Below are 111,788 nucleotides of genomic sequence, written 5' to 3'. Positions count from 1 at the left end.
GGAGAGGAGGAGTACGAGGAGATGACAGGAGAACGAGGAGAGGAGGAGAACGAGGAGAGGAGGAGTACGAGGAGATGACAGGAGAACGAGGAGAGGAGAACGAGGAGATGACAGGAGAACGAGGAGAGGTGGAGTACGAGGAGATGACAGAAGAACGAGGAGAGGAGAACGAGGAGAGGAGGAGTACGAGGAGATGACAGGAGAACGAGGAGAGGTGGAGTACGAGGAGATGACAGGAGAACGAGGAGAGGAGGAGGAGGAGAACGAGGAGGAGGATGGAGTTGGATGGGAGGAGTGCGATTGATTTGTGGCGGTGGGTGATAGGGGCCGAGTTCACTGAGACAATATTGTCGCAACAGATTAAACACACAAAAAATGTCGAGTTATTTTTCAAAATGAACTAGCGGGTTTTATATTTTGCATAACATCACTTAGAGTCATTAATCCTTTATGTTTCTTTTATCAATGCGTCAGCCATTCAATACATTACTCCTGCGAGTTAAAGTCACGATTATAGTGTGTACAGAACCTTGTACATCCTTTATTAGTCTTTAGTCATTGGACGTTGAAGTCGATATTCTCCAAGGACATTAATCCTACGAATCCGTTCTATAGCTATGCCGGGCTGATCATCGTCCTATAAGCATTATATCGACGGTACATGTAATGAGGGAACCGCTTATATGAAAGAGAAATAAATAACATCGCACTGTAATTTTCATGACAAGATAAATCGAGATTCATTCAAACTTTTCGTGACAGGAATGCGTTTCAATCCTATAAAATGGATTTCACTATTTTTGGCTGATTTATTAAATTCATTGTACGTGCAAACAATAATGGGCACTATAAAACATCCCTTGGCAGTAAAAACATGGAGGAGTATTAAAATAATATCATTTAAATGCCATTCTACACGTTTATTTGTGTTGCATGTTCATTATATCAAACAAATCAGGTTACGTGTAGAGCATGTAATTCAGGTGATTTTTTTTCATGCCGCCATTTATATATTTGTTAATGTGACGCTTGACAATCCACTTCAATGAAAATACTGATGTCAAACACTCAAGCGACTCCGATGTACTGTTCATCTGATTATGTAAGGAAAAAACAAATTGGCCTTCGACTTAAAAAGTTAACACAATGCATAATATTTGTCAGAAGATTCCCACTGCAAAATACTGTCTCTTCAGATTATCAGTATATACGTCTTTGTGGTAACATCGGCAGACAGAGGCATTCAATGTTATTGATAGTGTCCTAGGCACACACTTTACAGTTTATTGGGTGTGTCCTTCATCATAGTAAGTCGTTTTAATGTGTCCGACTGGGACAGAGAGGACAGAGAATTTTCCTTTGTGATGAAAAACCCATCCTTCAATTCACGTCTGACATCAGAGGCCAATATCACCATGGCGACCCTCATGGCTACGGTAGCTGTGTAGCCCCAAGTCTTAATAGATTCCTCGTCAATATAGTCTATAAAATGATAAATACAAATGTATCCGCCCTGATATTTAGTCTTAGTCATCGTGTAATCTTCTCTCATGAAGCGCGATAGCGGTAAATCAAAAACCTTCCGAACTTCTTCCACATTGATCTTGGGTACAAAGTCGTTCGGAATAATGGAAGCCACTGGAGTTACCAGCATGTTTTCCCCAGCCAAAGATGGCGGCAAAACAGCCAATACTTGGACATCCTCTGGATTTAACCCAATTTCCTCCTTCGATTCTCGAAGAGCTGTTGTGATTTCATTTTCGTCGGCATCGTCCTGCTTGCCCCCAGGAAATGCCACAAGGCCCGAGTGTGTTCTGAGTCCTGAGGCACGAACTGTTAGAAGCACGTGCCATTCATCATTTTTCCAGAAGAGGGGGATTAGAACGCTCGCCCTGACGATATGTGATGGAACTCTTATCGGCAATGGGTGGATCCTCGTGTCGAATGGACGGAGAATGTTCTCCAGAGACCTCCCGTTTCCAGCCATGTGACTGAAACAACAAAAAAATAAGGTCGAGAACACAAAGTTTCCATACACGAAAATCTGCTTTACTCCAGAGACGTATGGTCTACATGTCACTTCAGTGTTTTTTTATTATGGCCAGAACATTTTTGCTTAGATTGTTCCTGAAATATTGAAAATGGATTGATGAATGAAACTTGACGAGAAACTTATCAAAAATCCCTCTGTATCATGGTCTTTAACGAATGTCTAGTTTCTTGTCTTTTCATTTTCCTAACCCTTTTGTGCCGTCTATATTGAAGCGAATTTTCATCATGTACATATACATACAATCACTGATACTGCTTTAAAATCCCAGCGTGTTAACTTTTATATGATATATTCTGTATCATCGACCTATATTTCTGGGAATGTTCGTCAGATGCCTTCAATTAAAATCCAGGAAATTACATATAAAATCACACTGTGATAGTTCACTTCCAAGATTCATTCAAATATTCGCGACATGTATTGTCTTTCTTTCCTGAATATTTTGACGTCTAAATCTGTATACTGGTATAATGTTAAACAATAAAATGTCCACCATTGTAACATGCGTGTCGTTTTATATTTCTGTATCAGTTACAGGTTTCATCGCTCTGACAGAACTTTCCAATCTGTAGTTGAGCGGGTTTGCTTTTTCTTCCTCATTTATTGTGTGGTGCCTGACAATTAACTTCGAATAACATAGAATTGCTTTTATCTTACTCAATCATTTCAAGAACAGATAGACCCTTCAGGAACATCCTAAAAACGATAGCAACACAGGACACGCTGATAACTGCAGAGTCGTTTCAATTAAAACGTCAAAAATAGGCTGATGTTAGGAGGTAAAGAGGTAAAGGGATTGCGGGTGATAAAGGGTCCTAATTGTGGTGTGGAGAGTGCATGTCGGTCCGTAATTGCGTGATTGATATAAATTCTATCGTAATTGCTGTTTACACACAAAATAACTAAATGAATAATTTAAAGCGTTGAGCACGTTTTCATGATGAAATGTACCGATATATATATGTATGACTGTAACGACCACAAAAATCTACGGTCTGGTATTGTTGTGAGATTTAAGAGAATGTGTGTTGTGTCAAATTGACAGGTGATCTCCTTTATCTTCATCGTGATTTAATGAAATGTATCTCCGATGTACATTTCCCACACGGTAAACAACATCCCGGCAATATTCTTTTTTGATTACATAACAACTTGAAGGATGTGACATTTCCGATGAAACAAAGATATCACTCGAGGTTTTTAAGGGCAATCAATCATCACTTTCTAAAGCGACGTGTGAACTACATGCCGATCTCTTTCAACAGGAGGGGAACGCAAGGTCTTTCACTCCGAAAAACATCGATTGCGCAATGCAACGGTTTCCAGCTGTACCCGGCTTTATCGTGCCTGTCAGTTAAATTACCCTCGCAGTATAAACAGCTCTGGAATCTGCAATATGTTGTAAATTACATTTGCATTTTTTATTTTGATAATATTTGAAGTATCTTAAATACAAACCTTTGATAAATACACCACCATCTTGATTACATATACATCATGAATATCTTAAGCACTCTTACACAATTTCGTATTCGTAATTGGATATCTGATACAAGATTAGGACAATCACTGTAAGATTAAAAGTCCATCGTCAAGTTTTAAGCTGGAAAATTCCTGATATTTTTTTTGGAACACCATGGTTAAACCGCAAGACAACAATGCAGAAATCAACCCTCGACATCTCAACAGGCTGACAAAGGATCAGAAACGGTACTAATGGAATCAGCACATTATCCATGGTTAAAAAAAACAGCATCCTGGTCATATCGAGGGCCCAGAATCTAATGGCTAGACACCTGTCCCGGTCACGTCACTTTTCAACCAAAGGTTAGACACCGGTCCAGGTCAGGTCACTTATCAACCAAAGGCTACACACTGGTCCGGGTCACGTCACCTATTATTCAAAGGTCATACTATCAAATCAATTAAAGGCGAGTAAACGATCATGGTCACATGATCAAATTAATCATAGCCTAGAAAGCGATCCTGGTCACATGATCAAATTAACCAGTCTAGAAAGCGATTCTAGTCACATGATCAACTCAGTCAAGAAAGCGATTATGGTCACATGATCAAATTAATCAGTCTAGAAAGCGATCCTGGTCACATGATCAAATTTACCACAATCTAGTATTAAATCCTGGTTACATCACCATATTGACCATTCTAGAATGCGGTCCTGGTTACATGATCACATTTGATTAATTCTGTCTTGTCATTTCATTAAATCGACCGCAGACATGGTCGGCATCTGAATAATGATATCCAAAAATACTCCAGAAATCTGTTGGTCATAGACGGAATTTACCCGTATCAAGTATAAATGATTTGCTTAAGGTAATACAAGCCCAGTAGAAAGTCTGACTGACATATCTAAGTAATGACTAAATACTATCAATTACATTGCCTCGTCAAATGTAAAGTTGGTTAATCTTTATTTATTACTTCTATATATAGTGTACTCCACATGTGCATAGCTTACATCTAGATTATAAATGACTGCACTGCATACACTGGAAAATTGATATGTATATACATCGAAGGCGTTAAAAAAAACAAAAATACATTATGAAATTACACAAGACGCGATATCAAAGTTTGGAGAGGTTAACTTTATCCAGAACCTGTTGAAGGGGTTGTATGTCAGAAAGAGAGGCCAAGGCCGTATCCTTAGTGATAGCGCCATATCCAGTGACCTCACGCTTCTGGTCAGAACCAAAAACAACCATTGCAATCCTCATGACCATCTGAGCCGTGAAGCCCCACGTCTGTATGGTTTCTCCGTCAACGACATCTGAAAAGTAGTAGGATATCACGACAATTCCTAAGGTTTTGAACTTTCTCATCGTATAATCCTCCTTAAGAAACCTCGAAATCGGGAGACGAAACACTTTTCGAACTTCCTCGGTATTTGTTTTCGGAACAAAGTCCTTCGGAATAACAGCTACAACTGGGGTCACTATGTTATTGGGTCGAACTAAAGCAGGAGGAAGTACACTCACAACTTTCACATCGGTCGGACTTAGACCGATTTCTTCTTCGGATTCCCTTAGAGCTGTCGCGACCTCGTTCTCATCCTTTTGGTCTTGTTTCCCACCTGGAAAGGATACTGCACCTGAATGAGTACGTAGTTTTTCTGATCGAATAGTAAGCAAGACGTGCCACTCGCCATTTTCCCAAAACAACGGAACAAGAACGCTTGCCCTGCTGAAACTAGGTGGTACCTTAAGGGCAGGCAACGGATGTAATCGGATATCATACTGACGAAGTAGGTCCCTTAGTCCAGATTCGGCTTCAGCCTCTGCACACATCCTGATAAACAGAAATGGACCTGTAAACAAGGTCATCACTCATTAAAGGGATACATTTGTGGCTAGTGTTGCACATACATCAGTACATTGAGTAAATGTGACGATTGGCGTACACTTGTATACACTAGGTACTTGAAGAGATGTTTAGTTCGACACATCGACAGGTTGCTTAGACAACCATTTAACAAATTTGAAAAAAAAACCGGTCTAGAAACAGACACCGACAAAAGTAGTAGAAATGTGCTAAGGCGTTTAATTATGGAAAGGTAAACGATAGTTTTCGGAATGGTTGTTAGGGGCATAAGACACTTGTACATACATTGTACATGCTAAGAAAATTCTGCAAAAAGTACACAAGAAGGAGACATTTTACACATGATAAACATGTGTATAGGACACTTGTACACGCGGTAGTTAGGGCGTGTAGGACACTTGTACACACGATAAACACGGTGTGCATAAAACTTGTACATATGCTGGGTGTGATACTTGTACACAGGGTCAACACAAAGGTCACGTGTACAAATGGAAAACCCAGTTTGTAGGACACGTGTACACACGTGTGATACTTGTACACTCGGTAAATACGATGTGTCGGAGACACACGGCAAACATGATTTGCTGCACACTTCTATACAAACTAAACAAGCTTTTAGGTCACTAATTTACAAGTGAACAAAATGTTGGGTGGGACATTTTCACAAGTCTTGTACACAAGATAAATGTTATTATAGCTAAAGCTCGCCATGAAGTAAACAAAATTGAAAGAACAACTGATCTATGTTTAATATATCTATACAGACGTGCTTGTGGATACTTGATGTACTAGACTTCATTATACACGACGATAAACAAAAGTTGATCAGAATTACACGGATGTTCTTGAAACTCTTCTAGAACCACTTTATACCATCCTCAAGTTGGCCGTGTCTGGCTGTCTGGAGTTCTATCAAGTCATCTCACATACGGTTTCCTACTTGGATAACCTATTAGTTTAAGAAATGGCAGTGTTATTGCATGTCGTGGATTCCCGTCAGATACATCACAAGCAGGAATGTTATTGACATTTCTCAGTTTCTCATTTGATATATAAAACTTGTGTAATATCGTGTCGTCTTTACTCTCTCGGGTGTATACTTACTAATCGATATGATCACAAACCCTATCGTGTACAGCATATTAAAAGTGCATGTTGTATGTAACTCACAAAGGGTGAGAAAGTTTCCAGACTTAGACATATATTTATCACAAAAGAAATTGTTAGATAAACATCACTTGGCCCGTAATTTCTCTTGAAGATAGTAAAGCATTTATCCTATATAATTATATCTATTGAATAATTATCTTTTTAATAAAACATGTTTACTTCTTTCTCAGGAGATAATCGTTCTGACAATCTCTGTAATATATGTGAATGTCTGACATAGAAGGAACGGTCACAATCTGTAACGTATATAAGGGTAGATATTGCACTACTGTTTATTTCATTTCCATGCAATTTACAGGTTCTAATTGTAAAGCATGACGCGAACTGATTAAAGCGGCTGACGAGTGAAGATTTCGCCAAAAACACGATTCTACATTTCATGACAGGTACCCCTATAGCATTGTATCGAAAATCCTACATGGTTCGGTAAATAATATTGAAATATTGTACGAACAAGATTTGTTTGTATATAACTCCATGATTGATGGAACTTGAGAGTTTGTTACCAGGATAAAATACACAGCGCACAGTTAGGTCTGTCTCTCATATACTTTATGGTATAATATTTTCTGACATACAAGAAACATACATATGTAAAAACAGACCGTAGTTACAGTATCACGTATCAGACATTTCAAACCAGATGCAAAGCTTGTTTGCGGAACAAAATTGTTGCATGCCGTGCAACTCTCCGTCTGACTGATTTGGCATCGACGAGCAGACGACACCTGCGAAACTCGAACTCTCAGGGTTTTAACATGATCCATCTTTGAATTCAAAACAAAAGGTTAAAATTCCTGAAACAGATAGTATCGGAGTTATAAAGTATCAATGACGTTTTCAAAAATAAAACGTCAGCTGGCATTCTTTACTAAACAAAATACAATATACCAACACAATTGTTACCGGTGATGTTTCATTTCGTTACGACAGTATTGTGTAGGTGAACAACTCGTAAGTATCAAGTAACATTTCGCTCCGAAAAAAACCCCGACAAAATATTAGTATTTGTGACCAAGAGTACATCGAAATTACCTCCAGTGGACATTGATCGGTTTCATATTTTGAGTGGAGCAGATCGAAAGTCGGATTGACAGGCAGAAAAACGTCGGGAATTGATCCTCAACTGAATGTACACACCCGCCTGATGGGATGTAGGACAGCAATATGGGTGGTGTGGAGACTTGACAGATCTATACATGGGGTCGAATTATGATACAGAAATTGTGTTCAAAATATTTAACTTTCATTTTCCTCCTAAATTTGACTCATTTGTTTTAGATAAGTTCAAATAGCTTATATGACTTAGCCTTTCGCATTCCGAAATATCCAGGCCAATTCCATCAAGTCTCGGAAGAAAATCCCACGCAATGATGTGGATAGATATTAACGTAAAGAGCATTCCGTAAAGGCGTCATTATATCCTATATATAGATATATACATTGTTATAATGCCACCATGAATCATATTCGGTCGCTAATTGACAATTAGAAAATACATTTATACTCGGGGTATGGCTTTAAACACTGCCAATGTCATAAATATTTGTTGAATTTGTGCCGAGTCGCATTCTAAAACGCGAATAGCATTGTATTGGCGTATGGGTTCGTTTAAAAGTCACCGATCAAAATAGCACTGGGTCATCATCGATTTAAAATAAAAATTGTCGTCGTCAGGTTTTATTTGCCGTTATTATGTGGTTTCCGGTGCCTTGATGACAACAGAAAGCCAATTTCCCTACCGCCGATTGTAACACTTTTGATCCCAAGTCTGCAGGAACAAGAACAGGTCATGTAGTCACAATGATTCCCCTGTCGAACGGAATTGATGGATGGAAATGAGAGTCTGGAATTACAAATCAATTGCTAACACAAATGTATGTGATGGAGGCTCCTGCGGAAAAGCAAGGTGGCACATCGAGTGATAATGGTGAACACGGGGTTTTTAACCAGACAAATACGTCAATTTGCTTGAATAAAAACACACATTCACGCGCACACGAACGCACACTCATACACACACAAACCCTCACACACACACACACACACACGCACGCACGCACGCACGCACACACGCACGCACACACACACACACACACACACACACACACACACAGTCCTGTTTGTAAGTTCCTGTGTTTCAACAAGTATCATTCCGGAAGTCGAATAAAAACACGTGGTCTGCAAATAATTTATTCCGAGTTTAAACGACAATTTCTTACAGAGTATATACTCGACTTTACAAGAACTCTTACAATGTTATCATCTAAAGCTGCAAAATGTCATTAAGTATGACATAGACATATATACATATATATGAACCTCCTTTAGATTATTTGTGTCTATTCTGAACTGGAAACTGCCACAAACAATTTATGTAATAGACCACTGTTATGTATTATCTAAGCATTAGAGTATCCTAGACGCGTTCATCCGACAGACAAAATACTTAGTATAATTCTCGAGACACACTAGAGTGGTAAATTTTATAATCTGTGTGAAATTTGTACACTAATCCTGTTGTTATCTCTTCGATAACAGTGTACATACGTTTATCTGAATATCTCTAGTTTCCCTAAAAGTACGTGACAAGTTCAAGGTTTACAGGTAAAAACCACAGTGAAACAAATTACTCGTGTCATCTTTCCCTGTACAGGGAAGACGTAAACAACGTATGACATGTTGAGGCTCTAAAAGGAGCACCGGAAGTGATCTTATTCGAAATTCTCTCGTAATTAGGTATTTTCTCTCCGTCTGTGAAACATATCATGGCGAAATCGGTGTCCTGCACGTGCCATCAGCGATAGTAAAACGTTCATGCAGAGAGTACAAGTAATCATTTCTTTCACAGATAAAATTAACATAACGGTAATATTGACCGCCATAGATTTTGCTATAGCTCCGCTTTTATCTTCAAAGGGCTGATATCCATCGGTCAGATTTTTATGGCTAAAACCACTGAAACAGCTTTAAAGGAGCTTTTTTAAAGAGATGATCTCAGTTTTGATAACGGAACTCTTGGAATTCGAGACGGGGTCTGCGGTGGCCGATCGGTCTAGGCGCCCGACCGTCTTCGACACTAGTCCTCCATCTCTGGATCGTGGGTTCCAGGCCTCCGTCGGGCAATCGCTAGGTACAAGCCACAAGTCGGTGTTTTTTTCTTTGGGAACTCCGGCTTTCCTCTACCATAAACAACACTAAACAATAAACTTTGAGCTCGAAAAAGCGGAAGTGGCGTAATCGTTTATTCTCCGTATAAATTCAACACCAATCTCAGCAAATTATATGTACTTGTCTTCTTCATATGATTACGATGCAACAATAATCAACTGAACCCTGTTGTGGTAGTTGCGTGTTCCTTTTACCCTCACGGAAACAACGCACTTAGTGATCAACGACTTAACGGCTTCATCGGGACACTTTAATTCGTTATCATAAAAAAGAAACACAGAGAAAAAAACACAATATTTTACCGTTTATTGAAGCGACTGCGGAAATCTTGACGATCATGACCGTTTTTCCCCACGAATGTAACTTGTGAGAAATATTGATTTTCGTTTCTAAAGAATTAACTAGTGTTTTGCTGCAGACAGGCAGCGCAATCCGTTACCGTCTACTGCCGCCTCTTGTCCATCCGTACACGAAGCTCCTCAGAGCATACATCAGACAGCTGTAATGGGTATCACAGCACGTTACCACCACAACGTGTAAATCATGGCACCAATTGTCTACTTGGACCTGCCACAGTTACTCTCTGTTTTAGCTATACCGTTAACGTTTAACGTGTTCTATAGAATAACGCAAAGATGTTGTGTAACGGGCGATTACGTGAGCACGTCGTCTCTGTAATGTACACAAAACCCAATCGATGACTATACATCTTGAAATCACGTGACATTTTTTTCCTCATTTTATACAGCACCAAAGAGACAACTTTGGCAAAGTCATTGGCTATGACTTCATATTGTGTGGGCTACAACAGCCTGACTAATGTCCGTAAAATTCGGCTGGGGACCGAAATAATCTTTTCCTAAATCCGAAAAACTGACGCCATTGATATTGGGATGATCCGAGACAGTGTGGAAAGGTAGTTACCAGCTTAGAGCTCTTCGAGTGAGAAGCAAGCTGTTTGTAAATAACATGTCTTATTGAATTTTACAAATTATATTGTAAACAAGTATTAGTTGTGTACCATAATTCTTCTAATAAATCAAAACGAGACACTGTGATCCAGAGGCCCACCCAAGGAGCTGTGATATATTCTAGTCATCGTGTTCCTTCATGCTCTACGCACTTAAAGTCTTTTTCCTTTTGAACTGTCCAATGAATTACTTCATATTGTAGATATTAAGAATTCATCATGATGCAGCCAATTTCATATATTTAAGATAAACACCTGGTAGAAGGCATTTTTAGAAACATTCTCTAAAAAATGTCGTTTAGAAAGTTCCATTTAAAGTGCACCAACCACTTAATCTATGTTAATGTAAAGCTTACTCATACACCTGCATGCATATACATATATTACATCGCTTATCCAAATCTCTTAATGCCTATTGCATTTGCCTACCTGTGGATAACATTTAGATCACGTGACATTAGATATACGTACTTCGAACGTTTTATACGTTGATATAAGATACTGTAAATCATATCTCTGTTTCGATCAGTTTAAAGACTCTAATTATCATGAAATTGAATAACGCATATAATTTTTGATTTCTTAACGGTTTCTACTGATCGAATGGTCAATGATATTTGTGCTGTTAAAATGAAGATCCACATGTATATAATCTGTCGTCCCACTGCATTTATAGCTACTTATTGGATAGATATAACGGATTTTCAAAAGCAGTAGTAAAACCAGAAAGGAATGTCTGTAAGATATGATGACCTCACTTCCATGCATATACCTGTAAGCATTATTGTTTGACGAATTTGCAGATGTTGGCAAATCTTTGATCCTTTACCCTTGACCGATGCAAATCATGATGTGATGCTACTATGTGGGTAAATATAAACAAAATCTATTGCTAAGTGCACATAAAACCAACACTACAACTTAATGGCTATGTCTTTTTACGCCGTGTAAAAGAACCCTTCGAGACACCATGCACTAAAGTACACCTTTGAAACCGCCATCAACGGTATCGTGCATGACGATCTGATTGGTTTATATTACGGAGTTCACCATTCGTGACCTCTTATGAATAATGAGAAGTTTATCACTTTTGATTACGAATGACTAGAGAAGACAACAAAATTTCTGCTTCAATGCGTTTAATTGTTGATATTGTTTCAGTAAAAGTGTTTTGTTCTCTTTCAAAATAACAAACAACGTACTGGCCCGGTTTGAGGTTTTTTCTTCATGCTGGTGTTCCATGTAACAAATGAAAATTACTGTACTGAAATTCCTTATCTATTCCAGCAGAGGAGTATATCTTATGAATGGGATTATTGTAACAAAATCCTTATAAACATGGTATCCATTATTGTAGAAATATAAATACTAGATAAAAAGACATCCAAGTGAACTTAATTGTTTCAGTGTACTTACTTAATAATATAAAAGACATTGTTTTAGTGTACTTACTCAATGATATAAAAGTGAACTTAATTGTTTAAGTGTACTTACTCAATAATATAAAAGACATCCAAGTGAACTTAATTGTTTAAGTGTACTTACTCAATAATATAAATGACATCGAAGTGAACTTAATTGTTTTAGTGTACTTACTCAATGATATAAATGACATCGAAGTGAACTTAATTGTTTTAGTGTACTTACTCAATGATATAAATGACATCGAAGTGAACTTAATTGTTTCAGTGTACTTACTTAATAATATAAAAGACATCGAAGTGAAATATTCTTAATCGTTTATTTTAGTGTATTTACTCAATAAGGATGTTCTCAATGTTCTTCTAAAATTATGAAATATATGGAAAATTTCTTGAATTATTGGGCTAGTGCAACTAACCATCTAGATTTTGACATTTCTTTCGATCACATTGGACTTTCCTCAGACGACTCCTAGGTTTCAAAATTTAGGTCGTTAGCATCAGTGGTGAGTCGTTAGTTTTGGTAATCTTAGATGTTAATTAATTTTCATGATACATAATATCATACACATATCTGATATGACAATAAATTAAAAACAGCGATGTCACAGCATTTAAAATACTATCTAAAAAGTACTTGATCCCAACTGCAAGGAACGATAACTCCTGATAAATAAATTATGAATAACAGGTAAAACGTTATAACATGACAATAAGTTTCAAATCACAACTTCGACGTATACATATCATCAAGGACTATATCTAGAAAATTGTCAGGCTTTCCGAAGGTATCGTTTTTAGTGGTCCAAACACCGTCCAAAAACTCCAATCGATTGTTCGCCTGGTATGCGACTAAGGCTACCCTCATACAATACATAGCAGTGAAGCCAAATGTGACAACCGTGTCACCGTTATATTCATCCCCGAAATAATAAACGCATACTGTTTTACCGTGAAATGGCAACTTATGTGTTGCAAAGTCGGATTTTAAAAATCTACTGAGTGGCAAATCAAATACTTTTTCTACTTCGTCAATATTAATATTGGGCACAAAATCAGAAGGTATAACGCCGAGGACCGGAGTTACGACAATTTTGTGAGTCACATAAGAAGGTGGAAAGACGGCAACTATTCGGACATCCTCGGGTCTTAGCCCAATTTCTTCTTCTGCCTCTCGTAGAGCGGCGGCGATTTCGTCTGCGTCGACCTTGTCCTGTTTTCCACCCGGGAAAGCGACGTTTCCAGAATGGGAGCGCAGGTGGGCAGCCCGTTGTGTGAGTAGGACCCGCCACTCCCCATTTCTTGGAAACAGAGGCACGAGGACACTGGCCTTTTCAAAATCTGGGGGCACTGTTGTTCGGCCAGTAGACCGGCGTGTGTCGAATGGTCTAAACCGATCCATCAGTTCGCTCTCAGTTAACATGGTATCTAAAAGTCAAACAGAAAAAGTCGTCTTACGTGTAAGGAAGGGATAAAATTAAGATTGTTGATTCGATTATTGCGCAGTTACAAAATCTACAGCAAACACTGTGTACGTAATTGCTAAACGTGCAGATATAGTGAAAGCCCTGTAGGTAGGGCGAAAGAACCGTGTCTGACGTCCCTATTGCGTGATCGTAAGGCTAGAGGCGACTTCCTCTGAGATCTCTGATGGTCAGCTCTATATGAGAGTTGTCTAGTCCGCTGTCAGTATAATGGAATAGCTGATTCAATGTCTTTGATCCTTTCACCCAAAGACACTGGCTTCATATTACTAAGGTTTCGAGGACAAAACCTCAAACATATTCAATCAACAATTTCATCATTTACTCAATATTAATCTATGACGTTAGATTTACTTAACATAGCTACGTGTTGTTTAGTAAAATAATGTGTGGGGTCGGGTGGCGTAGTGGTAGCGCACTCAACTTTCACCCGAGACGTCTGGGTTTAGATTTGCCAAACGGACGCGAAAAAGTTCCACCCAGTGTACTTCCTTTTTTTCCTACGGTAAAACCTCTCTCACGCATCCATCTATCCGGCCACACATGAGTGATTTTTTATATTAAGTAATTAACTTACTTCACAATCGTTGTAATCAAAACAAAATAGTTTATTTTAAACCTACATTGCAAAGTCACGTAACACTACGTCAAAGGTGTTCAATAATACATTTAAGGAGCATTGCTTTAATCCATTTTGATAAACTAACTTAGTTTTATCAATTAGGTACGTTTTTGTATATTTTCGATTTTCACAAATTTCAACTTTAAGTTCATAACATATTGTATCAGTATTCAGCAGAATTATCAGATATTTCGCATTATCAAGGAGGACCATTATTTACAACAAACACATCATACCTGGGGTGGGGGTGGAGGGGGGAGTTGGGGAGGGGACATTTCACGCTGTGAAGACAGACCAGGACATTGTTTTTTTTCTTAGATTATAAGAGAAGTTAAAAAAAGTGCGTCCTTCTACAATACAATTAGCACAGGAGGGACTAGTTGCAATGTATTTTACATTACTTGATCGAAAAATGATTTGTGTCTGGTGCCTGTGACAAGACCACAGGTGCTTGTAGAATGGTAATGGCATGTAGGATTGCTCATTGTGTTATTACCGTGCTATATTTACAATCAAATGGTATTCCTACCATGTAACCTTACTAAAGCCAATTGTGTATTACACGCGCTGCCAACAGTGTAGGAATATTGCAAGTGATATAAACAGTTTGCGTTCCCTTACAACAAGATGAACATTGATAAAGATAAATATATCCATTGAACTACTTTTATTTGGCATTCATTGGTAATGTGAATGCCACCTGGGTAAACGCAGTTCATTGAATTTGGTCTTATCCTCTTTGCATTCATATATCAATAATTAGTTTACCTTACTTGTAATGCAATAGAGGTAATTGGGAAAAAAACAGCTCATAGTTTTCTTATTCGTGTTTAAATTCAAATTGTGTCACACTTGATAAAGAGCTGTCGAATTCATTAAACGTCCAAACATTTAGACTATTTAAATAACAAATTAAGGACCTTGAGAACGCCAAACACAAAAGTGCCTAGCGAAACATAATTATGCTTGGCAGGAGACTTCTGATTTTTTATAATACAATTTTGTACACATATTTATTGAATTATTCAGTGCTCCAAAGGTTTTATTGTTAGACCAAGTCTAAAACGGATATCCTGCCATCGATCCAATTCACAACCAATAATGTTTTGTTAAATACAAAATAAATTACAAAAAAAAAACACGGAATTTATAATTCAATTCCCTTCCAATAAACAGCCATAAAAGTAAATGAGAAAACACTCCGACGTCATCATGTTACCAACTGGACTCGATTTTGTGTTTCTCAGAATTAACGACTGTCCGTCAAGTTCTAAATGTAGTGTAGCCTTAATTTATTTCGGTGTTGCTATGAAATATGCCGACCTTACTTTCCGTAGATTTAATATGTTATGTACGACATCGTTGTACCAAGATGAAGCAAAAGAGAGATTTTTTCTGGCAGACATGTCGTGTGACTTATTATTGAAGTAAGATATCATATACACATGGTGTTTCATTTCCAAACCAACCAGTATCTAATTTAAGATTTCTGGAGTACCCCTAACAACGTTAGGGTATAACTACACGATATTTTTACGTGAATCTGACTTTTATTGGCAAGTGTGGTTATCTGTATTTTGTAAATCAAATTATTCTGACCAAATAAATAAAAAGATGATAAATAGATAAAACAATGAATAAATAGATAAAACAATGAATAAATAAATAAAACAATGAACTAATAAATAAATGAAACAAAACGATTTATTTGAAGCATTTTTATACATAATATTTGGTCATATCAATTCGCCGTATTATCTTTAGTCAATTTTGATAAAAAAAATCAATACTTTATGATATAATTGCTTTGCGAAAAAACTTACATTATAGAAGTAAGAATAATGATATTGCGTAGTCTGCTTAAAAATCGAGAATCCAGATTGATTGTCGAACATTCAATACCAGACTTTCACAATTAAATACTCATTGTGTGGATCTGACATCATAATCTACTTGAACGCTTTTTATTCGCGAAAATATGTTTCGCAAATTCAGCGTGTCCGGCAAATGCGGTGTCTTTATTTAAAGTACTTGTTGGGGACAACGATACAGAGAGAGGGGACTGTAAAACTATTAACGCTATCAACATACAAAACGAGGAGACAGAACCGGAAGTTAACATTTTCTCCCCGTCAACAACATCAGTAAAGGTGTGCGAATAAACTTCATAATCCTCAAATGTCCATGTTTTTATTTCCACGTCGTCCTTGAGGAATCTGCTCAGCGGTAAATGAAATACCTTGATCACTTCCGCCATGTTCAACACGGGACGAAAGTGTGCTGGAATGGTGGCTAATACTGGCGTTAGACAAACACCACCCTCTACAAGTGTTGGCGGTAAAATGGAAACGATATCAACATCCTCAGACTTAAGTCCAATTTCCTCTTCAGCCTCCCGAAGGGCGGTTGCAACGCCATCTACATCCGTCCTCTCTTGATAACCGCCTGGGAATACTACCACTCCAGCAAATGTTCGAAGTGACCTTGACCTGACGGTGAGAAGCACGTGCCATTCGCCATTTATAAATGACAATGGTATAAGGACGCTGGCTTTCCTTATCGAGTCTGGATATTCTATTTCTGTATCGTCATATCTTACATCGAACTTCCGAAAGTAATATTTCAATTCTGTGCCAGTAGCCATCTATACGGTTGTGTCTGTAAATGAAAATGATATCGAATTGAGTTGGCAAGCCGAATCGTTGGACGTTCTAATTATCTTTAAGATAATATCCGTATTTGTCTTGTTTCGGTATAAAATACGATAAAGAAGAGTGACAAAATTCCATCTTTTATCAGTTGCCATGTGTTTTTGTTCCCAAAAACCTTAATGGTGTTTTCCTCCATGTTACCACTTCCGGTTACTCAATGACAGGAAAGCAGTTTGAAACTAAACATCCATTGTCTATATTTCATTTTTTATAGATATTGTGACGGTTTGGTCTGTATGCACTGTGGAAACGCACATGTCTTTAATCTAGGCGACCTGGGTTCAATCCCACGCTCGCACGTAAAATATGTATGGAACCACTTGTATTTCGATTTCCTACCTCAATAAGACTTCACGAGCGCTCCTATTCGGGTAAATTTGTACAAAAAGACACAAATGACTTGCATCTTTCAATACAAATTTAAAACCAATTACACCATACAGGTGTATCATTCTTCTAGGCCTAGTCAGTGAAACAAAACACTTAAAACATTGAAACCCAGGAGGTGACAGAGGAAAACCAAAATTAATCGAAAGAAATGCCAGAATCCAGATGTGGAGGTGCACTAGCCCCATGATTCATAAAATTTCACACTTTTGACATCACCTGATAATTCCAAAAGAGCGTAAAGTACATGTGTATATCTTAAAATGTGACATTCAATTTAAAAAAACAGAACGTCAAGTACATGTATGAATTGAAATGCGATATGCAGGTTAGGACAAACCTCGAGGACTAAAAGTCCACCAGCAGTGTCTAGATAAGAATGATTAATAGTATAAGTAGTTGATAGCTTGACACGTATTTGTTGTCAACTATAAACTAACTGCTTACAATATAACACAGCTTAGCTGGTCGGCGAGAGGGCTGGTTAGACTCTAACTCAAATCTACTTCTTTTACAATCAGCACCCTAAAATACTCTTTATTAAAAATAGGCTACAGCTAAAAGGCTAGTGTTCATAAGAATAAGCTACATTATTTTAACACACAATTTCGCGAACCTCTGAATTAAAGAAAAGATAGTAACTAAGTGAACACTCAGCACAGCACAGACTGATGGATATATACCAATATACATAGGGTAACCCGTTACATAATCACTTCGAGTTTTTGAAGTAACGCTACCAACGCTACTACCCCAACCTTTCAGGCATTTTTGTCTTCGCCACTCGTGACATTATATGGGACCTTTTCGTGCAATCTTTCTTTAGAGGTAAATTATCAAGTGAGTGATTCTTTTTTTTTTTTGGTCACACGAATGATTTTCAGTCACGTGAGAGAAAGTCACGTCAATTCGTCACGTGAGTGACATGGTTGTTACTCGTGCGACTGGCCATACAGTTTTCTGATCTCCCAGAGTTACTTCCCTTCGTTTCAATCTGATGCAGGCACGCGCGCTACATTCAGTTAATTTAGTGATCGAAGTCACGTGAGTAGTGACGAAATACTGTCACGTGACTTATATATAGGAACGTTTTTAAACATATTGATATGGTAATTTGAGTGGCAAAGATCCGTGTCTCTGTCTGGTATGGAATCACTTAGTGGTATATTGTGATGTATGCAGCACTTATAAAAAAGGTATATTCTACAGTTGTATATTACAGTTAATTGTTCCCGTTAATGAATAAAATGCCACACATGAACTCATTCGATGACGTCACGACTATGACATCCTCTAACTAAGTTTTGGAATTAAACACATTTACAGCCTCGTCATCACAAACATTACAACCGAAACAATGTCAACAAATTGTTTGTAACCTGGATCCATCCCAAAGGGCAATGAAACAACATACATACACCGCCGCCATGGTACCGGGCGTCGTAATTGCCATTCAATTTGAGGCGAATCCTGTGTTGACTTTTGGCACCACCTAACCGATGTGAGACAAGATAGATTTATTTCACAGCCTTGACACAAGGCTCGAGCTCTCGTCGATGATTAGTGTATTACTGGTGATCCTGTTGCCTCTGGCATTCCTTAGCGACGTGTAATAGGAAGGACGAGAAGCTAGATTGGTCCGACACGCAATAACATTACTCTACTGCTGCAAAATGGCGTGCAGTGAAAGCCTAAATTTCTGTTATGTGCTAGTGTGGACAACATGTATATCTGTCGGTCAACAAGGAGCCTTCATTTATAAATACAAAATACTTTCTCCAGTTATACTGATCAAAATTGGCTGGATTCTTTTTTTTTCTGTAACTTTTGGCATCTAGGAGATTTCCCATAAGAAATAGCTCCATATAAGACGCTATTCTTGACACAGACATGTCTTCTTCTCATGTCTCGATAAGCACCAGTATGACTCTCTAAAGACAAGAATAAATAGCCCCAGAAACCAAAGGTCATAGACTTCGTCGCTCGCCCTCTGTGACACTAAAGGCAACGGAGGAAATCTCTACAATATTGATTTTTCTACTTACAGACACGAAAACCAGCCAAATCCCTGAGCAGACGACACGAGATGTAGCCTGTCACCATCAAACTGTGTACACTCAATTTTCTTCTTGTTCATCAGACATGCAAAGTTCTCATTTGATTATAAAATGAAGCTAGCTACCTTATTCTGTTACAAGGAATATTGACCATGTCTTACAGTTAGGCAATGAACATAAAACGATTATACTTCTTGACGACGTTGAGAGATGTTGTCCATAACTACGGAATGTCGGTCATACATTTATTTCTAATCTGGGGATCACACAAATCAGAATTGCTTGGTACTATATTTCTGTTTAGTTTCACTGTAGTTAACACGAAAAATACTATGGAAACGCATCTGCAATTTCTCTCCGCCCTCGGAAAGGCATGTTGCTATACCAAATTCATCGTGAGTACAAAACCAGGGAAGTTCCATCTTGGTAGTGGAACACTTGATTTTGTTTTCTTCCAGAATAATTTTAAAAGGCCCTAGGAATTACGAATAGTCAAACTTTTTTTCAATAATCATTTTAATTTTGAGAAAACCACATCTTACAATAAGTTAACAATTTTCGAAGGCAGATTTTCTTTTTGTCCTTAGCATTCAAAATCTAGTGCCATGGCTATTGTACATTCCTGAACATTCCGTGCGCAGTTGATTGGCCTAGTTATCGTTAGTAATGACAAATCTAGAATAACATTTACAAACGATTGAAAATCGAGAACGTAAAATTACTCTTTTTGTGTGATTATAAAGGAGTCTTTTTAAAATTGTTAACAATTCAAATAAGATAGTCCGGAGCTATATGTAATTACATACCAAATACACATATACTGTTTACCTGGAGTTCATTATGGCCCTTCGCCAAGGTCAGGTCAGGTGAAACGCTCTTAAACATTGTCATGTTGTGCTACACGATGATTTATCGAGTGAAAAATGGTAAATAAGGTTTTAAATATGTATACTTCATTACAATAATGGGACTTTAAACGAGAATACTGGACAAAGTGTTGAATGACGTTTACACAGAGAGTCTCTGTCTCTAGAGAGTGAGGAAATTTTCGTGTTCTATACTCAGTATACAATAGCGAATTTTTGCGGATTGGTTCTTCGCAGAATCAACGGGTCACAGTTACGATAATTTTACAGAGCCATATATATACTATATGACTGTGTTTATAGTAAATGAAAAACAATTTTTCATAATAGCAAAATGTTTAAGAATCATTCGTATTCACAAAGAGGGACTTTATACGATGAGAGAAATGGCGGTGCAGTACTCATCAAAGGAGACAACACGATGATATTATATCTTATCTCGTTTGATAAAACACATAAACGGATTTATTGTTTGACGTAATCATCTTCTATGATGTAAGTAATGAACCGGATTATCTGCCTTGATACAGGTACAGCTTCTCTCCGCTAGGATGCGCTCATTGACACTGTAGCAGTAGTGGAAAGCTATGTGATCCAATTTAATTATTTCTTAATCAAAGCGGCCAGTAGAGAAACTACGGTAGGGAAATCAGTCAGACGCTAGAAAGTACATGTCACCTAGCATGTGCCGAGTGAAAAAAAGGTAAATTATGTATGTGATGTCACAATCTATTTCGTCTGCTATTGAACAGTAACGCAATATGATAGATTTATCTCCCCTGTTACCTAGCTACCACGCGTATCCATGTAACACATTGTATGTCCGCGCCCAAACGCACAGTGTGTTCCGATCCAGCTTCGACAACACTTTGAAAGATTATAGAGAATCACATGGTAACACGTCCCGAGTGACGAGAAATCATGCTACACAGCAATTCAAACAACATACTTATCCACTAAGACCACGGCCCGTAGATCAGATCAAACACACGGAGTGACTAAGTGAAAGCAAATTGGCGGATATCCAGCGGGATTTGGGCTTCATAAAACAGGACCTCTTTCAAACCAAAGAATATTTCATAAAACATCGCTATTGTTCCTATTTGGATGTTCCTATGCCATCAGAAATGTTTTCTAGAGCTACCGAAGAACCAAAATGAGTCACTTGACCACGCCTACTTCTAAATTCTTCTCAGTTTTTATTTTCATTTTCACAGTCTATCGAACATCGAGTCATAGTCATGATGATGATGCTTGTGAAAGAAATCTGATGTGCTATGGACTGTAGCGATGGACAGAATTTTCGTTCTGATCTAACAATCACAAGAAATCCAAGACGGATCTTGGATTCTAGTATTGTTTGATCTTCATTTGATGGATCATTTCCTTTCCTTTTTCTCGTCTCTCCTAAGTTCTTGCTCGTAATTATATGGAATTAAAAAACCTTCTCAAGATATAGCGATACAAGATATAGCCAAACTTCCATTGCCAAGATCCAAGATGGCCGCTGTCAACAATTTTTTTCTGACCATTCCCAAAATCAAAAGGATACAAATAGGAACCAAAGGGAAACCGTCACATCAAATATGAGGAAGGCCCACAGAGTATTTATCTAGAAATAGTGTTATCAAATTTTCATTGTCAAATTCCAAAGCGGCCACCTGCCAGTAATTTTTATGTTTGTTTTTTAATCGGTCTGCAAGTCTTAAAAGGGCACAAATACGGACAAAGAAAAACTTGTATAGACAATCCGCCCAGTTCCTCTCAAGATATGGCGACAACATCTTTCATTGTCAAAATCCAATCCCAAAAGGATACAACTAGTGACAAAGGGAACATATTGAATTTGAGAAAGATCCATCTAATACATTTGTACTTCTCAAGATATAGCGATAACAAGATTTGTTTAAGGACTTGGACGGACAGACGGACGATACCCAAAGTCGTAGCGCGATCGGTTGCATGCTTTGAAAAGATGAAAATCGATCAAATAAAATAAAACCCTCTAGCATATTTTTTCAGTAAAGCGCATTGATATGTTTGCCTTTATGAACAACAGTTCATGTTTTTAAAATTTTACCATACACCAGGTTTTTTTTCTATCGCAGGTAATGTGAAATACCAACCGTGTATCATACTAACTCGAGCAAACTAAACATATCCAAAAGGTTCATCTGTAGTCCACACTTAACCAATTAGTGTACTAATTAGTACAAGCATGAGTTAGAGATTATATTTCGCCGCCTGCGCATTTCGTGTCCCGCGTGCATAGAACATGCACACTTTTACTTTGTAGGTGGTAACAATATTACACGTACAGACAGGCAGTGGTTGTGATTGGGGAGGGAGGGTTGTGTGGAGTGGAGGGGGAGGGGCGGGAATCCAGGACATATCAGATCATTTTTGCAGATTACTAACCTTTAAGAGTCTAAGATGGCCTTCGGGTAGCCCAGAACACACATATATCAAGACTATAGACATCATTCTGATTTATTATGATTTTCAGTGACGTAAATCTGATCACAAAGTAAAAAAGTGACAACATTACGGACATCCAAGTGAAATGTATTTTGGCGAGAAATGCGTGCAAGAAAGAGAATCTATTCACAGTCGTGGAGAAGTGTAACGAGACATATTATATTTCTAATTGAAGAAACAAACGCTTGCAGTAAGGAATTTAAATTCAATAATTTCAATAGAATTCACGTTTTCGCAAAAAGCAACGATTTTAATAATGTCGACATTTGACCTTCAGACGTGAGAAGTAATCCCAAACAAGTACTCTTTGAAAGATCAGACAACCCTTTGAAAAAAAGTATTTTTAAAAAGGTCGCAGAAGAGCTCTATTAGATGTACAGAAGTTAATTTTCTGCTTGTGGTGACGGTGACCTTGACATTTGAACTTCTAGTCCAAAAGGTATAGGAACAAGCTATTTCAGTAAGTAGAGTATGGAGTTCGAGCAACAAACTTAAGTGCGGACGACGCAACAGATGATGAACAACCCCGTCGACACGGTGATCTTAACGCTATCAGTAATTTAATTTGTTTATTTATTGCGAACAAGCTTGATTTGTTTTTTATTTTATATCGAGATAATTTGGTTCTCTTGCGACTTCCACAGCTTTCTAACAGTTGCTGCTTAACCGACTTTTGATACGAATTTCCATTTAGCATGACCCTGCGGCCGTTACCTAGACTAACACTAAATAATTCTATCGGCAACACAACGCAAACGATGGAAATGTAAACCACATGTACCAACATGTGAAATACGCAACTTCCGGTCTATATAATTAGCATTTTATTGTGTAATAGACATGCATATAGATACAATTCGGCAATCCACGTGATACTAATCATTAATGCGCGCGTGTCTTAATGGTGATGTAATTCGTATTACTATTATTATATGTGTTTTTTTTACATGAGTCGGTTATCAAAAAAATGCATTTTGCAATGTGTGTAACAGAATATGTAGGGGGCATACCTAGTATAAGATATTACACGACCTGTAAAAAAAAATAGGTATTTTAATAGCAGCTGATTTTCTTTTAGATATTTTCTTACGTTCAAGCATAAAAGTATTTAGTTGTTATCGTGAGTACATTTAGAATTCTTACTGTATCTGTTGGCTGAAAGCCCTGATCATTCCACTGGTATCACACGGCAATCTCTCTCCAATCCTTCAATCTGGCCGTCAGAAATATACACCCCTCTGCAAAATACATTAAAAGGAATTTTGACGTGTATTTGTGTTTACATCTCATGTGTTGACAACTTGGCAGAAATGATATCTGTACGTCATCACTTGGCACAGAGCATGCTTTTATTTTGATTGACATTTACCTTTGACCTCTGAGCCTTAAAGGTATACCTGCATATGGCACTGTCCTCTAGCGGACCTTCAACACCACTGAGGTCATTCACAAAATGTGTGTGAGAATAGAGACAACAAATAAATCAAATCTCATAAATCTTTAAGGTAAACTTAAAAACAAAATTGAAGGCATTTGCGTATATCATATGCTATATGTTCGTTTAAGAAGCAAAATTCTGAAGATGGACTCACATTAGTTGCCTCCGAGAGCTATCCTTCTCATCCGGTTTTAATCTAGCAATTTTGAGTGTGAAAGACTACTGTTAAGTTAAGCACTGGGTTTAAATGAAATTAATAATTTTTTTATTCATTTACGAATTCAAACGTCAAACAACTTTTTGACACAATCCGTATACGAAGTAGGAGCTCTACCAACTGGAAGGTCATTCTGCTTCCAATCATCATACTATAATAGATCAATAGACATCATACGTTTTGATAAGTGTGATAGTTAACAATAACCGCACTAATACTGTTTAAAAGTCACAAAGAAACAAAAAGGCATATGTATTCTAAATTCCTGTAATACAGGTTGTTCGTGTTCAAGTTACTTACATTTCATTATGAATTTAAAATAAATAATTCAAAGATCTGGTTTTCCCCTTAATTGAATATATTTAAGTACCAAATTAATTAAGATACCACCAAATACATTAGTTCAATTAATGAATGGTTTCGTGATTTAACACGTGAGTTTTACATATGCAATATACATCGAAAGCAAAACCTTATCAAACCTAGCGATAGATTTTTAGAAATGTTTGTTTGTTTTGACCTTGTGTCTGTATATATATATATAAATATAAATGATGTCTGTTTCATTGATTTCATGTAATTGTAGATGTATGATGGGAGAAGGCATTGATAAGTTATAATAACTTGTGTCCAACCCCTTTTCCAAATCAAGACAATATGTTATGTTTAAAGTCAATGACCTTTGTTTAAAACTAAAACTTTATTATAAATTTTCTAATTATATCCATATACACGTGAACATACTACATATATTTATGACATATCAAGTGAATTCACTGAACTTCTGATATAGAGAAGATGCATACCTCCATCTGTATACAGTAAAGTTTTTTGTTGTCTTTCTTTATATACATACTGTATACATATAGAAACATAGATTTACTTTTATCATGAAATGCTGTCATTATATTTTTGTTACCATGGTATATTTGTTTACGGAAGAGAACGTTCCTAAGTTGCATAATTTGTGACCAATTGCATTTGAATTTTTAAAATAAAAGATGTTGAACTAATTCAAATATCATAATTAGACCAAATATGTCAAGGAAAAGAAAATCTGTCTATTTTATGTGCATTACTGTATAGTACCCGGGCCATAACTCCGTATTTCTGATGCAAAAACAAAAGACAAAAATATGTGTGCATCAAATTTTAAGAGTCTATAATTACATTACACCCAATAACCCTGTACGCATGTCGATTTGCCGATTTTTAAACATACGTGTACCGTATTCAATTTGAAGCACGTTCGAGTAGTACCAGACGTAACATAATATACTAAGTAAAGGTACAAGTTTGATGCTATTTATATAAGATTTCGCAATATTTAAAAAAAACATAAATCTTTGAGAAGATATACTTTCAAAATACACTACACACACATATTTTTTAATAGTTTACAAACTGGAAAATTGACTTTTTTCACTGAGGTAAGTATTTTTTCTAGTCTCGTACTTCTACAGAATACATAAGTACAAGGGTGTATGTTCTTAACTATGATTATACATCTTTAATTTTCAGTTTATCGGTAGGAAACCAATAACATTAGCTACTTCCGTCCCTATCTACCAATGAAAGCGTTCCTTCGAATCTGACAACCGCGCCTAACATTCATTTGGGATTTCATTTAATGCTTTCGACACGTATTTGATCTATAGCAGATTGTAACAGTACATCGAACATTCAACGAAAGGACGGATTGCGTTACTAAGCTACCGCGACAGAGTTACGAAAGGGTGAATCTCGCATGCCATATTATATGGCAGAAATCAAATTAGGCACAGTCTATTCTACACCTTTTGGACGAATTCGTATCGTGATTCGCACTCATAGTCTGAGCTGTGTAAATTAACATTAAGACCTGTGTGAAATGCAATCCCGTCTCAATATGTGTTATAGTCGAAATTTTATCGAACGCCAACGTAGGTCAAACCAGATGTTGCGTCAATTCGTAAAAAGAGAGAGGATTCGCTACTGAGCTGCATGGCCCCTCGGCAAGCTATTGGCTACTCTCTACGCAAGGACTGCTCCGCAAACCGGTAATGAACGGGTATATTGAGCTAAACATTAACAGGAAATGACGTCAATGTAAGAAAATCGAGTTCATGATATTTCATCGGCACGGTGGGTATAAAAATAACGTTGTCGAAACCACGTTTATTAACGAAAACATGTAAATGGGTCTCTGTTTGGGTTTCTCCTGGTGTGTTTGGCTTATCAGTTAAAGAAGTAATGTTCAAACACAGTTGCTCGATGACCAGTCTTTATATCCAATACAGCTGTGAAACATAGCGAGAAACAAAACTACAATCGAAAGTCACTGATATCAAAATAAGAAGTCTTATTTCGTGTGGAAGCATTGCTGAACTAAATGAAATGTGGCCAAAGGATACCAAAAATTCATGATATTCGAACCCGTACCATGCAAAGTTAAACGACAGGGAGGTTAAAAATACCACACTTTCATTTTTGTTCTCCAACATACGCCTAATTTGCAGAGTACATTTACACGATTTTCAAAAACTGTTAAGGCATGTCTCTGTGGTACCACCTGATGCACAGTAGAAATTCCAGGAATACCATACAAATAGACAAAGCGAAAAGAACCTAGGGTATCAGCAACACAAACGATCTACCGGATGTTTGCTATGATTCGGATAGTATGTCTTCGTCTATCCGTCCCCTGAGTTCTAAATGTAAACACCGTCATCGTTGCCACCTACACAACTTTGTTGTCACTTTCAAAGAAATTACAAGATTGCATATAACATTTTCTTTTCTACCAACACAATAGCCATAGCTTCAGTTACATACATACGGGCTACACAATGTGTAATACATATACGGGCTACACAGATACGGGCTACACAATGTGTAATACAGATACGGGCTACACAATGTGTAATACAGATACGGGCTACACAATACAGATACGGGCTACACAATGTGTAATACAGATACGGGCTACACAATACAGATACGGGCTACACAATGTGTAATACAGATACGGGCTACACAATGTGTAATACAGATACGGGCTACACAATACAGATACGGGCTACACAATGTGTGATACAGATACGCGCTACATAATACATATACGGGCTACACAATGGGAAGAAATCCAACTGTAATGATCGCGCCGTAAAATAAACACATTCAGATAATTCCAATGACATTGGTAACAGGTCATATGGCATCTTTATTCTGACTGCAATCGGAACATATTGTCCTTTATACCGCGAAAGTCAATAAAAATAATTGCATCCGAAAGTTGATTGCTTCTGTGTAAATGAATAGAAACAAACGAAGGCATTTGTTTTTACTATCGTGCCAATGGTTTGTTCGCGGCACAAATACCGACAGTCTATCGACCAAAGGCTGCAAACGTCCCATTTCTCTCTACCTCCTACCTACAGGACCGTTGAGATAGACATAGATCCCACATTGCCAGCCATTACCTTATTCCCCAGGTCTCCACTAATACATACTTCTCTTTGTGGCGGAATGTGTATGTATTCTTATATTGCTATTTCGCGCGCTCCTTGTAATATCCGCCCACACAAAGCTAGACATGTATACCTGTACCACCATGCTGGACCACAGGTGCCACGCTGAGTAAATCTATCAATAGAATATAGGTGACCGTTCAAAAATAGACCGTAATATTTACTGTAGTTCATGTCATCAATTTTAGTGTGATTGCATTCAGCATTTTATTGACGCGTGTCCTTGGTTCGAATAATGATTCTTTAAAAACTGAAAAAGTGCCTCTGTCAACACTGACGGGGATTGAAAAACTACCAATGCTTCGTCTTGCTTCTCGGACAAGGTCAAACCCAGGTAGACCTTTGAAGAAGCCTAGCGAGAACACTGCACGTGAATGCAAAATCAAGATGTCTTTCCGTTATTCCATTAATTACGTCCATTAAAGACGTAAGAGTTCCTCAAGATTTATTTCATGGCAACTTGACAATTTCCAGAGCGGCGGACAACAATCAACACTAAACATTTAAGCTGTGGTTAAGTGGGATTCTGTGATTGCACACAGTGAATTTCAAGGATTGACAAGATAATGTTGACAATTGTCAGTTTAAGTCGAACGGGCTAGTATTTTTGTGAATTTCAAATAAATATCACACTTCCTATATTTTTTCAAGTTATAAACACAAACTTACAAACATTCGTGTAAATGTTTCTCCAATGTTTTAATTATGGAAAATAAATAAATATCCGCGATGTACCTGTTAGGGTAGTCTCAATATCCGTTGGCTTGTAAAAAGGCGTTTCTTGTTAAACATCGTGTTCTTATATACATCTATGCCTTATCTACCAACATACTAGTTTTACACACTTTCTCGGTCTGGTTCGTCGGTCTTTCTCCTAACCTATAACATTCAATTGGCGCCAAATTTAAGACAGAGTCGTCAGTTTATGGAAAAAGAGAAACATGCTCTGTTCACCGTGCAAACGGGGGTATACAAAATCTGGCTCTGTATTTCACATCTATAAAGCCTTTCATAATTTGCAAAGAAAAAAAATGTAATAAATGACACATATATAAATAGCTCTAACCGGAAACCACGTGACAGTTTGAAACGAGACTGAAGATGGCCTTCAACCCATCATTTCTTCCTAGCAATTCGTTTTGCTGTACTGTTTCACTAAGAAAGTCTGAGTTTTTCAAACACCTTTATATAAATATTCTCGATGTCTTTATCGTAGATTTACGACAGAGAATCCTTTTGAGAATTTCTGTAGCTGTCGCTTAGAAACATACTTATTCCAACGCGATCGATTAATTCCACATGGCTGATCACGCGGCGTACAATATAATCAGCAACGGATGCTGGCACATACAATGTAAACTTTTGATTTCTATTGACCACACTAAGTAAACAAATCTAGACGTTTAAATCAAACACTGACTTTACTGATAAAGACCTGGCCTATTCCCGTCCAGCCCATTGGATATGTAACCAGAAATGATACACCGGCAGTGTGGCGCATTTCTGATTTGATCCGGCTCATGCCACACGAAGACATCTGGGTAGTTACTCCGGTGACGGGGTTTGGGTTCGAATCTAGGTTTGTTCATAGAAACATATAGTTTAGAGCCAAATTGTGGATTTAACTGCATCATGCATCTGATTAGTCCTTTTAAAGTTTTAAAATCGGAGAAGCGATGTTGACATGTGGCGATCACTAACGTTCCAGGGAGGAGGAAACAAAGAACTGGGTTATTTCGCTCTGTCAAGATTATTTGGGTTCAAAACACGACATCAAATTCCAAGTTTTGACAAAAATGCCCGACACATTTCATATTCCGATTGATGTTCCTTGCCCTACGCAATTTGTATTCCTAGCGTACGTCATCATTTTGGTCAGATGTGATTTTTGATGCAGCAAATTTTATTATCAGATCATGAACCAAAACTAACAAGAAAGAAAAATGTACATATATGTTTCGAACGTGCAATGAAGCGCATTATAAAAAATGTCTTCAAAAACATGTCCACCATAAAATCATATCTTAGTGGGAATCATATTTCAATTCATGTCACAAATATCCCTATTGTGATTATCCCTGTAGTTGAAATGTTATTTACTCAAATTAACAATACATATTCATTTAGATTTTTCAAACAAACATTGCACTGCTTTCATTACATTTCATGGACATATGAATACCATAACGGCAAGATCAAAGAAGACCTGATGAAGTCAATATTATCCAGCTGCATTCATGATGCCCAAGAATGAGCTACAATGAATGCCAACTACAAGCTTGTATATATCATTTTTGATATTCATCGTGTTAAACGACCAATTTAACTGCAATATCCCTATGTTGTTGGCAGTTCATATGCTTGTTAAGACTTTGGTAAAAAGTAACACCGTTGTAATTCCGTGCAATGCACAACATTAACCAAATGAATACGAGGGAAATAATTACTACACACGAACTGTGATGGGTCTATTTATGTTGTACCTTAAAGGTAACAAATGAATACCCCGAGCAGGAAGGGCCTCAATATGATCCAGGATTACTTTGTAAATTTGTAAACAACATCACACCACTGGAAAGGAAAAAAATTTTTTTTTTTTTTTTCGTCACCGACCCTTTCTAGACGACATCTATTGGTAGAAACTGAACATTAGTTAAGAACAAATAGTATCTGTGCCTCTTTCTGCTCGATAAACTTAACTATTTATGTTTGTGATAAAAAAATGTACATGGTATTATGAATGCCTACTCATGTGATTGTGACATGATAACATTTTGTCGTGTATTCATGCGAGCATGTGATGAAGTCAAAACCACAGACATTTATTTTGCTAGGTGTAAAGCCAGCGACAAGTGATGGATACTTCCATTGTGTTATCAGACAATGACAGGAAACTCCGATGAAAGCATATTTTTGTTCCTCACTTTTTTGCATTTAAATAAAATAACACAACGTTAAATGTTTACCTTCCCGAACATCATATTACAGGGCATTGTGTCATAACTCATGCGACCAACGGGCGGTGCATACGTCATCATTAGTACCACCTGCAGCGGGGTCAAACAAGGACATTTTTCTGTTTGTCATTACGATGTACAGATAATTGCAAATCCAGCTTGGTTGCATACCTTTTTTATTTGGTTATGAGACACGATACCTCGACCATACGCCCTTTTATCTGCGTCTTCAACTAATTATTATGGAGAAATTTACCTGTACTGGAAATAGCATAAAACCGTATCATATTCGCTTTTTGATAGCATGGCGTATCCTCCCGAATTAATACCGCAAAGGAAAGAATGTAAAAAAAATGCATCCATTTTGTCTGGGTGACATTTTTCAAAATAAAAATACTGTGTAATGACCTGATGAATAAATGTTTGTCGTCCGTAACGCGATTCACAAACATTGACTCTGTACAAAAAGTCAGATTAAGGAGTCACTCTATTTTTATAGCGTCCGTTATAACTGTCACAGACGAGTTTCCCAACACCAGAGGCTAGACACTTTGACGGACAAATGTTCACGCGAGACAACAGTCTATCAAAATATTTTCTAGGTATTGCGTCCGTATCGTGTCATACATTCATTCTAAGTATTACGTCCGTTACGTGTGCCATACACTGATTCTATGAATTGCATCCGGAACGTGAGTCATGTACTGATTAAATGAATTGCGTCCGTAACGTGTGTCATACAATGATTATATATGCTGCGTCCGTAACGTGTGTCGTACACTGATTCTATGCATTACGTCTATAAATTACCATACCCTGATTCTATATATAGTTTCCGTTACATGTATTAACAATAACGTTATTGCTATCGATAACGCCGCTGTCGGACAGTCATGCACCAAATGTTCTATACAACAGTAAGATCATATTCTAAATTTATCTAGAGAACAGGAAATATATTGGGTCATAGGAAATTTCCATCTTCCAATTAAACGTTGTTCACAAAATTCCATGAGGCGCTAATTCTATGTATAGCGTCCGTTACGTGTGCCACACATTCTGCGTATTGCGTCCGTAACGAGTACCACACTTGCTATCAATAACGAGTGTCACCAGCCAATTTCAGATATTGTAATATCAAGTATGGTGTATGAATGTATTTTGGAATTGTTCTATACACACTGCACTATCTTGTTATAACTTAACGGTTGTTATGTAAGTAATGTTATCAGGGTACACTATAAAATAAACTGGGTTATAGGAAAGTCCATGTTCTCATTAACATCTGTTCACTAAATACCTATTATTAACTTTGAGTCGTGCATAATCGAACAATTGAAGTCAATACACAGACAAACGTGTAAGGTATAAATATCGGTGACCAGATTAGTGTGTTACTATCTTTTTTATCGGTCTTTAAGTGTAGGAGCTAGACTTTTGAAAAAAATAATTCAATATCATATATGAAGTAGTATCGTCTTACCTCCCGTAATATGTTAAACACACGCGATCAAAAAACGCGTGCGGTTTGTGTCAATTCATATCACCATCCATAACATGTACCAAAGAAATAAACACGATTTATATCACCGTCCGTTAGGTGAATCAACAAGTATACGCGAGGTTAGTATCACCGTCGTTACGTGAATCAACAAGTATACGCGAGATTAGTATCACCGTCGTTAAGTGTATCAATAAGTACGCGAGATTAGTATCATCGTCGTTACGTGTATCAACAACCACGTGCAATTTGTGTTACCGTCCGTAACATGTAGCAACAGTATGCGTTACTTATAATACCGACGGTGGCGTAACGTGTATAAAGATAAAAAAACGATTCTCGACATACGTAACATTTGTCAAACACTTAGGCACCTATCTTCCCAAACCTATGCTGTATACATATATTTACAGTCCAATAAGATCGTGTCTACTTCTAATACAATGTAGTTCATATCAAATTCCGTTTAATGTTGGTTTACATGAGTGTAATATTGTTTTGCACGAGTGCAAACGGAGTGGCTATGGCCGTAAGGGTATATATACACTCTACCGTCATTGTATGTGTACTCTATTTAAAACGTGTCGTGTCATTGGAATCCCCAGTTTTCATTTCAAACTTCCTCTATGACTACTCGTGTTTTTTGTATTGGAGAGTTAAACAGTAAATGTGATTTCATTAATGCGACACACACGTTATATGCCGACCAACTGCGCTATCAAGCTGCTTTTCTCATTATTGTTAGTCATCGGCCTTCTTTCTGGTGTCAGGTATGTAAATAAAATTCTGTTTTTAATGTTAAACCTACAACACAATATTCGCCTATCTTAAATTGGATGTTGAACTGTGGTTTTAAGAGGACGGTGTGACATTATGTGATTCAATAGACTACGTGAACTTTATTCCTGATAATTGGTTTCATCATCTAAAGCTATCATTAGCATCCGATACAATTTATTTGCATTTCCATGACAATGTCACTTCATTTGCTATAACCACGAAGATGTGTAGCAGTTATAATGTAAGTATTGTGGGTATCGAAAAGGCTGTTCCATTCGACAAGTTACACTGTCGATAAAGAATAATTTACTTCATTGTCAAATCAAATTATAATAAGCATAGGACAAGCAATTAAATTTCATATGAATGTTTGCAAGCTCTGACATTTATAACGACCATGAATGCCGTTAAAGATATTTCAATGCTTAAATTTCTCCGATGTATACTTTTAAAAAATGTAGAAATAATTACCGTTACAATCAATGAGAGCAACGAACGACAACTCTATTTAGGGATTTGCATATTAAGGAACGCTGTATCTCTGTTATTAGAACATACCGGTTTGAAAGCGTTATAAACTTTAAAACGTCATCAATCGAGAGTTTCCGTCATTCTCCGGAAGGTGCAAACGTAGCGTCACATTACGCAAATGCAGTAGGCTTGTTATATGTTTATACAAAGGGACACAAGAACTTGGCACAAGCTCCCTACCCCGCAGTTTCCAAATTTGTATTTCAATACCATACACATAACGGATCGTGACGGACTGAAATCATGTTCGTGAATGTAACGGAATGACCCGAAATAAAAAGTCAGTAGATGAAACGCTTGATATTTTCAGTGTACTATAACTTAAAACAAGCGTTACCGAGACCTTTCAAAGTATTGAACCCTACGATAATGCGGTCATAACAAGATTATATTGAACCAAGGTCCGTTTTGTTAAAAGTACATATTGTAACAGTGATAAAGATTTAAAACCTTAAATATAGATAAAGATATATGTATTTGTTTCGGATACGTACCGTACTTCAATGTGTGTCTACAATGGGATTAGATTTCCATAAACAAGTTCGTGGACTAAATATATAGAACATTTTAGATAACGATTACATTTGATGAAATAAGACAGGATTTTTACTTCCATGTTACAGTTTTACGTTGCTTTTGACTGGCTACTAGATGGTGGTATGAGGAAAGTCTTTCACCAAGACGAAAATCCGAAAAAAAATATCTGAAAGGGACATTCTTTCGTTCGGATGGCAGACAAATGCTACACTATTGTTTTTCAAAATTTTCAAATTTATACCTAAGAGAGGATCACGCAGCCTTTCAGTGATGGTATAAGCACGGTAATGTACTGACAAATATATGTATGTTGTGTTAATGTGATAGTAATCTTTATACTGCAGGTTGAATTTTAAATGTTTTTTTTATAATTCAATAATTCTGGTTACTCCGAGACTTTGACTGTCGTATTTATCTAACTTTTACTACTGTAGAAAAATACATTTTTTCCGTTAAGTTTTACTGTCATAAATTAAAATAGTTTCAATGAAAGATTGCCTCTTTAAATGTCATACTTAGTTTCAAACTTTTAGATCGAACTCGTGTTATGGCTTCCATGAGTAACATAGTATTGTCAGGGTACGAACAATATCTGACTATGCAGTCAGTACATATATAGGATATTATCATATGGCTTCCCAATATAATACATATTTTACGAGTATGACAGACGAACTATATAATTTTTATCCTTCGCTTCATTAGCGGCCGAACAGGAAAATCGGCAGCTTTCAACGCAGTGGCTAAAGAACATTAAGATTCTTATATCATCACTGCAATCACTTCTTTTTTTGTGGGTGGGGGTGCGGGGTGGGGTGGGGGTTCGGGGGAGGGGGTTGCTTCTTTTTCTTCATTCTCCGTTTTTTAACAAACCGATACATTTCTCTGTCAATGTCAAAGAAGGTGAAAGAAAAAAAACTTGAACATCTATCCCTCGACCAATGTTTCTTTCCAGTCATTTTGTTTTAGTCGCATTTATTTTTAATCTATTCGTTAGAATTAAACATCAAATTTCAGTTTCGTTCATTTAAACATAATATAGGTTATTCCGGGGGGAAACGATGAACATGTAACTGACGTAGGCCGTCTGGAGAAAAGTTGCAAGATAGTTGGACAAATAAAAAATAATCTGCTGTTCGCATTTCAAACTATAGACAATCTATATTCCATCTTATCTCTTCCAAATGCTTTCCATATTTTTCTTAACAGTCTCCCCCTTCCTCCTCCTTGTAAATGAATCTATTTTGATCTTGTCTCACTGTAGGCATTCATCTCAACGCCTTTATGGTCGTGCCGATAAAGCAAAATAGGAATGTCTGGGTCGATAAATTCAATGCATCTCGAGTTTTTTAGACGAGTAGACCAATCCATAAACACAGGACATCGACCTTGGAAAACAAACTTTACGTCACTTTATAAACAACCTTGAAAATACGGGTGAAAATGTAAGAGTTTTTTTTTTATCTTATTGTGTTTATCGAAGTAGAAGGGATAGAAACACTAGACTGAGTAAAATCAGACTTTGTCATGGCAGGGTTTATCGCCTCGCAAACAACAGGATCATTTTGAGGCAGAGTTTCCTTGTAGTAGCGGGTGACTACCTCCATGAACAACATACGCGAGGTCCGCGAGGGTAAAGTGCCTTGCCAAAGGACAGAACCAAAACAACAAATATTTGTTCGTTTCTCATCTTTCTGCTCAAGTCTACTTTTCTTAATTTAAAAATCTTCCCCAGCATATATTGTCAAAAAATGGAAAAATGAAAACAGTAAATTTTAAAAACTCTACAGAAACAGGTTATATTTCAGAATCTAAATCCATCGTGTGCCACAAATTGTTTACTTTTAAAAAGGAGTTTCTGATGAATGATACATATATTAAATTATTGTCGTAGGATTCAGTTTAAATGTTTGGCTATGTTGTATTCTATTCTAAATTTGTATTGAAAGATGTCATATCCTGTGAATCTTTCGTGCAATCCACTTTCAAATATTTATTGAAAAATTCAGAATCATGACATGAATTATTTTTGAGTATATATAAGATAAAGTGTTTTAGTATTGTCGTTTTGGGATGTTCTGTGAAACAGCTATCAGATAACAAGAATAAAAAAAGATAAATATCAACTAAACACAACTGACCTATAACATTAAAACCGAATGAACTCTGAAATTTCGCATTACGTAGTACTATTGACACGGTGTAAAATAGTATGCAACATATTTATATGTGAAAATAGGTAGTATGAAGACGCGCGCGCCAGCTACTCTAGAGGATCAGGTACGACATCACAAAGTGACCAGTCCTCGATGTCCACCCATAGGATCAAAGGACGTATCACCCGAATTTCTGCTCTCAAAGGCACTGTGGCAGGAACCGGACTTATATACACACGTTCATTATCAAGGTGAGATAACATGTCTTAAAATATTGTCTTATTTTGGCGAGTGTTGTGAAAGGCCAAAAAATGCGGGCCACATTTGCCTTTCTGTCCCCAGCCAAAATACAGCTTATATACTGACCATGTATTATATATTTTTCCTTCGACATCTAAATTGAAATTTTTGAGCATCGAAACTTCCGACTGTTGGTTACAATTCTTTAATCTGACAGGCGTTAACGTCAGATAACGTGCTTGATAACGAACGCTAAAATAATTGCTCCGCGCGGAAATATAGTTCCAAACTTCGATAGACGTAACTCTTTTTTTGTAATAAAGTCAACAAATAAATCGCTTATTTAAAAAGACATATTTTTTAATGTATTATTTACTATAATATTGCTGAATACAGCAAACATATATGTGAAGGTGCATGATAAACAGATATATCTATGTAGACGAGATTTTATTTCTGTCATGTATAGTGATTAATCTTATTAGCCTTGATGGAAGCGCGCGAGGTACCATGTCTTGTCCGGTCGTGGAATCGAACCCTAGTCGTTTGAAATGTATACGAATGTAGTATCCACTTTGCTATCCAACTATCCGCACTTGTTGCCATTGGTTATGGCTGACATTTAAATAGGTCTCCGAGTAAATCTTTCTTGTTTTTCCTCCTTTTTATCGATTTGGAATTTGAATTAAGATTTTGGTAACATGCCGATATTTGCTTTTTTTATTTGACATTAAGATGCATGATTTGTAATATACTTACTAATAGATACAAACATGACAATTACGTTTAGATAAAACTCGTTCTTACGTAATCGAGTAACCTGTTAAATTCACGATTTTCTATATACGCAAGATCATAAAAACGGATACATATAAACGGAACATAAAATTGAATGAATTTGAGATTTTTAGAGAAAATGCCAAATATCTTTCAAATACATATATCAAAGCTGTGGTATGATTTTCTTTGAAAATAAAACTACTTACGTCACAGGAACAAAACTGGGGTCATACCCATCTGGGATACATTTCAGGAAGTTGATGCAACACTCTTTTTTATTTAAAATACACGCAAGATTTTAAAATTAAGTTTTAAATAATCTTGTCAAAGCACCTGAATTTATGTAGACGTACTAACGTAGTATAGGTAAATATTTATGTGTGTGCCTCCACTAGGAATTGAACCCAGGACGCACAAGGTGTCCGACACACATGTGAAACAAGAGGTCGCATACATTTATTAATATATTGAATGGCGTATTGTAGTAATATTTATAGAATAAACTTTTCCAGACATCTACAAACTTTTGTGAATATTTTTATATTTTACATTAAACATACAGCACAATTCTTGGTCATTTTTGATCTCTAAGACGTTTAACTTATAAATTTTCATCTTATAATGAAATTTATCTTTATTACAGAACGTACGAGTTCTCTCTTGATCAGGAATACCTAAAATTCTTCCACTTTCTGTAGGTCAATGCATATTGATGTTCTTATAACAAGTAATGATAATTATTCAATATTTGTGTTGTTTAAAGTTTATCTTTACTACAGAATATCTTTGCCCCTGAGAGGACGAGTTCTCTCATATCCAGCAGTGCTAGTATTTACCACTGTTACACTTACTATATGTGTATGTGAGAATGGTTAGAGTTTTCCCTAATGTGAAACCCGGGGTAAAATGTAGGTTAATTTGGGACTTTCCCCATGAATTTAAGAGGAAACAGTCTATTGTATAACTCCACATTATCTTTTACAATTATTTTAAGCAGCATGGTGATATAAAGATGATCAACTTTTTGAAATATGATAATTCTTTATCAACATATATGTTTCATACAATATGTGAAGTATGAAATAAATAAATATGACCTGCAAATCATTTCTTTTGAAAAATAGCTACTAGACTAATCATAAGGCAACGATTTACCTCCGCTATAGGTGCTAAAACCTTATCCACTTTCTACACGATTTACGGGTGAATTTGGTTTTTGACAAAAAAAAAGTAAAAAAAAAAAAAAGAAACCCGAAAATGGCATAAATAAAATCTAAAATAAAATGCACTCGTTTTATTTTTCTTCTCCGCTTATAATACATATATAAGACATCTAAAATACAACGGAAATTATTCATCAACGAAGTTGGAAAAAATAAGCTTACAACTGAAAAAAAGCTAACTCATTGTAATACTGATAACATATTCACGGACATTTATTTCTAATTTACCACGTTATAAATTAAAGCTATATATCTCTGCCAAAGTTTTTATTAATATTTCTTTCTCTTTTAATTATCGATTTTTCAATGCGAGTGCATCGAACAGGTATACTATATATACGTATAATAATGATTGTAATAGGAAATAGTTTATCCTTATCGTTTTCGTAAACACATGACCTGATGTTGACCTACAAACGAGAAACTCCGTGACGTAAAGGCAGTCTATAAATCATATCCCTGTTAAGTCCAATAAGGTATATTCGCAAAATCCCTAAATAGTGTCCAGGCGTTGCAAACTAATCTTGCAGATCAAGTCTAATATATGCCTGTTTTTAACTTGTCTCACGAGTTTAGTGTCTGTCTCTATTCATAGACCCGATGTGTATTGCAACTTTCGTTTCCGAGTTATTCATAGATCTTCCGACCTTCACCATGCATTATAGTGTCTGGGCATTTGATTGGTCGATAACTGGGGCAAGTGCGTAATGACATTGTTAATAAGCGACCAATCAAAATGGAGGATGGGGCCATATCCCACAAAGAATGGTTAATATATTCAGAAGCTAGTACGGGTTGTTCGGAAATGGGAATGAGACAACTGTTGTCAAGTAAAAGAACATTCGACACCTTTGTCAGCCGTGGTATTTACAAATTGAATTGAAAACATCATAACGTTATGCCATCTGAGTTACAGCAAGAAACTGTCTCACCAGAAACGAGAGAAAAAGTGTTAAAATTCATAAAACAAGGTATGTACAGAATAGTAAAAACCAATATGGCGCCCATTTAGCTGTATTCGTGTTTTGGCAGCATGCCATTCGCTTTGTTGAATTTGAGTTAAACCTACCTGTCTCTTGCGAAGAAGTTTTCTGTATAATTCACTGCTCTATTATCATTTTTGTCGATATGATGCGGCAGCGGCCGGGGCACAGTTCATCACAGGTGCCCAAGTCACGCGGTCACCGTTATTTCATGTGATCTGGACGATGTGACCTAGACAAGAATTGCCGTAGTCTCTCTGATAAACATTCCACCATTTGTTTACATCTTGTTTGAATGAGCCAAACACGTGACATGATGGAATCGAAACTTTTAGCTTATCTGATCAGTAATGTTTCAAACTTCATACTATATACTTGTAGATCTTTTAACGATATATATCTATAAAGAAATGTAGAATGATAATCGTGTAATCATATTTACATAATAAAATAATAGGATACTGATAAAAAGAATCGCTATTATTATAATCATCAGCCATAGCTGTAACAGTGGTCTTCAACCTATAACAATTTTATTGATCATTTTGAAAAAAAAACATGTTTTAGAAAATTTATGTTTAATTTTACCAGGAAAACTGAATAAGCCAGTAGATCTAGTTTCCGATTCTTCCTGTACGTAGAGGGAAGCGACTGTTATCGAGCGGGAAGAGTGTGATTTATGTTTATATCAATAGCGCTGCTTCCTTGTCAACCACTTGTTAACAAAAAACCCTTGTGCATTTTACATCCATCGTTTTATTTGCTGTGAGAAGAGAACTTGTGAGATTAAGAGAACAAAGTATATATACATCAGTACATTAAACAGACTGGAACACATTCAAGGTATTTCTTAATGGAACTACTTTGGTAATAAATCTTTACAAATTACATTTGAATACAGTGTCTTTAAAAGAAGTAATAAATCATTTACCCAATGAAAAAAAACCCTTTAAAAATAGAACATCTTCTTAATATCATTTTAAGATTAGGATCCACAAGTCTCCATGTCGTACATTAAAGTTGAAAGCACTGAATGAAATGGCAAAACAACTACATTATACTTATTTGCACATGATCAATCTTGTTTGCAAATTATACAGAAAAATATTGTTATTCTTTAGTCCATCCTTTATTATCAAATACATTATGATCCTGCAGCCTTTTTTCAGTGGTTTGGGATGGGATGTTTGGATCTTATTTTGGGCAGCTAAGAAAATTAGTAATTGGGAAGGAACTTTTGGAAGTAAATAGCAAATTTTGGGAGTTTGTTGTAATTAAGAAATAATTTCAATAAAAAATGAGGTTATTATTGGCCCCATATGTACCATATGATATGTGCAGATATATATCATATGCCTTCAATATATAGTTATTTTTTTTATCATTAATTAAAATCACATTACTTGTGTGCAAATATGCCATGACATAGGAGAATAATGATGGCATTGTTGAAATGAATAGTAGAAGTGTATTTACATAATAATGTTTTATTCAGGTCAAAGCAAGATGGAATCGGCAATTAATCATGATTTGCTCAAGATGTTAAACCAGTATGATTCAACCAACGGCACAGTGCAGCCAACATCAACTCTCAACGATGGCGGTATGTAGCTAGTGCTTAAATACACTTATTTTACAGAGCTGAATCATAAAATAACATTCATCAGTGAACTAGGAAATCAGCAACAGACCATTTGATGAGTCATTTTTGCAGGACCTGTTATTTTCACACAACTTGGTGATTTAAAAATGTAAATTTCTGTCAATATCAACCTGAATTATATACAGTTAAGTTTTAAAATGTTTATAGGAAGTTTCAATGTTGAATTTCAAGCAATAGATCCTACCATTTTTTTATCACAGTCTACATTACACTAAGTTAAGACGAAATGATGTAAAATTGCACGTAAAAATCAGTACTAAAGGAAATATTTCTGTATCATGATACATAAGTCTTTATGAAAATTATAATAACATTTACATGATTATGTTTTTCCAATATGTCAGCAGATCAGAGTACATTGCATGTAGCAAGAGCAAATTCTAATATTTAAATAGCTTTAGTTACAAGTAGTGGTAGCATTGCCAGTATACACTACATTTGAATACAATAGGCCTACTGATTATTCAGTTAGGTAGATATATCATTATCTCTGCAGAGTAGAGATGTAATATTTCATTAATAACATCAATATTTAATTTTGACAATTCATCATATTTTGACTTTGATTTTGAAAACTGGGACACCTGGAAGTCTAAAAGATGACAAAATTATTTCCCTTGAATGAAACCAACAATTGGCACTGATTTGCAAAACCCTGTGCTCACAAAAATGTTGGAGTCCCTGCACCTGCAGCTTGCAAAAGCTGGTTCCATATGGACAAAATATATATTTGTTATATTCATAAAAGATCAGAAGAGTGTTGTTTGCATGACTTGCAGGACTATCATAGTGAATATTACGGGAATATAATGTAGAAATGTGAGTTTAAATTTGTACCAATATTTCAATTTGCAGCTCTGCAATAGGAGATATGATGAACAATTTAAAATTTGGGAAAAAATAGATAGTTTCAACACTAGCAGCAATGATTTTATTCAGACAATACAGAAAGGTCTTTTCTTCTACTGTTGCAAAAAAGATTGGATTATCTTTAAATAGAAAGGTAGCTTTCCATCCAACCCATTTTTGGTTACATTTTAGGTTGAATATGCAGGGTAAACTTCTTTGCTGCCTAAAGTTGTGTATAACATTGTTGGTTTTTTGCATCAATATTCTCCCATTGATGTAAAGACATGGCTGAGTCTCTCCCCAAGTGATATTAATACAGCTCTGACTCTCTGCCAAGTGATATTACAGCGCTGAGTCTTTGCCCACTGATATTAAAGCACTGAGTCTCTCCTCAATCACATTAAGCTCCCAGTCTCTGCTCAATGATATTACAGCTGCGAATCTCTCCCAAGTGGTATTTAATACATCTCGGTCTAGTCCCCGTGAGATATGAGTCTCTCCCTCATTGATGTAAATACAGCTCTGTCTCGGCCCAGTGAGATCTGAGTCTCTCCCTCGGTGATATCAATACAGCTCTATCTAGGCCCAGTGAAATCTTACTCTCTCCCTCAGTGATATTAATACATCTCTGTCTAGGCCCAGTGAGATCCGAGTCTCTCCCTCGGTGATATTAATACAGCTCTATCTAGGCCCAGTGAAATCTTACTCTCTCCCTCGGTGATATTAATACAGCTCTGTCTAGGCCCAATGAGATCCAAGTCTCTCCCTCAGTGATATTAATACAGCTCTGTCTAGGCCTAGTGAAATCTTACTCTCTCCCTCGGTGATATTAATACAACTTTGTCTCAGCCAAGTGAATCAACTGATGTTACAGAGTCTGGAGAGCCTATCTGTGGAATGTTATCAGATTAATCACCTGTACATAAACATGTATGTGCCCCTTTGCTGCTTGCCAATAGTTCAACCAGTGAGGTTAAATCTGTAAAACACCCAATCTTATCTTATCTAAGGAAATAGTGAAAGCAATTTTATATGCACACATGTAGAAATTGTGAGTATATCTCAAATATTTACTTTCAGTTTGTATACCAGCATTATTTCCTGTTGGACAGACAAGTTTTCGGTTACAACTAAGTTAACCTAATAAGTTAATAATTATTTATAAAAACAATCAGCCCATATATGCTGTGTTATAAGCTGTCATCATCAAATAAGATCAGCTTTGAAAGCAGGACAATTAAAAATTTAAGGTTTTCTTCAGTTGTATGTTGACCCCTATAATATGTTTGTGCCTGGTATGTCATTGGAAATAAATTAAGAATTTCTGTATGTTTTATTTGATAAATAAGAATATCTGTTTATCTCATCTGGCAATCTACTTGAGACAAACACTGAACAAAATTGTGTGATTTATATGTACATGTAAATCATTGCACTGATGCTTTAGATCGTTGCCAGATCTAGTCTTTACATTTTTAATGTTTTCACAATATTTTTTTATGCTTCCTCTGCAATAGCATATACATATAAATTTACCTACAGATAAACTTAACAATAGATATACATGTCCTGATGAAAGAAAGTTTGTGAATATCTTCAAGTTACATCAATTTATTTAATCACATGAATGGGTGGTGTCAGTTTGAATACTAAGTAGAAAATGATGGTAGCTTCATTCTCACATCAGGACCTTCAAGATGTAATGGGAAAAATATGTTAATATAACAGATGTTGTGATTTTCCATAAGAGATTAAACTGATATATAAAGGTTTTTCGTTTTAACTAACTCCATAAATGTGTAATATGTTGTAGTCTCATTAAGCACTAAAATAGTTATTAGTATTGTAATAGGAAATGGAAACAAGATTTGAGAATTTGGCAATGATAAAAACTATTAATAGTTGACAATCCAGATTATCTCCCTTTGCTTCAATGAATTTGTAATTTCATGTGTGCCATGAGATGCCATCATCAATACAAGATTAGAAATAAAGACACAAACATGGGTCTTTAAACCTTGACAGTGACAAATACTGTCTTTCACTCTACTGATCGAGTTAAAGAAAAAATCTCCCTAACATCTTATTACCTTACCACACATGACCTCTGATTCTTCCTCATGAGATAGCTGTTGTCCTGAAGTTCTCAATAATGAGGCCTGTAAAAGTATTTGTCAATATTACTTGGGATCTCTATTTAGGTGCCAAAAGGTAACATAGGTCTCAGGTCTGTGACAAATAATATTTTCAGTGATTCCCGAGGGTTCCTACGTTAACCAGGATCTCTGACTTTAATTGCGTACTTTTCTGATCGAGCTTCAGAGATATTTTCTTTAGTCAAGTTGGGAGGAAACAAGTAGTATCTGAAATACCAGAGAGACATCAATAATTCTGCTACATTTTGACATTTCAGATGGATAAAATTGAGCCTATTATCTGTGACATGTTTACAAACATTTGAGAAAATTTCCCAGTATTATCTCTATTATTTACAGTAACTTATGTAAAATGTTCAAGGACAGTTATTATTACATGTTCTGATGATGTACATGTGTGTATAAAATGACAAGTACTTGACATACTCATAACTTGTGATCATCTTAATCAAACATGTGATGCTACAAATTCAGATTACTGTAAAAAATATAATTTTTTGTGGGGCTCAAATTTTGGGTTTTCCTTGTATAAGTTTTTGCTTTCACTTGATTTCAGGGATAAAATCTTAATAACAAAATGAACTCCTTCTATAATCCATGTCACAAAATGAACTCCTTCTATAATCCATGTCACAAAATGAACTCCTTCTATAATCCATGTCACAAAATGAACTCCTCCTATAATCCATGTCACAAAATGAACTCCTTCTATAATCCATGTCACAAAATGAACTCCTTCTATAATCCATGTCACAAAATGAACTCCTTCTATAATCCATGTCACAAAATGAACTCCTTCTATAATCCATGTCACAAAATGAACTCCTTCTATAATCCATGTCACAAAATGAACTCCTTCTATAATCCATGTCACAAAATGAACTCCTTCTATAATCCATGTCACAAAATGAACTCCTTCTATAATCCATGTCATAATCCATGTCACAAAATGAATAATCCATGAAAAATGAACTCCTTCTATATAACAAAATCCATGTCACAAAATGAACTCCTTCTATAATCCATGTCACAAAATGAACTCCTTCTATAATCCATGTCACAAAATGAACTCCTTCTATAATCCATGTCACAAAATGAACTCCTTCTATAATCCATGTCACAAAATGAACTCCTTCTATAATCCATGTCACAAAATGAACTCCTCCTATAATCCATGTCATAACTCCTTCTATAATCCATGTCACAAAATGAACTCCTTCTATAATCCATGTCACAAAATGAACTCCTTCTATAATCCATGTCACAAAATGAATTCCTATAACCCATTTTGCCTTTGTCTGTTTTTCATTTTGTGGACATATAAATTCATGGAATTAGAATATCTGGTAACCATAAATTTGATAAAAATAAGTCCCCTGCAAAAATAAGTCCCCCGCATAAATAAACAATCTTACAGAATGCAATTTTTTTTTTAGAAAACATGGTGAAATGACAGGTTGAGTATCATTTTATTTAAGACATCATGAGGGGAAAAAGGAAAAATTAAATTTTATGTTCTACATCTCGAGTTTTGTCTTTAGAAGGTGAATAAAAAAGACAATCTTTTGCTAATAGATTCTGACATAAGTGTTACTGAATTTCTGTGCTAAACAAGTTGGTGCACTGTAAATACATGTATTGTACATGTTCCTCTTTGTAAAGTAATTCAAGTTTAACATATTTCAATTGGTTTTCCAAAAAAATGTTTGGTACATTGCCCAACTTTAAAGATGTATGGTAAACTAGAAGTTAACAAATGACTTTTATGGCATTCAGCTGTTTTCTGGTTAGTATTTTTGCTTGAGATGCAAGCTGACGGCTTATAGAGCCAGAGTGCATGATGCATGTGTTTGTGCAGTGCCTGATGAAGCCATTACGGTAATGAACCGACTGTTGAGCAAGTTCAGTGCAGCAGCTGTGATATGTAAAATGAAGACCAATTACATCACATGGGTAACCCAGTCCTCTCTAGATATCTTATTCTAGTACTTATGTATAAAGATTGAAACTTAAATACGCATTATCTTAGTAGAAGATTGATACAGTTACAACACTAATGGTATATAGTATCAACATCATATGACCACTATAGGATATTACAAGGGCTTCACTGTTAAAGAGAATAAGTCTTCATTTAAGGTTTTCTTGGTTTTTGCAAGCCAGATCTGGCATAAGGAAATAAGCTTCCTTAAATGAAAAAAATTGTGTGAGATTGATATTCAATTCATTTTAAGTTGTAAACATTAAAAATCTTCTGGCCTGAGTGTTGGGTGAGTGGATCCTTGAGTTCCACATATGATCCCAATAGTGTCAATCCTTACAATATGCAAACATGTCAGATAGAGAAATTTAGGAATATTTGGCACACGTCATTCACTAATGGTCTAATAGCCATATCTAGCAGTAGGTCAGCTTTGTGTGGTTTTAAGATGAAAGGCATTTCTTGGGTGCTTTAACAGATATCTACCTAAGTATGTCTGTTGAATGAATCAGTCTGCTGTAGTTGTGCAATGTTCAGGAAGCACACAATCTTCAAACAATTCCCATTTATTCTTAACTACCTAGCTTAGGTCATATTTTCTTTGTTAAACTCTTACGTACACAACTACACTATATATAATAGATTGTTTTTAAAACTTCACTCGAAATCAAATTTGAAAAAATATTTTCTGACCAATTCAGAAATTGAATGTGCTAATCTGTTGGTGTATATTTCTATTGAAGATTTCATTAAGAAAATGACTGAGAAGACCTGTTTGATTTATTTCTGTGTTGTCCCTATACATATGGTGGCATTCACTGGGATTTTCAGTGTCTATGCTAATCAATCTCTCCCTACTATAATCCACTAGTTTACTTTTTCAAGAAACTCTTGTTCTGTTTATATGTTGCCTTCTTGTCATTATTTATGCTCAATTTTGTTAACGAGGTAATATGTTCAGGTTGTCAGATTTGTTTAGGTTTTGATATATATTGTTGCAAAAAGTATGAGGATGTGCATTTAAAACTTGTCAAACACAATCGGTCTTGAACTTCTCATGCATATGCACACATGCAGTGTATAAGAAAATGTATACTAGTTACGGTACATTAAGAAGAGTTTACACTCTGAACTATACAAAGGATTTCACATAAATCATTGTACTTCTAATGACGTATATCCGTTGAAAGATGTATGTCTTTATGAGGTTTGTCAAAAGGTAGGATAAAAGACACAACATCAGGGAGATGGAAAGTGATATTATTGTGAACTACCATGCTAAACAACTTTTGAGTTGTATTTACTTATTAATGCCCAGTGCGTGCATGTCCCTGATTGATCTAATTAACATGCTGTGAGACCTAATGTATTGTTTTCCGCGACTGGTAAAGATAAAAGCCAATCAAGTGTTTTCATTACCGAAACTTTCTTCTAATGACTGCGGTTAAGTGCAGTACACAGTGCACTTGTTATTGTTGTGAAGCCTGGTACATTAGAGACATTTTTTGTTGATGCACATCTAGTTTTTATAGAAATTGGATATTCTATATAGACATTTATTATGGTGCACGTCCAGGTTTAATAGAAACGGGATATTCCAGAAATACTTATCCTAGCAACAAAATTGCAGTCTACATGCATCTTTGATAGATAAGCTACAAATATGCAATACATAACGGAGTTTACCTGTACAGGCATTCATGCAGGCTCATTGGCTTGTTGAGTTGAGTGCTACAGCTTACAACCACAATTACATGTACGTGTAAATATTTATGAGAGAACTTTTAGAAACAAGAACAAATAGCTGTTTTGTACTTAATTAAAACTTGATGCACAGTGCAACAAACTCTTTATCAAAAATATCTTGAGGAAGTTAAGCCGTAATTTCCTTTTTCTGTAAAAAGTATACAATCTATGGGAGTATTATATACATAAAAAACCTATAAAAACAAAGTTGTATTTTAGTTTTATTGATTCTGGGAAATGAGATTTCTTGATGTAATAAAGCTGTGGGTAAAAAGGTTTAGGTATGATAGCCTGTATAATGTAAATAGATACACAGGATAAAAGATTTATTGTAGACTGATATACTGTAAGTCAATAATGTTGCCTGTTTTAATATTCATGTTAGTCATACTTCTGTCTTTCCAGATCACTGTAACAGCAGTCTTCAAGGAGAGGCCCCACATAACAACAGTAACACCATCAACACAGGTAAAGACCCTCCTACTTCATCAACCTACGTGTCCCCACCCCATACAGATAAAAACTTCTCTACTTCATCATCCTACTCCTCCTCACCCCAAACAGGTAAAACACCCTAATTCATCAGCCCCATCCCTCCTCACCCCAAACAGGTAAAACACCCTAATTCATCACCCCCATCCCTCTCACCCTACCCCACACTGGTAAACACCCTCCTACTTTATCTCCCCTATCCCCTACCCAATATGACCCCACATACTCCTCCCCAGGCCCCTTATGTTACTTCAGATGGACAACTCCACTCCTTACTCACTGTCTTATAAAATATATAATTAATATTGACCAATTCAGGTATATAGACCACCCTACCCTCCCCTAACACTCCATATAGATCTGCGAGACTTCACCACTTGTTTGTTACCTTGTAACCTATATTACAGGTCGTTGCCCACTTCTTCTTGACACACTGTCATTCTAGTAACATTTAGGCTAATTTATAAGAATGTACTCTTTCACCTCAAATTCCATGGCAATCTGTTAGTACAGCATCTGACGACACCATGGAACTCATGATTTTATTGTAGGAGCCTCTTCATTCTTTCCAGCTGTGTTACACATGATCAGTCAGCAGTAGGGCAATATGTTATTGACTATGGAACTTTTACCCTTGGAGTCTAATCCCATAGTATTACATTATATAGTAGCTGTTACCTGATGGCAAAAGGGGTCCAATATTAGTGCCTACCGACATACACTAGCCTGTCAGCTATCAGGGTCTAACATTCATAGCGACCAACTATTTACCACCTATGGTACTGACCTGTCAGCTATAGGGACCAAACATTGCTGCTTTTGATTCTTTCCTGTCAGCTATAGGGATTGAATATTACTGCCTAGAGTACTCACCAGTCAGCTATATATAGGGGTCAAATATTACTGCCTAGAATGCTCACCAGTTAGCTATATATAGGGGTTGAATATTACTGCCTAGAGTACTCACCAGTCAGCTATATATAGGGGTCAAATATTACTTCCTAGAATACTCACCAGTCAGCTATATATAGGGGTCAAATATTACTGCCTAGAGTACTCACCAGTCAACTATATATAGGGGTTGAATATTACTTCCTAGAATACTTGCCTGTCAGTTGTAGGGACCAAATATTACTGCCTACAGTATATTAACTCACTTTTCAGCTAGCTATAAGGTCCAAATATTACTTACTTCTGCCAACAGTACAAAATCCTTTATTTCACATGTGTTTTACCTGATCAGGTTGACATGACTTAAAGGGGGCCAAATAGACCCACCTACATTACCTACCAGGTCCTTTAGATCAGTTATAAAGGCCCTATATTACTACTAACTGCTGTGGTATGTTAACTGTACAAATCCACCTGGTGTTCAGGCCATTAGTCGACTGGAATATACATTATGACATACAGAGATGCTAAACAAGCTAATTAACATTCTTGCTCAGGTTCTGGTGTTGTAGACTTGTACAGATGTAAAATATCTGGTATATTTGTGTAGAAAATTCCTATACAGGTCGGTTACATGTGTTAAGTCCATTGTGTATCAATTCAAAACAAACAATTTTTATATTTGTTTCTTGATATTCTTAGGTATCAGTTCTAGGAAATGATAATTTATTTAGTAAGATTCAGTGTTTAAATATGATTTTATAGGGCACAATAGTAATGTTAAAGAACAAAATTATTCCGGAAGATTTTTGAAGGCTGTGTATTGGGTTACAAAAACATTCATGTGAAGAGAAAATACACTAGGGGTCTGATAATTTTAAGTTCCCATAGAAATTTATCTATACAAACCAATGTTTCCTGCTGATATTTTAACTCTGACCTAAAAAGGGAATCATGTTATGTGTTAGAGGCTGATTGTGGTCTTATTGATCAGGATTGTTAGTTAAATAAGTTATGTTGAATCATACGAACCCTTACTTGATTAACTAGTGTAATGTTTATTACATATTACCGTACCTATCATGGGGATATTGTCAGAAATGGCTAGACTATCATCAAATAAACATCAGCTGGTGTTGTGTTCTGATTATGATAGGACACGAGAGGTAATCCCCTGGAGGAATTAAGGTTGGTGTTTTGGTAAAGACAAGATGTAATTGACACATTTCCTGTAAGTTCAAAAAGGTCATGGGAAAGGACAACTTCACAACTGCAAGCCAAGAGTGTTCCATATGACCAGCTAATTTTGAAGAAAAGTTGCAAAAACATGACTTTAGAATGGCCAATGATTAAGTATGGGACCTGTTGTTTAACCATTTATTTATTTATTTATTTATTTATTTATTATTTGTTTATTGTCTGCTCTTTGGCATATTTCATCTATTGATTTATGATGAAGTTTCAGTGGGAATATTACTTGTGTATATTCCTTCATGTATATGTAGTTATATACTGTATGTGATCACAACAACTTGTTATAAGTCCTTATAGTTTACACAAGGAAATACATGTATCCTATTTAAATAACTACAGAGAAAAGTGAGATGGAGTTTTTTATAATGTCTACAATATACCATATAAAAGTTTACTTTTTCCAGTTTCAATTCCCACAGTTCTATGTTGAAGTTCATACCAAAATATTAATAAACAAATAGATTCCAACTGTAAATGGCAATAAAACAATGCGTATGTACAACCCATATATGGCGCAATACAATGTAATGATGTGTAACCATGGATACAGCCACATGGACATGATACAATGATTCTGGAGGTTGTTATACATTGCTCCAATGGGTACAGGATACAGTATAGTGGAAGTAAAATACATATAGTAGTTTTAGAACACAATTCTCCAAAAGGCAGCCTTTGTTATGTTTACAAGGGACAGAGTAGCAGTTACAGAGAAACAGTTTAGCAATTACAGGAATATTGTGTAGCAATTACAGGGATACAGTGTAGCAGTTACAGGGATACAGGTACATGGATAAATTGTAACAGTTACAGGGATACTGCTGTTATAGAAATACAATGTAGTAGTTATTTAATTACAGTCTTACAGTGTAGCAGTTATAGAAATACAATGTAGTAGTTATCTAATTACAGTCTTACAGTGTAGCAGTTATAGAAATACCATGTAGTAGTTATTTAATTACAGTCTTACAGTGTAGCAGTTATAGAAATACAATGTAGTAGTTATTTAATTACAGTCTTACAGTGTAGCAGTTATAGAAATGTAATGTAGTAGTTATTTAACTACAGTCTAATGTAGTAGTTATTTAATTACAGTCTTACAGTGTAGCAGTTATGTGTGCATACAGTATAGAAGTTTTAAAGATACAGTTACAGGGATACAGTGCAGCATTTACAGCAATAAAGATAACACAAGTTTAATACTACGGCTATTTCCACATTAACACACTCTGTGTACAATAGCAAACTGATTATGAGCTGTTTTAATTTGCCCATTTAATAAGCCGTTTGATCTCCTCCCAAACAGGTTCCCTTTTGTATTCGTTCTATAAAGTGATTATCTTGTGTACATCTTATACATATGAATACCTTTAGGTGTACATGAAACAGTGACCTATAAATGAACCTATGTAAGTGATGACTAGCAAGGCTGATAATAATTAGTTTTAATCGCCACTGAACATGGACATAAAGGCTTCCTTGGTGAACAAATCGGAATCAACTACCTGGTCATTTGGTTACTGTGTTAGTTAAAATCTATCTTGTAATTGGCCTGTTATCAAGTGAATTTGTCTTTGTTATTTTTTACATATAACAATATTACCAATGTTCCTTGGAGAATGTTTCATTAGCTACTTGGGTCAGAAATCACTGTGATGTCAAGATATGGACAATGACAGTATATCATGAAAGAAAATAGGTGTAACAAAACAACTGCTTCCATTTAATTTGTCGTCTGTACTTGTCATTAAAACCTTCTGATAAAAACTGTCTTAAATTTCTTTCTTTTCATATAAGATTTTTAAAATCTCATTTAACTCAAGTTTTAATATTTGCTCACATATTCTCGCCAAACTAAAAACTTCTAAAGCTATATTGTGTTACATATGTATAATGCTGAACATATCTACCTTTTAATAAGCCCATCCTGGAGAGCCAACATTCTCAGTTCAAGTCAGGGGTGCAGGACAATGGGATATTGTTTGTTGGTTTTGTGATAGTACTAACAGCAATATGTATATAATTCTACTGACAGAGGCAGGTGGATTGTTTTCCAGGTTTGGATTTATTAAGCCGTACAAGATTGCTTTAACAGAACAGATTATAATATATTAGTGCCAGCTGAATAAAACCTGTATGTTATATTTGAATCACAAATTTTGGCTCCAGATGTAATTTATTTTTGAATAGACGTGTTGATAATAATTATGAAAATAATGTACTTCTGTGTTCCATTTCCTTTATAAAAATTCATAGATACCAATAATTTGATTTTTTTTTTCAATCAAAATTTTGCCAGTGATTCAGTATGAGTTATCAGATACATGTCCATTGTTTTATGAGGAGAATGTTTTGATATAATGTGATAAAAGCTTAACAAATCTTCCTTCATGAGCAAATTTATATGTAAGTGAATAATATATTATGAAATGTTAATTTTCTTAAAACAGGAAGTAGTGTTTATATATATATATATATGACTAATGGACAACCATTGTGCTAGATATGGTAAATTAACTGCAGACTTATTTCTTTTACACATCAATTCTGGGTTCCATTTAAATTACGTCACATGCAAATTCTTGTTTTTATTATCCAGTAAGCCCATGCCTAACTATAATCACACCCATATGCCTATCTAATGATCCACCATAGAATTAAAGCAAATATTTTTTATTTTGTTTGATGCTCGTTAATTTGAGTGTGTGACATTATTACTTGGAAGATTTTCATGGCAGGTATTGTTGATGAAGCAGAAGACACTTACTCTGCCTGAACACCTGGTTTTATTCCTGTACTTTTTCAGGAGTCTCCGTGTAAATCTTTATTCATATTTTGCCCGCGTTTTATGGAATTTGGACTGTGATTATGTTGACATGTTAGTATTTTACACTCAATTATATGACAAGATAAAGATGATGCATACAGAAAGGAATCTTGTAGATTTCATTATAAAACCATTGTTTATTTCAGACCCATAAAGTACTAATTATATAATGACCGTGATATGATTCATGATTTGCACTTTGATAACTAGTAACATGTCACTTATTCAGATATTATGAATGGGAAATACTTGAGTCAGCAAAAGTGTATATGTAGTATGGTTTAAGTAGTGTATGGATTTTTTCTATGTTGCTTTGTATTGATAGTGACTTTCAGAATAGCTAGAATTACTGACTCACCCTAGTCATATGAAAATGTTGGTGTCTGTGTCAACGCAAGGCATTATAAATAGATTTTTAGTAATGATTACCATATGTATGTAGTTAATACGATAACACAGTATTACAATATATACCAGGCATACTTGTTGTATTGATTAGCTAAAGCCCTTCAGGAGAAAATTGAGTGTCCTACAGTACTTAAACTGTAGTGAGCCCTGGGGGCGAGGGTACAAATTCTGACTTCAAATCAGAGGACAAGCTTATTGCAGAACAAAAAAAGAACATTTATGACGTGACAAAAATTACTCATTATTCCACTGAAACACCAATAGATAGAGATGGGGGTATCTTCAGACTTGGGTTTATCGTTGGATAGTTATGGTAATAATGATAATAAGTCTTAACTAGATCCCAAAAGGGCCGCAACATTGAATTTATTCTAGTGAAGATACTTACTTTGAAATATCTTAAAGAATATTTTGTGTTATAAGAATTGGCTTTGTTAAGAAATTTAAGACCATCAAACTGTAAAATAGATATCTTGGTGGGTCTCAAATTTTGTGGATTTCTGAAAATATTAATTTGTTGGGACTTGAATTTATGACTTGTACTACATAATCATTGTCAATTTCTATGTGTTTATCATTTTGTGGACATAAAATTTCTTAATTTTGAGTACCCACCAGTTTTAGTGAAATAGATCAACTATGAAAATTATTACTTTAACAATATTTATAAAAACATCATTTGTAATGAGTCAGCTTTTAAAACCAGTTTTTTATTGGTTGGTTTTGAGTAATAATCTGGTGTAAAAAATGTGTTGCTTGATGTTTATTTAACATTACTAAATCAGTTGATTTGGTTGTTGATAGGTTCGTCTCCAGATCAGGACACAATGAGAAACGGACTGTCAAATAACGGAATTATTCCTATGGATCTACAGACAGTAAAGTTAGACCTGTTCCAACAATTATCCAACAACAACCCACAGAGTGTATCCGAGATAGAGTCAGTGTTTCAACCTTCATCTCCAGTCAACCCCCTACAGACTTCATCAGAACTTCAGGCCACATGTTCCCCTGTTAGAACGCTGGCCAATACAAGTAGTGTTCATTCACAGTCACCAGTCTCGCCATCTTTTTCACATTCATCCCCTTCCAACATGGAGGTCTCTTTGACTACACCTGCGTGTCATCTACCAGCCAGTATGGCTATGGAAATATCTCAACAACAACAGATTGTTTCCTCCAACAGTGTACCCGTGTCGGTAGAAACTTATAGTAGTCATAGTAGTGAGAAAACATTCAACATTCAGAGTCAGTCGGACAATTTCAGTAGTCCAAATGCTGTACAGACGTCGTTTAATGTTCATAACTCTGTGGATTCATTTAATGTTGTGTCTCCTTCGGGAGAAAGCTATTGTACAGAAAATGTGGAACGTGGAAACCCGTTGTTGTCCATGTCGGATGCTTCACAACAAAATCAATCATTTACATATCCCCATGCGGATGTACCAACTTTTGGGACCGTTAGTAGTGATGAGATAAAAAAACAGACAGAACCCCGTTCTTCGGGGTCAGTGTTACATCAGTTGCTTACGCAAACCAATCAGACGGATTATTTTGATTTGACTAACACTAGTAGTCCGGATACAATTTCAAGTCCAGATTATCCTAATGTCGACTCTCCATCATCAATATCGTCACCAAACCCGGACCCAAACACACAGGCGACTCTGATTAACCAGACAAATCGGGTGCGAATAGACTCCGATCACGATTTGCCAGCGAATCCTTTTAAGGATATTTGGAATATTACAGAAGAGCCAATTTCTTCTAAAGGGTTAAAAATTGGTCATGATTCTGATGTAACGATCTCTTCAGTTGACCACAGCGATGCTACTAAGGTATTTGACACGGATGCTGCCAATCCAAAGTTTGTGTTTCAAAAGTTTGGAAAGCAAGAGGAAGGTGCAGATTTATTTAATGTTGCCAGCATTAAAACCGACAGTCCAACAACACTTCAGTAAGTAATACATGTACACAGGGCCCAGCTGAAATATTCTGCTCTGTAGAATTATACTGACTAAAAGGTTTAGAAGTCAAATTTTATTTGAGAAAGTATCTAGTTACAACAAAATACATGAAGTTGATTTCTGCCATTGTCTTTTGTATTGCATTAGAATTTAGTCAGTGAAATAGATTTAAAGGTAGAAGTAATTTTCAAGGTTTATGTTAAATGTGCTTATTCATTATCTTACTTACAGCTTTATATTTACATGTTATTTACCACAATTAATCAATAAATATTATTCATGTTAAACTGTTCCAGACAAAAGAAATCTGCAGAGTTTAAAAATCAATGGTCAGTGCATCAATATGTTATAAGCTTTTGTGTTTAATATGTTTGTTTAAATTGTGTCTAGTTCACCAGAAGACACAGAAATGCCTCCTCCCAAAGCGGTAGTGGTGACACGTTCACAGACACATAGCAAGCGGGTAAAGGAACCTAGTCTGAACCAGAACTACCCAGCCAGATCTGGAGGCTATGAGATGCAGATTATACATCAGCCTGAAGAACAACATCGAGCCCGTTATCTTACTGAAGGCAGCAGAGGTGCAGTAAAGAATCGCTCCCAAGATGGTCATCCCATGGTTAAGGTATACGGTCACCCAAACTCTTCTGCTAACTGCATTTTTTTTGGCGGGGTGTGCGGTAGAATGAAAACCAGTTGTGGAATTTAGAAAACAATGTATTAGAATCATATATACTATGAATTTATCAAGGAGTTTGAAAAAAGTGGGAAACTTTGTACATTTTGTGATTAATAATATTTATTGGCCAATGATTTACATAGAATGGAAATTGTTTTCATTTTATTTGCGGATAGAAGTTATTTTTTAACTTGCAGAAAGAAAAAAGACCTGACCAATGTAATTATAGATTTAATAAATTGCACTAGAGTCTAAATGATTACAAATATTTGGTCATTCCATAGTAAATCCACTGTATTAGCCCCAGGACTTAAATGGTATGATACTAACACTGAAAAGAACAGAAATGTTGCAGCAAAGTCATGATCTAATTTGATGGCACTAGAAGTTTTCCAAAATGAAAATTTATTAACTATTTTGAGTTGAAAATGAAATGATATTTTCTGCTATGGATTTGGGGGAAAAAAAGATTGTTGGTGTCTCATGTTTTTTATCTTGCAAATAATGTCTCATTTTTAGCTGTATGGAAACACTGATTCAGCAGTGTTACAAGTATTCATTGGGAATGATGCAGGGAAAACAATCCGACCACATGGATTTTACCAGGCATGTCGTGTAAGTGGAAAGAATTCAACACCGGCTCGAGAACGGGACATAGATGGCACCACTGTGATAGAAATGGATCTCACTCCAGCAAATGAGATGACAGCATTGTACGTATCTCTGTGTGTTAATGCATACAAGTTCTAGATACAGATGCCCATCACTTTTTTGATCTGCTTCATTTGAAGAAAAGACTTATTCAGGCATTGAGCACTTTCAAAAATTCATTGGAATAAAAGGACTGATATGACTGTTTGCAACCTTTTCTTTTGTAAAACAGTCAATCTTACGATGCTTCTTTCATTCTATGGGGCAGGGATAGTTAAGGTGGTTAGGGCGTTGGCCTACATAACCTTAGATTATGATTTGAGATACAAGGTGTGGCACTCCCTACCCATGGTAATTTGTTTCTCAGAATCTGAGAAACTTAATGATCTGTTCTGTAGTGGTTGTGTCCTTGGGCAGGTCATGTACTCCTTATCCTAATGGCTTTGGATTGCATGGGATGTGCCTCCCATTTAGTGTTCATTGAGATAGCCACCAGCTATACAAGGAGGCCCATGTGTAGTAAAGCCCACCCCCTGACTTTGAGTATGAAGTAGTACGTTGGTTCCCTGGACTTTTTGAAAGATAAACAGGCTGCACACCTTCAAAAATATCTTATTTAATGCTGCTGGCCTTTGACCATTTCTGAAAGTTTGCCTTTTATGTGGATTTAAACTAAAAATAATTAGGAATATTTTCGGAAGCTGTCATGTTCTCATGATATGTATCTTTAATGTTTATAATCAAACACTTTGAACTTGAATTTTTTACAGAGATAACTGTAACAACTACAACTTCCCCAAACCATTCCTCCTCAAAACCGATCACTTCTTGAAACTGAATGAAACGGCGTTGTACGTAATGTGTCGTCTTTAGTATAGTAATAAAAACCTTTGCAATTCTAATCCTTCTGAACCTTCAAACTTTCTTCTATTTACAGGATTGACAATGTAGGAATATTGAAGTTGAGAAATGCTGATGTTGAACAAAGAATAGGATTGACGAAAGCTAAGAAGAAGAGTACAAAGGCACGCATGATATTCCGTGCAGTGTTTAAGAAGGCAGATGGAAATTCACAGACCCTACAAATATCCTCCAGTACGATATTGTGTAGTAAGTATCAATAGTCACTGTAACAGTCAGGATCATGTCCATTGATTTATACACGAAATATTTTTTCATGACATTAAGTCCATGCTTGGCAAATAAGAATAGAATTATCAACAAATACAATAGTGTTGTCTTGTAGATATAAGTCTATCCCCTAAAATTGAAAACCTCCTCTCATCTTTGGGCTTATTGCAAGACAAAATACAAACAGTTTAATTAGCAAGTGTCTTTCTCCTTGGATTAATTACTTGTAGGTAATTACTCACAGTTCATTATACAGTGACATTCCTCTTTAATATGTACATGTATGAATAATACATCGTTACAAAGTTAGTAGTTTCCTGATATCCTGGAAGTGAATTATCTACTTCTGTTCATTTCTTGTTATTTATGGAAAATACGTAGATGTTCTATAGTATACATTACAGTAAATCATTGTTCTATAGTATACATTACAGTAAATCAATGTTCTATAGTATACATTACAGTAAATCAATGTTCTATAGTATACATTACAGTAAATCAATGTTCTATATACATTACAGTAAATCATACATTACAGTAAATCATTGTTCTGTAGTATACATTACAGTAAATCAATATAAATCAATGTATACATTACAGTAAATCAATTGTTCTATAGTATACATTACAGTAAATCATTGTTCTATAGTATACATTACAGTAAATCATTGTTCTATAGTATACATTACAGTAAATCATTGTTCTATAGTATACATTACAGTAAATCAATGTTCTATGTTCTATAGTATACATTACAGTAAATCATTGTTCTATAGTATACATTACAGTAAATTACAGTAAATCATTGTTCTATATATACATTCTATAGTATACAGTAAATCATTGTTCTATAGTATACATTACAGTAAATCATTGTTCTATAGTAAATACAATCATTGTTCTATAGTATACATTACAGTAAATCATTGTTCTATAGTATACATTACAGTAAATCAATGTATACATTACAGTAAATCAATGTTCTATGGTATACATTACAGTAAATCATTGTTCTATGGTATACATTACAGTAAAACAGTAAATCATTGTTCTATGGTATACATTACAGTAAATCATTGTTCTATGGTATACATTACAGTAAATCATTGTTCTATAGTATACATTACAGTAAATCATTGTTCTATGGTATACATTACAGTAAATCATTGTTCTATAGTATACATAGTATACATTACAGTAAATCATTGTTCTATAGTTCTATACATTACAGTAAATCATTGTTCTATGGTATACATTACAGTAAATCATTGTTCTATGGTATACATTACAGTAAATCATTGTTCTATGGTATACATTACAGTAAATCATTGTTCTATGTAAATCATTGTTCTATGGTATACATTACAGTAAATCATTGTCTATAACATTACAGTAAATCAATGTTCTATCATTACAGTAAATCATTGATGACATTACAGTAAATCATTGTTCTACATTACAGTACACATTACAGTAAATCAGATGGAATATGTAACTTGTATAAAAATCTTTCATCACTGGACCAGTACATGAAGGTTATCTGGAAAGCCAAAGAATGAAAAGAATTCTAAAGAAATACTGAAATCAAATTTTTAAATCATTTTATGGGATGTGGACATGTATGTTATTACCCATGTCTCTCACCTGTCCTATTAAGAATACAAGTCATACCTTGAGAACCTCTCAACAGATTTAACTCTTATATCTACCCAATTGTGTTTTACAACTTTCCAGAATCTGGTTTGCAAAGGATTGAGGGCTTTCATGTCTAATGACTCTTTCTAGCAATTGTAAAAAAAAAACTTTGAAAATCACTTTTGAAATTGTGATGAAATGTTTAGTTGATGTATTAAAGAGTAAATACAAATAATAGATCAGTGTATTAGAATACATTAAAGAAGCTGTATGTGTTGACATACAATCTGCAGTAAGCTGCTGTAGGTGTATATGAATGAAATGGCTGCCTAGCTGAGCAGGTAATTAGTGTTGGCCAGGGTTTAAGTGTGATGATGTGAGGAACCAGACCTGCAGGTATTGAGTTGTCTGTGTATGTGTGCCAAGCCACAGAAACACCAACACTAGAACTGGATCAGAGAAAGTTTACTGTGTAGTGTTGGGCTTTTTATAGGCAAAGCTGTTGGTTTACATGTGCAGACTGTCGGCTGTCAAGTGTCTGATCTGTAGTAACATACACCCTATGTCTGGGATGTAAACTGTGAGTTTGTACTCGTGTCTATCAACAGAGAGCACTTATAGATCTGGTATCTGTCATTTCTGTAAAACATTGAAGGAGAAGCTAGGTATTTAAAGAAATCTTTCTGTAAGATTTACTCTTGTTTACTCTAGGTCAGCTAGTGGCCTTATTGCAGGGAAATGATATGAAAGCTACCAAACAGCAATAGATATGGGTGGACTTATTACCTATTACTTATTATAAAGGTACTAGGTAATAGTTATTTAATAAATTCACACCTGTCTTAGGAACCCAAAACAGATATCTGATTCTAGAGATGTATTATTGCAGAGCAGTACAATAGGTAATAGTTGGCTTATATTAAGTCCAGGGACCCAGGACAGATATCTGACTTTAGAGAGGTAGTATTATTACAGGGCAGTACAATAAACAACAGTGGGCTTATTATAAGGCATTTGCTTACACATTTGTCCCTTGATATGATCAACTTAGAAATTTTGTAGACATTTTGTTATTTTTGTACAATATAAATAAATATCATTGTAACTCTTCACTTGTTTATATATACACATGTAGAAATGAGTAACCATTGATCAGAATCTATGAACATTCAGTTCATCTGAATGCTGTATATTCAGTATACTTATTTCTAAAATCTGATGGCATTTTGTCAGATTTTATAAGAACAGCTGTATTTTTTATATGTAAAAATCCTTTTTTTTGTTGTTATTACTTTTTATTTTTCATAAACACAAAAACATGTTGTTTCAGTGCATGTATTAATTCAGTTTATTTATTTATAGAAAATATAATTAGAATTGACCAGCCAAAAAAAATTCCTGCTAAAAACATTTTGCATGCATTTGAATTATTTTTAAAAAAAATTATCAATTATGCTTTTAATTGTCGGGAATATTAATGATTTGGTCCCTTTCTTGTTTTGCCTAGTGCCATCAGAACACAGAATGTGAATTCAACTTTTTTGTTATTTTACATGCCTTGTACTTTTCCAAGTGATATATTTTTCCTACCTACTGACCCAAAAGCTGATAAAGGTCTGTCAGAGCCAAATGAAAAGTAGTTTTAGGATGGCTTTTTGAAACCGCTTGATGCATTACTTTGTTTAAATGATCTTTATATAATTTGATCAGTCTGGGAAACACTGACCCTCTAATACCTGTCTACCCTCAGCTCAACCAGTGGGACAGCCCGAAATCTGTAAGATGAGTCACGATGAATGGTCAGTCGAGGGTAAGAAGGAACTGTATCTAATTGGAAAGAACTTCATTAAGGGTACCAGGGTGATGTTCCGTGAAATGCAGGATGAAACAAAGGTGCTCTGGGAAAAGGAGGCGGAGATTGATAAGGATTACTTTCAGCCTGTGCGTATTATCTATTTTCTTGCTACTATATTCTGTTGTAAGTCGATAAGGAATGGGGCTATTTTCAAGAAGTGTTAAAACAATTTGTCCTATCGTTTGGATGGGCTAAGCAATTTTATTGAACTTTCTGTCTAGCCTTAAAGATTTCTATTGAGATTTATGCCTGAAATATTGCATTAAAAAGTAGACAAACCAGTATGCCAGCTACAGAAAACTTCTCTTTAGCTTGATTGATTGAGCGTAAGACTGGTAAGCCAGAGAGGTCTCTGGTTTGATTCCTAGTGGCAGCATTGAGGAACAAGAGTTGAAATTGTAGCTTACTCGGGCCTTAACCAGAGTATTACCATGTCTTTCAATATTGAATTTCTATGTGAAACTGCTTGTAAGATTACAATTTTAATTGAAGGGACATAACTCTTGCAAAATTTCTGTTAGAAAGTAAAGACAAATGTTCGTTGTAACTATAGTTTTGTTCTGTAGCTTACTTATAAAAGAAAACATACTTTTTTCCTTTCAAATAATGGTAGCATTGAGGAACAAGAGTTGAAATTGTAGCTTACTCGGGCCTTAACCAGAGTATTACCATGTCTTTCAATATTGAATTTCTATGTGAAACTGCTTGTAAGATTACAATTTTAATTGAAGGGACATAACTCTTGCAAAATTTCTGTTAGAAAGTAAAGACAAATGTTCGTTGTAACTATAGTTTTGTTCTGTAGCTTACTTATAAAAGAAAACATACTTTTTTCCTTTCAAATAATGGTAGTTATTTTGTATTCACAGGAACAGCAGATTTGTGGATTCAAATAGTTGATATTCATATTTTTCAAAGAGTTAATTTAAAATGTGTTCTTGACGTCATATTCTCTTCTTTTACTGTTGAACTTATTTTTCTTTCTTTTTCATTAATATTAAATTTTTTTCAATGAACAGACCCACTTGATCTGTACCATACCATCATACAAGGACACAAGTGTGACCAAGTCAGTAACAGTACAGATCGTTGTACAAAGCGCAGGCAAGCAGAGCGAATCTCAGAAGTTTGTGTATACTCCTGGTATGTTTTTGTCCATCATGGCATCTCACTCGAATCTCTACATAGCCACCGACCAATCTCAAAGCTCCTTGATACTGTGAGGGGGTTAGGAAGTTAGGTGTAAGTTCAAAGTGGTAACAGATATCTCTCTTTGTTTCAAACCTACAGAAGATTAATACTTGTGAACATTTCAACTGTGCTGTGTCTGTAATTCGAAAAAAATATTCTATAAATCTTAATATTTGCAAAAAAAAAGAAAAGAAAAATAAATATTTCAATTAATTGATCATTAAAAGAGAAATTTCTCATGATGATATTTTGATCACCACAGCATATAATTTATAGAAATGTGCTTCTGTTGTTCATGTATCTAAAAGACTTTGATACAGTTAAAATATATTAATAATTTGTAATGAAATAAAGAAGTATACAGTCAATGATTTTTATGATTTTTGCCAAGTTTTCATGTTGGTATGTGTGCAAAATTAGTCGAGGGTTTCTGCATATGGATAGATCTACTTGTCTTGTGAGGATTTTGTGCCAGCAAGCTTTTTTTTTATTTTCAATGTGTGAGTTTATTTTTCTCAACATAAACCAAGGTATCGTGGAATATTAAACTTGTCTTCCCAGCTTTCTTAATCAGTGCATGTTGTGTGAGGAAAAAGTCGACAAAAACTCTTTACATTGTTTTCGCCATATGCAGCTTGTAGAGCCATTCTGACTCGGGAGAAATGTTTCCCCAAATTTTTTCATTCGCTCGTGCCAACATGAAAGCGAGAATCCTTTTTGTAAGGATATATTCATCATGTAGATATAACTTGTAGCCCTCACAGTATCCAGGATGTTTATAGTTGACCGTCTGCCTTTAGGGGAGTACACTGTTTTATGCTCCACGAAGCTACATAGTTGTATGAAATTCTAGGAATTCTCTTTGAATTGGAAGAGATGAATCTAAAAATAACCGTCTGTTTCCAAGATGGTGTTTTTATTTCATGTTTGGTTGCTAGGGCGATGGCGGCGGTTAACAGGATTGGTTTAATGTCTGAAGATACCTCAAATTACACATTGTCTAATTAAAAAAAAAATAAATAAATATGTATTGGCAATTTTCCTAATTAATTTAAAAGATATCAAATACAAAATATTTTGCTTCTTTCAAAGCAACAGAAATTGATTTTTATTTCCATTTAAGTAATCAATCAGGATATTGATACTACACATGTGTATATGTGGATCTGGTATTAGAAATTACCAGAGAAAAAATTATCATTTCTTAGATGAAAAACGAAAAAGAATAACTGATGTAATTGCCTTTCTTTGTTTTTTTTGTGAAATGACATGAGTTGTAGATGTGAGGTGTGTTGGACATTTTCTAAGTAACCATTTGTTTCTTGGTTTTCAAGGCATCCCTGCTCAGGCACATACACTGTTGGTTACCATGTTGATAATCCTACTTAATTTCAGCGTTTTCCTGCCAATTTTTCAAAATTTAAATCTAAACATAATAAAATTCAATCCTATCAAATAAAGTTCTCTGTTGATACATTTGCAGTTTTGATAAAAAGCATGGAATGTTGCTGTAAAAATGTTACTGTCACCATGTTGGTGAGAAAAGCAGTATGTTTATAAATTTCATATTTTATTATTATGAGGTAAATCTTAATACTGAATAAATAAGAGGGCCTGTTATAGAATAGGCCATGTTGTCCTATTGTGCCCCTGGACTAGACACTTTCCTATAGTAGACTTGGATAGCATGCGGTAGGCCTCCTGCATGTTGTTTGTTGAGGTAGCCAAAAGATATGATAAGAGCTGCACACCATAAAATCACTCGTCACAGGGTTATAAGCCTGGAAAACACACTTACATACTGTTTTACATCTTTTAAAACTTGAACCCATATACTGCATAAATTGGAAAACATGATCTAACTGTTTAAGGCTGTAAAAAAAAAAAAAAAAAAAATGAAAAGTAGAAAAACTAGCCTTTACTGAAATAAAAAACAAAACACATAAATCTGTGTAAACAGAAATGAAAAAGTGCATTAACCTGTGTAAACAGAAATGAAAAAGTGCATTAACCTGTGTAAACAGAAATGAAAAAGTGCATTAACCTGTGTAAACAGAAATGAAAAAGTGCATTAACCTGTGTAAACAGAAATGAAAAAGTGCATTAACCTGTGTAAACAGAAATGAAAAAGTGCATTAATCTGTGTAAACAGAAATGAAAAAGTGCATTAACCTGTGTAAACAGAAATGAAAAAGTGCATTAATCTGTGTAAACAGAAATGAAAAAGTGCATTAACCTGTGTAAACAGAAATGAAAAAGTGCATTAATCTGTGTAAACAGAAATGAAAAAGTGCATTAACCTGTGTAAATAGAAATGAAAAAGTGCATAAATCTTTGTAAACAGAAATGAAAAAGTGCATTAACCTGTGTAAACAGAAATGAAAAAGTGCATTAACCTGTGTAAACAGAAATGAAAAAGTGCATTAACCTGTGTAAACAGAAATGAAAAAGTGCATTAACCTGTGTAAACAGAAATGAAAAAGTGCATTAATCTGTGTAAACAGAAATGAAAAAGTGCATTAACCTGTGTAAACAGAAATGAAAAAGTGCATTAACCTGTGTAAACAGAAATGAAAAAAGTGCATAAATCTTTGTAAACAGAAATGAAAAAGTGCATTAATCTGTGTAAACAGAAATGAAAAAGTGCATTAACCTGTGTAAATAGAAATGAAAAAGTGCATAAATCTTTGTAAACAGAAATGAAAAAGTGCATTAACCTGTGTAAACAGGAATGAAAAAGTGCATTAACCTGTGTAAACAGAAATGAAAAAATGCATAAATCTTTGTAAACAGAAATGAAAAGGTGCATAAATCTTTGTAAACAGAAATGAAAAAGTGCATTAACCTGTGTAAACAGGAATGAAAAAGTGCATTAACCTGTGTAAACAGAAATGAAAAAATGCATAAATCTTTGTAAACAGAAATGAAAAGGTGCATAAATCTTTGTAAACAGAAATGAAAAAGTGCATTAACCTGTGTAAACAGGAATGAAAAAGTGCATTAACCTGTGTAAACAGAAATGAAAAAGTGCATAAATCTTTGTAAACAGAAATGAAAAGGTGCATAAATCTTTGTAAACAGAAATGAAAAAGTGCATAAATCTTTGTAAACAGAAATGAAAAAGTGCATAAATCTTTGTAAACAGAAATGAAAAAATGCATAAATCTTTGTAAACAGAAATGAAAAGGTGCATAAATCTGTGTAAACAGAAATGAAAAAGTGCATAAATCTGTGTAAACAGAAATGAAGAAGTGTACAAACCTCTCTAAATTGATATCCTTAAAGCATAAACCTGTCCAAACAGTACTGAAAATATTGCATTAACCTCTCTTAATTGGACACAAAATCCTGTATTAATCTTCCTCATACATGAGGTTAGCTAATATCAAACAATATCCTGGTTTAGACTTTGCTGCCTTATATTTTAGTTAAATGGAAGAATTCAGAAATAAAAATTGCCCGAGTTTTTATGAAAAAGAATTTTTTAGTCTGTATATGTTCAAAATTTTTAAAAAGAAAACTTGAGTATTCCATAAACTTTTTGATACAAATCCTGAAAATTGCAATTTAACCATGTCAAAAAATATCAAAATAACAGATATATCTGTTAATATTTAATTCCGATAAACTGATCAATGTCTGGATATTGAATATAAGTTGAAAGCATGATTCATTATCTGAAAATAAAGTGTTTTATATTTATTTCGAAACATTCTCTATTAACCCATATAAAATCAGAGTATATACTGTTAGTCTACTTTGAGACATAAATATGATTTTCACTTACAGTCGTCATACATTGCTTTAGAGTATCTATTAGAGTTGTGTATTGTTGACCACAAGTCCTGTATAATAAAAATACCAACCAGAGTTAATGCCCTTTGTTTACTGAGTATCATTTTGTGCAAGGCACATCTGTTTGTCAATATCAGTCAGATTTGGACTTTGATTATTAGTTGGGTTGGAGGATTGTCCCGTAATGAAACACTCTACCATGCACTTAATTTATGTTGGATTCCAGAAGTTTGGGACACATAAATAAGGGACTGTGTTAATGGAAAATTCATTATTTTGGTCTAATAGCAAATTTTTTCCCAGTTTCTAACATTTAAAATAAAAATATGAAAAGAAATAAAACCTAAAAGTAAACAAATTCTCTAAGTAGAAAATAAACAGAAAATCACACCACACCTACTTTCCTTTCTTTTAGAACATCCAGATTGGTGAAAAAAAAATTAAAAAAAAAAGAAAAATTGGCAGGAAAATTGTTTTATGTGCATATGAACACGGATGCCATCATAAACATTGAATTTGTCATGATTGGGCGGAGCTTGACAATGTTAACTACGTATTCATGAAGTTCAGGATGTGAATGACAGAGGTAAATAAAACCAGGCCATTTTTGTTCTTAACTCTTACACAATTCATACTGGCCTGGGCAGGCTGGCTGGAACTGATCATTGGTGAACACCAAATTATATCCCTGCATATGTGTACTCTGATAGTGATAAGACTAGTGTCCGATATATAGTCTCAAACATTGTAATAGAAAAAATTCATGTTCAGAAATTTGTCCTTTTGTTTTTGAAATTGATTTGATAAGTTTGCCTGACTTAACATTTTGTGCCTTTAGGATGAGAAATTAATCTTAATGTGCTTTACTGTAGAAATAACTTGTCTTCCAAATTTGTATGAAATTTTCAGCAATGGATAGAAATCCCCTGTACACATGGATGCAGCTGATAAGCTGCAGGGGTGTCTATCAGAGTACAACGGTTCTATTTTGGCCACAAAATTTGGTAGGATTACTTATCTTGATAAGGTTACGAACACTGACCAGAGATCTTTAAGACACCTTTTTGTTGTCATTATTTTCACGAAATAGGGACCAGCCTAATTACAAAGGCAAATTACATAACCTTGCTTGTGGTTGAGTATTATGATAAGTCTGTACACACACAGTCACATCACACATGATCTGTATCAGTACACATGAAAACCATCCATGTTTCATCTTATTTACCATATATGTACATTGCATTTGTAATATGAATATCATCTTAGTTATCATCATGTGGGTTGGAAAGAATATGTATGGGTTGGGCATGGCCGAGACAATTTCCGAAAGACTGGCTTTTTGGCCGAGGTAAACTTCAGTTTCGACAACTGTTTTATCTTTCTGTCCAATGCAATGCTTACCTGTTTTTGCACCCTAGTGTCTGTAGTGAAGAAATAAGTGTATATATATCCATGTATGCAGCAAACCCTACATATCTGACTGAAGCCATTTTTCGCTACCCGTCCATGGCCATAGAAGAGATTGTTGACTGCCTGCCCAATTGTCTCAGCCACAAGCAAGCTGATTACATATGATTATAACCCCCCTTACATGTTCAGGGAAACTGCACTACTGAGATATAGGAGGTCGTAAAACAAACCAAAGCAAACGATGGTCCAAACTAAAATTCCAGGTAATAGACGGGCAGTTTTGTGCTGAAGCTGCCGATAGGTAGGCTACTTCTTCCCCATCCCACCCAAACAGCCGTTGTATGGACTGTGTTAGGTAGGAAAGCCCACCATCTCAGTGCGGAGTTTCCCTGAATCCATGTACACTTAGTGAACCAGTTCCTCCAGTCTTGCTCAGGGTACGTTTTTCTCCTAAAACAACGCGAAGATTTTGTAACAGCATTTTGAATGGGATCTTGGGTGGGAAATGTGCTAACATGTTGTGAATGTGATCTTCCCTTAGACATTCTTCTCCGGAAACAAGGCTGAATGAATTGTATGCAGTTGTCCTGTCAGTGACCTTGAACGACCTTTCTAGGTCATGACCTTGAGGGCATTTGTTGACTGTCTCCAGTCAGTCCAATTCAACAGGTTGTTTGCACATTTAGTTAACTGGTTATCATGTATGTGCCAGGGTACTGCTAAACTAGTCAAGGGGATTTTAGGTTAGTTACACCACATGTACCAGTTAACTAGATATTGTGACTGTGCCGGGGTAATATCTAACCTAGTAAAGGGGAGCCTAGATCTATTTATAGTACAACAAATATATGATGAGTAGAGTGTATACAGTAAAACTTGCTCACTTGAACTTGTTGGGAACAAAAAAATCAAGGTGATCCTACTGAAAATAAGATGTAATAAGCCCACCAACAGCTAGACAAGTTCCAGTAGAAATCTTGAAGAATAGCATTGTCCTGTAAAAAACCCATTCCCAAACTTTGAGTTTGAGATAAACTGTTCAGGCCCTGCAGGACTTACTGCCAGATAGACAGGATGATAAGTGTTAAAAGACTTACCAGGTGGTTGTTTGTGCTGGACAAAGTTTGGGTTTTCACCAAATTTGCCCAACTGTATGATATGCAGTGTATGCCATAGTTACGAAGGTTGATTGATAAGTTGTGAGACTCATATTTAAGGGTTTGATTTTTGGCGGACATATTACATTATTTTTTCAATGTAATCCCCTTCAGTATATATACACTTTTTCCAGCGATGTTTAAGGGCCTCAATGCCACTTTTAAAGAAGTCCTTTTCTTGACTGTTCAGAGGGTTCTTCACTGCATTTGTGACATCATTATCTGACCTAAAGTGGGTATGAGAAATTTTGGACATAGATGAAAGTCTGATGGAGTGAGATCAGGCTAATAAGGTGGACGCTCAATCAATTGAAAGCCACAATCGTAAATGGCAGCCATTGCAGTGACAGATTTGTGAACAGGGGCACTGTCCTGGTGGAACAACACACCTTTACTGTGTTAACGGCGACGCTTGAGTTTGATATTTTCTCTTAAATGCCTAAGAAGTGTATTAGATGAACCATTGTTGTTTGTCACTTTTACAGATCAACTTACATCAGAATACCATCAGCATTCCTAAAAACTGTAGCCATAACCTTTCCAGCTGATGAAGTAGTCTTTGCATTCTTTGGCGAAGGTGAATCAGTGTGCTTCCACTGTTGTTTGGCCTCCGGGGTGAAATGATGAACACACCTTTCATCCATAGTCAAATCTCTTTAGAAATTTAGCAGGATCTGCCTCTATAAGGTTCAGATTAGCATGTGACAAAGTGCTCCTGGTGTGCTGCTGATCAACTGACAGAAGTCTTGGTACCAAACAGGCCGAGAGCATTTCCATTGCAAGATCTTTCATAAGAATGGAATGTACTCTTTCCTGTAAATCCCTACTGTACTGACTATATATCTCTCTACAACTCCTCTGTCAGCCATAACAATATCGTGGAATTTATTGACCACTTCAATACAAGGCTCACAACTTACCAGTTTAATTTAGTTTAGTAAAGTCTTGAGAAGGTAAGGTAAAAGAGGGGAGGGAGGGTTTTATTTATAGAACCAGGAAAACCTGATCTTGAAAAGAGATTGGGGTTTCTTGTTTTGTACATGTTTAAGTTGAGCAAGTCTTACAGTATGAAAGATTATGAACGTGGTAGTCACTTAAATTTCTTGAGAAGTAAAACACATCCGTTTGCATAACTATTCCCTTTTGGTTGCTATTATTGAACAACTCATCACCAATGTTTAAAAATAACTTCCGGCATATTGCATTTAGTTTTACTGCTGTTAAAAGTTCCTTGCTCCAGATGTGTTGACATTTACCAGTCCTTAATGAACTTGTTACATTTCCCAGAATCATAGACATATATACTAGGGGCTCAGCTACATTTGTCATATGTCTCTCTTTGAGTCTGACAGGGGATGGGGGTTGGACTCCCAAATATTTGATTTGATAACCATCATGTATTTGATAACATAATACACTATGTCATATTGTTATGAACTGTTTTTCACAATGTTCTGTTTTGATTTGGTTGGTTAATTTTAATTGTTTTATGTCAAAATGATAAAAATACAGATGTACACAATACTTCAGACATTACATTACATGTTATAAAAAAGCAGTGTCTTTTCCACATGTGAATATAAGTTCATTTTCATTATTATTAATTAAATGTTTGGTTTTATTTTATGTATTTTCTGAATGTGTAAAATGGATTTATGGATTTATTGAATTATGAATTAAACAAAAATATGATGCTATCACAGAAGAAGCTCCGTGGTTGATTTGAAAGAATCTGGAGTTACCTCCCCTTTCACTTGATCGTTGAATCAGGAGAAATAATGAGTGTGTTGAACACATCCTCTGATTTCCTGGCTGTAGTTTACAGGAGATCAAGGGAGATAACTCATGAGCTAACAAACATCATCCATGTAAGGGTTGGAGTGTAAGGGGAGGTAACTTGTCATGTAACCACAGATCTTCTTTTGCTGTAACCCTCAAATAAATGAAGACTTATGTTTGGTAATTTCTTTATTTTTGAGAATTGCCAGTTACAAAAATAATTTTGAGCCAGGTTTCAATTGGAAAAGACATTGCCTATACCATACACAGCTCCATGCAGACACCAGAGGTATACAATACGGATTCCATTTGATATATTTATCAGTAAACCACAGCATGCGGTACATTTACCTCATGTTTCAGTAAGTGCTAATTATATCAGTATTGCTTCACTGCTTATATCCCGACAAGTAGTCGTAAAGGAGTCCGACTGGTCTTGCTGTGTTTTGGCATGCAAATTAATACACTGTTTGTCCTATACCCTAGTCACAGCGCCAAAGTTATCTTAGGGGTGATAATTATCATTTATTTTAGAAGACTCTTTCATCATAAATTATTGTATCTTTGTATAGCGTTTTGAGTGTAGGAGTATTAACTTATAAATTATTAGTATTATTTTCTCTTCAGGAACTATTTTTCCCCTTCTTTCGGAATTTCAAAAGGAATTCATAACAGTTGTTAGATTCAATGTGATTTCTTGCATTTTGATGTAAATTTTGTAATTGGCATTGATTTCTTAATCCACCAAAAAATTCATTTAGACTACTTTTCTACATTAAGAGATGAAGGAGTAATGTCCTCAGAGAGCTTCAGTGTAAACATGCAGAAGAGATGATGTTATTTACACAGAAAGACTTTATATTTTTTATTTAATTTATTCATTATAAGTGTATTTGTATATAATGAAGAAGAAATTGTGTCCTTCCTGGCTGTTGGTGTTGTGACCCACCTGTCTTTTGTGTCCATGTTGTGATGTTGTTATATTGAATGATTTGATACTGAAAAATTGACCATCTGTAAATCTAGGGATATTTCATTTGTTAAAAGTTATTTTAAAAAAAGGGACTAAAGTCATTATACTACAATAGGTTTCTGTGATAATAATTTGTATATACTTTTTCAACATAATTACTTGGAACACATCAAATTTAATTGATAACACTTTTTCTAGGGGAGAAAATTTAATCTTTTGCAATTTTCTTTTTCTTCTTATTTTTTTATATTTATAATTTATCATTTATTGAATTAAAAAAGACATTGCTGCAAGCTCCTTCTTAAATAAATCTAGCTGAAGAAAGTCTGTTAGTAGTAGATATTGCTGAGTGTCTGTGTGTGTGTGAAGCTTCTGTTCTTCTGGACTGTGGGTTGGACCAATCTGCTTTTCTGTGCCTCTTGTGTTGATACACTCCTTATTCAGTATTATCAGATAAATTTATGTATGGACCTGGGGAAGAGTTATTCCTAATTGAGTTTTAATTATTGGTGGTGTGATTATTATGTAACAGAGATTGTGTGAGTGTTTACTACTGCTATAAATCCTTGGAAAGAATGTTCAACACCTGTAAATCACATTGTTTCCATGTTAAAGATGAATTTACCTCCTTTTGCCAGAAGTTCATGAAAGTAAAACAAATATTAATTTTTTATTATTGTCAGTATTGATGAAGAATCTTCTTAATTGTAAATTGAAGGGTAACATATGAAAGTTGCTTCTAGGTATATATGAAAATGAAGTGATTTGCAGTTTCTACCCAGGGGCAGACCCAGCAATGAATTGTCCCGATCCAAAATCTCCAGCTTCAAATTATCACCCACTCCATTGGATTGGTATATCATAGTGGACTTCTCTTGTCCGTTTGTCCATCTGTCTTCCATTGATAACTTTGTCCTCGGAACATCGTAGTATTGCATCACATATAAGTGCACTTTTGCTTGTAGGTACTGTTATTGAGATAGTAGAATGTCCCAAAGAAACAGAATTGGGTCTGTACTGTTGTTGAGATAGTAGAATGTCCCACGGAAACAGAATTGGGTCTGTACTGTTGTTGAGATAGTAGAATGTCCCACAGACACAGAATTGGGTTTGTACTGTTGTTGAGATAGTAGAATGTCCCACGGAAACAGAATTGGGTCTGTACTGTTGTTGAGATAGTAGAATGTCCCACAGACACAGAATTGGGTCTGTACTGTTGTTGAGGTAGTAGAATGTCCCACAGAAATAGAATTGGGTCTGTACTGTTGTTGAGATAGTAGAATGTCCCACGGAAACAGAATTGGGTCTGTACTGTTGTTGAGATAGTAGAATGTCCCACAGACACAGAATTGGGTTTGTACTGTTGTTGAGATAGTAGAATGTCCCACGGAAACAGAATTGGGTCTGTACTGTTGTTGAGATAGTAGAATGTCCCACAGACACAGAATTGGGTCTGTACTGTTGTTGAGGTAGTAGAATGTCCCACAGAAATAGAATTGGGTCTGTACTGTTGTTGAGGTAGTAGAATGTCCCACAGAAACAGAATTGGGTCTGTACTGTTGTTGAGGTAGTAGAATGTCCCACAGAAACAGAATTGGGTCTGTACTGTTGTTGTGGTAGTAGAATGTCCCACAGAAACAGAATTGGGTCTGTACTGTTGTTTAGGTAGTAGAATGTCCCACGGAAACAAAATTGGGTCTTACATTCAATTTAATAAAGACTTATCATCTTTTGTTCCTGGTATCCAACTAAATAAAGAGTTTTTGCCCTTTGTTCACTGTCAGAGACAACACTTTCAATTGCAACCCTGGTTGTCGTGAGGATGTTAGTTTCTATTCAAAGAAACAAGCCCACACAATTAACAAATTATGTCTGGATATAGATGTGGCAGAGAATTTAATAATCGGAAATTAGTCATCTACATGTACTTCAGAATATGATATAGACCTTTAGCTCATTTATACTATCTCACCTATAATCATCAATAATCATCCTCCCATCTGATTAAGAATGGACACAAGTTTTGTAGGCACAAAACTAGAGGACCAGTTAATTGTTGTGAAGGATCTTGTGAGGTACAGTATACACCATTAGATGCCTTGGGAGTCGGCTATGAAGGCTGATAATGACAAATAATCACTGCTTTTCATCGCCTAGTTGTGTTTCTGCAAAACCGTATGTGTTATTACCGTTTGTTTGTCTACTGACAGAATAACAAATGTTTTGAAAATTTAATTAAGTTGAATACTGATTGCCATAGTAACAGTTTTATCTTAACTTGGCAATTGACAGACCTGGGAAAGTGTGTATCCACTATTTTTTTCGGTATGGAGAAAATCTGAGTGTTTGTGTATGAATTTGAGAAATGAAGGCATTTTTTTCAATAGTCTGTAGGAATCAATGTATTAGTTGTATTTAATTGTCTTATAAGATACAAATTACATGTATTAAGATTATATGTTTTGTCAGTAGAATTAAAACTAGCATGCTGTTTTTCTGTTGAAATTTATTTTATTTTTTTCATTTTTGTGTTGAAGTTTGCATTTGATGGTACGGAAGTACATTTTTAAAAAAAAAAAATTCAATTCCTCCTAAATGAATCTTTCTTTGAATGGACTTCGTTTTGTTGGAAAGGTTCATTTTCTTGCTTCTTAATTTGAAGTATTCTTGCATAGCTGTTCAAAGCTTACACATGATCTGCATGGACGCTGGCATCAACACCACAAACAAACATTGCGTTATACATGTATACCACACATACATACTTACAGGATGAGAATGTTCTTTGGGAATTCCACACTTCAATGCGATAACATGTATTTCCTGTGTTCTGTCAATAGAAGTGTCCAAGTCAACATCCGTCGACACACCAATGACAATGGAGGAATGTGAGACACCTCACAAGCGCAAATTGTCCTTTACTGTGTCACCAGGTAAGTTCATGCAAAAACACACATAGTCTGACCTAGAAAGTTTGAACTCTTTCGCGTTGCTGGAAAAGAAAAGAAAAACTTTTATGATTCTTTAATTTGATACGCTCGAAATTGGATGAGATGAAAGTAATTAATTTCAACCAAGCCTGTACTCTACATTCTGTCAAATTCATTTCTTCCTAGATTACACTGTATACAAAAGTCATGTCTAGCTGCCTTGGATGGGTAGGAAATTCGGGGAATCCAAGGTCAAATTCACATTGCTATTCTATGTTTGTGATGATTTGCGTCTACATTGCTATCCCTAGCATGTGATGAATTGGGTTGGTGCAAAGCAAATATAAAGAGGGAGAGCTTCTAGTTATGAGGGAGAAAACCAACAATTGAAAAACTGGCATCAAGTACTTTGAAAATAATTGAAATCCTAGAATGTAAATGTTCTTTACCATTGAGGGTTTTTAAAATGAAAGCAAAACAAAAGAAGGGAGGTTGGAATCCAAACCTTAGTGTGCGGGGTTAGGTGTAATCACCAATCAAGTGAAGCTCTGAAGGATAAATGGCTGAGAAATTGTTATTTATAAAGATTTTATATGTCTCTATTAAACAGAGGCCATTGAGCTTCAGCAGCAGATTCAGCAGACATCTTCAGGAATGTTTCAGCTACCCCCGGGGACCCTGTCCCCATTAGTTAATAATGAAGTGATCAGCATGCAAGTGGACCCGGAGGCGAATGTCCCCACAGCCGGCCCTGTGAACAAGACAAGTGACATGTTTGGAAATGTTGGGATCAGTATCGCAATGTCTGCCACGTCTTCAGCTCCCATGGATCAGCAGCAGACTGCCACAACAATTCAGTCCCTGCTAGCCAGTGACCCAGATCAAGCTTCCCAGCCTGGAAGTAATGAGCTTGTTAAACTGGCATTGGAGGAAATGAAAAGTCTACAACAACAGACAGCGGCACAACAATCACCCCAACAACAACAGCAGCAACAACAACAACAACAACAACAGCAGCAACAACAACAACAACAACAGCAACAACAACAACAACAGCAGCAGCAGCAACAACAACAACAACAACAGCAACAACAAATACAACAGTTGGAACAACAGCTGCAGGCTACAGACCAAAAACCTGTGATGCAACAGATCTCTGCATTACTGCAACAGGATAATAATTTGTTAAATTTTCCTTCAGCTGGTTTGGAATTAAATAACATACCATTTTTCAGTCACATACAACCAACCAGCCCAATATCTCCACAACAAACTGCTCCAGATCTGCAGCACCAGCAGATTACAATAGCACAGCAAATAGCCTCTCAAGCATTGACATCTGCTTCTGTACAAGGTGTGGAGCCAGTCGCTCAGAATGTCATGCAGCTTCATCAACCAGTACAAACGACCTGGGGACAGCAACAACAGCACTGTTTTGGTGACAGCCAGCATTCTATGTCCGTCGCGTCGGCCGGAAGTCCTAGTGGTAATGCACCTACCATGCAAGCTTCCCCAGTGTTGTCCTTTGGAGGTACGAACAACATGCAGGCTCAGTCACGCGAGTCCAATACGGGATATTCCTTTATCGGCACGCCCATCACTAACAGTGTGTCTCAGGTGTCGATCCCCAGTCCTGATCTAGTGGTGGATATCAAGCCGGCCCTGCCCTCACTTACAGCCAGCTTTCAATGCAACCAAATTCAGTCTACATCAGGTTTGTTATGCTTCTCTATTGGTTGTATACTGTACTTTAAACTTTTGAAGCAGTTTTATTCTATCATTGTAAATGGCAAAAGTTAGAATTGCTCCAAAATAACAACTTTTAACAATATGTCAAATACAAAGTGCATGTAAGTCACTGTGACCTATATCTTCACATATGGGTCAGCTTTGTGTTGAGTCAAATTTCTTTCAAGATGATAATTTTAAAGTTCTGTAGTGTCAGGACGAGTCCTTTGCCATTGTAGCAGATAATTTTAAAGTTCTGTAGTGTCAGGACGAGTCCTTTGCCATTGTAGCAGGTAATTTTAAAGTTCTGTAGTGTCAGGACGAGTCCTTTGCCATTGTAGCAGATAATTTTAAAGTTCTGTAGTGTCAGGACGAGTCCTTTGCCATTGTAGCAGATAATTTTAAAGTTCTGTAGTGTCAGGACGAGTCCTTTGCCATTGTAGCAGATAATTTTAAAGTTCTGTAGTGTCAGGACGAGTCCTTTGCCATTGTAGCAGATTTGATTGTTGTTTTACCTTTTTGTGGTGATTAGTAATAACAAAGGCTGTGTTCTTGTTTTTTCCAGTAGCATCAGTGTCATCAGTTGTGGGCCAGCAGTCACTACCACAGGTGTGGAACCAATCGCAGCAACAACAACAACAACAACAACAACAACAACAACAACAGCAACAGCAGCAATGCTTGAATGATACACAACCAGTCACTAGCATTGGTAAGTCGTCTGATTCGTGGGAAAATGTTGTAATCTGAAGTTGAAACTAATGTTAAGTTACTGCTTTGGTTATGGTACCATTGAATACAGATTGTTCTGTCTATAGGTATCTGTTAGCACGACACAAAGCATTGCCTATATCACCTTTGTAGAGACTGTAAATGTATTTAATTTTGTAAGTTTTCTTTCATTTTGGCAAATAAGTGCAGTGATGAATTTGCATATACTCAATATTTGTTATAGAAACAACGCTGAAAATACTTTCATATTTTAGTGCAATATTTCTGTGTAAAAATCCCTAAAATGATATTACAACTAAAAAAAGTGTATTTACAGTATTTATAAAAAAATTGACTTCATATAAATACAATATTTATTTTTTAAGTTATATTTATATGTTTTTTTGCAGCACCAAGTACATCACAGTCTGGCCAAATTACATCACCACAGATCATTATCTGTGGGTCTAACTCTGCAAATGGATTTTCTACAAATCTGAATAACTTGGGAGGACAGCCTACACAGGTACCCCTACAACAAACGCCGCAACAGCAAACGCCACCACAGCAAACACCACAACAGCAAACACCGCAACAACAAACGTCGCAACAACAAACTCCACAACAGCAGACGCTTCCCTCACAGCAGCAACAACAGCCCGCTCAGACCCCACTAGGGCCCATTGTTATTTTACCTGGAGGAGTTGGCGGCTGTGGAAACAATCAGCAAGGTAAATTTCTGTAAATGTATAGTTATCACAGGTTTTAATAAATTTGTCACTTCTACAGACTTTATAATTCAGTATATACCTATTTGTCGCTACATGTGCTACAAACTGTTAGTATACTTGTCACCAAAGTTTCCAGAAAAATTTAGGGGAGAAAAAGAAATGGAGAAAAATCTGTATCATTAACCTCCGTTTGATATATTGATGTCATTTTGATATCATTTTCCAAGAAAAGAAATAGCTGAATAGTTTATTTTCATTATTATAACAGTGGAGAACATCCTGCGATCCATCATCAGCAGCCTGTCCCAGCAACAGCAACCACCCCAACCTCCGCAGTCCTGAACTAGAGACTGCCACTGGCATGAAGGGGAATGCATCAGCCAGGGTCGTTTAAGGTCGACAGCTGGTCAGAGTTTGGCGTTCATTGGTTCATTGGTAAAGGGCAGCAAATTGGTGCTGTGACCAGGAAATTCAGTGGTTTGTCTCACTGCAACCATATACTGTGTATGGAGAGTCCTTCTGGAGGCTGCATGGCCACTTTTCCTACCTATTATATCATCAGAACACTCGGGGAAACAATTGTCTTCCCTTTCTGCATATCCTGTGAAACACAATGTTGCTGATTTGTGTATCTAAGTAAACAATATGCTGCAACAATTGTTGCAACAACTGCTACATGTGTTGTAACTATAGAGTTTGAGAATATAGTTTGTGAGTGATATTTTATTACTAAAGAACACCTAGTTTGATACACTGTAAATTGTGTGGGTATCTACTGGATTAATTGGCTTATGTGTGCAATGTTCACAAGCTTTAACCATACAAAAAAGCTTTTTTTGTGCTACTTACTTTCAAAAATAGTATTTTTTTATTTTGCATTAATTGTGAAAAGAAAGATGCACAATCTTTTTTTATTTTTTTTTATTTTTTTATGTGTAATTTATGAATGTAAATCTGTTATGGGGACATCATGACACAATGATATTGAAACATTTTGTCTCTGATGTGTTTTGTATAATACACACCATTTAACTTTCAGCCTGTCATGGTGTATAAGGCATGATACCAAAAAAAACATGTATATGTCATAGATATGATTGTAGCTACCATCTTATGCAATGCCTTGTTAAGTATCTATAAGAACAAGGATAGATTCAGATTCGCCCCGCAATTCTGACGGGTACAACAATTCTGTCAATTACAATCTGAAAAGGGGGCAGAAATAATAAATGTGGATGCTGTTACATTCAAATGTTTCAGCGGTATAAAATTGGTTAGTTATGGACACTCAGTTCACAGAGAAAATTGAACGTTATATCTGAAATGTGGTTTAATTGGAAAGAAAAGCTCGGAAACTTTAAAAGATAATGACAGTGAACTGGGTTATGAGAAAATCTGACCAAAAATATTTGCCATTTGTACCGAGTGCAGTAGAGTCGATTCAAAAGTGAAAGAATACATACCAGTTTGGGATAAGAACACTGTATATTGTTATAGTTTATACGACATTATATATAGGGCACTGAAAACTGGAGAAAAGCAGATCAAGAAATAGAAAAATACTTTTAACTTAAACTAAAAACTGGTACTGGAGTGTACATACACAAACCATCTTGTATAATTTAAAAAAGATACTCCTGCTAACATTGACAGAGATTTCCCTACTTTTGGATAAACGACCAGTATATTTAAAAACACCAGTGTTTACTAATCCTGTTATATATGTGTTATTAAGTCGAGCCCTGTATTTTGTAAGTCATTATTCTTTTTAATGATGATTGTTTGAAATCTATATTTGACGATGTACGTGATGCTATATACTTGTCAGCTGTGGAGCTAGGATCTGCAGTTTGTGATATATTGGACCTAGTCTTGATAAGTCTGTTGTAGTCTACAATGGTAGCTTTCTGTAAGCCAGGTTCCTCTCTATAGGACAACCCTAAAATCATCATTGATTGCTGTGTTATTTACATTTTAAGACATGTGGAAAATGAATGTAAACTTGAATGAAAGCTGAAGTAACATGAAATTTATCAGTAAAAATTGTTAATTCTATCCTTCAAGAAATATTTAAGGAAATTTTTCATAAAGGTAATGATGTACACATTCTATGCTTGTAAATAATTTGATAACAGGTGTACATACAATGTATTGACCTGTAAATCACATGATTACAGGGATATGTACACTATTTACCTGTAAGTCTCCTGATTACAAGGTATACCCAAAGTATTTACCTGTAGGTATCATGATTACAGGTATATCAATAGTATTTACCTGTAGGTCTCCTGATTGCAGGTAAATCGATAATATTTACCTGTAGGTTCTCCTGATTACAAGTATACACACAGTATTTACCTGTAGGTCTCCTGATTACAGGTATGCACACAGTATTTACCTGTAGGTCTCCTGATTACAGGTATACACACAGTATTTACCTGTAGGTCTCCTGATTACAGGCATACACACACACTTTACCTGTAGGTCTCCTGATTACAGGCATACACACACTCTTTACCTCTAGGTCTCCTGATTACAGGTATATCGATAGTATTTACCTGTAGGTCTCCTGATTACAGGTATGCACACAGTATTTACCTGTAGGTCTCCTGATTACAGGTATACACACAGTATTTACCTGTAGGTCTCCTGATTACAGGCATACACACACACTTTACCTGTAGGTCTCCTGATTACAGGCATACACACAGTATTTACCTGTAGGTCTCCTGATTACAGGCATACACACACACTTTACCTGTAGGTCTCCTGATTACAGGCATACACACACTCTTTACCTGTTGGTCTCCTGATTACAGGTATATCGATAGTATTTACCTGTAGGTCTCCTGATTACAGGTATACCAACAGTATTTATCTGTAGTTCTTGTGATTACAGGTATACACACAATATTTACCTGTATTTTGAAGACCTGTGGAGTGATGAATGGTATGTATATTGTTTATTACCTGTAAGTCACTATCCAACAGGTATATACTATTAAATTCTACCTATAGATAACTTTCATACAGGTATGCATGTATTCATTTAATTCTAAGTTTGATCATTCACAAAAGGTTAAAATCTGTTAAGGTAATCAATTTTACAATTGTACTTTTCTATTCAGGATATGGACAGGAAAAAAGAATGATTTTCTGTCACTTCATAGCGATATTGATGAAATTATTTTTTGATATCAACAGATTTCATATGTAATATACGTAAATTATTCCATGAACATGAGTATTTTATATTGATATTTATGATGAATTATGATGTAACATTAGATACCAAATGATGTATTCAATGTTGTAATGGCTTTCTTCTGCTAGCATAGAACTAACTATTGTAGGTTGTTCATTATTTCTAGGATTATAAGCCAGTTGTTATAAGTCACAAAAACCAGAAAAAATCATATTCTTATTTTTGTTTTTTTTTTTTTTGTTAAAAAGTGTTTCGAACATTTTGAAAAATTTCAAGGATTTTGAAATATGATCTTCAACCAGAAATATTCAATGTAAGAATTTTTTTTTTATTAAATCATGGGTTTCTTGACAGTGTCAAGGTTATGGTTTGTGTGACAAAGTCTCTAGAATACTAGAGAATCACTTGAGCTATTTACTTTCAGATTTTAAAATATCTCAAAAAAACAAAAAAATCAGTAAAAGGTTGATATTAGAACTTGATTTTTTTGGGGGCCAGTAGTGCATTAAAGTCAATTTTACATTTTACTTTCATAAATTTATGTTAAACTTGTCAAAAAAGTTTTTTGAATTGATTATTACATTTTTGAAACAAATGAAACGTAATTTAGGATTTAACAAAGGATAAAACTTAAAGTCTGTTTGTATTCAGATTCTGTTAAATTATGTGAATAAAAAAACATCATTAAATTTGAGGCATAAATAAATTAAAAAAAATCAATAAATTCGAGGCGTACACATGCATCTTGGGCGCTAGTATCAATTTATATGTATAAACACAAAGTGTCCAAAACAAGTTTCCATGGTAACAGATTTCAAACTTTGTGGCATATGTGCACAATCTTGTATGAGGCAGCTGTTTTATGTGAAAAGACTAACATGCCTGTTTACATAGGTTTTGTTGTAAACATGTTTGTTAATTTGCATATTTTCATTTACATGTATGTATCAGAAACTTGCATGAAAATTACTTACATGTTGTCAATGAGATACATGTTGTCATGGGTAAAAATGTTTACTTACTTATCGTCATCAATGTTCATGCGATTGTGTTTTTCATAAACTTTCAAATACCGGTAGAAAAATTGCTGTAATAAGCGATGTTTCAGTATTCTTGTTTACATTTTTTGTTTAGATTTTTTTGATGTATGTTTTTTTATATGTTTTTTTCCCCCATTATTGTTGTAATTGAAAAGGTGAAAAATTTGTACACTTTTTGATGGGTATGGGAAAGAAATTATACTTGGCTATTCGGACCAAATTTTGATCAATGCTTTTCTTTTAAATTTCAGTATATTTGGTGTCTTATTGGAAAGGGTAGAAAGTAAGAAATTTTAAATCAAAGCCAAAAAAGAAATGATCTATATAAATTTATTTTCTGACAAAGCATTTTTTATTACAATCATAAACAAAATGTTTGTGAATCAAAAATTTCTGTTAAAAGTCATTTGTTTTTAATGTAAATAAGTTATACAGAATAAATATATATATATATATATATGAGTGTGATATAGTAAAACCAATGTACAAATTGTATATATGCTTAATACTCAGCTCTCCGTTTATATCTATGCCTTTTGTGTACTTGTATGTATATGTACGTCTGTGTCATCAATGGTCAGTCTCATAGCTAGGAGAAAATTTTAACTAGTACAGTTTCTATCACTGCTAATCAGTCACGTAGCCGGGACTGCGTTGTCTGTCTGGGAACCATTTCAAAAAACACATTTGCTCTCAAACAAGTATTTTGTCATGTTTCTTTTGATAAACTTCTACCATACAAAAAAATAAATGAAAACCGAAGACAAAAAATTTTCAAAGAATATTTTCATCCATTTAGCTTGTTTCTGATTTTAGGAAAAAACGTGATTCTCCATCGTTTGATGCTGTTAATGATTACAGATACCGTAGATACAGAATCCGTTGATTAGTAGTAAATTTTATCCAGATGAAAAAATAAAATGACAGATTGTTGTGTAAGGGAATCCCTAAAATCTTTGAATTGAGTGACAAGTAGTAGGTCAAATCACCAGAAAGAAACAGTAGATATAATGTCCAAATCAGTAGACAACAAAAACTAGAATTTTATGTATATCAATAGTAATGTGCAATACAGCTTTTTAAGAATCATCATCCAGACATCAGAATTTTGGTTTTTTTTTTTTTTATTTTTGGGAGAGGGGGAGTTGGTTTGGGGATTGGGGGATGTCTTGTAATTCTGTGTTGGCTTTTCAGCCTTGTTCTGTTTATGTGTGTTATCTTGCTTGTTCTGATGTGATATGTAAATGTATATACCATGTAATGTTGTAAATACTTTTGTAGATATTTGTAGATAGTGTAAATTTAATATGATATCAAATGATACAACAGAAGTTATTGCTTTTTGTTAATGCTTTGATTTCAATTATGGGAAATAGTTGTATTATGGCTGTGTGTTGCTTATTTTATAAATTTGTCTAATTTTTATTGTGTGGATGAACTTCACTAGTACATCTATGCACAATATCTTCCATTTATCCTCTAAACTGTAGTATACAAATTTACTTGTACACAATCTTCCCCTCTCATCCTCCCCCAGACTGAACTGTACATAATTTTACTTGTACACAATCTTCCCCTCTCATCCTCCCCCAGACTGAACTGTACATATTTTACCTGTACACAATCTTCCCCTCTCATCCTCCCCCAGACTGAAGTATACATATTTTACCTGTACACAATCTTCCCCTCTCATCCTCCTGCAGACTGAAGTGTACATATTTTACCTGTACACAATCTTCCCCTCTCATCCTCCTGCAGACTGAAGTGTACATATTTTACCTGTACACAATCTTCCCCTCTCATCCTCCCCCAGACTGAAGTGTACATATTTTACCTGTACACAATCTTCCCCTCTCATCCTCCTGCAGACTGAAGTGTACATATTTTACCTGTACACAATCTTCCCCTCTCATCCTCCCCCAGACTGAAGTGTACATATTTTACCTGTACACAATCTTCCCCTCTCATCCTCCCCCAGACTGAAGTGTACATATTTTACCTGTACACAATCTTCCCCTCTCCTGCCCCAGACTGAACTATACATATTTTACCTGTACACAATCTTCCCCTCTCCTCCCCCAGACTGAACTATACATATTTTACCTGTACACAATCTTCCCCTCTCCTGCCCCAGACTGAACTATATATATTTTACCTGTACACAATCTTCCCCTCTCCTCCCCCAGACTGAAGTGTACATATTTTACCTGTACACAATCTTCCCCTCTCCTGCCCCAGACTGAACTATATATATTTTACCTGTACACAATCTTCCCCTCTCCTCCCCCAGAGTGAAGTGTACATATTTTACCTGTACACAATCTTCCCCTCTCCTGCCCCAGACTGAACTATACATATTTTACCTGTACACAATCTTCCCCTCTCCTGCCCCAGACTGAACTATACATATTTTACCTGTACACAATCTTCCCCTCTCCTGCCCCAGACTGAACTATATATATTTTACCTGTACACAATCTTCCCCTCTCCTCCCCCAGAGTGAAGTGTACATATTTTACCTGTACACAATCTTCCCCTCTCCTGCCCCAGACTGAACTATATATATTTTACCTGTACACAATCTTCCCCTCTCCTCCCCCAGACTGAAGTGTACATATTTTACCTGTACACAATCTTCCCCTCTCCTGCCCCAGACTGAACTATATATATTTTACCTGTACACAATCTTCCCCTCTCCTCCCCCAGAGTGAAGTGTACATATTTTACCTGTACACAATCTTCCCCTCTCCTGCCCCAGACTGAACTATACATATTTTACCTGTACACAATCTTCCCCTCTCCTGCCCCAGACTGAACTATACATATTTTACCTGTACACAATCTTCCCCTCTCCTCCCCCAGACTGAACTATACATATTTTACCTGTACACAATCTTCCCCTCTCATCCTCCCCCAGACTGAAGTGTACATATTTTACCTGTACACAATCTTCCCCTCTCCTGCCCCAGACTGAACTATACATATTTTACCTGTACACAATCTTCCCCTCTCCTCCCCCAGACTGAAGTATACCTGAACATGATCTCCCCCTCCAGAGTACATATTTTACCTGTACACAATCTTCCCCTCTCCTCCCCCAGACTGAAGTATACCTGAACATGATCTCCCCTTCCAGAGTACATATTTTACCTGTACACACTGTTTTATTATTACTGAATTATTTAGATCTTTACATGTACCTGGTCTTTCATTCTTTAGTAGAAAATTTGCACAAGACCATGCGTGGAACTCAGCTTTTATAAATTAGTACATCAAGCGCATATGTAACCTTTTTGAAAGGTCATTTTGTTCAGAGTCTGCAATCATAGTATTATGCATTTTGCACTATCTAGCAAAAATTTGAGATTTCCTTTTTATTTTATTACTTTTTTTCTCTTTCAAAAATTGCTTTACAAATAATTTGATTGATCAGATGTAGATATTGTGCATAGTTGTTTGGTGAGAGATCACTCTTAAGTACATATATGTGGTGTTCACTAGTACTTACAAATACCAGTGTTGTCTAGTATTTCTGTCTTTTCTCAGAAACACAAGTCAGGTTCTCCAAAACATAGGTATATCAATTCAAAATTTAAATTGCACATTTGCAATACATACAAAAAAGTAATGATGATTTACATTAATTAATTCATGTTGACAGTGGCCTTTTCAGGATTTAGCTTTTTTTTTCAAATCACCATAATATCAGAGTGTGATTTTTTTCGGCAAATTGACAGTTACCAATTGAAAATTCACAAATCTTTTGCAAAAATTTGCAGTTTAGGACATTTTGAAAGTTTCTGTATAGAGAACACAGTTGATGTGTGTCGGACTATGTGATTAGGAGTTCTAATAAAGACTGAAATGAAAGACAACACTAGAAAATAATTGTCCCAAAAACCGTAAATAGATGATTTGTAAATACATCAGTATTCATCAACCAGGAGAGATTTTGGTGGTGCCCAAGTTAATCTGCTGGAGACAGACAGTGTAAGTTTACACCTTTGTTTAGTTTTGAAAAAAAAAAAAAAAATAAGAAGAAAAATTATACAAAAGAAATATTTGGTGATTTGAAATCCTCTCTGGTTAGTCATTTTAATAACAAGACAGGACTGATAGACATTATAACTAGGTCATATTCTGTTTCCTTTCTCTTTTATAGACCTTGGTCTACAGCAGGTGATATATGTTTTGTCAACATTAAGAGCTATCAACATGTATCTTTCATTACAAATTCTTTCATTTGGCTCAATTATCTCCCCTTGTGGGTTATATAAGAAAAAGAAAATGTTGAAGTTGATGTCACCATACAAAATCTCGCAGAAACATTTAAGTGGTTCGACAAGATGAAAAATGCAGCATTGAGAATATAAACATTGTGAGATTTCCTGATCTCATGTATGACAGTTTATGAAATATGTCTCTTTGTCCATCTAGTTGTGAAATGTGATCTAAGCAATGTCTTCAGGCTTGGTATTCCATCTGTCCACTCTTCTGGTTGTATCTTTTTGTAAGCTAGTGTATTACCCTTCTCTGAGGAAGAATATATTAGATTTGATATGAATAAACAAAATATGGCTGTGTATCATATGTAAGATACTCATGTGTCAAATATACCCTTCAAATGTGATTTTGATACATGGTTTGTATGTTAAAATACTTATTGCTATGTATGTAGATATATATGTATATCTACACTTAATTGATGCTATGAGGCAATTTGTTTTGATGCAGAGACTCAATTTGTGGGCCCATTTTTGTTACTGTTGTATGTCTCAGACATGCAAAGAATACAATCTTTTACCCTTAGCGTAGTTTTGAATAGATTTGATGTGAGGCAAGGTTGTATTTTATATATGAACAGGTAGGTCCTGTATTTGGAGTACCTTTTTTGAAAAATTATCAAAAAGAGATTAAAAAAAGATGTGTTTTTCTGAAAATCAATGTCTTTAAATACAATAATTTTAGAAAGGCTGACAAAATGAAGAAAGATTCCTGAAGTATTTTGGAAAGATTTTGGTTCATTTCTTCTGTTTATCCTTCAAGTTAAATGATTGCTATTAAAATTTGTGTAGATAAGCTAATCAGTTCACTTTCAATGGCAGATGGATTTGTCCTGTAATAATTTTTTTAAGTGAATCATGAAAAAGTAATTCTTATATAGTGAAGAACATTTCAATATATGTGTAACAGTTATTAAAAGTGTTCTAGATGTTGATTTCTTGAGGAATTTCAGTCATAGGGTATAAATGGGTTTTTTTCTGACCAAAAAGTAAATGAATTCTTAATATATGCATCTTTCTAAACCTCAAACTGTCAATTGTGGTCCGTCAGATTGGATTTAAACTTCATTCTTGACCTTGAACATTGTTGATACAAATGTGAAGGTGCTCGTTATGGGAGGTTTTATGTACCTACGGTCATTTAAAAAACCAACGAATTTTTTCTACACATCACAGTAGTTCTATTTTTTTGTATGAGAGAAAAAGAAATTAATATATAACAAGGAAGGTAGGTTTTCAGCAAGTACTTAAATCATGTTTTTAATGTATGACAAAAAAATAGAAGATAGAAAAAATTGATACGTAACCACAAAGTGATAAGGAAAGCAATGCAATGTGTTCTGCTGATGAGAAGAGTTGCCCAATAGTGTAATATTGTTTTGTACAATAATCTTCCAGCTGATTCACATAGAGGAGTCTGCTGTAATTGGGTTTTGCCCTCCTCCCTTCTACCCTAATTCCAATATTTTGAAAAACTTGTGTTTTCATTCGTGGTAAGCATTTTTTTTTTAAAAATTTGCCTAAATTAGAGTGAAATTAGAATTTCGTCGATTTAGTCGGGTCTTTTTGAAGAGTACTTGATATTTTTGGTAAAGATTGAACTCATGGTTAACAAAAAGTACAACTGAATTGGGTAATTTCATAATAATATTTGGAAGATATTTAAATTTTGAAGAGGGGAGGATTCAAGAGAAAATTTTAAAAAATGAGACTCAAAAAAGAAATTGACCTTTTATAGAAAGACCGGTAAAGATTTTCAAACTTTACATAGTCCTATCTGAGGTAAGACTCTCATGCACCTTGAACAATAATTTATTGTGTGACATTAATGATAGTGCTGGAACTATATTTTGTTAAGAATACAAAATTTATGAAATTTTGTAATGTTGTTGAATTTGAATTGAGTGCTATCTAATAGCTGGGGATGTTTTTTCTATACATACGCCTTAAATATAATTTGTATGTGTGGTGTGTTCTCATTGTGTCCTATTGCAATGATACCTGGAACATTGGATTCATATTGTCTGTTATGAAATTATAATTTTTTTTAACATTGAAAAAACATAAAGCACTTCCCAATCTTCAACTACATAGGGCATATGTATATGCGTAACCAGCATTACTAGTATGTATGATTAACTGTATCATAGATATTCAACACCAGCAGTCTCCATTCAAAGCATTGTAGCATTCATATAGTTCTTGTTATTAGTTTTGATAGCTAAGTTTTGAAATTTTGTTATAATTTTTTTAAGCAATTATAATTTACATGATGTCTATCTTAAGTGCAAAAGTTTTGACTGACCAGCAAAAACTTGGAAAAAGTCCATGTCTCTGGAGGACTCCGTTATAGGTGGCACATCAGTAAATGGACCAATCAGATCTGTTAAAAAGATATTTTGTCATCGAAAAATATCCTGTTGATTAGACTGTTTATTAAAATCCGCAGTGATTTTCCTATTCCTTCTGTGTATTCAAACAATTAGACTAAATTTAGACACACATTTCAAACACTGACCCATGGAATGAAAAAATCCATTTCAATCAGGGTTCCTTGAAAAATTCAACATTTCTGTTCATTTATCTCAATATTTGTAGTTAAAATTGACAAAAAATTTTTTAAAGTGATGAAAGGGTCCAATTGCGTAACATTATGTAGTGAAACAACTGTTTGTTTTATTTGTGGTGCGGCACCTATGAGGATGTGTGGTCACTGTTACCTCCCATGTCTGGTGACGGTAAATGAATAGAGAGGAATGGTTGGATTTGGTTTTTTAAGTTTTTTTTTTTTTTTTTAAAGTTGATACATTCCCATAGTACTTGCATTAAAAGTCAGAGAATATGGTTTGAATCTCTAGCCAAAATTTTGCCTAGTAAAAATATGTACCGGTTAAAGTATTTCTGTTTTTGTTTTAAAATGTTTTTATTTATACTTTGTGTGGAAATGTAAATACTTCTGGCGGAGATGTTAAATGAGGTAAGTAGCTTGTATGCTTGCTGTGTGTCTCTAGAATACAGTCAAGTCTCCATACCTACAAACCGGTAGTGACAGATACTAACAGAATGTTGTCAAGCATTTATGAGATTATGAAGAGTTACTATTTATAACATAAGATATAAAACCAACAACAGTTTTTTGTATGCCTTTCTGAATTGTATTTCACCCTTTGACATTCTAATGACTGTACAATGCTTTGAACGCCAGATCTTGTTTTTGAAATATTGAACAATACTTTTTTTTCATAAAATGTCATGGTTTTCCATTTGCCATCTAAAAATTGGAAAATATTTTTAAATGTTTAATTTCACAAACAAATTCAACTCAGTGGCTTTTACTATGAAATCATTAATTTTCATGGGGATTTTTAGTACTAACGGATTGTTTGAGCAAGATTTAACTACAAAATCAATTTGCAACAAAAGTGTCTGCTTTTGGAAAACCCTGAAATTTGAGCCCCACCAAAATATATGATTTTACAGTATCAGATGTGGTTTTATATTATTGTAGAACATAAAAAAAGCCTACAAAATAAACTTACAATTCAGAGGAGATACAATCAATATTTAGCCTTAAATGCAATGTTATTTAAGTACTATTTATGTAAGAAGCTGCTCAAGAATGATGAGATAGGTGCTGGTTTGTGCGTGTATATATCTGTAATGTCAGGTTCTGTTTAGCTTCATCTCTGCCATGGACAACATTTTATTGTCGTTAATATTTTTTGGTCATTTTAATCGAATGTTCAAATAATTGATTTGTTGGACTTTTAAAAAATGAGATTATTGATGGTGTACTACAGGTGATTTCCATGACTCCTGCTTGAGCAATTGTCTTTAAAATATCAAAAACGTAATTGATGACATAGGGCAAAAACACTTTGCTGCTGCAAAAAAAAACAGTAATTCATTTCAGAAAAATTTCTGATTTTTCTGGCTTTTACAAATTATAAGTAGGAGTAATGAAAATCAGTTGTAATAATTGTAAGGTCGAGTTAGAGACCCTTTGGTTATAAATTATTTCAACAGACATTTGAAGATCCGATTCAAATTAAAAATGTGAAAAAGAATTCAGAATGCTTGTGTTAATGTGTGAAGAGCTGATATGATGTGCTCTTTGCGTGGCTTCTGTTTTTGTGAATTTTATGTATGTGTAGTGAGAAGCATTGTATCCAATGTAGATCGTTGACAATTTTTGTGTACAATGTAGACTGTTTTTATTTTATTTTTTTGTTTGTGTAAAATGCTCGATTAAAATACATTTTGATGTAAATGTACATGGATAAAGTGTCTTGTGAAACACTGTTCTGTTTTGTTGATAAATCAAGGTTCATACTTGTACACTCTGTTCAAATCTGCAGACCGTCATGCACAAGTTTTATCTGAAGCACGTCAGACATTGTTAATAAGGAACAAGACAACAATCCTATACAATTCTATACAGTATAAGGTAAAAGTAGTATTCAATATTATTATGGTCACCATCATGGTCAGTGTTGATGGTATGATTCGAACAGAGTGAACCGAGTCCTTGATAGATTTATCGCACACTTTAAAATGCACTGTTGTTGCTTGAGAAATGTGTCTTAAATGTCTGTACATTGTCAGACAACTCTGACTGTTAACATGAGTTAAAGCAGTATTGAAGTTTCTATTTGTATAATTTCACACAATATCATAACATGTCTGGTGTTTTCTGCGTGATGGTCACTGGAATGGGAAAAATTAAGACTGAAACCGTGTACGTAGATGGACCTTGTCAATTCTAACATACTGGACTGTCCATCCATTTACCATCGAGTACATGTATGATTGTGGATGATGGACACTACTAGTATACAATCACAGTTTTGTGTATAAAACTTGGTCCTATGTACAGATTAAAAGTCCCAGTAGTAGCCGTTCCTGATGTGATCGTCTTCCCGCAGAACCCCATCTTTGTTGTAATCATTGATCAGCGATTACACTGTCCATCACATCATTATCAAGATTTTTACAGAGAAATAAAGTTAATTATCCAATAAATCAGTGTTTGGTTGTAACTGATCCATGTATTCAGTTAAGTAGAGGTCTAATTATAAAACTAAACACTTTTTGCAGTAAAATGCTGGTAGTGTCGATTGGACCTTACTGATGAATTACACAGAAAAGCAGTGATGTTCGGAATGTATTTTATTTCATGAATTATTTGATTTGGTCATCACAGTGACTGTAAGCATAATATGTATGGGAAGAAGAAATGTATAGACTCCACATATATGTATAATACACTACAAATGGCACAACCACAGAGGTAATTGCCAATTAAAAGTCATGTACACTAGAGTAAAAGGAAAGTTGAAAAATTGAAAAAGAGCATTGCACAAATCCGTTAATAAAGTAATGTTACACAAGTATTTGTATCCGTTTTATCATCATCAATAAGAACTAATGAAAATGATCCAAAAACAATAAGATGTTACAGAAATAACAGCATGACGAACACATGTATACAACATTTATATACCCGGTAAGTCCCCTCCACTGACATGTTTAGCTTTGTAGTGTACCAACATCAGTCACCTGTTGTTTTATAATAATCCATTGCAGAATATAAGGGAAATAACTTCCACAATATACGCTTAAATAAATATATACAATTAATATATATGTACAATTCATAGCATTAAAATACAAATAATTATCATTATATACAATATAGTCATGAATTGCACAAAGTACTTAAGTATATGATGTTCTATGACAAAATGCCACAAGATTTAATTCAGTTTTGACAAAAGGTAGTTTTCATGCTAGCTTGTAGTATAATTTAAGAAGAGAAGCAATTAATACTTTTGTTATATGTATAAGCAAGCATCCTAAAGGTAGTGTTGTGATATATCATCCCCAACAGGCCCGTTTATCTGTTGGACCAGTTGAACCAGTGATGATTGTTCATGAAATTAGGGTAGACTTGCCTATATTTTGCTTTCTAAAACGCTGTGACTAAGCATTTTGAGGTCTGTATTAATATTTGCAGGTCCGTCATGCTTCATGAATCTTCCTTAACTTATGGAAATCTTCACTACCGAATAAAAGCATTATGTCACAAAAAAAGCATTACGTAAGTTAATGAAAAAACTTATATTTAAGAACATTTCCTTAACTGATGCCCTGCTTTCCTATGGGCAATTTAAAAATCAGGAAAATTCCTTAGGTTAAGAAAAATTGATGGAACAAGGGCCTGAATAAGTGTTACATTTAAAGTGCCAACTAACAGGTTCTGTGTACTAATGTCTGCTAGAACCCCTTGTAAGTAAGTGCTGAGGAGAGGTAACATACTGGAATCAGCTTGTTGAAAGACTGACAGAAGGAATGATTGAATGAGTGGTAATGGGCGAAACCATAGTTCCCTCTGGAAGGACTGGTTGAGGACTAGTGAAAATGGAGTTGAAAAAGGGACATAACTCTCAGAAAAAAAATCACAATACAACCACATGAAAATGTGTGCATATTCATTTCATCATTATTGTTTCTTCCAAAAGTTTCGTTCTTCCGTAACATAAATATCAGGAGTAAGGAAAGAAATTCTGGCTGAAAGCTCAAAGTCTGAAAAATGGTATAACTCCAGGATAATAAATGCAATGAATCAAAATTATCACGTAATCATATCTACAAAGTTTCAAAGTTAAGGAACTTTATAAGAATTTGCATTGACAAGAAACAGTGACTGTCAAACTGACTGACAAATGATGAAACTGTAGTCCCTTTCAGTAGGACTAGTAAGGCCAAATACAAGCCTAGAAAACATCCAAATTGGATACATGTGTAAAAGCAGGTTTCAAGAAAACAACCTAAAATGTTTATACATTAATGACTAAAGTGTAACAATTACAGTACTTCAGTAAACATGTGGAGTCTCTGTGATCTTAGCCCAGTCATTGTTCATGGCGTTCCAATAAATAGTTGTATCTATAGTACTAAGACAAGAATGTATCGATGAACAGAAGATATTTGGTTCTCACAGTTCAAATTAGGTGTTGAATATCAATGAAAAAAGAAATTAGTTTCCACAGTTCAGGTCATGTATTGAATATAAAAAAAAAAAAAATTTTGATCTATGAGTTGACATCCATGAAAATTTGAATTACTTCTACAGTTCAAGTCATTTATAAATAGTGACATTGATTCAACAAAGTCAATGGACAGGATAATTAGTTTTAGAGTTGGCATGTTATGTCAAGTTCACCAGAAACAGACGAGATGGTAATGTATCTGTTTCTTCATTAAGAGAGCCCATGAAACTGAACTAGCTAGGACAGCACACAAACTAATAATATTGCACCTGTTTGGAAGACAGTGATACACAAGAAATGTTTGGTTTCGAAACCAAGATTAATAGTGGCAAAGCCAAGTCAACTACTTAATTGGACATAAAAAAGATTTCAGTGACATAACACATCGCTATAAAACAAAGATGGTGTATACTTATACAAAATGTCTGAATGACTTGGAAAACATGTAACAAAATAAGAACATATTGAACAACATTTTACATGGCAGTATACCAAAACAAACTGCAAGACAAATCGTAAAATCTCGCTTCAAAACATGAATATACTACAGAATGGGACTAACAGCTACAGGGCTCAGTCATGATTCAAGAGGTGAATCTGAATGAGTGGATTCTAGGTTGTTGTGGTAATTGTGACATGTACAATCATCGAAAATGATGTTATGAATTTATCCATGCATTTACATAGAATTTCAAAATGACATTCAATTTATAAATGTTGATATTTTTTAATACATGTATATTCTATTAACATTTCTAAGTTTAAATAAAGGATTTAACAAAGAAAAGTATCATTAACAATCTTGTAGATAAAAGATGAAATGGATTGTGAAAATCCATTACAGAAAGACACATTAATAGAAACCCTGGTTTCCCTTTTCTTAAACTTTTAGTTCCCATAGCAACCACATAGCAACATGGCAACAATATCCCACACCATGACCACCTTTTGTCACAGACCCATTCATTGGAAAAGAAAGTCTTTCATCGGCTTGTCCAAGGATATCCTGTCTCACACACCCACATTCACAGTGTTTCACTAATCAATGTCCATGAAAAACGCAAAGGAAAATTGTGGAAGCACCCATTACATTCACTTGGGACAACAAGGGTTGTCAACCATTAAAACAACGTCAATGCCATAGTGTTCAACAAGTTCCATGAGGAAGGAGCGATCTCCATATGGGTCAAGGCCCATGCTTTTCATGTGCTCTGATGTGAGTTGACGGTCCTGTGACATTGACACGTCTAAAAGAGTCTGGAATAGTCGGTTGTTTAATTCTGTGAAAAACCTGAAATGGAATGAAATGTATAGACTGCAGAAAGGCAACATAAAACTTGACTCTGTGAAGTTATTGGTACTTGTAATATAACATCAGGTAATAATGTCACGTTTCTATTGTTTTATTCCAGTCATTGATGTAGGAACTCTGAGTATTGAGGGCTGTGTTACAAGCAATTCAAGTGTTGAGTACTTGGAGGGCATTGTTAAAGTGAAGAACTGCTCAGAAAAGCTACCACAGCTACACTACTCATAACAGGAGCAATTATTTTACCAATGCAGCTTTCAGAGCACTGATCTACTGACTTCAGCATGGCAGGATCTCCATATTTTAAAACATCAGTCCTTCACTTAAACCTATGAGGTATGAATGTAGTTTAAGTTTTCTATAGCCCAAAGTCTTTAATGACTAACCTGATTAGTGATCAGGTATAAAATCAATGACCTGATATTAATTAATATCACATTTATCAATACTTATGAGATAGCAGATAGTGTTATTGTTACATTGTGGATAGTTTGTCAATAAAAAAATCCATAAAACTAAACGTGTCTGCAGATTTTCTTGACCCCCACGCCAGACATGTCTGTTACAATGTCTTGTGTTTGAACTTAAAGGAGTTTTGGCTATGTTTATGTCCGGATAAAAAACCAGCAAAAGTTATTTTCAACATTGAGCAGTAAAACACTTAAGTTTAATTGGTTAAATTAAAAAACTAACATAATCATTTATCCTGGCAAAAGAATAGTGAGTCACCACATTATTTTTACTCAAGATTGGTGGGAGGGGGCCTTATTACAGGGCAATGGTACAGCCTTGGGTTTTCAGCTTATTGAGCAGCAATATACATGGGCGGACTTATCACTTATTGTCAAATAAGTATAGTGATGTACTAACTCTATCAACTTACATGGTAAAGAGTTCTTCTTCATTGCAGGCTTCCTCTCCGAGCTCTTCATAGGAGAATTGGTGGGCAGACCTAAATCAGAGGTCAACAAACAAAAACATATGTATAACATATTAGATATCTGTGGGATCAATGGTTAGAAATTAAGTATTTAAGATTCTAGAAATTGTGAAATTTTAAAGTTGTTGAGCATTAACTAGAAGTAGTGTGTTGATGAAAACAAATAAATCATCATTACATGTCCATACCCCCTACCTTTATGGAAGTTACAGAATTCTATCCAATGGTTTTGTTTGGCTTTCTTAATTGTTCTGTTAAAATTGGTTTTTGGGGCTATTCTATAAGATTTCTGAGGGTTCTTTCTTGCATTCTCTCTCCTATTTATGTTTGATGTGTTTTGCTATGGTGCAAGCCTCATTCCACTTGGGGTTGTGTTTTCTGTTTCATGCCTAAGGTTTTTGGGATGCACTTGGATATAGTTTTGACAAGTATTTGTGTGGAGATTTCTGTGGATGCAGCTTTGACAAGTATTTGTGTGGAGATTTCTGTGGATGCAGCTTTGACAAGTATTTGTGTGGAGATTTCTGTGGATGCAGCTTTGACAAGTATTTGTGTGGAGATTTCTGTGGATGCAGCTTTGACAAGTATTTGTGTGGAGATTTCTGTGGATGCAGCTTTGACAAGTATTTGTGTGGAGATTTCTGTGGATGCAGCTTTGACAAGTATTTGTGTGGAGATTTCTGTGGATGCAGCTTTGACAAGTATTTGTGTGGAGATTTCTGTGGATGCAGCTTTGACAAGTATTTGTGTGAAGATTTCTGTGGATGCAGCTTTGACAAGTATTTGTGTGGAGATTTCTGTGGATGCAGCTTTGACAAGTATTTGTGTGGAGATTTCTGTGGATGCAGCTTTGACAAGTATTTGTGTGGAGATTTCTGTGGATGCAGCTTTGACAAGTATTTGTGTGGAGATTTCTGTGGATGCAGCTTTGACAAGTATTTGTGTGGAGATTTCTGTGGATGCAGCTTTGACAAGTATTTGTGTGGAGATTTCTGTGGATGCAGCTTTGACAAGTATTTGTGTGGAGATTTCTGTGGATGCAGCTTTGACAAGTATTTGTGTGGAGATTTCTGTGGATGCAGCTTTGACAAGTATTTGTGTGGAGATTTCTGTGGATGCAGCTTTGACAAGTATTTGTGTGGAGATTTCTGTGGATGCAGCTTTGACAAGTATTTGTGTGGAGATTTCTGTGGATGCAGCTTTGACAAGTATTTGTGTGGAGATTTCTGTGGATGCAGCTTTGACAAGTATTTGTGTGGAGATTTCTGTGGATGCAGCTTTGACAAGTATTTGTGTGAAGATTTCTGTGTACTTTTCTATATCTGTGTCTTGTATGTTGTTTATTGAGCTATTGTTACAAAGCCATTTGAATTTATCTGATTTATCTTTTAAACAAAACATATTTTGGTACATGGTATAAAAAAATATAAGGGCCACAACTCCGTTTCAAAATGTCATACTCTGTCATAAACTTACCTTTGATTGTTCAGCTTGGCATACTTGTCACGGTCAGCTTCACTGACCTTCAGCATGTCCTTGAGGATAGGGGAATGTGTCTTTATAATCTGGTTGTCTATATAGACGTCATATAGACACGTTTTCATCTCAAAGATCTTTTCTGTTGTACCTGTATATAAATAAAATCACATACACATGTAGGCAGTAAGGTGAGATTCCTACAGTATCATCAACATTATTTATTTACAAGTACACTTTTAACTACTGGCTTTGATATTATTTTTACTGATTAAATTTTACTTTCCTTTCTACAATTCCCCCCCCAAACCACCCCCTCTCAGAATTTAAACAGAATAGTGCAGTGATAAACACACAGCATATGCTATACAAAATGATATACAGAAAATGCAGTTAACACAATCATAATGTAACAAAATATGTGCAATGTGGATGCTAAAATAGAATTGCTGCTAAAATAACTTTACTGCTGATACATGTACATTTATAGTAACTTGTGAGAGATAAAAACTAACTAGAAAATGTTCACATGTAAACAGGTTATAATCAATTCAGAAACAATCTGATCTGATTTTTCCAAATCATAATGACACTTACAAGCTATATATGCTACTTCAGATTCCAATGTTTCTATATCTGCAATGTTGACATAGAAATGAGGCTTCATGTCATGTCCCAGGCCGGGGATATCACGGTTAGCTAGACAACATGCACAATACACTGAAAATATAAAGTTCAAAGGTCTTCAGTTTTACAGATGACAAAAATATTACCATAGGGCTTACTCATACTCATAGTCAAAGGAGGGCTTATTAAAATAGGCGGGCTTATTACCAGGCATGGGTTTAATGCCAGATATATAAGAGGTTTGTACAAATGTAGCTAAGAAAAGATAACTTGTTATTATAGTGTATAAAGATACTGTAATCTGTGCCAAAATAAATTCACCATAACAAAAGATATTGTTCAGAGCTTTCAATGAATTCTTTAAACATTAAAGCTGAATATTAGATCACTGACATCCAGCTATATCTTGTTGGGAAGTAGGGATGGGGGTGAGAGAGAGAGAGAGAGAGAGGGGGGGGTGTTGATGTTGTGCAAACAGTGTTTTAATACCCAAGTCTGTCCATCCCATCCCTGTCTTATCTCATCCTGTCCCACCCTATTCTGAAACAATGTCATACCCTGAGAACCTCTCAACGGATTTAATTTCTACAAACCGGTAATTACCCAATAGTGTCATAACATCATATTCATGATATGACAATGACAATATGATAATATTGTCATTGCTCTAGGTTAAAAGGTCAAAGGTCATTTGCGTAATAACACCCATAGTATAATAATAGCTGAAATCTAAGAATATTGCAATGTCAATTTTTATACCAGTGTAATCAAATACAATTTTGAATAATGTTTGCAAAATTATCAAGATTATGTGACAATCAAAACTTATTCATTAGTTCCGTTTCACATGAGATAGAAATGTTTGTAAGATGCTCTATATCTCCTAAAAAGCAAAAATTTGTTTATACACCAATTTTTCATTTGGAAAATGATTCCTCTGCACATTTCATATTATTCAGATGTGATACAAACCCTATACTCACCCCTATAACACACAACTCCAATAGGAGGAGGAGAAAAAAACAGCAGCCTTCGTTGTAGTAGAGCAAACTTCCATAGCACAAATATACTCTCACCAAAAAATTTTATAAATTGTGAAAAGCAACCAGCCGGGTGCGTTATCTGAAAGAAAAGAAGAAAGATCAGTCTTCATCACAACATCTTTTAATTTGGTGATATCTGTACCAGTGATGTGGATAAGGAGTGATTGTAATCAAGTACGATTACCACACAATAAGCCCAGGGACATTAAATTACTTCTGGTATAAATTCAAGTGAAGGGTAGTTGATGGATTAGTATGACGTGAACAGCCAGTGTCATTTTGAGGTGAGGTCTCTTTGTAGTAGCTTGTGGCTACCTCAATGAACAAATTACGAGAGGTCCATCACATGTCCTTCAGAGCAATTAGGGTATTTTTTATTGCGGCCTTCGCAGTTAATGGGCTTACTACCAGATCATAAAACATCATAGATAAGTAATTTTACAAAACATCGAATATGGGTGGGGTTATTTCAAGTTATTGGCAGAAAAATTATGGATGTTTTAGTTCTTACAAATGAACATGCCAATCTATTTACATTTCTACATCAGTACTACTATATAGACAAGGCAGAAAGATGTGTAATTTATGAAAAGATAAATGCTTTCCAAGGTGTAATAGTTATGATGTCAGTATTGCGGACAAGTAATTCACAGTCATGATTGAGTACAGAAATATTTTCCCCCATTATAGCTCCAGGACATACACTGACCTTCATTTCTGGGAGATCTCTACTGGGTGTGGAGGGGGAGGAGTTAGAGGACGACATTCCACTGATCGCACTGTCACTTGTTAGGGTTCCCTTTTTATCCTGGTAAAACGCATGCAGCTGTGAGTAGTTACCTGGTGTCTCTAGTTGGTGCCTGTTTAAAATATGAAAATATTGATAACTTCAGGTAAATACTGCAAAATACGTTGTTTTTTTTTTTAAAATAAGGATCAGAAATATCGGCTAAATCATAGAATGAAATGTCATAGATGGTTGAAGAAAAACATAGATACATACTTAAACCTGCTTTTAGGGGCACCTGTAGCTGTAAGTGTGCATGCTTTAACAAAAGCTTATTGGTTTCCTAATTTCACAAACAAAACCTTGTATATTAGGGTCACTGGTTCGGGTTCCAGTGTTTTTCAATTCACAACACCTGCAACTGTACACAATGGCCTTCTGCCTATAAATACAACTTTTCTATGCTCCGTTCAGTATCCTTTACAGACAAGTTTGGAAGTAAATATCATTGTGATATCATAATTACATATAAAATCTAGAGAATTTTGGAAACAAATACAAAATCATTATTACCATATTCATCATGAGGCAAATACGAAAATTCCTGCTCAAACAGTGATGGATATGGGTGGGTGGGCTTCTCACCAGACAGACAGGGCTTATAACTCAATAAATATTGAAATTTTCTATACCGTATTTATCTGGTGATAGGCCCATGCCTGGCAATAAACCCACCAGTATCTTTCTTCACTTCGACATACATAACAACAATAGGAATTAAATAGTCCTATAATAAGCCAAGTCCCCTTTTTAAGGAGTCAATGTAATGTCTGGGTTTATTGCAGGAAAAACATTACAATACGTACCTAACTTGTGTTTCTAAGAATTGCATGTGTCTATACAGTAGTGTGTAAGATGTTGACAGAATGCCCACAGATTTCATCCTGGCTCCCCGCTCTATCTCGCTTTCCACTGGCATGTTTTCAAAACAGGCCAAACCATAAAGATTTTCCATTCGGAAATACCTGTAATATTCTAAACTTATTACATGAATTTACCACAAGCTGAGACTTGAGGACTATCATATATCTTTTATCCTATTCAATTTAGGCTTGAATTCATTGGTAGAAAAATAGGATTTTTGAATTATTAACTGGCTAAAAATTGCTGTTTTCAATGAATATTATTTAAAAAACTATTGCAATTTGTTTAAATGTACATATGTAAATTTTGAGGTAACATCTTAGTTAAGTGCTACGAAGATCTACTGACACAAAATCCTTTGTCATGGTATGTGATCCGCTGACCATGGCCTTGAACTCCACTCCATCAAGGTCAAAATCCTCTGGCATGCACCATTCAATCATGTTTCCTGAAACACATACAAGATTTGAATTAAAAGGTATATGCTACATGCACTACTATTAGGAATTAGATATAAGGATATACCAAGGGTGTTTCCTCTAAATTTAAAAAGCATCACTTGGAGTATTCTTACTACAACTAAGCTTGTGAGATATTATACATTAGAAATAACATTGAATTACAATGAGTGTTTTTCCTAATTAATCATATTCAAATGAGGTGATTTGGAGGTTTGCGGTTACTCTGTACCATTCTGTAACACAAGTATCCTGGACCAAGGATTACGCCATGCATAATTTTATTCCATGACAACTATACAGATCAAAGAACATCTAAAATGGACTATGGTTGCCAATCTAGCTACTTTGAACATCAGAAGATAAAAGTCATTCACACATATTGTTGGTATACACAGACAATATGCCGTATAAAGTGTCAGGTAGCTGTAATAATTTATTTGTTGCATTTATTACCCCATGAACAGTCATTTTATTTGAAATCTCCCTGAAGTAGCTGGTGGCTACCTCAATGAACAAGATATGGGAGATCTGCTGCATGTCATCCAGAGAAATTAGGGTGAAGTGCCTTGCCCATAGACACAACATGTTAGTACAGACCGGTCCGTTTCTCAGCTTCCTGAGAAACAAAAACCGCCACAGGTAGAGAACGTTGAATTATGGACCTCTGATTTTCACATGAGGTTACGTAGGCTTACACTCTAACCAAATCAGCTATCATACCCCTACTAGCTATAACAAAGGATTGCAAAATTTCACAAACATAACACCTGGAACTAGCCATTTTTATGTCAAGTCCAGTGAGACTTTTCAATAAAAACTATTAATACAATTTTGGCTAACTTGCAAAATTTTTCCAAGAATAAAAGAAAAATATAAACTCAAAACTTGAAAGCGGTTCAGTCAGCGACAAAATTTGAAGTGAATACACAATGTTAAAAATATTTTGATATCAACTCTTTTTATTCAAACACAGCACCAGCAAATATTCACAAATGCAGTTTAAGCCTCAGATGTCTTTATTTTAATATTCCTTTGGACATTGTTTTCAGTCCTCACCCATTTCAAGGGGTTTCCAAGACTTTCATCTTACTATCTTTCCACCGTTCCAAAACTTAAAAACTACAACAGCCCCCTAGGGAATAACTTATACTCCCAAAAGTCAGGCCACTGGATTTCACTGTAGGGGTTATGGAACTTAGTTAATATATGTCGGGCTATAAAAATGAGTAAAGATATAAAAAGCATTGCAGGGCATAACTCAGGTAAGAATTGAAATTTGACCTTGAGCTCAGACCCTGTGACCTTCTTTTCTTAATATGGACCAACTTGGCTTCATAGTGCTATAACATAATATGCATGAATGAAAGGATATTGTTTCACTTTGTGCTATCTAATGTCATCACACAAGGGCCATAACTCTAATAAAAATTGGCGGAAGCCAATGGTATTCCAGGAGACACAAGAATATGTCATTCATAACATGTGTGCTAAGTTTCATCAAAATCCATTGATACAGTTGGGAGGAATGGAACAATTTGTGCTATCAACAATCATCATGCGACAAGGGCCATAACTCTGATAAGAATTGGCAGAACTGAATGGTGTTTAAGGAGACTCAAGAACACATCATGTGTAAATGTTTGCCAGGTTTTGTCAAAATCAATGCAAAATCTTTGGAGAAGTAAACGGTACATAATTGTGTCCAACGGAGAAGCTGATTCCAGTATACCCCCACCACCCCACTCCCTCCCTATTCCTCATTTCTTTGCTGGGTTACATCAAACCCAATGTGGGTGGACAGACGGTGCTACAGATAATACACTCAAGTTTTTACCACATGTACAGCAACTTAGTCATGAATTCTCGAGTGGATGCTGAAAGGATTGGAGTCCCCTCTTTCGTACTATTTATATCCTGCAAAAAGCCTTCGAAGGCAAACATATCACTTTTTACTCAAAGTCAGGTGGGTGGGCTTATTACAGGACATAAGAATAGCAATAGTTTCAATACTTAATTCTGAACAGTCTTAAGATATTATGCGTGGGATTATTGCCAGGAATTTTAATTGATAAAGTTTCTATTTTCAAAACATATCTTAATATGCATTTCATTTTGGACATTAGAAAGTGTACCAACGCCAAAATGGTTCTCTAATCTAGTCTCCAGGACATCTATCTATCCCTTATTTTTTCTTTCTTTTTTGCCATGGTTGATCAACTATAACAAAGAAACAAATTGTGGTGATGGAGAACAACAAAGAAAAATATAAAATCCTGAAAAGATGATCAGAACCCTTTGAACAAGAAATCTCGACAAATGATTCATCAAAAAAAAAACAAGTCATGGATTTCTAATCAACTCTGTTACTATTCAATTCCACAAGTAACTTTAACAGTTTGATTTCGTTATCAGAATACACTGGATCAATAACAGCAGGTGTTGATGTAACATGTGTTATAGATCAAAACTGGTTTAAACTTGAAACATATCATCTGAATAAGGATCAATATCAACTCATATAACTGGCTGGTATCAAATATTAAATCCAGGTACAATTTCTTTATCAACCTCTAAAAACAGGTGTGACGACGAACCAGCTGTCAAGTGATGATATAAGGTGATTATGGTGATTTTGGGAGGAAGGGAGAGAAGTGATTTGGGATAAACACCTCAGATCGTTAAAGGGATGGACTTATCACAGGACAATGTAACATTTTTTGTTTATAATTTTTTTAAACAGTGATAGATATATTATAAATAAGCACATTACCACTGAACCCCTCCCCCCCCCCCCCCAACCCCTCACTACCTACCATCCCCCTATCACTGGTAATAAAATGTTCTAGTGCTATGAACTCCTATCTGACAGTTGAATAACCAAAGCAAACCTTTGATAAGAACATCTAGATCTTTTGGGTCACCTCCCCAACTATTCAAGAAGGAAAAGGTACGAGGTCATGTGCTCGTGCAGTCCACATATTTTCTCTCTGTACTCTGGTTTCTTCTAACAGTATCAATGCAAAACTCCTTGCAAGCTTTAATTTGTACCAACAAGAGTGATTAGTATAAACAGATAACTTGTTTCGAAACTGTGATAAAACATATAAATAAAATTTACAGTTAAAAGTAAAATTGCTGCCATGAAACTAGGAGCAGATTTAACGATTGACGACACTGTCCCTAACTTTTTTAAGGAGGTTTAGCATTTCTCACATTCCTAAAACAAAGAAAGAAACATAAACTTTATTTACTTGATATAAACATCATCTTATTTACGAAACTAAGGCTATAAGGTGATATGCAAACTTATATAAATCACTCTTGTTGACCTGGATGGAAGAATGCGAGGGGTCTCCCTGAGTAACCCACTTGGTCGTGCAGGTGACCCCATACTTTTTCACATCCAATTTGCATATCAAACTCTGCTGCCAAAATGAAAGGCATAGCATAACCCGACCACCCTAATTCACGTGTTACTACCCGGGTATATCCCCAGACTTCAAGCTTATGTATTATTCAACTGAAATATTTAGCTTAAAGAGAAACTCTCAAAAGCCATTTTACCAGGAAATGGTAGTGAACAGTCAGGCTAGTATATCCAGCTTGTTTTTTTACTGATTATGTTGAAGACTTAAGCCGAAGTCAAACTTTTGTTACCGCCTATATATATCATGGTAATCATCTACGTATTCATATTGGTCAATTGGTCACTGTTGGACGTTGGTCAGTTGGTAGGTTTACAACAAAAGATATTCAGCATAGTTTAAATTGAACCAGCTGATGCCATGAATAAATAATGGTTACACGTTTACATGTTCCGCAAACCATTCTGAAGTGAACAGTACTGGATGTTTAAGGCATGTTAGGGTAGTATACCTGATCGCGTATCAAACGTCACAACAAAAACACAAACGATGTGATCCGTTTCGCTCAGTGGCAGAGGCAATATGAAGTCGTCCGCAGGGTCACCAAGTCCGGGAAACTGTGAAGGAAGGCGGTAGTTAGTTTTTCTATTCCGAGGTCCATCATAATCGTCCTCTTCCGAGAACTTCAGCAGCGGAGCTCTCTCGTCCGCCGCCATGATAAAATTTATTATCGATTCGACGTTTCACTTCGAAGTTAAAATTAGTTAGAGTTATCTCCCTTCCACCACTGAGTAAATGGCCCACAAGGCCTGATTTTCTCTGAGCTTTTAGACTTTTGGTAACTATTTTACAACTGCAGGCTCTGCACGGGCTTTCGACCATGTTTACTTTTCTGATCACAAGGAATTCACTTTTAATGTTTCGACGTTCATGTTCATATAGTTATTCATGTTTGGGAGTTCCTTTTCCCTACGTTTTCCTTAAAAATGTAATTGGTATATCGCACCTTCTTAATCGGTACATATCGACAATGATATTAGCTTAGTGATAGCTACTATTACGATGCAACGGTTAATGAAACGCGTTTGAGGTTATACAGGGTCACACGGCTGTTTTGATGACTGGTCAAGAGCGAAATGACACAAGGAAGAAAATTGATTGCTTTTTTAAAAATTATTATTATCATTTTTTGTGTGTGTCGCGGAGGGGGTTTAAGTAGCCTCACAATATGATCACATTAGTCACCTCTCAAGATCACAGTGGTCGCTTTCGATCACATTAGTCACCTCTCAAGATCACAGTGGTCGCTTTCGATCACATAAGTTACGTGTCGAGGTCACTATAGCCTCTTATGATCACACATAAGTCGCCGACCAAAGACACAGTGACTTTTCATGTTTATATTAATCGCCACTCACTTGTATTTAATGGGGTACGCCAGGTCTTTTCGATCCTATGAAAGTCCGCAATGTGTTTTATTTAATTCAAATATTTTTCGCATCACCCTGGATTGTATCTTAATTTTTGACAGATGTATAGCATAAGGAACAAGACGGCGATGATCAGTCATTAAAACTCTACATTATCAACTAAATATGAAGTTAATTTATATTTTACAGATATGATTTGGGTTCGCCTTTCATAGCTCCTCGTAATGGACACTGGAAGTCATATACAATAAACCATAAGTGATGTAGGAACTAATTTAAAACTAATTTCACATGGTCTTAATGTAAGTATACTACGAGAAACGTTTTGAGTAATTACAGACAGATTGTTGTGAAGGCTGAAACCCGGCATATCGGGAAGCGGAGTTAGAAGGGTCTCGACTGGCAGAGGTGTCGAGAGAGGGGAATGAGGAAGAGGGGGCAGACAGGATTACGGGGAAGAAGGGGAGGCAAGATTACGTATCACGAGCTTATTTAAATACTAGAGCTTAAGTTATATTGTTCATTTGAATTTGACAAAATGACTTAAACTTCTTCCTTAAGAGGAAGTATTAGATTCGAAAAAACAAGAGGCAATATGGGGGAGGGGTGTTGTGTATGTAGGGGGGGGGGGAGGAGGCAGGTGGAGAGGTGTCGGGATATGGTATGTGTATCTGTGTGCAGATCGATAGATAAACCACCAAAGAATAAAAATAAAATAGTTACCCAATTCACCATACAGTATATAATAATCTTCATATCTATGTATGCCTGGTTCTATCACTGTTGACATGTTATTATATATACATATCTATGATAATTATTAATTACACAATATTGGAAAAGTCTAAACATCTGACAAAACTGTAATTTATTGATATATGTGTTTCATTTTTATAAACATATTGCTAAAAAAATATACGTATAATAAAGAATGGAAACACTGAAGATTTTGATGACGGTATAAGGTGTTAACGAAAACGAAATCAAGGATTTTTTTCATAGATTTTATTCCATTCTGTAAAAATTGTGAAACAAATCTCATGACAAAGATACACTTTTTGTATGGAAAACTATTACCTGATGTACATACAGATACTAAACAGTTACATAAGATTTCTAAGTTAATTTTATCATATCAGAACTTTTGAATTATCATTCTGTTCTTAGTAAAGATATTGTCTGAGCTCTCGCTATAGGTACCTATTATTAACATCAAAACTTGTCGTTAAGAATTTATTCAAGTCGTAGAAAGACGCCAGATTTATCAAGCATTAGTGATATTGCACTCGGGTTAAGTCTAAGGTGTGTGGTTCGAGGCTTTCTTACCCGTAGAGATTGGTGTTTCTCAGTAACGTCCATAGACAACACTCTTTAGTCTAATTTCTCTGAACGGGATCCGTCCTTTACCCTGAAAAGTAACCACTGACTATTACAATAGGGCACCGCCTCAAAATGACTTTGGATGTTCACGGGAGCAAACAAACAAACAATTCTAATACATCAGTAATGACACACTCTTTAATTCACTCTCATACTCATATTCATTTTTCGAGCGTTTAATTTTGGTAAATTTTTGTACATGTTACATATGCGCATCACCATTATTGTAGATTTACAAAATGTCATGCCCACTCACATTGCAGTATGTAATATGTAACTGACCATTTTTAGATAAGAGACACCATGGTACACCATTTTCATTTCGATCACCATGAATTTTTTCGAAAACCCACCAGAACCTTCAACACACCCTTCACTGTGTGAAATATACATCAGGGATTAAATATGGCACGTGTCGAACTCTCACAAGACAGTGGCTTTGGTCCCTTAATGGGACCCAAATTGGAAGCGATATATTAATGGATAAAAAAACCAGGGTGCTATCAAACATTTCGGAAATGCTGAGGGTCGGAACCCAAACAGGTTTCAACGGCACTAGTAGGCTCGACATATGGTAACACCTGGACCGACAACGGACCATAAGATCCGACTACATGCTGATATCAAGTTTTTAAGTTCTTGAAAGTAATTTTATAAACATATGTCAACGGCTAATGGAGTGTTATGTAGGTCAGTATACATATAAACATGTTGCAATGTTTAGGAGAAGGACTGTAGTGTAAATGGAGGGATGCCTGGTTTAAATGGCAAAACCGGAAGTGAAAATTAGGAAGGTACAGAAGTAGAAACGGAGTAAAACAATGGCAGTGAAAATTTAGACAAAGCAACGGCACCAATATCAGTCCTATTTTCTTTGATGATGTCTTCTTATTTTCGTATTTTCTCAGTTTCCTATTATTAGGCGTTATATGACGCTTTAGTGATAAGATTAAATTTATTTTTAAAACTTCAACCGCTGTATCTGTTAACAACTTGCAGCATGTGATTAATATAAATATGAGGCAGCAAGTCAGTTGTCTAAAATTACGAGTCAAGCAAACTTTTTGCAAAACTTCTTTTTAATATCACAGAAGGAATGGTATGTTGTTACGGTGCATTAAAGTCATGGAGTTGCTTTGTGTTCTGTGAATATATCTAGAATGAGAAACCAACATTTGAGATTAAAACAGAAAACCGTCAGCATCGTTGTTGGAGTCGAGGACATGCTATCTACAGTTGTCTTACAAATCATATAATTCCCGGTCATGCGCATCCGTATCCCAGCATGACAGCTGCTGAAACTGGCCCTATATCACCCCAAGATTACGTAAGTTAATTATGACGAACAACACGACGTCCTTAGCTCGAGACAAGCACGTGCCGTCTGATTGACGACTGCAGTGAAATACGGGGGACGAACATTGAAGGCCGTAAAGAAATAGCACGTGGCACGCACTATAAATCAATATTATCTACTTTTCAATTTTGCCTCAGCTTCATGCTTTAAAAGTGTAATTTCTAAACAAAGCGAGAGTAACATTGAAGACGTTTTGAGTAAATATTACGTGATTAATATTATATAAATTACGCTAATCGGACCATGATCGGATTGGCAGTCAGAACAACTGTTAACTTCAAGGATTTAATTATATTTGATTCGAATATGAAACCATGAAAGTACAAAAGTAAATATTTACATCTGCTTTGAACCATAAACCATTTTCCAGTTGACGCATACATGTATGTCAATTTGTGTTGTGAAACTATTACGTCTTTACGTCACGTGACCACTTTTATGACGTCATTTTTTTCAAAACACAAACCGCTTTTTTCCGACAACATCGCGAATTGACACGTGGAAAATATAATACTGCAAAATCATTAATTTTCGTGGATGTTTTACTTTCGTCGATTTCGTGGGATTGTTAAATTCAAGAATTCCTATCAAACAGATAAAGATTGACATAAATTTTATTGGATTCTGTAAGACTTATCCATGAAATCAAAAGCCACAAAAATTAACATCTTGTAGAACCAAACAATCTAGCCCCACGAGAATACGTAATGTAACAGTTAACCAATAAACCGAAATACACGTATCAGCAATGAATGATTTCGCATAGCATATATTACTATTTCTGAGAAGTTGTTGAAGTCCCTACATCATAAAGTACCGTACATGTAGCGCCATTTGTTGTGACATTGGTGTTACCATGCTTGTTGTTGTTGGTGATTTAAAACTTTTTTCTGTTAAGACTGGCACAAGTGGTCTTAACAAAAATATTTTAAAGTGATTTGATACTGGAAATGATGCAATTATCGAGGGGTTTACATTTTCGCTATTTTCAAGGATAGAAAAAAAAATCAATAAACAAATAAAATAGATTAATAATCTGTCCAAGAAATCGATTGTCTTTTTAACGACATCTGTGAAGAAAACGTGATTTATTTTCTTTAACTTTGAATATTTGAACATTTACAAAAATGCAATCCCCCCACACCCCCCACACCCCTCTCTCAAAAAATAAAAAAAAAAAAAAAGAACTTGATAATATGCAGTTAGGCTGAAATTGTGGCATGCATTTTTTATGTACAGGTCACTTCGTCCTTGAAATTGAAAGAAATCTTGCATATGAATAGAAGGCTGGCTTCTACACAGATCTCACAGTTTTAAATTAGAAATAAAAGTACCAGCGGATCCGATAACGAATATGTTTAGTAAAAATATATGTTTTGGTGTTTTTTTATTTTATAATTGATCGAAAACAATGATGTCCAGCTAAGATTTGCTGTGGACACAGCTTGCTTCAGTTTGACACTAATTGTTGTATGGGATGTTAAACTTGCTCAGCAGAATGTAAATATTACGTCACATTGAGCATATAGTTTCTAATTAAGTCATTTAGAAATTCAATCTGGCAACTTCAAGCGTCTTTATGAATCAGATTGAGGAGGCAAACAGCACGCGCACCTGGGGCTTGTTCGATTTACACACATGCAGATAAACAGATAATTGTTGACAGGGTGTTGAATAATTGTTAATCACGAGGTGTATATGTTTATGGATTTTGCCGTTAGTTTTAGTGCCAGTTATTATGAAATGAAGTGCCGATCTCCCACTGGAATCTCCCGTTTGTTAGTCTGGTGTCCGCTGAGTTTTATTAGTCAACTTCAGATATCTATTACGTAATACAAGATATGTTTGTGGATGAATTCTGTAATTGAGGCTTACGCGCTACATATAAATCTCATATGTAACAATCAGAAACATCGCTAGTTTATCGTGAGGTAATACGTTATATGTTTTTATATATTGAAGATGATTGAGTATACTTCGGTAGGACATTTATATATATATATATATATATATATGAAACTGAGATCAGGTAGTTGTCATTTTTCGACTGTTGTATTTATTTCCAGTTACCTGCTAGCCACGTTTTAATTCTCTCGCATAGTGGCATGGTTCAGAAAATACACATGTACTTGACGCTGTTCTAAAATATGTGAAGTATGAAAATCACAAAATGTATCTAATTATTGGCTGCTGCACCTCCTCGCCATGGCGTTGACTTTTCTTTTGATCTCTTTCATTGTTTGACTCTACTATATCTCGCCCTAAATTATGAAAAGGTGATATTCCATTGTGTGTCTTTTGTACAATATTTGGAGACTGAACAATAAATAAATAAATAAATAAATAAATAGATAAATAAATAAATAAATAAATAAATAAAAATGAAATATGAAACTTGCCAGCATGTAGCTCTTCATTAACAGTTTGGGCATTACTGGTGAAATACCGCGATGTTTAGGATGTGTGTAGCACACTTTCAAAAAAATATACCTTAATGGTAATAAATATGTTTCAAAAATGTTAGAAACATGACGGATGTTATATGACTGAAATGTCTTATTTTTGAGATGGTCTCGTCAACGAGGTTTTACTGCTGCACAGTTCTCTCATGGGACTACACAAATATGAATCATGGCATTATCTATGAAATTTGATAACATGTTAAAATAAAATCACTCAACATCATCTATTCAATGCAAATCAAAATCTGTATCATGATAAACATACTTTGTCTCCGGTGTACGTATGATTTGATGATAGTTAGTGTATCGCTCAAATCTGATACAAGTCATAGAATTACTGACCCATATTTAAACTTATAAACCGCAAATCATAAAAATAAACATGTGTATTAAATAAAAAATTCGAAAATGATAGATTTGATATAACGACTGTTTTTACATATGTATATAATTCCGTGGTGTATGCTTTTTATTGCTGAATATACATTCATAAACGTTTATAGTTCTGTATCTTGTAACGAAAT

General features: G+C 35.2%; 4 protein-coding genes across 7 annotated transcripts; 2 read left to right on the top strand and 2 right to left on the bottom strand.

The window, feature by feature from the left end:
* Window positions 1-795: 795 nt before the first annotated feature.
* On the bottom strand, window positions 796-39,794 carry LOC132562508 (uncharacterized Nudix hydrolase NudL-like). Of its 4 annotated transcripts, none has more exons than XM_060227253.1 (3): window positions 39,677-39,794; window positions 23,882-23,976; window positions 796-1,991 (listed from the first exon to the last, which is right to left on the bottom strand). In XM_060227253.1, exons 2-3 carry the CDS (start codon window positions 23,908-23,910, stop codon window positions 1,277-1,279), a joined length of 744 nt encoding a protein of 247 aa, XP_060083236.1. In that variant the 5' UTR covers window positions 23,911-23,976; window positions 39,677-39,794; the 3' UTR covers window positions 796-1,276. The 4 variants fall into 4 exon arrangements, with proteins under 4 accessions (XP_060083236.1, XP_060083237.1, XP_060083238.1 ...); XM_060227252.1 differs by lacking the exon at window positions 796-1,991 and adding an exon at window positions 4,544-5,365; XM_060227254.1 differs by lacking the exon at window positions 23,882-23,976.
* Window positions 39,506-54,896, top strand: LOC132562500 (uncharacterized). Its single transcript, XM_060227244.1, has 5 exons — window positions 39,506-39,578; window positions 41,086-41,193; window positions 48,391-48,453; window positions 54,662-54,783; window positions 54,876-54,896. Exons 1-5 carry the CDS (start codon window positions 39,506-39,508, stop codon window positions 54,894-54,896), a joined length of 387 nt encoding a protein of 128 aa, XP_060083227.1.
* A 55-nt stretch (window positions 54,897-54,951) lies between these two features.
* Window positions 54,952-78,525, top strand: LOC132562510 (nuclear factor of activated T-cells 5-like). The gene is made up of 11 exons (XM_060227257.1): window positions 54,952-55,814; window positions 56,215-56,449; window positions 57,023-57,216; window positions 58,092-58,264; window positions 61,671-61,861; window positions 62,795-62,918; window positions 74,924-75,016; window positions 75,624-76,727; window positions 77,310-77,453; window positions 77,863-78,183; window positions 78,452-78,525. Exons 1-11 carry the CDS (start codon window positions 54,952-54,954, stop codon window positions 78,523-78,525), a joined length of 3,516 nt encoding a protein of 1,171 aa, XP_060083240.1.
* A 15,964-nt stretch (window positions 78,526-94,489) lies between these two features.
* LOC132562499 (DENN domain-containing protein 11-like) lies at window positions 94,490-105,356 on the bottom strand. Its single transcript, XM_060227243.1, has 9 exons — window positions 105,147-105,356; window positions 101,158-101,257; window positions 100,752-100,910; window positions 99,868-100,018; window positions 99,099-99,237; window positions 98,086-98,208; window positions 97,489-97,639; window positions 95,956-96,024; window positions 94,490-95,054 (listed from the first exon to the last, which is right to left on the bottom strand). The coding sequence occupies exons 1-9, from the start codon at window positions 105,349-105,351 to the stop codon at window positions 94,856-94,858; spliced, it is 1,296 nt and encodes a 431-aa protein (XP_060083226.1). The 5' UTR covers window positions 105,352-105,356; the 3' UTR covers window positions 94,490-94,855.
* Window positions 105,357-111,788: the final 6,432 nt, after the last annotated feature.

This window comes from Ylistrum balloti, unplaced genomic scaffold (genome assembly GCF_031769215.1).
Source record: "Ylistrum balloti isolate Yb309-2 unplaced genomic scaffold, AGI_CSIRO_Ybal_v1 Utg371438, whole genome shotgun sequence".
Lineage (NCBI taxonomy): Eukaryota > Metazoa > Mollusca > Bivalvia > Pectinida > Pectinidae > Ylistrum > Ylistrum balloti.
The sequence above is the reverse complement of the archived record's forward strand: the minus strand, read 5'-3'. Positions and strand labels throughout refer to the sequence as shown.

Coding starts and splice junctions, on each gene's coding strand:
- LOC132562508 (XM_060227252.1), bottom strand. CDS start 23,910: ATGATCAGGGCTTTCAGCCAACAGATACA. Junction 5,366..23,881: donor GCTTTCAGCCAACAGATACA/GTAAGAATTCTA, acceptor TCTGTTTATCAG/GATGTGTGCAGAGGCTGAAG.
- LOC132562500 (XM_060227244.1), top strand. CDS start 39,506: ATGCCATCTGAGTTACAGCAAGAAACTGTCTCACCAGAAACGAGAGAA. Junction 41,194..48,390: donor ATCAACTCTCAACGATGGCG/GTATGTAGCTAG, acceptor CTGTCTTTCCAG/ATCACTGTAACAGCAGTCTT. Junction 48,454..54,661: donor CAGTAACACCATCAACACAG/GTAAAGACCCTC, acceptor GGTTGTTGATAG/GTTCGTCTCCAGATCAGGAC.
- LOC132562510 (XM_060227257.1), top strand. CDS start 54,952: ATGGAGGTCTCTTTGACTACACCTGCGTGTCATCTACCAGCCAGTATG. Junction 77,454..77,862: donor ACAACCAGTCACTAGCATTG/GTAAGTCGTCTG, acceptor GTTTTTTTGCAG/CACCAAGTACATCACAGTCT. Junction 78,184..78,451: donor CTGTGGAAACAATCAGCAAG/GTAAATTTCTGT, acceptor TTATTATAACAG/TGGAGAACATCCTGCGATCC.
- LOC132562499 (XM_060227243.1), bottom strand. CDS start 105,351: ATGGCGGCGGACGAGAGAGCTCCGCTGCTGAAGTTCTCGGAAGAGGAC. Junction 96,025..97,488: donor GCCAAGCTGAACAATCAAAG/GTAAGTTTATGA, acceptor CCTCTGATTTAG/GTCTGCCCACCAATTCTCCT. Junction 95,055..95,955: donor GAAGAAGAACTCTTTACCAT/GTAAGTTGATAG, acceptor ATTCCATTTCAG/GTTTTTCACAGAATTAAACA.